This window comes from Anopheles bellator, chromosome 2 (genome assembly GCF_943735745.2).
Source record: "Anopheles bellator chromosome 2, idAnoBellAS_SP24_06.2, whole genome shotgun sequence".
Lineage (NCBI taxonomy): Eukaryota > Metazoa > Arthropoda > Insecta > Diptera > Culicidae > Anopheles > Anopheles bellator.
In genome coordinates this window covers 25,881,027-25,984,067 of record NC_071286.1, presented here as the reverse complement: position 1 = coordinate 25,984,067, position 103,041 = coordinate 25,881,027, and the positions used below count along the sequence as shown (strand labels likewise).

At 48.0% G+C, this 103,041-nt stretch overlaps 11 protein-coding genes across 14 annotated transcripts; 7 read left to right on the top strand and 4 right to left on the bottom strand.

The window, feature by feature from the left end:
* Positions 1 to 2,471: 2,471 nt before the first annotated feature.
* Positions 2,472 to 4,411, bottom strand: LOC131209474 (uncharacterized). Its single transcript, XM_058202551.1, has 2 exons — positions 4,318 to 4,411; positions 2,472 to 3,226 (listed from the first exon to the last, which is right to left on the bottom strand). Exon 2 carries the CDS (start codon positions 3,141 to 3,143, stop codon positions 2,472 to 2,474), a length of 672 nt encoding a protein of 223 aa, XP_058058534.1. The 5' UTR covers positions 3,144 to 3,226; positions 4,318 to 4,411.
* LOC131209473 (Kv channel-interacting protein 4-like) lies at positions 4,156 to 41,721 on the bottom strand. The gene is made up of 6 exons (XM_058202550.1): positions 41,178 to 41,721; positions 41,015 to 41,071; positions 9,105 to 9,296; positions 5,005 to 5,078; positions 4,713 to 4,925; positions 4,156 to 4,588 (listed from the first exon to the last, which is right to left on the bottom strand). The coding sequence occupies exons 1-6, from the start codon at positions 41,719 to 41,721 to the stop codon at positions 4,478 to 4,480; spliced, it is 1,191 nt and encodes a 396-aa protein (XP_058058533.1). The 3' UTR covers positions 4,156 to 4,477.
* Positions 41,722 to 45,830: 4,109 nt separating this feature from the next.
* On the bottom strand, positions 45,831 to 47,461 carry LOC131210345 (zinc finger protein 271-like). Its single transcript, XM_058203577.1, has 2 exons — positions 47,159 to 47,461; positions 45,831 to 47,098 (listed from the first exon to the last, which is right to left on the bottom strand). The coding sequence occupies exons 1-2, from the start codon at positions 47,407 to 47,409 to the stop codon at positions 45,901 to 45,903; spliced, it is 1,449 nt and encodes a 482-aa protein (XP_058059560.1). The 5' UTR covers positions 47,410 to 47,461; the 3' UTR covers positions 45,831 to 45,900.
* Positions 47,462 to 48,861: 1,400 nt separating this feature from the next.
* LOC131207260 (zinc finger protein 480-like) lies at positions 48,862 to 50,236 on the top strand. Its single transcript, XM_058199870.1, has 2 exons — positions 48,862 to 48,981; positions 49,049 to 50,236. The coding sequence occupies exons 1-2, from the start codon at positions 48,862 to 48,864 to the stop codon at positions 50,234 to 50,236; spliced, it is 1,308 nt and encodes a 435-aa protein (XP_058055853.1).
* Positions 50,237 to 51,489: 1,253 nt separating this feature from the next.
* Positions 51,490 to 58,379, top strand: LOC131210170 (cryptochrome-1-like). Of its 4 annotated transcripts, none has more exons than XM_058203380.1 (6): positions 51,490 to 51,584; positions 52,865 to 53,071; positions 53,174 to 53,593; positions 55,526 to 55,777; positions 55,842 to 56,739; positions 56,804 to 58,379. In XM_058203380.1, the coding sequence occupies exons 3-6, from the start codon at positions 53,181 to 53,183 to the stop codon at positions 58,202 to 58,204; spliced, it is 2,964 nt and encodes a 987-aa protein (XP_058059363.1). In that variant the 5' UTR covers positions 51,490 to 51,584; positions 52,865 to 53,071; positions 53,174 to 53,180; the 3' UTR covers positions 58,205 to 58,379. The 4 variants fall into 4 exon arrangements, with proteins under 4 accessions (XP_058059363.1, XP_058059360.1, XP_058059361.1 ...); XM_058203377.1 differs by having other exon boundaries at positions 52,865 to 53,076; XM_058203378.1 differs by having other exon boundaries at positions 52,865 to 53,593.
* Positions 58,380 to 60,665: 2,286 nt separating this feature from the next.
* Positions 60,666 to 63,201, top strand: LOC131211354 (protein takeout-like). Its single transcript, XM_058204784.1, has 4 exons — positions 60,666 to 60,888; positions 62,268 to 62,499; positions 62,568 to 62,704; positions 62,837 to 63,201. Exons 1-4 carry the CDS (start codon positions 60,825 to 60,827, stop codon positions 63,136 to 63,138), a joined length of 735 nt encoding a protein of 244 aa, XP_058060767.1. The 5' UTR covers positions 60,666 to 60,824; the 3' UTR covers positions 63,139 to 63,201.
* A 1,935-nt stretch (positions 63,202 to 65,136) lies between these two features.
* Positions 65,137 to 66,895, top strand: LOC131211353 (protein takeout-like). Its single transcript, XM_058204783.1, has 4 exons — positions 65,137 to 65,325; positions 65,890 to 66,121; positions 66,185 to 66,321; positions 66,399 to 66,895. The coding sequence occupies exons 1-4, from the start codon at positions 65,259 to 65,261 to the stop codon at positions 66,701 to 66,703; spliced, it is 741 nt and encodes a 246-aa protein (XP_058060766.1). The 5' UTR covers positions 65,137 to 65,258; the 3' UTR covers positions 66,704 to 66,895.
* A 203-nt stretch (positions 66,896 to 67,098) lies between these two features.
* Positions 67,099 to 68,112, top strand: LOC131210409 (uncharacterized). The gene is made up of 4 exons (XM_058203651.1): positions 67,099 to 67,261; positions 67,393 to 67,595; positions 67,675 to 67,858; positions 67,935 to 68,112. Exons 1-4 carry the CDS (start codon positions 67,144 to 67,146, stop codon positions 67,979 to 67,981), a joined length of 552 nt encoding a protein of 183 aa, XP_058059634.1. The 5' UTR covers positions 67,099 to 67,143; the 3' UTR covers positions 67,982 to 68,112.
* A 4,398-nt stretch (positions 68,113 to 72,510) lies between these two features.
* LOC131207258 (uncharacterized) lies at positions 72,511 to 81,528 on the top strand. Its single transcript, XM_058199869.1, has 5 exons — positions 72,511 to 72,585; positions 74,141 to 74,506; positions 74,582 to 77,929; positions 78,181 to 78,276; positions 78,606 to 81,528. The coding sequence occupies exons 1-5, from the start codon at positions 72,511 to 72,513 to the stop codon at positions 79,983 to 79,985; spliced, it is 5,265 nt and encodes a 1,754-aa protein (XP_058055852.1). The 3' UTR covers positions 79,986 to 81,528.
* Positions 81,529 to 82,099: 571 nt separating this feature from the next.
* On the top strand, positions 82,100 to 86,457 carry LOC131207257 (uncharacterized). Its single transcript, XM_058199868.1, has 4 exons — positions 82,100 to 82,205; positions 82,268 to 85,268; positions 85,331 to 85,627; positions 85,700 to 86,457. The coding sequence occupies exons 1-4, from the start codon at positions 82,167 to 82,169 to the stop codon at positions 85,945 to 85,947; spliced, it is 3,585 nt and encodes a 1,194-aa protein (XP_058055851.1). The 5' UTR covers positions 82,100 to 82,166; the 3' UTR covers positions 85,948 to 86,457.
* Positions 86,119 to 87,978, bottom strand: LOC131207954 (mitochondrial chaperone BCS1). The gene has a single exon (XM_058200589.1). It carries the CDS (start codon positions 87,878 to 87,880, stop codon positions 86,606 to 86,608), a length of 1,275 nt encoding a protein of 424 aa, XP_058056572.1. The 5' UTR covers positions 87,881 to 87,978; the 3' UTR covers positions 86,119 to 86,605.
* Positions 87,979 to 103,041: the final 15,063 nt, after the last annotated feature.

The following is a 103,041-nucleotide window of genomic DNA, read 5'->3' as shown; positions in this document are numbered from 1 at the left end:
TGGCTATAGCTAGAAAGTACTATCCAGAAACACTAAGAACAGTAGTAGAGCAATGTTCCCTTTTCCAGCGGCTAGGACGAACAAAACCACCTTCAGTCAATGTACGATAATAGTTGTCTCGTTTCGAACGGTCTAACCGTACACGACAATACGATAAATCGTCTAAAAAGCTCTAGTTTGAACCAATTTTCTAAAAAAATCAATACAAAACTGGAATAGATTCACCAGCTTCGGAAGCGCCGGTTTATCGCTTTTCGTGAGTGGGATGCTCCGTATTCTGCTCCGTACTCCGTATGCTCCCGCAGAGCAGCCCTTCATTTCGATCTTATTTTGATTATGTTGTTCTTCGTTTTTTGTCATTTTATATGGTAGTCAACGTTTTATCGTGTTTTTTTTGTCTTTCGTTACCCGTCCATTCGCTGCCGTGTAAGTTATACATCTAGATTAACAATTAGTCACTATATGATATCGTTGCTGCTGCCCCGCTACACACAAGTTCCGGTGGCCGTTACATTGATATACCTATTTGTCTGTTACGCACGATAAAGAGAGAGTTGGTAGGTTGGAAAACATTTCGCGTTTCTTCGTCTCCGGTACATGACCGTACCATTCGAACAAGTACCACCAACACCTAGAACAAGTTATTGTTTACTTGCATTATACTGTAATATTATTATTATTATTTTTATTATTATGGGGGTACTCTTTAACGTTTAGTAGAATTTTGTAAGAAAATTCGGTCCGCACCGCTGCTCGGTACTGTCAACATTCTATAGTTTAACTACTCCCATTTTATAGCTCTCTATTCCTTGTGTTCTTTGCTTCCATTTCACTAGACACTTATGGTAACCGTCAATATTTTACTCCAAAAGGTTGCTTCATTCCACGGGATAGTTTCTCCGATTCTAAACGTTCTCCGTTTCTCCGTTGATAGGAGAAAGTATTGCAGCAATAGTCTGCATTCTAGCCTCATGTGGAGCTTTTGTTCGTAGAGAGCGGTAAAGATAGCAAAAAAAAAATCGTGTCATATGCTCTGCTTTTATCCTTTGTTAATAACAACTCAGGAAAATTATACAGTTAATGCGAAACGGGTTCATTTTCTATGACTAAAACAGGCAGCTATCTGTTGCATGCCCTACCGAACGCTGCTAGCGTAAATCCGCTTGAGTATTGAATAGTTATGTCCATTAAAACCGAAAGCCTGTCACTTGGTACGTCGGAGATCTTCTATGTTGCTAGCTGCTCCATCTATGCACTATGCACTAGTTTCATTATTTGATCATTTTGAGTCCCTCGAAATGGTTGTAGTGGTTGTGGTTCGAAATCTTTCGCTTTTCCTGCCGTCCACCGTCATTGGGCGTTTCCTGTGACGGCCACCACGTACCCTGTGGTGGCAGCATCTTGCTTACTTTATGGGTACTTCTTCGAACACTGTGCTTAACATGTAACGTATTGCCCTGCCACGTTTAAATCCTTCCACTCCCTGTGACTCAACCCGATTGGTTCTTCTGCGAAACTTTTGCTGACAGTGACAGTTTTGGCGTTCAACTATACCGACTTCATCTCTCCTTTTAACTACATACGGTGTTAACAAGTATTCAACAGTGACTGTTAGTGGTTGCTGACAATGACGCCCTGTAATGACGACGTAAATGTTTTCTCAAACGACAACAGACTCACAGTGACCGGGACGCTAGAGTTCGGTTGAGTTTATGTTTGTAAATTCCAACTTTGCGTAGCCGCCACCGTTGAACGACGTTGGAAAGTTGCAGATCCGCTGATCGGGAAGTCCGGTACGTTATCTACCTTACTTTAAGCTAACGAATTGTGTCAAAACCTACACTTTGGGAGTCAAAATCAGGAAGGCACGTAAGTGTGGACACGTGGGAACTTTAACGCATTGCTCGATCCACCTCCGCCTTGCTATCGTGCTCTACTCTCATTGTCTCTTTGTCGCTTGCATATAACACTTTTCTTTTCTTGATCGATTTAGAATATAGTTTGTGCCTTCCGTAGTAACATTTTCTCAAACTTAACCGTTCTCTTCACTTTCAATTCCTCTAACGTTTGTCGACTCTGTTGCTCTTACTGTTCATTCGAGGAACCAACCGATGTGGTGGCGGAAGAAACGGGTTTTGTTGGACCACACAGAAACGCTGGCTGCCGTGTGCTAAACCTAATTTAACCGCTACCTCCGATATAACGATATAGTGACTAGATATGCCCCCGTTGGCGCCGTATGTCGTGCGGCCGTGCCATGCGTCGTCAACGTTTCACTAATTTTACGACAGATGGGTTAGGATGTGTGTGCCCTAGGGCGCCCTTTTGGGCGCTGCGTTTCATCAAATTCGTTTTCAAATGAAGTGGCGCATATGATCGTGTTCTGGAAGCGGTGGCGGGACCCTGCTAAACGATAACTCGAAAGCGTGCCCCGTCCTCCAAGGACTCTGGTCGGATCACGGGGCCGGTTCTCAGTACGAGAGGCCCTGCTTGGTCACCGTGTACCAGGTCTTCACCTTGACCAGGGTCGGTGTGGTGGCGTCCGAGTTGGGTGTCGTCGGCTGCAGTTCGGTCGGTCGTTGGCTGCAGCAGGAAGTGGGTGACATCGGCGATGAGATCGTGGCAATGCGGGTGGCCGGCTGATGCGGAAGAACGTGATGCTGATGATGATGGGAAGACTTCGTCGACAGGGAAGCCGCCGATAGCTGGCTCAGGTAGGACCCATTACACGGTGGCAGCGCAAGTGAGAGTGTCTGTGGCTTTGGCCGCGCTGGCCCCGCCGCAGTCGAACTGGAGGGTGCTGATGGGCCCGCTGGATGGCAACAGGGCCCCGGGGCAAACCGCAGGTTCGTCAGGTGCAGCGGCTGAAGCGGCTGGTACGTATCGAGCGGAATGTGGTAGTGCTTGCCCAGCGGCTGCGGTGCTGGCTGCTGGGTGTGCTGCTGGACTGCGCAGACCTGAGCCTGCTGCTGACTGCTGTTATTAGGATGATAGTGATTGTGATGGCGGCCGACGTTCGTTTTCGCTCGCCCGTTGGCCATTATCGATTGCTTGGCCGCGCGGGACGCCCGGTGGGCCTTGGAGGAGTTGGCCGTAATTTTCGAGGATGTAGGCTCCAATGGTGTCGTGTTTGCCGCCGTCATCGTCGTCTGCGTCGGTGGTTTCGAGCTTCCGGTTGCTTCCGTCGCCGTCGTTCCCGGTCCGTTCGATGTGTCGGATTTCAGTACTTCGATTGGGTCGGCGAGTGGTGACACACGCGAGAGAAAGAGAGAGAGAGAGAGGGAGAGGCACGAGAAAACAGCACAAAATTTCAGTGAAATTTAAATTCAACCACCAGCGTGGCCCATGAGGTAGACCCGGCTTGTTCCGGATGGGTCGTGTTTCTTTCGGTACCACGCGAAGCAGCATGGACTTTCGGAACCGTGGCAGGCGGATTTTCAGGACAGAGAGCTTTCGGTACTCCACATTCGGCCGGCTGTCCGTAATGGGTGAACCATTTTCCACAATTTGGAGTCGGGTTTTTGGAGGCAACGTTTCCCCATACACCTAGTTTACGACCAGAAGTGCGGTGGTTCTTGTGTCAGGTCGAAAGCAAACAGTACCCATGAAATAATCAGGCTCTGTTCTGGAGCGAGGCTCGAGTACAGTTTTGCCGACCATCGTTGTGATGAGTAGAAAAATATTATCAAAACTAAAACTAAAGAAATGAATATCTAATGCTACGCCACCATGGGCTTCTTCGATAGGTTATCGAATGATCTATGATCAATGATTGGATAAATTTTTTATTATCCTTCGCCTCCTAGATGATGACTTGCTTGCGAATAACATGTAAAAATTCTAATAACTCGACAGGGTATACTCAAACACTTCGTAAACATATTAATAACAAACATTTGCTCGTATCCATCTGTCGTAAATTCAAAACCCTATGCCCCGCGACTTGAACAATATTGCCAATCATAAAAACGCCTGCAAGGTGTGCAATAAGGTCGTCTTCCGTTCTGTGCGCTTCCCTGTGACTTCTGCAGGGTGGCAATCTCTCGTCCCACCCAAAACGGCGTTGAAGGTCCAATATTAAGAAATGAAAAATCAACACAATCCAATTGTAATAAACTCTTTTTCGCTTTTGTACTGAATTTATTATGAAAAACAGAAGTATCAACATAAATTTATAAATCCTCCGGCGATGTAACAAATTTTAATAACAAAACGGAAACCTTATATACAGTAAGCCACAGCATGGCCGAAACCCACAGATCCCCGAAACGGGTCTCCCTCCTTGCCGGCGTAACGTTCGTGGTCCGCACTACTTACTTGCCGTCAGCACGCTGCTATCGTTCGAATATTCGGTTCCGGTGCGCGCTGCTGCGGGCCGATCCGCTCCTTCCGATCCATCGTCACTGGCCCCGCCACCGTCCGGTCCGTGCTGCCCGTGCAGCACACCATCTGGCAGCGAGTGCAGCTTCTCCAGCGGTCATATGGTCGAGTCGAACACACCCATCGAGCTGGAGATGAGCTGGTCCTTCCGGCAGCAGTCCAGAAACTCTTCGATCGTTATCACCCCGTCACGGTTGGTGTCCATTTTCTGGTATCAACAGTGATGGAGTGAGTGGATGGCCGTGGAAAGCAGATAATTTCAGGCACAACCGCAGTGTAAGATACGCAGTCCTTACCGGCCTCCCCGCCCCGGAAGCAACCATCGTACTGACCTGGAAAATTGTGTCCACCTTGCTCTTAATGTTCACCTCGTCGCTGCCACCGTCGTCGCGGGCTCCCATCAGCTCGTAGATGGCGGTCACGATGTCGGTCATCTCTTCGCGCGTAATCTTCCCGTCGTGATTGATGTCGTACAGTGAGAAGGTCCAGCACAGTTTCTCCTCCAGCGTGCCGCGCGACAGTATCGACAGGCCTTGTACAAAGTTCTGCAAATGAATGATGGGAAATGAGCGTGTATGCGATCCATCTTGCTTTCCGGTCCGGTTCTGACCACCTGCGGCTTACCTCGAAGCTAAGAATGCCCGTATGTTCCTTGTCCAGGGTGTTGAACACGTAGTGCGCATACAGTCCCGTATTGGCTGCGAAATCAGTAAACAAACCGTGGAGGTACAGTGAGTTTTCAGATTCATTATTGAAGTTCCGCAGAATCTGTCATCTAATTTCAAATAAATATTTCATAGTAGGAATTACAACTATTGGAGATCTGCTGAGATTTTTTTGTTACAGAGTTACAACAAAACGATGAACTAGTTACAGAAATATGCAAAAACAATAATTTTTGGATGGTTTCACGTACTGTAAAGAGCAACGATTTCGCATCACTGTGAAGGAGCCCATTTAATATCAAATGCAGCGTGAGTTATTATTCTAAAGCTCAATCGTTTACGTTACGAACAGATTCATGTACAACGTTTTCAACCGGGTTGATTTATCATTACTCTTAAAGCTGCAGTGGTACTGATAATTTGATATCATGGACCGATTCAGTGAGTGCAGTAAAGCTTCTTATGATGTTTCGCTATTTCCGCTGGAATAATCCACTTCCCGATCGTGCAAATAATAAAACCAAGTTTTTCATTGCTCCACAACAACTTACGCTCCAGTGCCGCACCGGGCACGCCCTGAACCGGAATGTAACGTTTCATTCTTTGTTCAAAAGAATTTTTCATTTCATTTTTCATGCCACTTTTCATTTCCGATTCATCTCCGCTGTCGAGCGTTTTTCGAAACGGAACACCGTTACGCCCTCGGCGAATCATTGCAACGGTTCATGCGTCGAGATCGATGGTTGATCGTCGTTAATGGTAGGAGTAATAAAACCGTTTGATCATGACGGTACTGCATAAAGCGCTCCGGACGTGGAACCCGAGCTGAAGCGTCGGCTCGCAAATAAATTACCTTCCGATAAACAATTATCGTTCGCTGCCGTTGTGCGGAAAGTAATTTGTTTTTGCAATAAATTGCAAACGACGGGAGAGAAATGATTGGTTTTTATTTTTGTAAATTATCAACCGAATTTCAATCGATGAACCAAACTTCTTCAAGATCGTTCACAATTAGATCTCTCTTGATGCAGTATCATTTGTGCATATTCGAAGTAATCAATATGCCTTCAAGTCATTATTCAAAGCCTTAACCTGTTCTACTTTGTGGTATGAATACATTGTAACTCTTTTCGTGAGACATCGATATCGAATCCCTATTTTGTTGCTTACACCCGGGGGCGACCAAACTATTGCGTAAGGACTAAACGAAGCGGGCATCCTTTTCGGATCGGTCCGATGGTATAAAAGTTTCTAATTGGAATCGAATGGCTCTGTAAACCACAATCGTAGCTTCTAGCAAAAGCTTCCGCCGTTTTAACAGAAACGGCGGTAGCCATCATCAATCACGTCTTGTGACTCGGGGAAAGAATTATTTAAAACTCGATCTCCCCCCAACGGAGTTGATTTTCATTACGGTGGCTAAATGGTGGGAACTGCGGAACTGCCTGCAATCAGTCATTTATACTTCCATTCATCGTATTTATTGATTTCGTGCTATTCATCGGGCTCGTCTTTCTGCTGGTGGCCGGCTCGGTGCAACATTGACTTCCGCGATCCAGAGGGTTTCTGCATGGGCTGCGGGTTCTATCACTGTGACTTGCGGTGAACTCCGTAAATGGCGTGACTCCGGTTTTGCAAGTCGTAATCTTTGGCGCCGTGCCAATTCGGTCGTCGTTTTTTTTTCGTATAGCGCAAAAGTCAAACTTATCCAACTGCTCGCTCGTTTTGCATGGAGAAAATATAGCATTAAGTATCGCGTTGGATAGGGTTGGTTTTTTGTTAAATGCTTTTTAAACTTTTTACACCACAATCGGTCACCGTGCTGCACTGACTGCTGCTGACTCAGCTTGGCTGAGCTGGAGAGATTGTTTTTTGTTCTTTTGCCACTCCTTCGAAAATAACTTCCATGCGGTGTGCATGCTCAAAAATAACGAGCAAATGCGAAGAATGGGAAAATCAAAGAAACGCCACGCTCCCGAAATGCGATGTTTCGTGTTCTGTGGCCCTCAAATGGACGGTTTGGGAGCATACAACGTCGGTGATTTTCATTTCAATGGACTCGCAACATCATGGCCAGTCACTCGACGTTACAAGGGTCGAAGGGTTTGCTGTTAGTGCCTACGGCAACATTGGCATACATTTAGAAGCATATCGCTTTTCGATGTGCAGCAAAAAAGGATACAATGTGTTCCGTGTCAACGGTTCGAGTAGTTCTTTTCGCCTTAGAAGAAGCGAAACTTTAATTTTTTTTGCTTGAAATGCCTTGAACATCTTTTGGAAATAGAAATAGCCAGCCTTCGCGAACTTCATAATTTATTTAAAAATAATGTGTAAAAGATATTGTGACTTCATATGGATTTCTTCTTCGATTTTATTTTGAATATGTTGCCGAACGCTAGAATGAAGATCCAATGAACATAGAGCCATAGAATAGGAGAACTAATGGACTGATCGTATTCAATGGCTCGGAATTCGGTGTTCGGAAAACGGTTTTGGACAAACTCTCTCATTACATAGATAGATAAGTAATTTTGTAATATTACCATCTTGTCACCACGTTTCACTATGCAACATAATTTTATGTATGTTATGACAGCTTGCGGCGTTTCTCCGGCGAAGCGAACGAACTTAAACTCACTTGTTTCCCCGCTGAACGACGTCCCGCTTGCGTTGTATTTATTTTGTGATTCAACCAAGAAAACCTGGCCCTTTTCCCCTTGCCTTGCCATGGGTCGCCTCAAGTGAAGCTTAAGTTCCGTAAACTTTGTCCGACCTGCACTGCGTTGGCGACCCCTTCTGTCTCAAGTGGCTGGCAAGGGAATGGTTGATACTTCAAACAACCAGTCTTGCCAGCCGACACCGAACCAACGGAAATGAATCGCAAGCACCTTGCAGCAGTGCGTCACATCGTTCACTATCGTTGCAACTGAACCCTCCACGACATCGTCCCATAAATATTGGCATGTTTTTTTTACCAGTGCTTTGTGAAACGCTGCCTTCGAACTTTTGCGTCCACAAAGTGTGGCAATTCCTTTTCAATGACTATTGCCAGGATGGCCCACCAAAAAATATGTCTTCTTTCCTGCGGACGAGTGAGTTGAAAACTCCAGCGATTCCGTATTTTGAGCACGTACATTTATGATGGATCTACTGCGACGGTGAGGCTGTCGAAAGTTTCTCGGAATAAAACATAGATTGATCATCGTCCCATTAATGATTTGGGCTCATTCGGTGAAAAGTTGAGATGAACTGGTTTGTGAAAAATGTCACTTTTATGTGATTCGCGGAACAGCATAATTTACCAATTACATACATTATATGTCGCCCGTGATCAATGTTTGTCCACGTTCATGTTTGCACTATTAACTTTCTGACATTGCACGGCATTCAGAAATGTGATTCGGATTCCCCATGTGAGTTTTCTATTTTGGCATTCGTTGTAAACAATTTTGCGCACTTTGTACATTTCTTCGTAACTCTTCAAATATTTGAAGCCCCGTTCGATGCTCCGCATAGAACATTGTGCCCGCGTGGTTGTGGCCATGTCGTACAGCGTTTCTACGAAACACGGTTCAAGAAAGTTTTGCCCAAGAATGTTCCTATAAAACAATCATTCGAACAACTTCTCCGAACCACGGGATCGGGACGCTGAGCGGCTGGGTCTTTGATCGGACCGTCCGTTGGTGGCTCCCGTCAGTTAACTGTCGTTTGAGTTATTTTGTTCAAGTAATTTCTATAAATGGCGTCCCGCTACCCTAGGGAACAGGAATCGGCGAATGCTGGATAGGGGCCCGAACTTCTTCTTTATTTGTTTCCCGCTCCCCGCATCGGTTCCTGCGTCCGAGCAAAACGAGGAGTCCGGTAACGTTGGCAACGGATGATGTCAAATAACTGTCAAAGTAGTGAGTAGAACGACTGTGGCATGTAGTGTTCAATGTGCCCGCGCATCGTTTCGAACCAAATTTTAAATTCGCGCTGTTAGTGTGTAAATTTAATACCTAACTTAAGATGGAATGAAAACAATGAACAGGCTTTCGATCGCCTCCACTTTGTGCTTACCTCCTTGGGGGAAGAATTGTGAGTAGATAAATTTAAACGTTTCCTCTCGGATGATGCCGGCAGGACACTCTGCCTTAAAGCCACGGTAGATGCGCTTGATTTCCGCCTCGGTGAAACGGGTTGCCTCGCAGAGGGCCGCTATCGATTCCGGTCGGTATTTCGGCGGGGACACGATCTCTTCCAGCTCACAGTCTAGATATGTAGACGTAAACAAAATGGAACCACATTAATACAATCCGAGTGAGGTGCTTATGTGGTGTTCTTATTTTACTCTGCTCCCCACAATCTAATTAATAGTCTTTTAATCGTACGCAAAAGTGATGAAAGGAAGCAAAGAAAGATCATTAAGACTAATCAATTAAGACTTGAAGTACTTAAGAGCAAACAATTTTGTCCTGTTGTTTCATAAATACCATTACCCTGAACTCTCAGCGTGTCGAGAGAAATAAAGCTCATGCGCCAAGTGCATACCGGTACTTTCGGTGGACGTTTACCGCGAACCTTAGATCCCGTAGTGGAACCGTTTGCTTTATCGGGGCATAGTGCTTCGAGGTGGTGGGATGTTTGTCCGAGGGGGACGAGCCGACCAGCTGAGCGTGGTTTCACTTTGCAAGCTAGCGTTGCTGGCAAAAGTTGCAAAGTTGCTTTCCCGTTGTTCGGCATCGCAGGGCAAGAGGCGACCCTAGCATTATCTAGGTCCAGTTTGGTAAGTCTACAGCCCTACTGCGGCTACCAAGGACCTCAACTTCTCCACCGGCCGTGTTATCCGTTTCGTTTGCGAACACGTACCGTATACAAATCATAAACTGCGATACTTTGTCAGGGTAAGTACCTCGGAAGCAAAAAGTCGTGGCCTGAGTTTACGCACAAGCACACCCATGCCCCCGGTAGAGATTGACGCACTCTGGCCTTCGGGTAATTTCGTTCACACGGAGCAGGTTGGGCTGTGTTGAAATATGGTCAAAGGTTTCTCCTTGGTCAAGCTGTCTCGTGTGAGACAAGTTAATTTGGATCCATCCTGACGGTCCGGTACGGTATGGCGTTGATGATACCCTTTGTCAGGGCTCAAATAAACATCGTTAACGATGTATTAGTTCTTTTTTATAGTTTTTGCTACAGATGTTTTTAATGCTATGCAATATTACAACGTTTCAATAGTGTTAATGTAAATAACAATGTGTGATGGAAAAATAGAAACAGGGTTAAACCGTTAAACTAGATTAATGCTAAAAACATACATTGCCAACAACATGAACAAAAAACTGAAGCAAATGTAAAACGACATCGTTTCATTTTATTTACGACGCTGGCAAAGAACGGTACCACGTCGCAATCTCTGAGCAGACAGGGGACGCCCAAGATGCCGCCGGGATAGTGTCTTAAATTGACAAATGAAAAATTAACCTACACTCGACATGGTACTACCACCGGAGACCCCTGCGGTAGGTAAATCCAGCCGCACGAAAGGATCACGCAACGTCCATGGTGGACGTTGCTACTGTTGCTGCTACTGCTAATAGAACAATGTACCTATTGCGGCGTAGGGGACCTTTGGCCCTACGACCCACACCAGACAGAGCCGTTGCTCCGTTGCTGATGACAAATGTTTTTTTTTCCAAGCTATGCAAGAAATCCTGAGCCTTGTAACGAGTAACGAGCCATGCTTTTACGCTTTTATGCTTTCCGCTAGTGTCCGCTTTTTTCATCTCCGGTTTTCTGTGGCCCACAGCAACAACAACAACATGCCGAGCACGTTACTTCCCTCCCGGCTAGTGAGTTATGAGGGAGCATCGACAATCAACATTATCTCCGGAGCGCCTGAACCACGGAGCGGGTGTATGGAGCAGTCGGCTCCTTCGTACACCGTAAACACATAGACGTTCTGTTTTTTTGTGCCTCCCCCCCAAAATCATGCTGGGGTGTGCCTGTGTCTGGGTCGCCCATCGTTGGGCGCGTTGGTCGGTGTTAATGGTTTTAATGGCGTTCCTTCCGTTCTGCTACTGCTGCAGCACAGCGAAACTGAAGTACTGTGGCGTTTGCAAATTAGGAACAAGATTTCTGCCGTTCCTGTACCCGTCGTTCCATGCATTCGTTACAGTAAGCCGATTTGTTTTCGACACAAAACAAAAGAAACAAGCATTCCGAAAGAACGGTCATGTAGACGATCGTTGACTCGCTTTCGTCGCCGAGCTCATAAAATGAATAAATTAAATTCTTTGAAGTACGACGCCTGACAGGAGATCTCTGGGAATATGTCTAGTGGCCGCTTCGCTGATTGTTTCTGATGCCAATAAAAATTCCTTGTCTTCCGCTTTCACCGCACATTTTCGACACCGTCCCGCGGCGGTGGCCACCAGTGTGGGCACCCTGTGAAAAAGCGATCAAAAGTAAACTGTCACCATAATTTCAACCGAGACGTAATTAGTGCGCCATTCGCGTTTCGATGGGTTCGCGTTTCACTGGATGGGACTTTTGTAAGCGAGTCCTCCGCAGAGAAAGCCGCAAAAAGAAAACAAAAACGACCGGCCAAAAAACCAGCTCAACCAACTCGGCCGCTCGGCCGCGGATAGTTGGTAGGAGCATCTTAGCTTGAAAAGATGCGGGCTTCATTTTTTGCCCCAACAAGACATTTTGGGCTGCGTTTCGTGAGCCACAGAAGCAGAAGTCCAAAGAGGTTTTGGGCTTTTTTACCACCAAACAAAACCGAAGCGACCAGCCGGCCACGGCAGCACAATGGAATGGTGAGCTGATGTAATTATGAGGGCACGTCTCACTTACAAAATTTGGCGGTTCCAAATCGCCTTGGGGGCACCAAAAATTTCGTTATCGTTATCGTTGAATTTCGTAACAAGTTTCGGATTTGGGCACTCGAAGTTATAGTGGTCACGCTTAGTTTGGGGTTTAAGTAAATTGAAAAGCAAGTCCATTTCTGCAACGTCGCAGAATAAAACGTTTAGAAGTCGTCATCAATGTATTGAACGCTTCCAAAGGTAGTTTTCATCGCCTCGCGCAAATCTTAGCTGTGGGTAGCATCTGCACAGAACATAAACTGAATATAATTTTCTTTCTAACTTTTCTTTCGTCCCGCTAAGCAGAGCTCGAGATGATGGAGAACGGGCCTCTTTTTCGTCCTTAATGACGGGCAGAAACGTGTGTATAAGAAGTCTTTGCGATATTCTGAAACTAAACTTTGCCTGCTCAGAATTCAATTTCTTTCGGTTCGGGGATGACGACTGAATTTTTGTGAAGTGTTGTTCCGTCGTGCCAAGTTTCGTAATTTTCATTCTAACTCGAGATCTCCCTTCCGTTGATCGATGATGCTAACTGGCAGGCGAAACAAGGCTGGAGGGACACGCGAGCTGAAGTTCAACGACGCTCGTGGCTTGAAATAATTTCCGAAACGAGTTGCACTTAATTACCTTGATAAAGTTAGGCATCTTTGCGAGGCATCTTCAAGGGGGCTCTTTGACGAGCCTCCTGAAGTTGGGAGCCAACTCACGAATGCGCACTGCGGAACGATACGTAGGCCAAATTTAATAAAACAGTGTCAACCTTCATTCCGAGCAAATATTGAAATAATTGGATTCGGGGCCACGACAAAGGTTATCCAGTCGTTGCCAGTAAGCGGGAGTGCTTCGAAAGTTTTAATTCAATTAGCGAATGAAGCATGTATTGAACTCCACCAGAGCTTTACTTTACAGGCACAGGCACAAAATTGCACAAAAGGAAATGTAAATGGTTGGGCATTTCATGCAAAATTCGTTCTTCGTTGTGGTGTGCGTCACCGATAAAACGATTTAACCACATTCTGGTTCTGATTAAAAAGTTGTGTGGTTCACCGTTTTTGTATTTTTTATTTTATTTTTATTTATCCAGTCCGTCAAACTAGTTACGCAATTATGTGGAAAACCAATATTTCAATTCACGATCGATTGGGCTCCTTTAATTGGGTTTCCCGCATGTGAATCGATATGGCCAACATGTGCCGTCATACAGCGTAACTTTTGATCAGTTACGTAGAATCGATGTTTATGGCTACCCGCAAACAAATTGACAAATTGATTGATTTCGAAAATTCATGAACTACACGCCACTAGCCACATCAAATAGGCCTCACACAGTTTGCTGGAGCGCGATGCGATTCCACGGATGTCCTTCCATTCTCGCAATTCCACAGAATACGGAATTTGATTGAGAAAATCCCAATGATGGATATGTTAGCTCCGAATTCAAATAAAAAAAGCGAACTTATATTGACGCACAGATAAAAAAGTGGCAACGAAAATCAAGTTTTTTTTGTTTTTCTTCAATTCCGTCGGCTTCTGATGAAATAAGGCTACCATTCCCGAGTCAATCCGGGATTTCGGCGGCGAATCTCGAAGACGGAACCCGGTAAGCAAGTTTGCGCCGTGCCATGGGCGACCAGGCGCCTCCATGTGGATGTTGATGGTTTCGGCAAGAAATTGGGTCCCCGGTCCCGGTTAGTTATTTGCATTCCCACTCGCCCCCACCGGTTCGGGCCGAAAGATGATTTGGAAGGTGGCTGGGAATGAAATCGTCCTTTTTGCCGAGATAGAAAGCACCGAGGGAGAGCTAAAATCTAATTTTACCATCCGTTCCATTAAACCCATGTGACATCGTCGAGGGAAAGATTATTTTGACCGTCCGTTGTCCAGTTGTTTCTTCATTTTGCATCCTCTAGCCAGCCTACGGGGGCGCCGGTCAGAACAGATGCTTGCCATCGGCGAGCCGGTTCAGGAGCGGCAGCATTGGAAGGGCCAGCATAACAGCGACACCAAAGAGACATTAGCAGCGTACAGGCGTTTATTTTACTGCTTCCCAAAGTAAATATTATTCGTCCTTCTACCGAACAGATGACCGGCCATCTTCTTACGGGTAATTGATGAGATTGCTCGGTTGCTACCGCAGAGTGGATACTGGGCTAATTTCGTGTAATTGTATCTACATCCTTGTAATCGGTTGGCCGCTGCTGGCTGGCTTCGGTCCAGCAGTGTATTTGCCCACGGGAAGACAAATTACCGAACACCATTATCGGGGGCTAATTATGTCTAATGATGGCAGAGCACAACATTTTATTTTCTTGCTGGAACTGGCACATTGATCGATTATGTTTTCGAAATATCCGTGAAAAACACTGCATAAATATTCCATTTTAAAGTGATTACCAAAATGTCCTCAGTTTCGAGGTACTTATACTTTAGGAGCCAGCGAATCTTGAATTAAAATTATAAACACATAAAGAACCCATGAAGAAAGTACCTTGAATTTAATATTTATGCTACTATCGGTTGGACGGAGTAAACCAAACGTAAAGTAAATAGTTCCGGCCCAGACTATCTCAGTTTATCTCAAAACATTATTCGGTTTGTTGGTTTTCCGTGATGTTTATTTCTGGGAAGATACCAAACAACTTTTTAGTTTGGTCAAACCTATCAGCAAGCAAAGAAGCTTTCATAAATGCGCTGAAATATCTCCAATAGTGGTACTTACGGATAACGTAAGCCGGCACAGTAACTTGCATAAGACCCTGTAACAGAAATCCCTGTGTGTTAATGGTATCTTTGAAGCGTTCCCTTTTTGGAGGATTTGGGCTTTTCGATGTCAAATCCCTTTCAAGTTCCGCTGTCAAACACTGAGCTGCTGAGTTGAGTAAAAAACAAAACAGAAGTAATCCCATTTTGCTATTCAATCAGTCTAGAAATTACTATACACAAATTCAACACACTGTACACACAATAGCATCCCTCGCCGGGTGGACCGGAACCTAATCCCGTTGACGGGTGAATCGGAGTGGATGTTCATACGGAAACCTAACGTGCTATTGCTGCAGCCCCACAACAACCGACCAAACATAGACCACCCCGTGAAGTGGTGCGTCATCATCGTCATCATCAACAGCCTCAATCAAACCACATTCGCACCTCTACCAGCATCCTCCAAGGGTGCTCCGCTGTTCCGCTCGAATCCGATCTCGACCCAAATCACTGTCGCTCGGCCGGGCCGTGTTAGCTGTAACACGTGTACACCTCCGATTCTGTCTATTTGCTGTTCGTGCCGGTGAATGAGGCAAAATTTAAATAATAAATTAACAATCCATCTGTACAGGTGTGAAACGCGTTGCCACACACAGCACACTGTGCCACTCCTTCACGCGGATTGTTGGTGCGGGGAACCTGGGGAAATATCAACCCCGACGACCCACCTAATCCCGGGCTGCACCCGGGCCAAGCGAACCTTTTTCCGATTCGATTCGTGGCCACCAAACAACGATCGCGTTCGATTGGTAACCGATATTTGATTAACATTTACGGCTAACGATAATCTCCGTTGACGGTGCCCATTTGGAGCAACTGTCAATGGCCCATTGGCCAGCTTTGTCGTCCACCGATTAGGACCGGCTCCGTGATTCCGTGGCAACATTGTGCCCGTGCTGGAGCTGAGAATCAAACGGTGGCAGCAAGTTTATGTTTGCCACAAAGTGTTCGATTTCGGTTCGTTTATCTTTCACTCGTTAGTGGCTGTGTGGAGTTTATTCGCCGGGTAACGGCGAAGAGAACCCGATAAATGCGGCCACCAACCGTGGTGTGTACGTTGCGCCGTTGTGAAAATATACAATTTACTTCACTTCATTTAAGTGCACATCGTATGCTTCCTAACGGCGGCTGATCTTCGCGATGAAAATGAAACAAAAATACCTTCGCGGCCGGCCACTCTCAGCTGCGCGAAGATAAATAACGTTTTTCGTTTTCAAATTCCCATTTCCGTGTTTTCCATCAAAATCCTGGTTCGACGTTCCTCACTTCTTCCGATCCGGTGATGTTGTGTGTGCTCTGTTCGTTACCCCATCTGTGACTGCTTTGACTCCGCGGAACTTCCAACTCGGGACGCACGAAGGTTGTACAAACAAGCAATGCAAAATTTTTACGGCAAACATGGGAAATACAAAGCCACCGGCCGACCGGTCAAACGGGCGGTTTCGTGTAAAAATCATTGGCTACATGGACGCCAGCGGCCGGCATGAGGCCGACACATTCGGCCGCATGTTACTGAACCCCACGATGACCTCTTTGGTCGTTTTGAGAAAAAGCCAACACGTGAAACTGGTAAATTGACGGGCCTCCCATCAGGGAAGACCCGGAGGAACAGACGAGCTCGGAGCTCGTTGCACGTACTCCATAAAACGGACCATTTATGTTTGCTTTTCTTGGTTCAACTCTTCGTTTGGACTCTCGCTGAACAACTTACGCGGGACGGGGTACATGGCGGGCTTACGGAACGTTGTAACGGAACTGGGGATTGACACCAGACGGCCGGCCGGAATCTTCAACGGCTCCGTACGAAGCGAAGGGGCCATTGATACAGACCCCAGTACAGTGACAAAATTAATCACTTTGTGTGCCATCGAATAGTCGTCGAAATGTTCACCTCCCCGTAACCTGTCGACCCTATCGTACCGAAATGGCATTAAATGATCGTTTTTAATCCGCATCAACATAATATTTGATCAAATAAACCGTGCGATTTAGTAAGTGACTGTGTTGGCCATTAAAAAGTTACGCCCGTATGGTTGAGCACTGGAAACCCATTAACGTGCGGCTTTTAAAAGCACCGTTCTTGGCGTTCTGGGCAAGGGAGGAACAGCGCAGGTTCATGGATCTTCCATCCGCCCGATATGAAGTATCGGAACCGGGCGGGATTTTTATTTTATTTGCCACTGCGCTAAAACGACTCAACTTATATGGGTTGGTTCGTATTCCTCAGGGAGACCGTTTGCTAATCGAGCGTGTCAAGTTGGGCAGTGTTGTGAAAAAAAGTGAGACCGTAAATTTTCCATTTGAAATTAAAATGGTTCACGGTTTGGCCAGCCACAGAGGACGATCAGAAACCTGGCTCGTGTTCAATCGATGTATGTTTGAGTTACCCATACTTTTTTGTGCTTGAAATAATCTTCCCGAAACAAACTTTACGTTACGTCAACGATATTTGTTGTTGCGCTATGCTTCACTCGAAAGATTGCCACTAAAAAATGGTCCCATTTAAAAAAAACGCTCTTTTTGTTATTTAAAGCAAACGATGCGTAATACCTGACCCCCGTGTTACCTCGTTGCTGAACTGCGAGTGCAACAATCTGATGGAAAACCAGGCGCCTCCATTGCCATCGCTTTCCGGGCAAATCAAAATATTTTGTTACAAAGTTTTCAATCAGATTTCAAAACATATTTTCTTGGCAAAAGTGCCAAGCCGAGCACTGGAGTTTCATATTTATCTTGCATAAGAACCACAACAGTGGCGCGCATGGTAAAACTTGTTCTCCAGCAGACTCCTTTTGTAGCGTGGTTTCTGGACCGAAGGCAATCAAGCTTTTTATGACATTTTCAGGTTGGTCAACCGAATGCGAATGCCAACCGTTGAATCGGAAAAGTCAGGCTAGAAGTGCTGCTCTAGTGGCCCGAAAGGTCTGTGGGTTGATTATGTTGCTAGTTCACTTGCTCACTTTTTTTTTTATTTTGCCGCATCTGAAGCTCCTCAAATACCTTGAAATGAAGCGTGTGACCCATCGGCCCGCCACGTGGCCCCTCTGACCACAGCTTCGGTGTGTGGGAGAAAGTAATTATCGTCGTGGTTACAATGGTGACACTCTAATGGTGCGGTGCGGTTGGTGGTGAAGAAAATCGTTACGTTTTCTACCACCATTTTACCACCACCGGCCAATCGTTTGGCATCCAATCTACGATGCAAAAGTCTAAGCCCCAAGTCCGTAACTTGTTCCCCCCCGTTCAAAAAACAACGAAAGTTTGTGTTGCGTTCCAAACAGCTTCGGGTTTGTTTTGTTCGGAGTTGGAGCTTTATCTCCGTGAAACTAATTACCGCAAGATTCGTTTTGCGTCGGCGAAGCCGGAAGCGGTAAAAAGCGCAAACATTCTGCTCCCTGTGAAGGTGTGTTATAAATGCTACGATGCCATAAGATAAATACCACTCTTCGAGCTGAACTTGGCCCCCATCCAGGCGGTGCGCAGGTAGGCCAGGACCCGCCGGCACAAGGGCCGCTGCTTGTGCGACAGATACTTGGACACATCGTTCTCCAGCTCCTTGTGTTTGAAGTGTGCGAGGAAGTCGTCGATGGTGCAGATCGAGCTTTCGAGGTTGGTGGGGCGCGACAGGCTGAGGGCCGAGGCGGTGTTCACCATCACGCCGCCCGTGATGGACGGCGTCGTGACGGTCGACTCCTCGAGGTGCGGTCCTGCCATTCTCGGTACTCGCTCACTAGGCTCGGCGCGGCCAGCCGAGACGTCACCGAGGTCACACTTAGTTCACACACAGTTCGACTCACTCTAAAGCACGGCACAACACATCTTCAGCTTCAGCATGCCGCCAAGGTACGTTTGAGGGCCCGGTACATCACGAAGCAGCAATTCCTGGCGTAGGCACTCCAGTTACAATTCGACGTTTGGCGGCGATCCTTTTACTGTACACGGCGTAACGGCGGAGCACGATTAGCATGAAATGTGGAACACAATTTGTAGGGGGGTTAGCGGGATACGCATTCAACACTTCTATCAAATTCGATTTCCGATCGACTGGCCGCTCGGTGGGCACGGTGCACGGATTTTATAGCGCGTATTCGGCCAACACCCAATCACACACCTGTCTGCCTACCTACGATTGGGAATGACCACCGAATAGCAACAACATAACAAATGAGTTGGGCGTTAATCATACTCCCATCACGTTCAATCTGCGCCGCCGACGAAGCCGACAAAGTCAGCTACTTTCAGTTTGGGGAATGCGAAACAAATCTGCCGGCCATAAGGTGTGAACATTCCCGGGTTGGTGTGGTTTAGAATTTACTTTTTTTCGTTTATTAATGAAATGCTTTGCGGTTACCTATGGTGGAATGGCGCTACATTGGCCGCGCGTAGTCTGGTTCGAGCTGCACCCTAACCTATTTGTTTTGATTTTAATACTTCAAAAATCTGGCCAACCCGCCGGTTGCGTGACTACTCTACGGCTCCCTTATGAATTCACGGTTGCACCGCTTCCTGCTGCGTAGTACCATCCGAAACCGGCGTCAGCGTCGTAAATAATAATACTTCCCACAGTCCCACAACTGGCGGCTGGGTTTGGATTTCACTCAACGCCGGCTCCAGGTTCGCTAAGTGCGCGCGGTACTTGCAGCGTAATGTACTACACAGCGTATTACTGTCCATTAGCGGTGTACTTTAGTAACTGCACACGTTAAGAAAATTTCATTCACACTCCACGCCGTTCGGTTACCGGCACGCCGGAGTGCGAACGCCGAGCGCCAACCTTTTTCGGTGGTGAATCTGCAAAATCTGCTCCGCGGTGTGTGATAAAATCGAACGGAAGTGCACGAAGAAAGAGCGCACGCGAGAGAGAGAGTTAGAGACGGGGGCCACTGAGCTATCTTGAACGCCAGTTCGCAACGAAGGGCAACGAAGTGTGAAAGTCCTGATCCTCGGAGCGATTCTGATAGTGCACCGTAGTGGGTGTTGATGGTTTCGTTTGGGGTGATCTAATTGTTATTTATGGTGCACCGCCACGAACGGGCGGGCCTTGGAGTGAAATAGGTCAAACGGAGCATCTGTTTGAGCGCCTAACGAATCCCTTAGTGCAAAACGAAAGCAAACTGTGAGCGGTGCTGATTATTTATTCGGTTTATCGCTCAGTTTCGCTAAATCGGTTTTATTCCAAATAGATGAATTTATTTTTTGAACGGTTTCTGTAACAATGTTTTGTCCTCATTTGCTGTTCTCTTTGATGATCGTTTGGGCGTTGTGCGTCGTTTGCGTAATTCTGTGCGTCAAAAAAGACCAGATTTTTTTAGAGACAATTATAAGCTTTCCCTTCACGAGGTTGTTCAAGTTTTTCCATCACATTTCTCTGATCATTCCGTGATCATTTCGACGCAAACACGAACCAGATCGTTCCACAACCACCCTGTTCACTTGGCTTAGCAGCATGTGACTTCTGGCTATTCGCTTAACTCAACGGACCAAGCCGAGGACACCTTTCACATAGATAGAATCCGAAACGAAGAATGTGTTGGAGGCTATTTTTAAGAAGCACTCGAAAATCGATGAAGGCTCAAGATGGATGGAGATGGAGTAGGAACAACCGACAAGTAATTTCAGATGAGTATTTTAAAAGGAAGGCAAAAAATCCGATCAATCATTTTTTTAGAAACAGCAAAACGGTCGAGTTTGCGTCGAACATGATCGGGTAGGACGAGAAAATTATTACATCCTGAAAAAGTATGAAAGTTTTCGAAAAAAATCATCATAACTCCCATCATTCGGGGATGACCATTTGGTCGATGACTGATGGATTGATGGAGCATGAGTTTCATCGTTCGCCGCTAATTCCCCTTCTAATGAACCACTAGCAATGGCCACAATGTGCACAAATTATCAATAAAACCTCCTCCACAAAACAAGCATAAAATCCAACGGAGTTCGGAAAAAAAGCAGACGCCAAGCCCATTGAGCAAACTCATACGAGTTGAATGAAGTGCTAAATGGAATTAGCAAACGGTCGGACGGTGGTTCGTTAATGCCATAAAACCTCTGCCCCGCCCCCCCGCGCTCCGGTCAAGGCAACAGGAAGTTCATCCTCGATCCGGTTTTTCGGTGCTTTCACGCTTTAATCCGATTTAAATCGCAGTTTTACGCAAACCAAACGCACCATTAGCTGACGAGCTCGGCCGGTTGGGAGAAGGGCAAACCAAACGAAAAAAGCAAAACGGTTTATCACGAATTTTCCGACTCCGGAAATCTCGGCCCGGTATGGGAGGGCCAAATTTTTCCACTTGACGTACGGGGCCCGCTGATGCAGCCGGCAGGCGGAACGGAGTGTGGCATTAAATCAAACAAAATTAAAATCGCTTTCCGGAACCGCCGCTGTGGCAACGGGCGGGGCTCCTTCGAAAGAGCTCCCATTTAGCTTCTCCGTCGTTGTATCTTAATTTTACTTACAGCACGAGCCGTTATATCTATTTCCGAACGGTAGCATAACTTCCGTTTATTTACCAATCGAGGGCACAAATAAAAAATAAATGAGCAACAGATTCGCGGGCGATATTTAATGTCTTGTACAACAGGAACCATCCGCGGAACCGTGGGTCGAAAACTCGATAATCCCGTCCCCTAAACCTGACTCGGCTCAACGGCCGATTTCCTTGATCGAAAAGATCGAAGGGCACATCAATTTTATCGCCACCCCAGTTTCACCAAATGTCCGCATCGGCGATTTCACGTTGGCAAAAATTATCACGCACCTTCGGCCGCGCTCCCACAGCGGCCGGATGACTTAATCGAGGCAATAAAACAAGCCCAAAAATTGGTCGTAAACTCGATCGGGCCACCTTATCGTGGGGCCCACCGTGAGGCGCCACGTGCTGGCGGAAGCTTAATCACCCGACACATAATGTAGCACCGAAAATAAGAACCACCTCCTCTAAAGCTTCCATTTTTTATCGTTGGTGCGCTTTGCGGGCCGGAAATAGAAATGGCTTTTTGGTGGCGCACCGAAATGAAGCCATCACGTCCGCGCGGTAATCGCTTTTCGACTCCAAACCAAACTCCAGCCGACCCCGTCTATCTATTGTTTTCTATTCGCTCTTTTTTACGGATTGGGAGGCTTTAGTTGAACCCCGAAACAACGGCCGGTTGTTTCACGGCACCGTTTATTGCCCATCAGCGAAACACACGTAGAGCCTCGTATGGGAAGATGTATGCTAATGCTTTGCCGGTGCCCCGGTGCCCCGGCCTTCATTGTTCGCATATCGCGCGGTTGACACCGAATGAAAATAGCGCCCCACGACCTTTGTATACCAGAAAATGTCACTGTTCTGGGCACGAAAAAAAAAAACGGCGGCTTGGGAATAGAAATTTCACCAACCTTCCCCCCGATCGGGCCAATGAAATGGAGGCGCATGGTGCCCGTGGTGCGTGGTCCGCGGTTCCAGAGAAACGAATCGGGAACACCTGGAACGGTTTCCCGGTGGGTTTTTCTTTTATTAAAACACATTTTATCCAGCGTAGCCACGAGCAATTCATTTCCCATACTTTGATTGTTGGTTATTTTCATATTCTTATGCTGCGCTCTGCTCGCCGATGCCACCACACATCAGCCCAGTGAACCACTCGTCGTCAATCGGGCGGTTCGGGCGGCCGTCCTTCATCGCCGACGCTCGCCGAAAACATATCGTTCGTTCGTTCGTTCGGGTTGGAGGATGAAATTTCTATTAAAATTCAAAACTCCTGATTGTTGGCACGCTCCGGGCCCGCGGCCCCAGCACCGACAGCGAGTTGCTTACGTTGTGCTTGCCGATTGTTTACCATCTTCCGCTTTTAGATTTTACTTTCTTCCGTTCCACGTTCCATGAGCCACTCTCTGGAGGCACACACTTCATGAAAGTCAATCAAGTGCTTCGGTTCGGTTCGGGACGTGGGGCGAAAAATGGAGTGAGCTTGCTTACGCCAACATCGCAAAGAGGCGCAAAGTGCGGCCAACCCACCGAACCGGTTCCAATCTCTCGTGCAAATTTCGTTCGATAATTTGCTGCTTGACTCGTGAACTTGCTACTTTCTTTTGCGCCCTCTCCGGAAACGGGGCAATCGCAAGGGATTGGGTCAATGCTGACGCTGGCGTGAAGGACCATTAATTTGCATTTCATTGCCCAATTATTGGCGCTTGGTGTTCAATATTTTTTGCAATAATTACCCAACTCTTGTGCTCACTCTAGTGCAGTACGCCATCATAATTTTGTAACCCTGATCTTTTCAGCCTTAACGGCTTTGTGGGAATGTTTTTTGATTCTCGTGCGACGCTTTGTTGTCGTGACAAAGCGCAATTTTATGGCGCCGTGTGCGTACCCGACAATTATACGACAAATGTTCCACCGCACAGTCCCGAGATGAACGTAACAAACGAGCGAAAAGAAACGAACAATTAATTTACATAACAATGATTCGATGGTTTTCCCAATTTTCCTCTTTTCCACGCGAAAGTGGAATAAAAGCACTCGCCCCGTGTTTTCGCCCATGCGCTGCTTGGCGGCTGCAGTTTCTCGTTCCGGGAGTGCTTTTGTCCAGCGCACAAAATGACTACCGAAAGTCCACTTCGCCTGCTGCCAGTGCCCGCGGCCGAGCGAAGGACGGTCGCCTTAGCCGAAATTGTTGACATTACAACCCCCGGCGGCAACCCCTTGCCAGTCTGGCCGTGTCCGTCTGCCGGCACTTCAATTTCATTTCGTGAAATATGTTGTCGCCCCTTTTGGCCCTCGACGAATTCCGGAGCCGGGCGGTAGATGGTGCACCCGGCCCCGGCACGAACAAGAAGATGTTGCTTACATCGCCCCCCCTCAACACACGGAGTCTGTCGCCAGCGACCGCCAGCGACCGCTTGTCTGCCAGCTTCGCGGACGGTTGTGCCGTTCCGAGCAGTCGGCAACTTCATCGAACCGGAGCGCCATTTGGGTCGGCCGGGTGGTTAATGTTGCCAACAAAGTTCGCAACAGGCCGCCGCCGATCGAACGGAAGCCGGCCGGAGCGCATTGATTTGACTTCCGACATCCGTACGAGCCCGCTTCCATCAATACGGCGACACGAAGGACGTGCTCCCTCGGATGGTGTATTTATTTGAAGAAATCCCTACATATTTGCCTTTGGCCTCAGTTCTTCGATTGGGCAAATGTTTGCTTTCGGTTTGGGTTTGGTTCAATTTTATTAACTGCTACGTTCGCTGCATAGACGCTCCCTGCACGCGGCAACATGTTGTGATAGTGAGCATAACGTAGAACGTGATGTTTAATGGCCACCGTGAAGTGCAGAACTGGCTAATTTTTTGCAAACTGCTCAATGAATGTTTGGAACGGGTTCGAACGGGAAGTAATCGAGTCTGGCATAGTCGAAGATCAGGTTTCACAGTACATACGACGACAGGCGATACTTTGAGGCGTAATACCGCAACATTGCTAATTAAAGTTTGTTACAAGTCTGGGAGAAAAGAGTTATGAAAAATTCCACAGCTAATTTTACAACTAATTTTAACTACTAATAATGTTGCTTCAAATAAGGTGACCGAGCGTTGTAAGCAATTTATTTCAACAGTTGTTTGTTGAACCATTTGTTCAATTTGTTCAAAATAATTATTTTATTCTTTGTGCGAGTAGAAAGTTCGACAATCGTTATGTTTATGATTAATGCGTGCGTCCTTACACGTCCAAATACTTTAATTCCGAATTCGACACCATCATCTACCCGGTTACTTTCCTATTGCTTTTGGCTCATTTATGCGTGCGGGGTCCTGAGTGGTGGGCCAGCAAACCCAAATTCGTTCCCTGATATCCGTAACACTTTTTACAGCACTCGCCATCTACAACACCCAGCAACCCGGAGACGCTCGTTTTATTACACTTCCAGTCGGAGGTGAAGTTATGGCCACTATTTACTACACCCGGCCATATTGACGGCCTCAAGGTGTGGTGCTGTGGTGTATAAATAAAAATAATCGATGAAATTTAATTAGATTAAAGCACAACCCACGGTGCTTGCTGTTTCTGCTGCTGCTGCTGCTGCTGCTGTGTAGGGTCTCCACTTTTTTGCATATTTATTGCTCGCTCCTTTCGTGTTCGCCATTCTTGCGCACCCCTTTGGGGCGCGCAAGGAATGCGTGTCTTTACGAGCATAAAATGAACCATAAACACAGCCCAGCCCAACGTCTTTTCGGGGCGGAAATAAAGATCCCCGATATCCAATCGGCGGTGCGAATTAGCTGCCGACAACGCAATTTATCTCTGCTGAGCTGCCGATACTGTCCGATGGATCATCAACATTTTTCACGACAAATCTATCAACTTGCGTGACATTGCAGGCCACACCACGGGTTTGCATGTCGCCGACGCCCGCCGATATGCTTAAGCTGTCGGATAATGCTAAACGAAGGCACACTTCTCACTCAGCGTGACGGGAGTGGCCGAGACACGCGCCCCGTTCATTAGCGTGCAACAATTGTGAAGGTCGCTGCAGGCAGGGTCAGTGGAGGGTAAGGCTGGTGGGGTCTTACTTTTTGTTTTGAATAAATGATGACCACACGAATACACACTGGCATAGGGGCCTCTCACGGGCCGCGCAAGGCGCAAGAAGTATGTTTCTGCGATGCTTCGTGCCAAACCCCACGCGGCACACGGTCCAGTCACGGAAGATGGGCAGGGTCACTAATTCGAGGTTCGCCTGTATGTTTGTAATATTATGATTGATTGGACAGCCGACCGCGATAAGGGCACGATTTCATTTCAGCGACACGCCGATCCAGAGCCGGTCCTGGAGCGAGGGTTGAAATAGGATATTTTACTTTCTTACTTTCAACATAATCACCCCTGCCCACACCACGGTCTGATCGCGTGTGGTCAGCATAAAAACAGAACCCCTACGGGTGCCGAGGTCCGCGATCGTGACGGTGCTTCGGTTCGCTTCTTCCGTGTTACAATTATGTATAAGTGGACTTGAAATGGAGGCTAAACGGTGCAATTTGGCCAAGGGCGAAGCTACGGGCTCAATTTCCCCGCGATTTTCGGTCCATTTGCTCGCTCATGGTTATGGGCGCGCTTGACGGCCGGCCAGCATGCATGGCGTACTTATTGAAATTAAAGTACATAAAAATCGAATGCGAAATTTCGTGCCAATGTTCCGTGATCCAGAGGCTCACGCTATCGAATATGTAGCCCGAGCCTGAGAGCGTATAAACAACTCAAAATTATGTCACAAAACCTGTTTCTGGCCAGATTTCGTTTCTTTGCCCCGAACACGAAGCCAACCAACAGATGAAAGTGTTAAGCCAGACGCCCGATAACATCTGCGAAGCTTCAGATTTTATGCTAACGCGTGCTCTTTATGACCGTGCGTCCTGACGGCCGGGCCGGGTATGATGCTTATTTCTAATTTAATCAACCAATCTGCCGGTGGCAAATTTCATTTCACACTCAGGTGCGCCACTCAGCTCCCAGATGCTATCTATATTGCATTTTTTTATGGACACTTTTGAATCTGCAATCAACAAGAAGATGAAGAAGCGGAAATGGCACACCCCGATAAGACGGTGTGCCAGCGCCAAGCCTATACGTACCGTTCGTGAGTGCCAACATAAAATGGTACCACACTTGCACTGGCCATACACACTCCCGGTGTGGCTCGGAACGTTTATCCGACTCGAGCCTTGCCGGCGCAGCCGACGGACGAGGTGCGAAAAGGCGAACAAATGGATAGCAGAAAACAATAGGAACCCTGTACGGAGCGCACGATTCTTGAGGCACCGCAAAAGCCACCGCAAAGCCCAAACTCTGTCGAACTCCCGCGCAGGGCACGTAATAAAGGGTTGTTGGATCCACTGTAATATTGGTTCTGGGAGTGTTGGAGTTGCTGCTGTTGGCTAACGTGCTGAAAAGCTCAGCCGAAGCCACCTAAAGAGAGCATCCGATAGTCGGAAAAGTGCCGTCGACCACCGCACTTTAACGTGTGCGGTGGACCTGTTCATTTTTGAGGGCAAAAGGCAAACGAATAATGCTAAAAACTCGCCCCAAGGTGCCAACCGTCTTACAGAATGCTGGTGACACACACAGAGCTAGTATCAGTCATTCAACTGTATCTTAGAATCACACCTTGGCCCAGGGCGCGCGTTTCATAAGAATGTTGGCCCTGCTCGGCTGAAAGAAAAACGGAAAAATCCCTCCTCCGATGAGGGCACAGTCTTGCTGGTTTTGTGCTGAAAAGTCACACACCAGGCACCGAAGGCGCTTTGTAGTACCAATTCACGGCTGCCGGTAGAACGACGCTTGCCACATGTCCTGCTGCTGCTTCGGGTGGGTGACACTGGTGGGCGTTGCTTTATGGGGAAAGTTTCGCGAAAAAAAGATTACTGGGGTACTGTAATGTGTTACTAACTATTATTATTATTTCTTATTGAACTGGTAATTAGACAATAATTGACTATGATCGCGGTCTTGTGCAACCTTAATCTGATACGAATTCGAAATGAAGGATCCGGAGAAGAAATATGGGTAACGTTTGATTGAAGTTAAGTATAGTACCTAGTGTAGTAGAGCACGTAACTGGAGTCAAGAGAATATGTTACTCCAGTGAAAATATTAACTATGAGTATAACAAGATTGGGAGTTGTACTTAGGAAGTTGACATCGTTGCGTTATAAACGACTTTAAACTCATTCTGTTGCCAGCGTTGACTATAACTGTACTTCTTAAAAGCATAAATAGTTGTGTTGACAACATTTATGAGTGTTCAGGCTCTTGCACAAATTTTCGGACCACTTTTGGGAACCCCAAAGTATTTATAAAAATGATCCATAGTCTAGCATCCTAGAAACTGCAAATGGGACCCATCGCAGTCGCACTTAGACGCATTGCCAGCACTGTGGTTTGCGGTGGAATTTGGGATTGTTTCCACTCGACTGCAAACGTACCCGTGACACTAGAGAACCCACACGGTACGCGGTCCCTGTACCAAGCAACCAAATGCCGAGGGCGATTAAAAGGCGATGGCCGATGTTCAGTTGGAGAACCATTCAAGCCTGGCCTACCAGCGGGGCCGCAAGCAGCATTCGAGGGATCTGAAGTGTGTGGCACCGTGCAGCATTAGTTCGCCTGCTCTGCGAAGGTGTCTGACCCGTCGCGTCCCGTTGGTCTTTTGACCATCTTCGGTCCCGCTGGCTGGCTGGTGGCTGTGGGATAAGCGCCTTATGGGCGCTGTGCCAGTGAATTTCTATGGCACGAGCAACTTAGCAAGGCTCCGGTGGCACGATAAAGGACGCCACCGTCGGATTCGCCCGGACCCGAACCGATTGGCGGAGGAGGCAGCCCACACTAGGTTATAGAGCCGTTCGGACGCAAAAATGTGCCCCGCTCGAGGCGTCGAAAAGATGCGATGGAAATGGAAAATGGCCAGCGGCGCACGTTGCACTCGTCTGTTTGCTTGGGGGGCGCTCCGTTGGGCGTTTGAATCCAAAGTTATTCTCCCCAAGTCCCAGATCGAGAGGGTAGGAGAACTGGGCTTTCTTGGGAACTGAGGAACTGCACCACATAAAACTCTCGGCGCGGAGTACAGCAAGTCACGGAGCCATCCGATCCCGTTTGGGGCATTTTGAATTTCTCCAAATATTTCGACCGGAAGTTGAAGAGAAAACACAAAGAAAGCGTTTTTAAGGACCCGTTCTTGCACCGTTGATGTCGGCCCAACGCCGGAGTGCATCCCGATGGGCGGGATGCATACAAAACTTATTCTCGGCGCATCCATATGGTTTCGCGAAAAGGCATAACTTCCGCTCGCGGCTGTTGGGAGTGATCCACGAAGCCGAGCTTGGAACGATGGTACTCAGAAAAGGGGCCCCGTTTTAATATGCGAGGGGCGCCATAATCGAAAAGAAAACGAAAACTTCTTGACTAACATTATTTGTTTTTGTTTTAAGAAGTTACGTAAAGCCTCGGTGAAAAATGTGCTCAAAAGAACCGTAAATTTCCGTACCCTTTCTTTATAATTAAATGCCCAACCGGTAATCTGCACATTAATCATCAAACGTGGCCAACGCGCGATGCAAATCATCGATAACCGCACACTGGAGGGAAAAAAGGAGGAACCATTCCTCCGCACGGTATTCGTGAAAATCATTTAACGATGCACAATTCCCTGCGCGACTTTACGATTGATTTATGATCCGTCCCGTGCCCGACCGCAAACGGGCCCACCACTGGGCCATTCATGAGCGGCGCCCGTTTGCGATGCTTCGACGTGTGTTCGCCGGGAGCATGATTTATGATGCGAGGTTATACGCCGCACGTACGTACGCAGCCGAAAATTGATGATTATCAGCCGAGCCGAGCTAATTATTCAATTCGCGCCCAACTCCCGACGGTGCGGCGTGGCCGACGTACCGGACGTGCCAAAGATTAAATTGTACCGCTTTGCGCGCGCGCGAAAAGGCTCCCGGAATGGTCCCGAAACTGGTGATTAAGATAGGGAACGCTTGGTCGAGTGCTGGACAAAAATGAACGCTCCTTTTCTCCTTTTGCGGTTGGGTTTCTTGCTTAAAGCAACCTTCCGCAAGGCCCGTCCCAACGGCATTGGTCTTCCCATGCACGCACGGACAGGGAGAGGTCCGTGCACGTTACGACGCCCGCAAGGATAGTGGCGCTGGTGGCAATTTGAATTATTCATGCCATCGAGTTTGATGGGCCGCTTACGCTTACACCAGCCTAGCGGCCCAGAAACTGCTCCGTTGGCGGTTGTTCCATGTCAACAGCTGACATTAAAAGGAGCTAAATGTGATGTTAACCTCACCATCGTCGTTGCCGTCGCCGCCGTTGCCGTCGGGCCGGGCCAAGCACTTGCTTTTCAATCTGCTTCTCACCACGTGACGTGACACTCGACGCCGGGGCCCGCGTTACCGCTGCTGACTGTGCATCCAATTTTCTTCTGGAGTTGCTGACTGTGTAATGTGATATACATTGTCGGTGCCCGAGCTTGCTTTTAATGAAATCGGGGTCACGTTACGTCGGGGCACGTCACGCCAATCTTTGCTGTTGAACTTTCATCGTGCATTTTTTCAACAATAAGTAATAGGCGAACGCAAGTGATCGAAATGCCAGAGGCAGTGTCACTAGCTACTCAACTCCACTACGTGGCCATAGAGGGCGTGCAAAATTCGTCGGCTTGTCATGTTGAAAACTAATTCACGTTAAGCCCTTAGTTGGTCGGTTTTTTGGAAAATATGTTATCAGGATTTGCTCCTTTTTTCTAAAATAGAATTAAATGGATTTTAAAGTTGCCACTTCATAGGGCTCCAATTTGCTTCGTTCTGCTTTAGCGTCACGCGATTTATACTTTCATCAAACCGCACCATCGCCTAGACGTGTTGGTTGCCTCGTGCGAAACGGACCGTGCCGTGGAGTGGCCTCTTCCCATACGGCTTGACCAGCATCTCATCATAATCCTTTCCTTCCCATTAGCGGCACGGCACGGGCTTAATGAGAAGGAAAAGCCAACGCTGGCAAGGAAAGATTGATAAGGGTCGTGGGCTCGTCTGCCGTGCAGTGCCGACGGGCAACTTGCAGAACTTCGAGTCGAATCGCGTGCCCAACCTGTAGTCCCTGGAGGGGGTCCGTCGCTTCCCTCTTGTCTTGTCGGCAACATTGCTCCGAGAAGAACTTTCCATGTCGGGGGCCGTGTTTGGTCAGCTTCGGCCCATCCCGCCCGAGGCTGGAGGCTGCTTTACATTAGCCAAGTTTGTGAGGATTTCAAACGAGCTGGGATTACCCTGGATTCTCCGGTACCCCGGTACCCGGTACCCAGGCCAGCTGGCAAAGGACGCCACACAAGGGGTCAACAGTGCCGGAAGCGGTCCGAAAGAATGTGCGTTTGCACGGTCGATTGCATTGTAAACATGGCAGCCCCACATGGGAGGCTGCCGTCTCCGAGGTGGTGCTGGTGTTTCCGTTGGGCATGTTCTCACTCTTCCGGCCGGAGCCCCAATGTGACTTTCTCCACATCGAATCTCGGCCAAAGAAGCGACCCACTGTTACGTGATGGCGTGCACCGGTGGACGGCCTCTTCGGCGGGCGAATGAAACCGATATGCCGGTGCGTCAGAAATCGATACCGATCCCGTAGGTAAGGACTACGGGAAGGAAAAGATAAGAAGCGCTAGGAAGAAGGAGAAAAAGAACGAATAATTTATTAGCCGGCGCTGGACGTGCCATTCGCATGATGGCGTGCTTTCGGATCAGAATCGGTCCGTCCGAGATTACCTACGACGCAGGATCCGCCTTGGCGCTGCAGCCCACAAAACAATTCCCGCAAGAAAGCCGGACCGGCGAGCCAGGAGATAATGATACCGTACGCCAATGACTAACGCGCGCAATGTACGCTAACGGAGCGCCAGGGATCTTGGGATTGAGATAGATTGAGGCACTAAAACGAGGGGATTTATGGGGCGCAGTGATGAACCGAACCGTACGTGCGTAAGCGGGTGAAAGTAGTTGTATCGCCGAAAGTGGAGATGATTTTTGGCACACCCAAGTGTGGCCATAAATATGGAATGCATCCGGCACGTGAAAATATAAATAGCAAAATTGTAAGGTTCGAATTGTTCAGGGAGTTCGCATGCGTTTGGTGGAACGATAATTGAACCAACCAACAACACCATATGGAACATTGCCGAAGGACAGCAAACAAATAGCCCAAATGAATGTTTGTCCAGTTCCATCTGTTTCTGCAATAAGCTTAAATATTCATCACCGTCGAGGATCAAAACACCAATAAACATATCCAACATGGTACTCCCACGGTTAAGCTACGTTGGGCACATGTTTAGAAGCGGATTACACCCGGCCATTTTTTCTGGACTGGAAGAGGACCGCTTGGCCTGGAACACAACGCACAACATCACACAAGCTACGGTGGGTGTAAATACTTCCATTCACTTTTCGCTCGCTCTCTTTGAAAATATGCCATCCTTTTTGCTCATTTTTTGCTATCGCTTTGCCGCCTAAATCCAACGCAAACAAGCGCCACTGGCCCAGCTGGGACGATGAACGGGCAAAGATCCCAACACAAAGCAAAACATCATCAAATATGTTGTGCAGCATCGATGCCGTTCGTCCCCACGAGACACCCCACAACATCCCTGCGATGGCGCAAAATCGTTCCACGAATTATTAGCAATCGCCGCGTCCGCACGCTCCGGCGGCCACCGTTCCCGAGGTGCCAGAAGCCAATAAGCGGACCGGAATAAGTGGAATCTCGGCAGCGCGCGGAAATTCGAATGAATATGGCAGCGATAGAAAGCCGGAAAATCGTCAACCGTCGTCGGTGGCATTCAATGAGATGAACGAACACGGAACTGAAGGCGGAGCAGATGCCGTCGAATCCGGCCCGATGATACTCCGGGGCCAAGTTGACGAGAATCAACTCCGGGGACAACATTTATCATCCGGAAACCAAAACAAAAAAAAAACGCACGTCGTTTACCGCCGAAAAACTAGGACAGTTCACCGCCCGTTTTTTTGTACGGAAGATGATTCGAACGAATCTTTGTTTTCGTATTACGCTTCGCCATCGTGTTTTTAGAGCTACAGCAAAAAATGCCATCGTTTCTATTCTGCTGAAATGGGTATTTAAATATTATCATCCTTTAATCATCGTTTGAAGTTATTTGCTTCAAATGCACGCGCTTAATAGACTTCTGGCAATCAATATTTATTCGTCTCTATCCGTAACCAAGCTGACGCATTGAATTTAAAATGAGCAGACGGTTTTGAGAAACGTTCATACTTAACACACATTAGCTACTGACCGACTGTTTGTCACCTTTAATCCGGACTAGAGCACGATAGGCTTGAAGAGAAAAAGTTGGACTTTACCGCTTAATGTTTCATACTGGGCGTACTAAATCATTCATTTTCTGTTCAAGCCACCAAAAATATACCCTCGAGTGTGTTTCTATGCAAATGAACCCAACCTTGTTCCATTAAAAGCGCTGGCACACCTCAGCCTGAAATCTACTCTGTCCACTCTGTTTCGTTCTTTCAAAGTGGAACCTTTTCCGTGGGTCGCATAACTAATGTAGGTCCGAGGGAACGGTCGATTTTGCTACCGACTGCCGAAATGTATCTTTTGAAGGTTAACCGCTTGTAAGATTTTTACTCATGCAAACGTAATTAGTGAACGAACCCTTAGGGAACGCGGAGTTCAAAGGACGACCAAGCGCAGAGCCACTCTTCAGGATCCGTCATCTTTCCCGATTCGTCATCGTGTGCAATTTGTGCAACGATATCATCAGCTTAACTGGTATTGCTGGAAACCGAGCGATGTACTTCCCGCCGGGCTATCAGCTTCGTTAGTGCCGGGAACATGATACACTCGAGGCGCATCTAGCATGGCGCATCCGTGTCAAGGAATTGCAAATTGAATTTGTTGAAAATATTTGTACAATGTATTGGGTTGCCTGCCAATGCTGGCTGGGTGCACAGAACGCTCGTCACTGCAGCTGTTGGATGTATTTCCATCCTGAAACGACACGCAAACGAGAAGTGCCGAGAAGATGCATTCATCGTACCATTTGTGGCAGAATTTTCAGCGCCACGAACCAGCTACGGGGCACCAGGCGACTCCATCCGATTTATTATCAAAAGAACCGGGTCCTGCTTTAACGTTTTAACGATCATTGAAGGTCTTTCTCGACACTTTTAGCTTCTAGGAATTAGGACAGAATATTCAAGTTTGAAATACTTTACTACTTTAAAAAACAAACACGCCTATCTACAATTATACGGTTAAGCTTTACCAGTTCCATTTCCCGAGCATATGGTAATTTACGTTGATTTCGAACAGCGAAAAGCCGCTTTTGTTCCGTGTTGATGATGCCTATGGCTATGCAGTTTGCTATTACCTTTGATGACCTAATTGTGCGATTGTCTTTGATGATGACTTCACGGGAAAGCCATTCAATTTCGTACCGCAATTTAAAGGTAGACCACATGCTCATCTACCACGGTACAGAATACGGTTATTGGAAATGCACCGAGCAGTAGGGCAAGTGCCAAATGGCAAATAACGATCAGTTTCCCTCGGTTCGGTTCTTCCACAATCCCACGGAACGAATGGTGCCAGGTTCGTCAAATATTCATTTTAGCCGTATCATTCTTCAATTTCAATACGCTCAACGGCAACGTTCAAGCGTCCAATCTTTCAGCTAAATCGAGTGAAAAACTATTGGAAGATTTAGATTTGACACAAAAGCAAGAGCAGCTGCTGCCACAATGGCAGCTGCAGCGAGAGAAAGCAGATAGAGTAAGGAAAATGTCAACACGAAATCAGTCTTTAGTGAAAAGTTTAACGATATACGAGTTGACACATCGTTTCGTTCCTCTCGGTTCCCGGGAGACAGTTAGAGAACCCACCATGAGCAGCAGACAACCAACGGAACGGGAAGTGTGTCGCTGCGATCAGGGAGCGCAACAAAAGGATCATGTCGAAATGGTGTATTTCAATGACTGCACTTCTAGAAACAGCAGAGAACGCTCACGGTGCTGCTCGCCATGGAAGCGGTGCGGCTGTTGGCTGAAATAAAAGTATCATCTAAAGCGTAACAATGCTTTCAAACCGCATGCAATTTTACGCTCGAATGTGTATGTGTCTGCTCCGGTCCGTCCAGTGCGATTCCTGTAAACGAACGTACGGGCAGTGTGCTGCTCCCTTCCGGCACCGATCGGAGAAAACGGGGACCGCGAACCGTCGGGGGAAAATGACGGCGATTTGTTCCACAAGAATATCGCTCATAGTTGATGGACTTTTACAGCAGCAAATGAAAAGGGGTCGACTTTATCCTACTTTATCCCCTTGCGCTGCTGATAGATACTAATGGTCCTCCCGACAGCGGGAAGCTTGCGAGCGGTAGTACAACTTTATTCGTACACACCGCACGTTGCTGCTGCTGAAACCCCTGCTGAGAATTTGCCAAATTACAGTGCAACGATGACGCTGGCAACGGTGATGTGGAAACTTTTATTGCATTTCGTCACCGGGATTCGAGTCGAGCCGTTGCGGCTTAGCTTCGTGCACCAAATCTTGACAACGCATCTAATCTGCAGATGGTCCCCACACGGCATTATACGTTTAATTTATCCACTTGAATGAAATGAATAATTTAAAGTTTGAACTGGGAACTGAGTGGAAGGATTTTCAGCAGGACATGCTGCTTGGTCATAACTGCAAAGCTTATTATTTAACAGGCCCCATTAAAGCACTTTCTCCTCAATGAACGCACATCTTGACCTCCTTTCATTCACAAACACGCACCACATTAGCCCGGGTGCGTGCTGGCGATGAAAGAAAGAGCTTATCATTCAACCGATCGATGCGTTCGCTTCGCCAGATGTGCGATTTATTAATAAAAATAGGAAGGATGTTCGCACAGCGACACCGGGCCCCAGTTCCAGCGATTGAACACGAACAAACAAACACGAACCGGAAGGAAACAGATTTGTTCCAGCCGCTTCCGCATATCCTTGCCCGCTGCTGACACACCAAGAATAGCTGATGATGGTTTTGGGATGGCGCATTCTAGCGGAGTTGCCCTAAAGAAGATGTCCTTAAGTGCGTGCGTCGCTACAAACATTCTGGATGCCGGAGAATGGGCGTTCTTTCTGCACCTCGGCGAGACACGGGGCGACCAACACCATCATTCACGCCATCCACGGCCGTGGCACGACGGATCGAACTCGGCCGCCACTATCGACGTCCCGGCTTCGGTCGGCGGGCGAGGGACCCCAACACCGGCTTACTGGAGCGTTACATAATGCGCCTTTAAGCGAAGAAAGCGAATCAGCGTGATCGGCACGATTTTTCGTGTTTTCTTGTCGTTCCCTTAGCGTGCCACATTTTTTTTTTTCTGGCGTTCGCTCCGCCGTGCGTACTTTAAGGCCCTCTTTGGTGGCTTTCATGCTCGTGGCACGAGATAAAAAATGAAGCCAATGTTTGGAAGATGGATGGAAACGCATCATTTCGCCAATGACAGGATGGTACCGGGTGCCTATTTTTTTGCCAACGTACGAGAAGCCAGCATCCGGAAAATGAAGTCTCTTTGCACGAAACAGCACATGCATTGTGCGCTCCAAAATCCTGAAACTGGAATCGCTCGAATCGGATTACGAATTGGGCTGTGTTTTCTACTACCCAAAAGGCCCTCTAATTGCAGGCGAACTGACGATGGGTGATGTTTATTAGCAATCAATGCAATGAGCGCCTGCGAAGAGTGAATTCTGGCCGCGATTACACGAGCGAGCTCTGTGAGTGGGACACACTGCACTACGCTCACCGTACGTGGAACTACCAAGACTAAGAAGCGTCGCGGATTTAGCGGACACGCCGTAACCGTAGTCACCGTCACCGCCGCCGGTTGGTATTTGTTCGAACCCGCCGCCGAGTCCTGTGTGTTGCACTCGAGCAACAATACCCTTGTTGCGGACGTTCGTCACTAGGGAGCACTGATAAACCGAAAGCCGAACGCTTCACTCACATACTATCTGGGAAGCCCCTTGCCGAGTGCGTCCAAAAGTGTTAAACTAATGTTGGCGACACTTCGATCCGTACGGCCATCGACCGTATTCCGTAGGTCCAATCTGGCGTAGTGGGCTTCTAGAAACGCGGAAGCCACAACAACGAAAGCACCGGGTACTGGCTCCCAGGATGGTGGCACCAGAACACCCACACAGACACACTCGGAAGTTTCGGGGGACGCGAAAGCACGAGAACGCTACCGCCACGATCGACCGTCCTCGCAACACTGACGACGCGTTCGATTCGCCTTCGGTTGTGACGAACGCCGTGGCTGATAAAGATGCAACATCTGACAATTAACATATGATCCCGAACCAGTCTCGCGGCACGCTCGGCCCTCGGTCGCCAACGATGACGCTGCCACGAGTGGCGCTCTTTTGGCTCGTGAAAAGCGTTTGCTCCGGAAACCGGTCTCGGAGAGAGAGAGAGTTTCCATCGCAGGCGAGAGAGAGAGAGAGAGCGCGAACCGGTCGCTCCCGGCTGTCTTAGTGTCGAGTCGGCGCAAAGTCGGCCCAAAAAGAGTTGGCACAACGGTCAACATAGGCACGGCGTGATTTTCAATGCCAACTTTGAACATACACGCTACGAACGCTCCGAGCGTGCCACGTCTGCTGCTGGCTGTAGTAGTAGTAGTCCAGTAAATCGGTTCAAATCGGTTCGGAACCGGGTGAAGAGCGAACATGAAACGATCGTCCCGCAGAAGTTTAAGGACGTAGTACGAGTTTCGAGATGAATGGAAGCACAAATTACTTCGCACGCAAGCAAACGTTTGTGAAAGGAAGAACCATTTATTAGGGCGGTGTTCCTTAGCTGGTTCGCTATGCTATTACGATTGCGTAAGGTCCTGCGCTGAAGCTAAGCCGATTTGAAGTATTTCTGAGCGGCACCTGGCGCCTCCATAGAGGCACAGTTCTCCCTGTGCTACGAGCCACCATGCGTCTCCATTGCCGTCAAATTTTTTTAATACAAAAAATACAATTAAAGAAGTACTGAAAATTACCCAAAAAATTTTTATTCACGTATTTTAAAAACATACAGCTATGAAGAAATACAGTCTTTATAGGGTTTGAACCAATTACCAAAACTATATTAAGTATTTTAATGGGCGTTATGTTGAAGATCATAAGAACTATCCTCCTAGTTGAAACTACGATTCATATTTCAACACACCACACTTCCCCAGCGAGACTGTAGCGCCATTTGCTAGTGCTTGGTACACAAAACCCCACCATGGTTAATCCGTACGGCGGTCATATTTTCTAGCGACCATCGGTCTCTCTTTGGGGAGCAAGTTTCACGCTTACAGGGTGTTGAAGCAACAGTTTCTTGATAAATGTCATACATCAAATGAACTGTGGTAGAACGAACAGAACTTTAAGTATGAAAACATTCATAGCCGTTCATAAACCACCCCTTATGGAAATATTAACAAAACTGAATAAAAAATATTTATCATATACTGTGCTTAAAATGTACTTCACAAACCAAATTATACTTCATTCGCAGATTCTTCATAATAACAAAATTTAACGTATTCTCACAATAATCACCCTGTGGCAGTACGTCCCGTTGAGAAAAAAAAACTTTCGCGCGCACTCGTGGTCGATATCTCATGGGTACCGAACACATGTTCCGGGTAACGTGTTGGTGAAGTTCCTCCGCTACCGGTGCGTGAACCGTTGGAAACATGATTCAGTTAAATATAAACACAACTTCGGACCAGTGCACTGCTGGTCACGGATGGACTGTTTGCTAGATAAATACGGAAGCGAGCGCGTAAAGCCGATCCGATCGGCCATTCCCGGCGGCCGGAACACGTAGAAGCACAGCAAAAATGAGCACTACGATTGAGGGGCCGAACTTCCTGCACGCCACGGCCGGGAAGTGAACATTAACGTTGTACCAGTGGCCCATATGTATGTCACGGTTTTTGGGGGGTGCTAGAAGAAAAAGCAAACCGATACAGTGTCAAGGGATGGGAAGTTCGTGGAATTAGCCATTCATAAAAACAACATCCACTACCGGTTCGCAACTGGTCAGGCGTGGGCCAATATGAAGTGCGTACAAATTAAGCCATCAAAACACCCGAACACGTACCAAAGCAGCGCGGTCCGGAGTGATCACTTGCGGCAGGACGAAACATAAATATTTTATTACGCGATGCAGAAGTTTAGCAAATGTAGTCAAGGTAGGTGAACTTGCGCCAACAATGCTTTTACTATGATTGAACAATTGTTATGAGAATACTCATTAGCGCACCTAATGATGGGAAAACTATGTTTAAAAACTGCATTCGATATGGCTTTTTGTGCGGCGACAGGAAGCCACTGAGTCTATTGGAACCAAACCGCAACTCGTCAGGGATGCACCGTGCAAGAAACGGCAATGGCATTCGTTGTAATCGTGGAAGGTAAATATTTACACCAGAGCCACGCTGTCAACACTCGGACACTCAACAATGTATCTACTCGGAACACGCTCGGTCGGCACGAACCGTGAAGCTAACGAGAACCAAACTCAAAGGTTAAATTGAGTCATCTTGTACCGTAAAACGGCAACGCTTTACTATCGTTGACGATCCTTGAACAGACGCATTTCTCATTGCTAGGTTTGGTCGGTTGGTCAATTCGTTATCGTGACCACGTCTGTCATATTTCTCGGTAGCTTCTAAATTTTTCAACAATTTAGCGCTAGCTCACGAAATCTCTTATTATCACGTTTATAGCATACAAATAGTGTTTATTTTATAAATTAGACTGAACCCCAAATTAAATGAGATTGCACATGCTCAATCAATTTCTTTTTATTTGAAAATAGTGTCCGCGGTCCTTTCTTTCGAATCGTTTCGGATTCAATTGACGGACACGGTACACGCTTTCTTGGCAGATACAACCACCATCCGCACCGAATCACCAGCTGTTGGCCGTAAATTATTAAATTTCTCACCACCACCATCAAGCCGAAGAGTTCGAGCGCCACTGCAGGGCACTAGGACTGCAATCAGTTCACAATACTTTGTGTACACCGACAGTAGCCAGTTGCGCCAGGAGCAATGGGAAGTGTAAAAAAATGGGTTGTCAACTTGATCGATGAGCGAAACGGATTCATCTCACGCCGAGTTGCCGAGGTGTGAGTAGTTCGCCATTTGGGACCACCATCGTACGCCGTGTGGCCGTGTGGTGTTCAGCATGCCGCAAACACGGTGTGTCACCCGCAACACTCAGCAAGGACGGGAGCACAGAACTGTGAACATGAATCGTGCACGATGCGATTTCTGTCGAGCCACAAGCACAGCTCTGCTTGCATCCCGACCGTGGGGAGTAAAACAGGAGCAAGATCCTTAAAAATGTCACGTTTGCCAAAAGAACTAAATTAGGTATTTGCCAGTGGCCGTTGGTGTTCGCGGCGCCCGCATTCTCCCATTCACTCGCGGCGGAGCGTAAGGATTGCGAGTGAAAAATTGATCCCGTAAGCCATCATCTAACAGCTTACTCGTTCCGTGGCTTTAGACCCCCGGCCGGAATGTGGCCACGTAGTGCCGGCGTGTGAAAAATTTGAAACCACTCTCGCAAAGTGTTCACCAACGCGTGACCAAAATGTGGGAAAGTGGAGCACCTCGTACGGCTGGCTGGCTGGCTGGCTGGCTGCTGGTGACGACAACCGGGACCTCAACATTCGGGTTTTAATTTTTGGCATACGCATTAAGGTCGAAACCGGTGACGGAAAAAGTTTTGGGGACATTGAAAGTTTTTGACAATGAAAGTTTATCTATTTTTCGACCCTGCCATGGAGGGTGTAGATTAATTCCGAGCACTGCCGGCGCACAATCTCATGAACCGTTTAGCACGGTATTGTATCTTAATTTCTCAAGATCACGCGCAAGTGCAATGCAAATGTAGTCTATGAATAATTCAGCGGCAACTTTTGACACTTGTCTTTCGTAGATTCTTTTAGCCATTCGCGAAGGGATCCGCTTGATGCGGCCGCTCATTAAATATTCACGGTTATGAATGCCAGCGATAAACACACTCACCGTCCATAAATCAACCGTTCAGCGGTCAGCCAGATTTGAGCTCGTGTTAACGAGCTGGCACGGATTTTTGCCACCAATTTTTGCAGACAACAAATATTTTTTCATGATCACCATTGTGTCGTTCACCGTACAGGTAAAGAAAAGCGGATCATTGACGTACAACTGATCGTAAATTTGTGCCACACTTTAAAGGATGCAACTCTTTCGCAATTCATAGAATATTTCATGTCACACCAATTGGGCCTGTAACGTGTCCTACCGAAACATTGGTTTGTAATGCAACCTGACAGCTTACGACCGAATTTGAAGCGACGCATTGCGTTGGGCAGAACAAAATGTCGCTTGCCTAATTTGCCGCAGCACACCGTTTGTCAACACGGATTGGTTTTTTGTCTAAACTGACCGATTGTATTTCTTTCGTGTTCCTTTTATCGGTGAGCATCAACAGATTTCGAAATATTAAACGACACCGTGACACAACGCAATTGTGAAATACAAAAACAAGCCGAATCTGGCATCACATTGTGTCACGTTAACAAGGTGACAAGAAAATTTATCACTTTAGGTGTTGGGGTATGCGTACACGGTTTTCGTGGGTTGCGCCATTTTCTGTCTCATTTTCAGAAACGGGCATAAATTTAGCAAACTATGCTTACTATGTAGAGCATGAAAACTGACCACTGACAGAATCCCAGTCTCCGAATATGTACTTACACTCGTAGTTACCCTCCTGGTCCTGATCGTCCGCATCCTTCTGTTCGTCCATGTTGTCTGCAAAGCGTAACAAACACGGTGGGTAAGGTAAGCAACAGCGAAGCGATCTTCGATCGCGATCCGTTTGGCGTTTGATCGTTGCCGAGCGATAACGCATACTGACCACTGCGGCAGCATCGGCACAGCAGACAGTCTCGCAGGCAGGATGACGTCGGGGACGGTGGAGAGGCGGCGGCGGCAGCAGCTGCTGCCGCGGCCGCCGAGAACTTGGCATTCCGTTGTTTCGATCGCTGGTAATTTAAGTGATGCCACTGCTGATGCTGCGGCTGCTGGTATTGGTGGTAATGGTCTTGTTGCTGCGTGTGCGATCGGACAGCTGACGCCGGCGTCGAGCGCCGCCGACCGCACTGGGAGCCGGTGCCGAGCGCCCGGTACTCGGGCCCACCCTGTTCGTCGCACTCCGCGTGAGCACCGGCGGCGGAACTGGCGGAACCCTTGCCGTGCCGGGCACTTGGCTCGAGTGACCCCACGAAGGTGCCGGACGACGAGCTGCCGCTGCTGTCGTCCGGCTCGACCGGGATGGCCGTGAATCCGTGCGAAGACCAGCGCATCAGTGCAATGTCCGTTACGGTTGCTGGCAGCTGCGACTGGTGACCGTCGGCACTGACCGTGCTGTTGCTACGATGGCCCCGATTCACGAGCTGCATCGTCGCACAACGCCACACCAATCCCTAAGGACACACTCTCAGCAACACACCAAGACACCCTAGGCGACGCACCAGCCGGCACTGAATCGCACTGCCATCTCAGCGATCCTTGGGACGATCTGCTTATGGTCGGCCGTTGTTTATTGTTTCGCCACCAACGGAACCACGCAACACTCGCAAGTGGCAAGTCCTCTCGCCACTCTCGCGTGCGTATCGAACTCGCGATGTCCGTTTGTCGAATGATCTGCGCAAATCGCTGCTCGAGCTACTTCGACGGATGATGGCGCACCGGCAAAGGAAAAAAAAATCCTATCACACTACGAAACGTTGTAACCGACACTCAATCCGCACGAAATCCGAGGTGACGGTGAGGACGCACTCGGTGCCGTCGAGCGACTACGACCTACGGCTGAACGATGGCGGCCGATGACGGGGACGGATTGTTGTTATTAGTCAGGGCTGGGAGCGATTTTTATTCGCCCTCGCCCCGATAGCACTAGCAGTTTATTATTGGATGGCGTCCAAAAATAAACACTTCGGTGTACCACGGGCCAGACCAGTGGTGTGGCGCCCACCGTGAACTGGAAGGGAGTTCACCATCAATCCTTATCCTTTCGCCGGCCTTAGAAGGAAGTGCACGGAAGTAAATGAAATAAAAACTCCATCGATCATGCGGAAGAATTAGGAATACGAAGCGCACGCTTCGTGAGCGCGCTAGGAAGCAGATTTATCTACGTTATCCTTGCCGTTTGTACGATTCCAGCAAAGCACTTCCGCTGGGATTAAGATAAAAGAAAACTCGTGCATTAAATGGCACACAGCAACATTGTAACCACGTCGTCGTAATGGATCCGGTAGGAACGTGTCCGCCTGTTCAATCGAAGTTTGCACACGCTTCAACTGACCCTGACGCTGTGAACTCGGCAAAATGCTGGTCGATTCCTTCGCTTCCGTTTCCTAAACTTCTACAAATCAATTTATCCACCGACACTGACACTCCGCTCTAAACAACGTGTACCCCTGCCAGCTGCCAAGAACCGGGGGCAATAGCACGCACGGCGAAATTGACACTGAAACGGATTCCTCCACCGTATCGTGCAATGTGCACGAAACGCGCGAGCCAGCTGCCAATGGCTTCCCGCTGATTTCTGGTTGCGCCTACACGGCCAGTCAGGGATACGATATTCGCATCCAAAATTAGAGAGCGAGGGGGAGAAAAACACACGCCCGATGCAAAAACCGTCAGCCGAGTGGCTATTAATGGTCGGCCAGAGGGCCACAGTGGTGGGTTTCGTTTTTTTAATGTCCATTCCCAAGACCACTCGCCAGATTTTCCATACGGCAGCGAGCCAGCCAGTCATCCTTACTCCTACCGGCTTACGTGGGTAATTAATGGCTGTGACAGATCTTGCGACTCTGCCAAACAGACGGCGTTCGCATCCGTCGACAAATTGTGGACCGGCTCGGACCGCTCCACCGGTCAAGCAATACCGGCTGGCCAGGCAAACGGAATGAAATGGAAGGTTGGTCCGGATGTTTGACAACTTCCATTGCGATTTATTACCCGCAAGCACTGAGCAATCGGAAGTGAAGTGCACCGCAAACCATTTGCGACCCCAGAAGCGATACGTCCACTTTTGACGGATAGGGTCCATTTGTCGAACCGACATCTTGATTTGGAGTCGATCATTCAATCGCTCGATCCGGACGCCTCTTGATAGTCCGAAATCTGAGCAATTTTCTCATCAATTTCACTTTGTAACCGGTGGGAATGGGATTGTTACATCCAAAGGGTATTTATTCAAATTTGTTGTCGCTTCAAAAGTACGGTCCATTTAACGATGAACAACGAAGCTTCCGCCAAGAGTAGTGCCAAGATGTTAAGTAAGGCTGTAAGCGAGATTTACTCAAGAGAAGAAAAATGGAAAAACCGGAAAAAATAACTGAAGGTTTTTGTGGCGTTTGGCGCGGTTTCGTTTGCGCTGGCACCATCACGCCCAATGGCGTCCGTTGGCCGGGCGGACACATGACTGGTGGGTAACATAATATCCCGTCAGCGAGTGGCGCAAGGTCAAGTGCTGTTTTCTTTAACACTAAGTGCGCGTTCTTCAGATTTTTGCCAGCGTAGTGTACAGATTTCGAACCGAACGCGTGCAGTTTCTATTATTTCACTTACAACACGAGCACCTAGCACCGAGTGTGGTCGTATGCACACGGTCACGGTCGTCCGAACCTTTCTCCATGGTTTTCCGGTTGCCCTCGGCCAGGGTCAGAGGCACCGAGATTAAGCCGTCGTGACAGACGGCCCCGCCAGCTGGATGGTGAAATAGTCACCATCCAAAAACAGCTCCCCGAGGGTCCCATGGTTTCCTTGCCCTTGAGGGGTGATCGCTTCCCATCTTCACCGTGGCGATCAAGGGTAACGACATTTTTTCCCGTAAATAAACCAAACCAGACACAAATGGTCTGTGGCCTGGCGTTACAGAAAAGTATCATCATCCCCGCCTAATTGGATTTAGTGGCCGACTAGCATATTGTGAAAATGGCGACGCGTTAATTCATAGAATCATTTTAGTAACGTGGGAGAAAAGGCATGAATTGGCCTTTCTGTGTTGACGATGGAGACACTCTTGCCACGCACAGGACCCCCCACTAATACGGTTGTGAACCGTGTGGTTCTGAGTGGGTGCCCGAACCCTGCGCGGATTCAGAAATATAAAGTTCACAAATTTTTCAATACGCTATAAATATATCACACTAACTGCTCCACACACCGAAACCTCTCGCGTGGACCCTACAGCTTCCTTTTCCCCCTCCTCCTGCGGGAGTGGACTGTAGTGGGCGGTGCGACGGCCACCCGAAATGGTGAGCCTATAACGTGCAGTGATTATTGCTCCCATTACACTTTTTTTTCCTCCTCCGACTTCTATCATCACTTTTCCGACACGGGCCACTGGCCTGCGGGTGGATTACTGGCCCGACACTGTTATTTATCCATTTGTTTGCTTTCTTAGCACTGTGCTGCGCTGCTCAATTTCATCGTCGTTATTGGACGCAGTATGGGGGGGTCTGCTATGAGTGTCGATCGCCGACGATGGCGGGGATCCCGCCAGATCCCTGTGGCGGTCGAGTTTTGATACTTCATAATTTATGTCGGATATCTGGTGGCCTTTGGGTGCGTCCGATTGAAATTTTCATCGATGAAATCACGTGGGAACGGCTATATAATGGTTCGCCGAAACGATGGACGTCGCGGAGCGGTGAAGCACACAGCGGCTGGCAACCAGTACGCCAGATGCAGAAAATATGTTCCATTTCCATACGTATCGCTAGTGGTGTCCAACGCTCCCAGCGATCAGCCATTGCGTACACCTCTACCTACCGCACAGATCACCAACACACCGCGCAAGCGGTCACGTGCCGCTCGGTGCCGATTGACCGTTTCCGGAGATCTCTCGCCACGGAACCGAAGCACACAAATCCGACCAGGGAGGCCGGTCTGGTTCCGCCAAGAGATTTCCAACCCACGGTCGGAAAATTTTGGGCGCACACTTTTTGCTTCGCAAGTTTGATCACGCGCGATTCAGCCGTGCGTGTCCGAGGAAAACCAAACACGAAGCACCGGCGGCGGCAAACTCCGAACGCGACCAACTCCCGCTATGTACTGGCTCGGGGAGCGCACAATAAGGCCCACAGACCGGACGGTGTGAAAAATAGACCACGCAAGTGCGGACGGCGAAGACGGATCCGCGAAGATCATTCGTCTTCCGCCGTCGACGTGTGCAGCACGCACTGAACATTCGGCCCCACGGGGTATGCAACGAGCGATTAGGAACTAAATTTACCCAACTCTCGAGTTTCGATTTCTCTCGCTCTCTCGTTCTCGTCACGCTAGTTGTTTCTCGCGCTAGACTAGAGTGCGCAACCTAAACTAAACTGTTTGGCCAAAACATTTGCGACCACACCAACGATCACCTGTATTGCAGCACGTTGAAAAATACAGCACAGCATTCAAATTCTCCATATAATTTATTCAAACCAATAGATATTCTGTAAAACAGTTTGCCTCCATTCATTATAACACAAACTGGAACTTAATGGCGTAGCAGAATATCAGACTTCGTCGGGTCTTGTATCCTCCGGTTTTGTGACAGCTTCAGTCGCCTGTTTAGTCGTACCCTACGCTTGATGCATCTTCTGGTAGTGTTTCCTCAGTTCCCAGCGTTGGACAAATTTCTTCTCACAGCACTCACATTCGAACGGCCGTTCGCCCGTGTGGTGTTTGCGCACATGGACTTGTAGCTTGTAGTTGCGCTGGTAAACTTTGCTGCAGTACTTGCACACGAAACTGTCGAGGTTCTCGTGCTTCAACTGATGTACCTTCCGGTCGCTGTAGGTTTGGAAACCTTTGTCACAATACTTGCACTTGATCGGCCGACTTCCGGAGTGCACGAGACGATGCTGTTGCAAATGCGGCTTCGTTTTGAAGCGATTCGGGCAGATATCGCACGAAAACGGACGCTCGTCGCTATGTGTCGTTTGCAAGTGCGCAAGCATATCGGTCTTACGGAAAAACTGTTTATCGCAAACCGAGCACTGGAACTGCTTTTCGCGATGCATTACCTGGTGACAGAGCAGCGTCGGTTGGGTGAAGAAAGCTTTCTGGCATACATTGCACACGTACGAACGCGTTCTAATGTGAGTCGATTTTTCGTGGTTCAGCACGGCGCTTCGACTGTGAAATCGGGCCTCACATAGTTTGCACGCGTACTTTTTCACTCGGTACGGATACGATTGGTGTTTGAAAAGTGCAGCATGGGTGAGGAAGCGCTTGTAGCATACGTCGCACTCATACGGAAGCACGTGTTTACTGAAGCGCTCTTTTTTATGCACCTTTTCCGAATGTTGCCAAAGATCGTCCTTGCTGGCAAACACCACATCCGGGCAATTGCAGCACATCACCTCTGAATGCCCAGGAAGTTTGCTTTCGATTGATGGTTTTGATTGCTCTATCGATTCAAACTCGGCATTTTCGGTCCCATTTTCGACATTTTCGGTGCCTTCACACGGTGTATCTTCATCAATCAAGTATTCTTCTTCTGAAAGCACTTCTTCTTTAGTAAAACCGCTTTCCAGCTTCTGCTGTTCCTTTACCGTGCAACCCATTAGAGGTTCGATTTTAATTTCCTTCGTAAACCGTCGTTGTTCTGTGACCATTTCATCAGCAATCCTGGTAGTGGAAGACTTCTCCTCGTCTTCCAGTAAGTAGTTTGAACCAATAGTTTCCTCCTCATCCTCTATCTCGTCTTCTTCCGGCGGGTGATCGGAATACTCCAGCACGTCCACTTCTTCAATAGCCTCCGAGGCGAAACTAATGCTGCAATATACACACGCTTTAACGCCTTTTATTCATCGACTGAGTTTGGTGTGTGCTTACCTTTGTTGTTCTTGTGTAGGCAGCGATCGAAGTTGTCTGTCGGATAGAAGAAATTTCGAGCGAAGTTTGTACGATTCCGCTAGCCCATCGGCGCACTGCTGGCAAATATAGCGCGGTAAGTCGCATTCCCGCGAAACACGGATTCCGGTTAGACAAGTGAACATTTTCTCGAGGGGTACCTCCTCAATCGCCACGTTAAAAGACAGCAAAACGTCCGGATCCTTCCGCATGCACCCTCGGCAGACACTCATGGTTGGTGAACAGATAAAACAGTTTAGCAAAATAGCGAAAATACTCAATCAACCATTTCGGTTACAAACTTTCAGCGGACAGATTGTTTAGAAAAATATTGCGTTTTGACAGCTCTCTTCTGACAGCTTAAACAGAGAAATGTCAAAATATGATTCGAAAACGACAGTTACATCATTTTGAATTCCGAGGTTTATTTCTGTTATTTTGGTTGATCAAATTCATCCAATGCACGGCTTAAAAAACGCTAAAATCCATTCAGTCCTTATTAAAGCAATCATGCGATTTTTCGAGTGTACAGGAAACAGTTTATTATCAACTAAAGTTTTGCAGTTCTAATAATATAATTCTTAGTTTTTCACTGCTGCCGAACGTTGTTTCGTTTAAAAATTGTTTTCTGAGTGTTGTATCATGATGCCCGCCATAATGAAGCAACCAAGTTAACATCACCACATTATTGTCGTATAGAATATTCTTCGCTATCAATCGATCGTGGTATCGTTTAAGCAGTGCCAAGTTTAGCTGATAGAACTGATCGTCTTTCAAAGCTTCAGTGTAGGTCTGTGACACATTCTTGCTGTGGTGTAAACTTCTTAAAACTTTGATTTGTATGTTGAGGAACGAATCATTTGAAAGTCGTTCCACTTTTTGTCGACACTCTTCTACATACTTTGAGAATTCAGATTTGCCGTGCAATTTTGCCAGTGTTACAATATCGATTTCGCTTCCATCGTTTAATGTTACGTTGTTCTGCCGGAGAGGTAAGTTGCATTTAGCAGTTGTAACAAATTCATTATATGAGGATCCTGCTGATATCGATAGAGCCGATTTTTGATACATGTGCATTAGGTCTTTGAAGTCTTCCTTTGTGTAGTGAACCCGATAAAACTCTTGGATAATTGGTAAACACAGCGCACCGTCCTTGGTGTTTAGAATCCTCAGGGCAATACGTGATACCGGGTTTCCTTTCGTTAAACCGACGAAAAAATGCCACTTTTCGGCGATTGTTTCCTTCGTGTTCCAGATGCCTTTAAGATGTTCCTCCACTGATTCATACTGTGAGTTGGTGCGACACACATCGATGAGAGTTTTCAACACTTTGGCCACCATAAGTGTGCTTTCTATATCCATCAGATTAACTGGTGCCATTAGTTTATCCAAAATAGCGTCGATGTCGTGAGCAAAAGGTTCCAGCAAAGGTAAAGGTTGTAATTCACTGTCCATCTTCGAGCTGCAATTTTTGTAAACACTTCCTCTAAACGTTACCTTTTGTGTTGACAGCTGCCAGTTCCAATGTTTGGTAACGCATGTAACGCTAGCGATACCGAACTGATTCGCAGCCGACAGGTATCAAAACAAAGCAAATTTTGTTTACGTGCAGTTTGTAGAAATGTGAGCCAGTTTTTCTGGAGACCTTAGTATTTCAGCTTAAAAATCGTATATCAAATTACAATATGGACTCGGCGTTATGTCGCCTTTGCCTAAGCACTGACGGTGTGGACTACAGTTCAGTTTACGATGAACATGGTTCGGAAACGATCGCTAAAATCATTACTTATTGCGTGGGAATTAAGGTGAGTAAGTTGTTCAATTCCCGCCTTTCGACGAAAATCATGTTGATCTTCTACGTTTTTATTGTAGTTTCGGCGCAACGATGGCATCACGCAAGCTATTTGCGATTGCTGTCGAATGGAGATTTTGAATTTCAACAACGTTCGGAAACGATGCATCGCTTCCGATCAGATATTGCGAGACGATCGTCGAAAAAACCGAACGGCCTTTGGTTCCAAGTTTACTGCTCACACAAAAGTTAAATCGGACATAAACGATGATGAGCGAAATCTCGGACCGGCAGGAGAACTTGAAACTGATACGAACGACACACCAACGCCGTCGATTGTAGAAACTATCGATGAACGAGTTGTAAATGCTACGCCTGAAATCAACGTAGAACAAGATGTCGTGCATGAAGCACAAGAAACTAAGACGATCGACGAGCTTGAGTCATTAACAGAGCGTACAACGTCTCCCACCAGGCGAACCAGAAAAAAGTGTAAAGTTAGAAGGACAACGAAGAAAATCTTAAGTGCAATCGCAACCGAAAACACCGATGAACCTGGATTTGTTTGCTGCGGATGTTCGGCAGTTCAGTTCAGCAGCCAACAAGAGCTGGAAGAACATCTTTTCGAAAACCACAGGAAATATCGCATCTTAGACAACTTCATACGACCTTTCGAGTGCGATATGTGCTTCAAACGCTTTTTGACGGAAAAGCTTCTTGTGCAGCACAAAACACGTTCATATCGGAAACGTCGTTTCGTGTGCACGTCGTGCGGCCTAGCTTACCTTACCAACAACGGATTGAAACGCCACGAGAAGGTGTGCAATGTGGAGGAAAAAAACTTCTCCTGCGAGGTGTGTGGTAAACGTTTCCTGCAAACGGTCACACTGGCGAGTCACCGGAAGCTGCACCAGCAGGAGAAAACGTTCTCGTGCTCCGTATGCGGGAAAACGTTTCGGAAAAAGTTCGAAATAACCATTCATATGGTAACGCACACTGAAGAGCAACCTTACCCGTGCGATCTTTGTCCGGCCAGATTCAAACGCCACCAAGCATTGAAGAATCATCAGAAGCATCACGTGAACTCTCGGCCGTACAAGTGCGACCTGTGCGAAGAGTCGTTCAATAGTTTTGCCGCCCGAAAGTTCCACCGCCTAACGGTGCACGAAGGGTTGGATCCGTTCCGGTGCGACCAGTGCGGCGTTAGCTTTGGCCGCAGATTACGGTTAACCCAACACATGAAGCGCGTACATGGCGTCACTGATTGAAAAATAAATTGTTATGAAGAAAATTCAGTATTAATTTTTTGTTAATATTTAACAGTTAACAAAATGATAATTCACAAAATACTCTGAAAAAGAACATCTCGAAAATGCTGTAAAAGAGAAGGATGTTTTCTGTGCTTTAAGCATTCAAGCTTTGTTGGAAATGTGTTTGTAATTCTGTGGCCCTCTGACTCCGGTGACATAGGATATAGATTTGGTATTCATTTCGGAAGTAGAATTACGCAATCAGTGTGCTTGTGTATTGTTTTCCTTATCACACATTGAAAAAAATGAAAAAAAATCTCTGCTTACAACTAAAGAGATTAACCATATTATTTTCAATAATGGCAATGTAGAGACAATGTGACTTACATTAAAAGCGAAATGACTTGATTTACATTTTAAACTCGTTCACAATTTTTTCCTTGGTAAAAATATTTTAACGACAGGCGTAGACAGGTATTTTATCGTTATTACTGCCTGTCCAAAGAACTGTAGAGCGAGAAACAGGACAGTTCAAATTGTAGTTTAAAATCGTGAGAAAATCTTGACTTAGGGGTTTGAACATGGTTTGCGCCGAAGCGTAAACGTTTAAAATAATGAATAATGAATGAAAGGGGAACAAATGCATTATTTCGATTGATACAATCCGTCCGTTTTTGGTGTGGGGGGGAATCACGGAGCATCTGGCATCTTCAAGTTGCATCACTACAAAAGGACGGAACAGCCTGCCTCTGCGCGATTTCGCCGATCGACTTCAAGAGGTCACTAGCATAAATATCGTACAGAGGCCGTATGAGGTAATCAATGAAGCAGCTACCGGATTGAGGAGCACCCGTTTGGCACCCGGTGGCGAATCTTCCAAGGAAAACCAGCTCCGGCTCCGATGGGAGGATAAAACATTGCGAAAATCTTTCTCGTGCTTATATAAATACATAACATCGGGCCCGTCCAAGTCACGTTGTATGCGGCGTGTTGCGGCCGGAGCCATTTACTATAGCCGTTAGCCGCCGCTTAGCGGAGGCCATCATCCGACACCCACCGCACATTCGGGCGGAGTCACAGGCATTTCACGCAGTAACGGCCGGTGCTCTTTCTCGCTAGTTCGCTCAACGGTCACATTGCATCCGTCGTGTTTTCTGCGTTGTCCCCCGTACTTTCTGGCCCATTTACCTACGCCACGGGGGACGGATGGCCACCGAACTGCGTTACGCTGTGCTCAGTTCGACGCAAACCTCATCAGTTCGCTCGGCTACTTCGAATGGTTCGGACGGAAGTTGTTGCAGTCGCCACGTCCGGCGTCCGGTTAGAAGTGTTAAAAATTAAGAGCATTGCACTGCAAAGGAAGCAGGTGATCCCCCATATTCAATGACACAGTGTTGAACAACGACTGCAATGTTTGAGTTTTCATTTTTGTTATAGTGCACACGATGTTGGAAAAAGTGGGAACCATAAAATCGTTAGAAAATCTGAAACGGTGAAACGGTTCAAACGATTCAACACATTTCTGATTCTCTCACTTCAAAACATGTTTTGGTGTCGAACAGTGTACGTAACAATGAGCTCCAGTGTTGCATTTGGTGCATTTGGTCATCCGTGAAGCATTAGAAGCGAGCCCAAATTCGGTTGTGATATTAGGCAAGTCAATATGCCACAACGTCTAGTAAATGTTTGAATTACATTTTGGAGTTCTCACAGTTTCAGGTGGCAATAATTCTTGTGGCTCTGAAATTATTATTATAAGAAAGTAAACCCAACAACAACTGAAAGTCTACAAAAAGTGTGATTTGAAATGCTCTACACGCGAACACTACCCGACATGTGCCCTGTGCCCAGTTGGCAATTGTTCCTGAATGATTCTCGAAGGTTTCCACCGTCGTGAGCTGTTCCTCTATCCCTCCATCATCATCTGCCAGTGGCTCATAAATACGGCGAATGGTTGCGCAACACCAGAACAGTGTTCGTTGGGGGAGGGCCGGCCTACAACCTAGGCGCCCCGAAACCCCAACAGCGAAGCCACAAAAGTAGTAACGGTTTGTGCGTTGGTGTAAGGACGCCAGTTTTCAGTTCTTCTCCCATTCAAGTGATTTAGTGGAACAAGTCTTTCGTCTGGCGGACTGTTGAAAAAAGGTTCACTTTCCTGACGGCCGGTAGTGACTTCAATTTTTCCTTGGTGAGCTTCCTCACCGTGCGCTTCTATTTGAACAGCGATAACAGATCGCTCTGCTGCTGCATCGATGAAAGGTGTTTGTGTCTCGGTAGTAGGGTTGAGTAATTGAAGTAAGTTTCTGTGGAGAGTACAGTGCAACTAGTGCGGCGCATCGAACCACCACTAATTCAACCAAGCCGCGAGAACTTGGTGACTGACGCGCGATTTAAGCGCCAGCTATCCAGTGCAGTTGCAACGACCGTTGCTTCACACATAGAACGATCGTTTTGCAGTATCAGCAGCGTGAACGCATAGACTCAATCGCGCTTACGCCGCTCGATGTCGCAAATACAAAAGCGTATCGTTTGGTGGCGGTGTATCTGTGACTAGCTCGCGCAAACACAACGCACGCCCATACGCCTCGACTGCAGTTCTAGTCGGTTGCATCAACCTTTATTTGATTTCCCTATGATTCTATCCAGTGCTGAAACGTGTATCGGTATCGTAAAGTGCAAATGTACCTAGATTCGTAGTGTCGACTGGCGAAGAGGCGTGAAGTGATCCAAACATTTCTAAGTTGAAACAGTGTTTTGTGCTACCGATAAAAACAAGGTTGTTAATCCGTAATTAAACCCACTGCACACTCCCGAAATGGGAGAGTGAGGTTGATCCGTGAGTTTCTCCGAAAGGTGAGGTGAGTGAAAATTGGTTCCACACAATGACCTAGACACCAGTTTTCAAATCTGGCATAATGAGAATGTTGCGCTGTGTTTTACTCCATCCCGACGTAGTGTGGCCATGGGCATGACGAAGCAAATGTCCGGCGTTGGCCACTATACCCACGGCTCGTCCGGCGAGCCCACCGAAATGAACTCGTTGGCCACTGGTAGTGGCAATGCGGATAAGCAGCATCAGTCATCCTCTAATTCCACGCAGCAGCAACAGCAAAACCGCTTTGTCCAAGGTAACGGAGACGGTAAAGGTCAGCGGTCACAGCATCTGCACCGATCGCAACATTCCCGTCAGCATCATCTCCAACAGTCGACAAAGCTGCGGGAGAAACACACCGTGCACTGGTTCCGCAAGGGTCTTCGCCTGCACGACAATCCTGCGTTGCGCGAAGGAGTCCGTGATGCCAGCAGCTTCCGGTGCGTCTTCGTCATTGATCCCTGGTTTGCCGGAAGCTCAAACGTGGGCATCAATAAGTGGAGGTAAGTGTCCCGTCGCTAACAAAGATTTTCGATAGGAATTCTGGACTGGCTACCGTCGCTGGCACATTGTGGCATCAATCAGCTCAATGCGTAATAGACCTTCTAGTGATCGCGACGTTGCCACCCATTCACTGAGGGTTATGCAATACACAGTGGGGTTCACTGCAATTTATCCACTCGTCAATATCATCACTATCGTGCCCACGTTACAAACACAACGGGACGGTGCCCGGTTTTTGTGCCCATCCCACGCTGTCCGCCCAACGCCGTAATATCCGCCGATGCCAATCGCTAATTGCTACACCGATGGCTTCGACATCAGATTTCCCGATTTCAGCCCCAGCATAATGCAACATTCCGCGACCTTCGAGATAAACGGGAAGCAGAAAATACAAACACTGTTACTACAAAAATGGCAACGTAGGCAACATCCCGGCGGTTGGCATGTGTCGGTGAACAGCAGCAGAGGAGGAAGTTTAATAGCTGCACCTCACTGTAGTTTTTTTCCCTTTCGTTTCGTATCAGTTTTCCTTTCAACAACCATGTCAAAGTTATGCACCCGAGAGATCTCCCGCAACGATATCGATATCGATGTGGATCGATTTACATTGATAGTCTACAGGGCTATTAACTTGACTTGTCGGATTCACTGCCTATATACTTTTACTAATTTGTTGGGTTTAATGCAATATGACCAGTCGATGCACGTCATTGCATTCGCTCTAAAGTTTCATGATACGATGAGGTAATCGAGTAATCAAAACGATGGCGACCGTTCCTGTTGGACGTTGCATAAATGCGCAACTCAAGTTGTGTAAAACGAGTGGCTGTACAGAGAACCAACGACCGTTATCAGCTGTTGGTAAAGTCCTCGGTACGCCACATACAGACAAATCCAAACGTAGGACTGGAGCATTGGGTGTGTTGGTGGCTCAAGATACAGATTTTTATTGTGCAAAAGGGTCACGGTTAAGTGACGCGTTTGCATACATTGTTTTGCTAACGTATTGTAGTCGTGTACGGTCACTACCTGTGTCGAACTGGACTGTAAGGTAATTTTTGTTTTAGAGTCAATTTAGGAGTTTTTTAAGGACTTGATGATATTTTACAAGAAAAGAGACATTATGAGGACCGAAAAAAACTATCCCGTCTGAGGTTGCAATTCGGAAAAATTGCAATATTGCCCAGACCCGGCCGATGAATAGTGACAACTGGTGCGGTATGGTCCTTCCGTGTCGTTCCGATTGCAATCACGTGGCAGACAATGTGAGCACCGCCAGGCGCCCATAGCACGAGGTTACGTATTCAGCACCCTCCCGCAACGTGCCAAGCCCTTGGCTAGCCGTGAGCTCGTCTAGCATAGCGTTCGGTTCCCACCCACGGCTAGTCGGCGTGCGTCAGTGCCGCCTTCCGCGCTGACATCGACCCTCTATGATGCGGCTCAGCCGCACAGCTTCCATCTGATTTGGTGCCCACTCTGGCACACAGCGAAACCATACTGAACTGCCATTAAAGTGGGGCAAAAGTGCTTGGCTCAGTTCAGCCGCGATTGGAGTTTTCTTCAGAAACTTCCGGTGCTCCTGCAGCTTAAAGAATCAGGTTACGTAAAGGTTTTTGACGCAAAACACGTAGCAGGTTCGTGAACTAGCTTTAAACGCCTCATGCTGTGCGAACAATCTGCCGTCTAAACTATGAACTCGATAGTTGTTATTTAAATCTAAAATTAGGATTATTCGCTGTAAGCCCTGATTGCTGGCACCGTAACACGATGTCTATAAAATGGAAACTGGTCGATCCCCGTACAGCACGGATTCGAGGGCAACGGAATGTTGGAATGTTGTTGCCTTCGGCCCTCACGATGGGCGACTTTCGCTTCGCAAGGTTACCTGATGCCTCATTTTTCCCAACCTTATTCTCCTCCGTGTCCTGCAGGTTCTTGCTGCAGTGCTTGGACGATCTGGATCGCAACCTTCGCAAGCTCAATTCGCGCCTCTTCGTCATACGTGGCCAGCCGGCGGACGCACTGCCGAAGCTGTTCAAGGAATGGGGCACAACGTGCCTGACGTTCGAGGAGGACCCCGAACCGTTTGGTCGGGTCCGCGATCACAATATTTCCGCGATGTGCAAGGAGCTCGGCATCGAGGTCATCTCGGCTGCATCGCACACACTGTACAATTTGGAAAGGTAGGTCTCAACCGACGTGTAATTTTGTTGATTGCGTTAACATTGGGTTTCCGTTGCTCCTTAGAATCATCGAAAAGAATGGCGGTAAAGCGCCACTCACCTACCACCAGTTCCAGGCCATTATCGCGTCGATGGACGCACCGCCACAGCCGGAAACGATGATCACACTGGACGCCATCGGTTCGGCCAGTACGCCCCTGTACGATGACCACGACGACAAGTACGGTGTGCCGACGCTCGAGGAGCTTGGCTTCGAAACGGAGGCGCTACGGCCACCGGTGTGGATCGGCGGCGAAACGGAAGCCCTGGCACGGCTCGAACGCCACCTCGAGCGGAAAGCGTGGGTCGCCTCGTTTGGGCGCCCAAAGATGACCCCCCAATCGCTGCTGGCTAGCCAGACGGGTCTGTCGCCGTACCTGCGCTTCGGATGTCTCAGCACCCGGCTGTTCTACTATCAGCTGACCGATCTGTACAAGAAGATCAAGAAAGCTTGCCCGCCGCTCTCGCTCCACGGCCAGCTGCTGTGGCGCGAATTTTTCTACTGCGCCGCCACCAAGAACCCCACCTTCGACAAGATGGCCGGCAATCCGATCTGCGTGCAGATACCGTGGGATCGTAACTCGGAAGCGCTGGCCAAGTGGGCCAGCGGGCAGACAGGGTTCCCGTGGATCGATGCGATCATGACGCAGCTACGCGAGGAAGGCTGGATCCACCACCTGGCGCGCCATGCCGTCGCCTGCTTCCTGACGCGGGGCGACCTGTGGATCTCGTGGGAGGAGGGCATGAAGGTGTTCGAGGAGCTGCTGCTCGACGCCGACTGGTCCGTCAATGCCGGCATGTGGATGTGGCTGTCGTGCTCGTCCTTTTTCCAGCAGTTCTTCCACTGCTACTGTCCGGTGAAGTTCGGGCGGAAGGCGGACCCGAACGGAGACTACATTCGTCGGTATCTTCCGGTGCTGAAGGTAATGCGTCTGTGCAGCGCACGCCCAATAGTTACGACTAATCGACTAATCGCTCTATTTGCAGAACTTCCCCACTCGCTTCATCCACGAACCGTGGAACGCGCCGGAGAATGTGCAGCGGGCGGCCAAGTGTCTCATCGGCAAGGACTACCCGCTGCCAATGGTGAACCACGCGATCGCCAGTCGGGCCAACATGGAGCGCATCAAGCAGGTTTATCAGCACCTGGCCAAGTACCGGAGCCCCGGTACGTGTTACGAGGGTGAGGGAGTCGACAAGGGTGGCTCGGCGATTGCCGGCGTGATGACTGCGGCCAAGATGCAGCACATGAATGCGAGCAGCATGAACGATAGTCCCAGTCCGACCACCATACTGACGAGTGTCAACAGCTCGGGGAACTACATGTGCCGCAGCAATCCGTCCGCACAAAGTGACCCCCATGCAAAGGTGCTGACCTATCATCCGTCGGCGATCGGTGGCGGTCGCCTGGGAACGGATGGTCGGCCGTGTCCTGCAGGAGGTGCTAGTGGGGGGCCTGGCCGAGACGATGTGACGGACACCGGTGGAGCCGATGGCATAGAAAGCAAGGGACGTTCACTGACGATACAAGAATCGGGCCCACCACAGCAACAGCAGCAACAACAAGCGCCGCGTCATCCTCTACGCGATGCCAGGTCCTCGGATCCGGACCAGGAATCGTACGCTAATCTTGCCGGGCCCAATTACGCCGTGCTCAAATCCGACGCGCTCGGGACGATGATCAGAGAGGCAAACCTGGGTGGTGGTCGCTTCTCGAACCTGCAAGACCAGCTGAGTAATAGCCTGATGTCGCTCGAGTGTGACGTTATGGCCACGAAGCTCGAGCCGAACAACTACGAGTACGAGCGCAATCAGAACATGTACAACAGCCAGTTCAAGGTGGAGTACAGTGACAACTTCAACTCCGGGTACGGCCTGCGTAATGCCGTGTTTTACGGCCGCAAGCGAGAGGACGAACAGGATAACGAGGCTCACGAAGATGAAGGTACCGGTGGTCATGACGAAAACGACGAGGATCGGCCAGCGACCATTGCTCTGTCTGGTGAGCCACAGACCTCCGTGCGCTCGCAAGCCCAGTTTGCGTCGGGAGAATCCAAAGTCAAGCAAGAAACTTCCTTACAGTCGACGTTGTTTCGCGAACCAAAGCACCTCAAGGAGGCGCAGCGTCGGCGGGCAGAGCAGCAGAAACAGCCACAGGAACGCAAACCACACCGGCCGTCAGAGTGCACCGAGAAGGGTCCACGTCCTGTAAATCCTTCGCCACATTCCATGCACACTGATTCTAGTTACGACACAGACAGCCATCCAATGATGACCGAGTTCCCGCAGCAGCATCAGCAACGAACGTCATTGCTCCAGAACGACCAGCCGATGCAGCAATCGCCAGGATTGCAGGATAAGGACGAGAAGCTGGACTGTGCCGACTAGAGATGGTCCAGAGGCTATTCCGGAGTGAAGCTCGCGCCGGTGTGGTGATGGTGAATGAAGATGTAGCACCGAGTGTAGTTGAAACGGTAAAACCTTCAGAGTTTTTAAATGAATTTCACATAAAATGTATTCTTGTTGTAAACCAATTCACCAAATAAATTTCAGTAGTATTCATTAGTCAGTGTTCGAGTGGCTGTGGTTTGATTTATTACGATGATATCAATTATGTCCGAATGCAAATGCAAATCAGATCGAGAGATGAGTTGTAGACAATTAAACTTCGGACTAGATTTAAGACGACGACGAAGATTTTGAATGGCCACAATATTCTTAATGGGCGAAGGCTATCGATGAAATGAATAATTCAATCGTACGATCATTACCCGGCACGAAAACCACTGAACGGGCCTCGGCTGTTCAAGCGATTTCTTCTATGGCTCGAGTATCAGCGTCCATCGAGATCTTCGTTCTTCGTCCCGTTTAGAAGAGTGACAAAAGTAGAATGTTGAATTACAACTTTCAAAGATGCGAGAAAAACGCAGAGTAATCGCAACAGGATTGGGAATTTGTCGTACAAAGGGGGAAATATTAATTGTTGATTATGTTATGGTTATAGTATTGTTCGATAGTATATGAAATAAAGCTCCAACTTTACTGCAACTCTACTGCAGATTTGTTTGCTTTGTAGTCAAAAGTCCACTTTCTTCTGTCGACTCACGACTCACATGTTCCGAGTCTCCATGAACCGCGTGGGCTACCGCATGAACGATCCTCCCAATCATTGAAGAGCATTTGCCCGGGTCCAACCCAACGGCCATTGAGAAGGTCACACCGTCGAAGGTCAGGTGAATTTCGGTGTGTTTTTCCCACTCAATAACTACTGAAGCAGTGGTCGGCTGAGCAAACACTTAACCGGGAAGAAGTTAAGCTCGATGGGTCAATACATTATTCATTCGAACTCAAGCGTACCACCGAAATATCCAACATAAAGGGGGGCCTTCGCCAGCCGGAGTCGGAGTGGGTGAAGCGTCAGGAAACTCTATGACCCTTCGGTAAATCTTTTGCGTCAGCGCAGTAGCCGAGCATGTAGTCTCTAAGCAAGACTGGATGCTTTGGAAGTGTTCGAAATCGGTTAACAACCCGGAGGTCCCCATGTTTGCTGTCAAAAGAGGTTGATGGTTACGTGGTGTAACAACCATGGCACCAGTGAAACAGCTCCAAGTTTAGCGATGACCTTGTCGAACGGTTAAATGCACATCGAAACCGCCGTGGCCGTAGCAGGCAGTGTCGATATCAATGTCAAGAACGATGGATTTTCTGCCGTTCTCGGCAGGATGATAAATCGCTTTGGCTGCAGCGTTCATAACGTCGCGAATAGAGAAACTTGTTCTTAATGAGCTAGTTAGTTCCGCAATCCGCGGTCATCGTTCGGAGTGCATCCCAGCTTTACACGTAGCTGCTTCCAACATCTGAACCCGTCTCGCCAATCTTAGTGTCCTTGTAACAGGATGGGCTACCGAACGGAAAGGCGTCATGCTATCCTTTAGGTCATACACGCGACAAGCGATCAAGATTACCTTCAAGTGCATGCGGCACGGGCCAACTGTACTTACATTTCCGCAAATTTTTTCACATCGTTATACAGCGCTAATTGCCGTTACGGAATGAGGCTACTGCCAGCCCGCCCGTGCAGGAAGCAACTGCTAGACGTCGGTTTCCCGCCAAACCTAGGATAGTGGAATGCCTATCAGCGGTCGGTTTGCCTCGAGAGGCGAAGCTCAGGGGAGAGAAGTAGACAGTAGTGGTGGTAGTAGTAGTGGCCGTAGTACAGTAATGTACAAGTTCAATGTCCAGCAGCCAATGGGTCAGTTCGTTCATTGGCTCGTGAATTCCGGTCTATTTGGATCTCGCTGAACGAATACAAGGTGTACCGGATGGGTTCTCCCCTCCACTTCAAGCGGTGCCGGTGCTGACCAGTTTGGAAGCCGCGATCGTTACGGACACGCGGGGTGATCCACTCACCTCCGCCCGAGATGACAACAACCGACAACCGTGCAGGAGGGAGAAGGCCAAAACCTCGCACAGCGGCTTACGGACCGGTCTGTTCCCCGGCATGGTACCCTTTCGGTTCGTTTGCCGGCCCATCTTGCGTGTGGTTCGCAAGCCACGAAGGCACGAAGGCGAAAATGTTGCTGTCTGCCGCCGTGTAGTGGTAGCCACACGAAATGCGAAACGAACATACGTGGAACAGTGGCGGAGCAAAAACAACAACGTTGATGCCTACCGGTCTGCCCAAGGAGCAGCTTCCGCCCGCTTTCGTGGTGGTAGTACCCGTTTGTTTCGCGATACTTTTTCCCACCCCCGGGTGCCCCCGATGTTCTGACGAATCGGCTCCTATTTCAGAATCGACCAAGTTCTGATATAAGACCGGCGCGCTCGCTCTTTCTGCGTTCCAGTTCGAGTCGTACGTTCGGTGTGCTCCATTGCCCTTCCCGCCGTTGCCGTTGCACGGGCCGTGATTATCCGGAAAAAGGATTAGTGTCGCTCAGGCCGCCGCAGCCCTTCTGTGCGTTTCGGTGTTTGCGTGCTAGACGACCGCGGTCCTCCAGAGGCGTTCATCATGAAAGCCCAAATTGCAGCACTACTCATCGTGGCTGTCACCGTCGGTCACGCCGCCAAGTTCCGTAAGTATCGAGTGTAGCACCGTAAAATGCAAACGCGCCGGATGCGTCAGCAACCGAACCGAGCAACCGAACGATTCGTTCTGTAATATTTATGCCCAAAAAGAGTGTGTCTGTTGATGAAGCTAATTTAGAGCTCAATATTTGATCTCGTGGTGACGTCCGCATGCGCAATGTGTCCTCTCCCGATTTGGTGTGCGATGAGTAAGCGAGTAATTTGCGTTTATTGTTTACATTTATTGCTACTTGAAGTTGAGATATTTGGCACCTGGAATTCGGCGCACCGATTGTGGGTTTTTCTCATTTTCGCGTTATTCGGCGGGCCGATCCGACGAGTACCGCCCAGCTGTCGAACGGGGTGTTCTATAAACTAATTTTCCTTTCGTTTGGATAAACAATGTTCAAACGTTTGTTGCGGCAAATTGCGAAGGCACCGGCACTACTGAAATATTCGTTTATTATTAACCGCGACGTAGATCGCCGACAAAACCTTTATGTTCCGTTGACGCCGTACTTCATGGTCTGACAAACGAACAAAATAACGCCTTCGTGAACGTTTTTGTGAAATTATAGTAATTTATTTCAGCGATATAGAGCTTGTATTGGCTTATTTTTAAATTCAAGCGCACGCACTGTCAGGAGTTGAACTTCCGTCGTTTGCATTGGGACCTATCATTCGGTGCGACATAAACGACTGTACTACATACAAACATTTTTGAGAAACTTACGACTCAATGTATGTGATCGATAGTACATTAGATTACGTGGAAAACGTAAAAAGTGATAATCAACCATGGTTAGCATAAAATGATAAAATGATGATCAGTAACAAAAATTCGGGTATAGTGAAGAGTTACTGTTTCATAGTGTCCAGCCGATCATTAGCCATTGCGTGTTGGAAACGAGATAATCTCTCTTTCAAAGCAACACCTACAGGCCGACAGGATCCGTACACGCGCCACAGCCTTCAGGGCGGTGTTCTCGGGCAATTTGAATAATACAGTGCCCATTAGCGCTAACCGGTCATTGTTTTTCTGTTCCCCAACGATCATAACCTAACGTTCGAACTGGTACGTTCCCAGTGCCATCACCTCCTCCGCAGCGGCTCAACATTAGGCTCGTTAGCGATGGCGACCGCTGGGGTATAAGATGCATGATTTAAATGCACCCGCCGAGGGGCTGCATACGGGAACAGTGTCATTAGTTTGAGTTTTTTTTTCGCGCGATTGTTTTATTACTGCATGAGCTCTGCGGGTTTATTTCGTTGTTTGTGTTCGGAACTGAACAAATTTTATTGGTGCACTATCAATGGTCGAACCGTACCGGGTCGTGCCGACAACATTCAACACTTTAAATAATAATATTCAATCTCCCGTCTACAGCCGATTCCTTTTCGCGCTGCGGTCAAGAGGATGGCAAATGTCTGCTCGCTGCCATCACGGCCACGTTCCGGAGCTTTTACAAGGGCGTGCCAGAGATCGGACTTGTCCCGCTCGATCCGCTGCGCATCGACAAAATGGACATCGTTCAGGGCGACGGACCGATCAATATCGAGCTCAACTTCCGGAAGGTAGATCTTGTCGGATTCCGGGAGGCGCAGATCAAAAAAGCAAGGTAACGGTGCAAACGACCGTCATTACGTGATTGTTTATTTCATTGGCCAAATCGTACCTTGCTTACAGTGGATTCACTGCCAACCCAACAAAGATGGAGCTAAATCTGCTTGTTCCGGTTGCCTCACTGATCGGCGGCTACAAGATCAACGGCAAGGTGTTGATCCTTCCAATCCAAGGGCAAGGATCCAGCAACATGACAATGGGTAAGTTCGAACCATCGTTTTATTGTAACTGCGAGAAAGCTAGGTAAAGAGATAAAGAACTCTGGAGGAAGGTACACGCCAAGAAGTAAAAAGACGCATTTAACTAATTCACATATTCCATGCTCCCCGCAGTTAATTGTGACATTACCCTGAAGTGGGTCGGCAAGCTAGTCGACAAGAATGGAAAGCAATTCTTCCAGGTCGATAAGTCCAAGGCCAACTTTGACACGTCACGGTTCTATATGGACTTCACGAACTTGTTCAACGGCGATAAGGCGCTTGGCGACAATATGAACGTGTTCTTGAACGAAAACTGGCAGGACATCCTGAAGGAACTGAAGCCCGCTATCGCTGCCGCCTTCACCAAGATATTCGAAGCCGTCGTCTCGAACGTCTTCAATAAGGTGCCGTACAGCGAACTGTATCTCGCATAAAGCCACAGATGTGCCGTGACCGAGTATTGTTTATTATAGTAAAACCAAACTGTTACAAATTTCGTTTTACGTCAATTGTTGTCCCATTTCCAATGTTGGTAGTGAGTAATTCTTCGCACCGCCGAAATAAAAAAACCATCCGGTAAATGCACGCACTATGAAGCATTCTTTAAATGGCTAATAAAAGCCATCCTGAGAAAATCTTTGCTGCTTAATTTCTCGAATGGCTGGCCCTGAAAGCATTAAACGCAAGATGGACCTTAAGCTTGCAGTTTACGTCTGGCGTACCTTTTATACGAGGCTACGAGGTAAACGGTCGGAAATCGTCGATTTTTTTTTCATCTTAGCACAAACGCAGGAAAAAATGCTAATAAAGGCTAATGACGCAAAGCAATGCCACAACTGTAATAAATTATCAAAGATAAGCAGCCTAATTGCTTCCTTTGGGGCTAGAGAGCAAATCAACCCGGCTAGTGCGAAGCCTTGTGCGAAATAGCTTTTTACAAATTGCTGCGCTTTTGCTTACACATTTCCAGATGTTGTTATTTCAATTCAAATTGTTTTCAAACTGTGCAGATAGTATATATTTTGAAAGCGCCCCAATCTTCCGACGGCTATGATTATTTGCGTCAAACGAAAGATGAATATAATGTTTTTGGTGGTTTTTTATCCATCCATTCCTCCTATTTTTATTCTTCCACCAAGGTGTAGAATAACAAACCTGTTAAATTAACTGCTTCTCTTTGCTTTGAACCTTATCCACGCGCAAGTTCTTTCAAACGATAGAACATTCGGTACAAACTGCACACAGTGCAACGTGTTTGTATTATTAAGTGAAACCGAATGTTGATATGTTTTTTAAATGTTCCTAACGGGCTGGGTAGTTTGTAAACATTGGGGATGAAATTAAGCTACATTAATTGCTAATGTAATTCCCTATCGCCGGGATCAATAGGGTTCGTAAAGAGGATATTCAGCAGAACCTGCTTCGAAGCAAGCGATCATCACCAGACTCTTAACTGAAGGGTTTTTTTTTCAGAAAGTGGCCGACATCCTATGATCGTGCCGCGAGCAAGCCGCATGACGTGTAAGTCACGCGCCCCGGAATGGGCGGTTTATTGCCTACCGCTGGCAGGGTTTTGCTTTTCCCTTACTACCGGCTTCTCCCCGATAATCACTGTTATCCGAACGATGGGGGGAATCGGTTACGGATCAACCATTTAGTATCCATCACCGGCCCGCCTGGAACGTGTGCTTCTGGCCTTTTCCGACTGATCCAGTTCGATCACGTAGCCTATTTCCCATCGTGCCCGTCCAATGGAGAAGGAAAAACACACTGTGCGCGCTGACTAAGCAACAGGTTGTGGACAGTCAATGCTATGATTGTTATATAAACGTATAAGCGCAAAGGATACATTTTAATTGATAAGATAGAATTTTCAAAGATTTTTGCTATTTTTAAAGAACTTTGGAACTGTGTTGTATTTGAATTTTTGTTATTTTGCACTGAGTTATTCGTGTATGACTGTATGAAATTGTTCCATTGTCGTCATAACCGCTGAACCGGGTACAGGTCTTTAGTATCAAATCCTTAAACCTCTATTGGTGCTAACACCTGCCCAATCATGCCTGCTTCGGGGTTAAATGTGCATCCATCGAGGTATTAGATTACCACCGATCAATTCTGGCGAGTTCAACACTTATACGGGAGGTTGCAAAGGGGATATTTTTTTATAACATCTCCACAAAGATCGCCGTGATCCCCACAGAGACTGCCGAGAAAGGAGAGGGCGAAATGGTCGTCTGTGGCGCGTCACAAGCAGTAAAGATCACCGCAACCTGTTCCGCCGGCTATGACGTAGAAAGGTGACTGCTGTTAATGGCAGTGTAAGAACCGTTCCCTGGGCTGAATGTGAAACGGTGACCCACCCCCTGCTGGCAAAACATATATAAGAGTCCCGATTAGCAAGTTCTAGGTTCATTCTGCCTTTCGCACAGTTAGCGCTCACTGAAACCTTTATTCAGTGCTTCTTCTACAGTTTGTGATATCGGCTAGTGACGTGCTCCTTTCCTATTGTTTAGCTCCGGATTTGATCGTAACAGTTCTACTTGCTCCCAAAATGAGTGCTGTGCTTCTAGTTTCTACCTTCATTGCCCTTGTTTCACTGGGAAACGCGGTGAAATTGCGTACGTATTCATTGCAGTTGCCTTCAAAGAAATCATTTTGCAGTGCAGCAGTTAGAAAGAGTTTTTGAAACAAAAACTTGCAGACTACGGCTGATGAAATTTTTACACTCGTGTGTGATAGTGGAGCGTCCGTTCCAAATTTTCGAATGAAACTAAAAGTCCTTTCTTTTTCTATCGGTCGAACTCGGTCACAAAAAATCGCGAAAGCTGGAATGTGCCTTAAAAAAGAAACTCAACGTGGTGATGCTGCCAGGCCAATGGCCGCTCTCGGCCAATTATAAGGTTTATCACCTGTTCGTCAATCCACGCCTGAAAACGATAGTGGTTGTAATGCGGATGCTGATCTTGACCTTCTTTACGAAACCGGATTGAGGGATCCTCTTCCGGGACGCGATGAGCATGTGCTTGAGACGAAAAGTGTGTCAACCATAAAATTAACACCGTAACCGAGCAGTTCTTTTTTACATCGTCTTCACTTGTGCTTGCTCATCTGGCGACTAAAAGCAGAAACAATGATTCTGTGAAAAAACCCAAACTACTCACTATTAATCTTTATCTTTGAAGCTTCTGCATTCACGCGATGCAATCCGGCTGATGAGCAGTGCATAATACAAGCCATAAGCAACACGTTCCAAAAATATACAACAGGGCTACCACAGTTGGGGCTAGCTTCTCTGGATCCGCTGCGCATCGACGAAATGGACATAGTGCAGGGTGAAGGTCCTGTCAATATTGAGCTGAACTTCAAAAATGTTGATATCATCGGCTTTAAGGATGTGATCGTCAAAAAGGCCAAGTATGAACCACCTAGCTGGAGGGATCAATGCAATAGATAGTTGAACTATACATTTCATTGCAGAGGGTTTACCGCAAATCCGAACGTAATGGAGATCAATTTGGAAGTACCTCTTGCATCACTCGTAGGCGACTATAAAATAAAGGGCAAAGTGCTCATACTTCCCATCCAGGGAGAAGGCGTCAGCAACTTGACCATGGGTAATGCTGCAGACCCGTGAACTCGGTAAATGGTTGAAAACTAACTCACCCGTTGTCGGCTTTCTTTTCGTTGCTAGCCAATTGCAACTTTGTCATGAAGTGGAATGGAGCCCTCCAGAAACGGTCCGATGGAAAAGAATACTATCAAATGAACAAAATCAAGGCCACGCTAGATACTACACGCTTCTACACAGAACTCACGAATTTGTTCAACGGCGATAAGGCACTAGGCGAAAATATGAACATGTTCCTGAATGAAAACTGGCAAGACATCCTGAAGGAACTGAAGCCCGCCATCATTAGCTCCTTTGCCAAAGTATTCCGTGCGATTATAACCAATGTTTTTGATAATGTTCCTTATAACGAGCTCTTTTTACCATGAATAAGTAAAACGTACACAGAAAACTAATCATTTATAAACCAAAAAACCGTTACCTGTTTGTTGTTTGATGGCACTAATCGGTCCAAAGCGCGCATTCTGGGCATGGCATGATTGAAATTAAATTTGGGACAGTATTCCCATCTGCATTAACGACTGAATCCCATGGTAACATAATAAATAGATTGCAAATAAAATCTCTAAATAAGTAGGTAAACACTGCGCGTTTTTCTGAAACCAAGTTTGTTGGAAATTGTAAAGCTAAATGAGAAAAAGCGTAAAACGGAAAATGTTTGAGAGTCACCCTGTAACTACCTAACTAGCCGCCGATCGCCGCTCTCGTTAATAAGCCGCCGTAGCGTTGCAAACGGCGCTGTCAGTTGGCGTTTGACAGCTCCCGATTTGCAGTGAACGGGCTGCTTTGCTGTTTCTGCAAAGAAGCTATGAAGTGCAAGCAAAGTCGTACATTAATGCGAATTTCTTTGGTCATTTTCATAGTTTCGCGCTTTGCATGCGCGTCGTCAACGCAAGAAAGCAACGAGGAGGAAACCCTCATTGAAGGTACGCAACAGTTGTCGGAACAATTGGAGTGACACGCGAATGCGGCACCTCGAAGCAAACCGCAGCGACCGGCCGAAAAAGGAACGAAATATCAAGAACACTCACCGACGATGCCGTTTGAATACTTTCAGACTTTTTCGTGTGCCGTACCTGTGGAAGTGATATTAGTGTAGCCAACCTACTTTTCGACAAGTACAGCCCACTAGCCCTGAGCGCCACCAACCACACGCTGACGGAGGGCAGATCCGTTCTGATCCAAGAAGTCCAGAACTCGCGCGGCTTTCGCTACACAATCTTTCTCGTCAAACAAGCTTCCTGCCAAAAAATAACAGCGGTACGTTGCGCCTCGCTTTCCCCACCGCCCATCAATCACAGGCATTTTTAATGGTATTTGCTGATTTCTACCCCTTCAGCAACGCTGGATTCATAAATCAAGCTGGTTTCCCGGGTATGCTTGGAAGTTTTGCATGTGCCCCAAGTGTCGGATGCTAGTCGGGTTTATGTTCGAACCAATCGACAGTGCCACCATTGAGCAAAATTTCCCATCCGGCGAAGGCTTTTACGCTCTCATCTATCACAGCATCATCACAGAAGGATGTGAGTTCTAATTTCATATGTTTGCACGCTGTTCACACTGTAATTGATGCTTACCTATCTTTCTCCACTTTCTTAGACGTCAATTCTTTGCTAATGAAAGAAAAGGTATTACGGGAAAACTAAAAACACCTACATTACTGCCACTAACCTGAGCAACCATGGTGGATCCGAAAAGGCACATCAATAAACTTTCCCCCGAGGAGCAAGCCTTCCTCGATGAGTGTGAGAATGAGTTTACGAACCGGTTCACAGACCTGGATGAGACGTTCGTGGAATACTGCAAGCGACCAACCCAACCTCCGCCAATAGTTACCGAATGGAACAATCGTCGAGGCGGGGGCGGGCATTGGCGTCGTGGAGGCGAACGCGACCATAGAGACGATCGGTCCTTCAACGACAGGGGAAGAGGAAGATATGACTCCTATTCGCGCTATACAGATACGAGAGAAGGGCGTCAAAGACATAGAGCTAAACCCTCCGATTATCCTAGAAACCATACTCCCAACAATCGGTACGGTCGAGATAGCACTAAGGCACCGTCTTCGAACTACAGATCCCATGACCGGACTGACGATCGTGGCAGCAACCGTTGATATTCGCTATCAACTCGTTGTTCGTGATAGCGCCACTGATTTCCAAGGCAGCGGCGCTTGGAACGTATTCGTCTCCTGTGTTCGTCCTTTTCAGCAGATTCTTTACAAAATGTAAATAAATATTTGTAAATAAACGCTGAACAAACAACAAACTGAGTTTAAACAAAGCGCCGAAACTAAAGCCATTTCGAGCACCTCATCATCTTCAGGCTTTAGACTTAACGCGTAGGGCCCTATCGCTCAGATTTAAATTTCTAAATTGGCATCGGCCTGATCTATCGCTTCTTGTGAAGCCCAGCAAAATCATCACCGAGTCTTCCCGCGCAGAAATTCACTTGCGCCGGTGGCAATCGTGCGTTCTCACAGCTCACGATCACGCACTCACATCGCACGGTGAGTGCCGTGCACGAATGCAAATGTGTGCGGGACACGGTTAAACAGAGGGCAATCACATATGTGACGAGTGAGTGCTGCCAAAGTGCACGGATGAATGTTTCGTTAGTGTTGAGTTCTGGATCGGTTGACTTATCGATACTTTTCGCCCCGCAGTGAACGGTTGGCTTTGGTCCGGGTTTGACGATAATTGTCGGGAAACCATCGGTAGAGTGCGTCGTTTGAACGTTAGAGCGGTATCGGAGTGGCGTTAGCTGGCTGGATAATCGCTTTTTTGGACCCGCAGAAATTGTGATGCATATTCGATAAGGTTTGGCATGCACGTGTGTGGGTAAGCAGAGCGCGTTGTGAAGGGTTTTCGGACTATGCGTTACAACGGAACGGTGAGAGTGAACCAGTTCAGAACACGATGGAAGTTCTGCGCATGCTCGCAAAGATCTGCACTGTTTCGCGGCCTGGTTGTGTCGGGGATCGTAAGAACAATCGGTGCCGGATCGAGTTGGTTCCCCAGAGCCTATGAGATTGCCCGCCAAGATCGTAGCGATCAAGTGTTTGACGGGACCTGTGAGTGGGAAGAAAATAATGGTCATTTCTGGGCTGGCGCTCTCACGGTGTTCACGATTCGTGACGATCGCTACACCGCCTCTTCACGAACACACACAGCGATACTTGATTCTACTCACACATTGCAGGGTGGTCAGGGTTCGCTCGTCCCGTAAACGATGGACGGGTTTCAAGGCGTTTTGGTCTTTCCTGTATCAATGTTCCTGTTGGATTGCATTGGACGATGATTTATTTACTAGCCCAACGGATCGTACTACTACACGCGGTGTTGGTTTTGCAGTGGAACGTGTGCGATCACTGGCCGTTTCATGTAACTCGATACCGCTGGTTGCGGAAGTGTGAGTAAACGCTTTGCTGTTGGTAGTGTCAGGAGTACAGTTGAAGCGTTCCGCAGTAGTGTAGTTTCTGGCTTCTGGCTCGGTAGTCGTGCTCGCTTTGGCATACGTTTCGGCAGTGATCGTTTGTGAGACTCGCTGGCGACCAAAGCGCCGGGCTATCCTTTGCCAGGCGCTTGGCTTGTGGTACTATTGCAACTGAGTGAGACCATTCTGTCATTGTAGTGTATTGGGTGGAACAGAAACATCACACAATCGCAAACACACAACAGGATGACGCTCGGGGATCCTTCCTTTTGTTCCCGTTTCTATAGCGAAATGACCGTTACCAAATTCTTTGTGTGCTCTGTTCGTCGTTACGTTTCCGGTTGTGGTAGTCCGTTCGTATTTGTATATTTTGTTTGTGATTTGCGACGCGTTGCAAACGTTTAACCTCGTTTAGCTTGTTGTGGTCAGTGCCAGTGACGTTTTGACTATTGCAGAAGTTCCCGCAACGGATTTTAGCAATCAGAAAGTGACCAATTGATCCATAACCCAGCTGACAATTTAGCGGGTGAGATAGTGTTTGCTCCGCATACAAATGACCAAATGGATTTAAGGAAAACTACGATAAAAATGAAAAAAGTAGAAACACCAAGTGAATGAAATCGGCGACCGATAGTGAAGATCAGTGATCAAGTGACGAACGTAGAATGTATCCAAATTCTGCGATCTAGCCTTATCAGCTCGCCGAATGACCACATCTCGGCGGGTGCCGGCCAAATTGTTACATTTTCAGGACTAATCTCCACGGGGCAGGTTGTGCCGGGTCTTCCCGCGCCGCGCCCGGCGCACAGTTATGAGCGACCTATCTTCCAACGTATGTTTTGATGCACTATCGGTGCTGAATAATGTACATCTCGTGGAAAATGGTAAGCTGGGTTTGTTTATTTATTTTGTTTCTTTTCACCTTTTGGTATGCCTCTTCTGTTTTGGGGAGGTTTTTTGCATGGCCCATCTTTGACTCGTGTTGGTGGTTATCGCTTACACACATACCAGCCACATAGATAAGAATCTCTATTATTATCGCGTAACCTCGCGTAATCTCATAATCCGCGGCAATTAATGCTAATTACTGCACCGAGGCCCTCACGGTAAATTGATATTCGTAATTTAAACCACTTCATGGGGAGCCGAAATGTTGAGCAATGTCTTACGCAAAGAACGTTTATTAACGGAATTATTCCGTAACCTTGAGTGTTTTCCAATACATTTTTACCAATGTTTTGCCGTGGCCATTGTTCTCATTGAGCCTTTTACCTCAAACATATACTTATTATTTACCAGCATCTTTGTACACTGTTGAACGAACGATACGCGATCGGCCAACACCATACGGCACTTCTTTTCATGGTAGTTTTCGTTAGTAAATGTTACTTCGCCCCTCTTCGACGATCCTACGGAATCCTGCAACGGTATCTACACGTGTACGTGTTCCCTTTCGGTCGCTTTTCTAATACCCCGTTCGAATGTGTTTGGGAAATTGGTTCCGATTTTTCCTCAGTCGATTGCGCAGCCCATGCCGAGCGTGTCACACACATTATGAAAGCAGTTAATGTTTTTCTTTCGTCATTCTTAACCCTTGAGTGAAGGGCATTGACAAATTTGAATTTTAATTTGAATCACATTTCATTCGAAAAAAGGCATTTGAACGCGAACACTTTCTATCGACACATTCTACGATCGATGATCGACGATCTAAAGAAGCCAAATTCTTAAGTAAACACCAAACAATCGTTTGTAAGTAGTGGTCCCAATTGAATCTATCGTTCCAAGGCAGCAATCTGGAGTAACAATTAGTATTGGTTTGAGGTTTCGAAACTCTAAAGATTGATCTCGCTATCTGCTCGTATGAATTCAAATACCACTTTATTATGGAATCGCGGATCCTAAGGGTTCGATGGCGCGGCTCGCGTTTGTATGCGTACGCGAAGGAAACATGATTTTCGGGAACCCGGCCATGTCACGACGAATCACACTAATTACGTCCTCCTCCGCTGCCATCCCCCGCACAGACCGTAGATCGCCAGTCCCAAATGTGGCATGCGACTGCGAACGGCGTGGTGTGCGTAAAGTGTGCGCAATGATGGGCGCACACTCCTCGTCCATACACGATCTTTTGCACGAGATTTCACGCTCGCAGCACCAATCCGTGAGCAGTGTTCGTGCAATGCGGAGCTCCTTCGTTTCGGGGCCCGTGATCACCGACGTCGTCGTCGTCGTCGTCGTCGTCGTCGTGGTGCCATCCGCATCATCACAGCGCTCCTAGTCTAGTCACAGTCGCTGGCTGGCCTAGTAGTGGCTCTGCTGCTTAGCTGGCGATCCTCCCAAAAGCCTGGAACCGTGTTCCGGTGCTCCAAGCTGTCCCAAGTAGTGCTTCCAACCGCCGGGCGGTTGTTGTTGATTGTAGTGTGGCTAGTGGAATCGTTTTTCGCTGTTGTTTCACCACGTTTTATTTTACCAATTTGCTGATTGACATCCCTCTTTGCTGCCCCCTTTTTATCTGCATTCTTCCACAACTCACTGTTTGCCGGACACCAAATAACATCCCTGTGCACCTGTTTGGCACGTGCTCTCTTATTCGACCGATTTTCCGCTGCTCTTGATCCACGCTCCCGGGTGTCGCGTGCCTGCGGAGGAACTGCTACGGCCACCTAACGACGTGTGTTACTCGTCGCCATCCTGCGGTTCTACGTCGCCGAACACCACCGCTCGGATCGTCCCCACGATGATCCTAGTGTGCAGCATCTGCGGGGCCTCGCACTACACCCAGAACTGCCCGGAGAACGCCAAAGGAGACCATGTAAGTAGTGACCCCGGGTGCGTCAGTGAAGTGCTCAATGTTGTAGTTTGTACGCTGCGAGAAAACGAGGCAATACGGGGTGGCCACCTGACAACCACAGTTCTGGGCCCCAAAAGAGAGGATCTTAATTCGGTACCCGCAAGTAACACTCGATAGGGAAACGCATCCAGCCGTCCCGAAACGTGGCGGTTCTCATCCTCGAATCCGGCCCGGGACATTGGTAACTCCATTTATGGAAGAAATTCGGATCACCATTGAGCACGGCCCACGTTGTCGTGTTTTGCGGCGGTGGCCACTCATTTTCATCCTGTTACCGTCCGGCGCAGTGACTGAATTTCCTCCACTCGATTCGCGGCCAAGGGGGGGTGACCTCCGCTCGGTCTGGAGTGCGTGAAACGGTGCACTTTCGACGGTAAAATTATATAATTTACGCATTTTATAATGTCCATGACAACATGTGCGCAATCCGGTCGCCAGTTTGAGCCCCGTCTGCGCAGTGCGCTCTCGCGCTCTGCGCTCCGTCCACAGACAAACGGGGGGCAGCTGCTGTGCAGTCCTGGGTAGCCTAGCCCAAAGGCGTAGATGCGGCTAACGGGGAAGGGAACGGACGGCCGGGGGGTCGAGCACCACCGTTGTATCCGTCTCCTCTTTACGGCCGATTTTTCGTGCCGTCGCGAACCTTATGATGGAACCAACGCACAGGAAGTTGTCGGGCCGGGGTCGAGAAGGGTTGGACGCGGGGCTACAGTGAGAAGAAAAAAGTCAATATTTTTATCCTCACGATCACGACCACACTCACCGCAGCGGACGCGCTACCGAAAGCGATCGAGCGAGAAAGGGAAAGAACGATCGTGTCGTCGGGATCGTGAGTTGGTAGTAGTGTGGTGGCGGAAAATCTTCCCCCTACAAGAGCTGTAGAAAAAAGGAGAGAAAGCAAGAGAGAGAGAGCACGATAGGGTGAATAAAGAGGAAAGAGAGAGAGACAGACACAGAGAGGAATTTTCACATCTCCCCAAGGAAAACCCGCACATGGAGGAGGAAAACATATTGTTCTGTTTTCGGGCGCGACCACTTTGCAAAAGGTTGGATCGGCGATGGGCGGTGGGCGAGGGGGGCACGCAACGAAGGACTAGGGACCGTGCTGCGGCAGGAAGGTGTTTTTGTGTTATTTTTCACACTCTTTGCGCGGCCCACCAACACCCACCCACCGGGCCCGAGGTAGTTCCCTTCGCAATCAAGAGGCAACGCAGGCTGCCCTTTTCCGTCAGTGTCTAACACGGTCGCTGCCCGTCCCGTTCTGGCACACCGTGTTTTAATGGCTTCATTTTCCGGCCCGGTTTGTGGAAAATTTGTGTCAGCCAGCCGATGAATCACCGCGCGCGGGCCACCTCACAAGCGGGTGGCAGGCAGCTGCTGTTATTTTGTTTTTCGTACAGGCCTCCTTTAGTGCTTCGATCCAGCGAGATTGAAGTGGTGAGATTGTCAGGGGGGAACGGGGTTATTCTAAAACCAGGGGTCTGCCAGTGATCACGCTAATCGGGTCCACAAATTCCAGGTTAAGGATAAGCCGACGCTTAACCTTTCAAGGTCATCGGTGCCGAACGGGTTGCTGATAATGGACACACCGGAGGGTGGCAGCTGCGTCGTGACGTCACAAAAGTTTGCCAAAGGGACCCGCTTCGGGCCGCTGCTCGCGCAGCGCTCCTACGTGCCGGTGAAGAGTATTCCGTTTCCGCTCGTCCTGTTCGCACCGCCCTACTACCAGGAGGGCGAGGACGATGAGTACAGCGCCGAGCTGCAGACGCTGTTCAGCAGCGGTCGGAACGTGTATCTGGACACGCGCAACGAAACCAAGTGCAACTGGATGATCCACGTCAGTCTGGCCCGGTTTTCGAACGAACAGAATCTCATTTGCTACCAGGTAACGTGGAGGCCGGACAAACGGTTGGCTAAAACAAAATTTGCGTGTCCTCATCTCTTCTTTCGTCGCATGCAGGAAAATGACGAAATCTACTACTCGGCAGTGAAGGACATCGAGCTGGGCGACATTCTACGGGTGTGGTACTCGCGAAGCTACGCCGCCAAGATCGGAGTGTCGCTGCTCGAGCCGAGCCCGTACGACATTTGCAACAACATACTACGCTCCGTCAGCATGGACTATGGGTTTGCGCTGGAGAAAACGTCCAGCAACGGTTTCGCGGCTGATGAGTATAACCGATCGCCGCCAATGATCGCAACGACGATCGCTGGTGGGCTGTGTGCGGACAGTTGCAGCACACTATCCTGTGGCGCTGGCCGCGATAGAGTTCCCAACAGCACCGCCGACTCCATCATGATTCCACCTGCGTTCGATGATACCTTCTCCTCGATGCCGCACAGTGTTGGCAGTGGTAGTGAGCTTGCGGATATCGATAACAACAACAATAGTAGCAACTTCTGCTCCGCTACCTCCGATTTGCTGGCAACCGGACAGCGGTGCAGCGGCGGATCACCGGCATCGACTTCGGGGTACGATAAGGTATCGCTACCGCCCATTGACAGTCTGATGAAGACGACCTCACCAAAGTACAGCAACACACCGCTGCACCACCAACAGCACCACATGTTCGATTTGGAGTTACTGGGAACTGGTGCGGCACTGTCCGCAGCATCGTCTGCGAACGTGGCTGATTTGATGGATGATTACTTCAACCATAGCTCCGCGGTTACCCATTCTAGTCAGCATGTGGGGCAACCGGAGCATCAACAATTAAATCACCACCACCAGGAACAGCAGCAGCATTTGGCGCCGTTCGCTCAGCACAGTCAAAACCATAACCATCACCATCATCTTCAGCAACAACACCTCGGAATGATCTCTATGGCACCGGAAGATGGCCTGGCGAGACAGCTTGGCTCCCATCTCGAACAGCAATCGCCGATCAGTCACATGCACCACCATCATCACCCGCATCAATCGCAGATGGTGGGTTCATCTGCGAACCTGCTCGATTATGCGCCGTGTCTTCCGGACGATACGCTGAGTCCGGCCGATTTGATCAACATTTCGCTCGGTGCCAGTGACATCAACATAGCGTTCGAATCGTTCGACGAAGCTACCATCGGCGGAATGGGTGACAACGCGAATGGCCACATGATGTCCTATGATACGGCTGGCGACGAGCCGGACGGTGCCGCTTTCTGTGACTCCAGCTTTACCCTCATGGCCGCTACCGGGACGAATTGCAGCGACAGTGGAGGCACTGGTGGTGGATTGGAAAAATTGCACAGCCGGTTCTCGTCCTCGTCCGACTCGTTGATCACGCTCAATGATGCTGGTAGCGTTGGGGGAGTGACGGCCGTAACACCGACTCCCTCACTAGTGCCTTCGACACCGGGTGGAAGCGTAGCAGCGGATACAGACACGGAGAAGAAGCACGTGTGCGAGGTGTGTCTGCGAAAGTATATGACCAAGTCGAACCTCGATAAGCACGTGCGCAAACACAATCTCTTTCTGTGCGTATTCTGCATGAAGCTGTTCCAGCAGGCGGACGAACTAAAGGAGCATGAGTGCAGCGAGCGCCGAACCAAAACCGCTTACCTGCACTGTCCGAAGTGCTTAAAAGTACTGTCGAACTCTTGGTCACTGCAGCGGCACATGAAAATCCACAAAGAGCTCATTCATGATGAACCGTCGATGGTGGCACTGGCGATCGCTGGCGGCACGGTAGAGGAGCGGTCAAACGCTGTAATCGAATCACCGGCCTACGAGGATATTTCCATCACGTCAACGGCCACGGAAGAGGATGTGAAGCCCACGGTTGAGCACCGATTGGAGGACCGAGTCGATGGAGTCAATGCGATGAAGTTGATCGCTAGTAACGAGATCAAGCAAGAGATTTTCGATCCCGAACTAGTGCCACCACAGCAGCAGCAATCGCTTGCGGGTAAACTTTCAATAAAACCGGAACCAGGCGCCCATAGGGTTGGCTCATCGCCCAGCTCCCCGGTAGCACCAGTTGGTTCAGCTTTGCCTAATGTTACCACTGGCACAGCTCCGACAAATACAAGCTCGAGCCAGGATATGATCACCAACGTGCAGGCGCCGAACGGGAAGCAGCTCTACAAATGTATTGTGTGTTCGAAACTGTTTAAAAATCCGAATGCCCTCGAAAAGCATCTGCGCAAAGTGCACACCGCCTACACGGTGTCGAACGACTACAAATCGGAGAAGAAGGTGATGAGCCAGCTGAACCAAAAGAAAACGTCTCCGATAAAGCCGGCCATTGCGAAGGCGCTGGCTACGAAGTTGTCGCAAAAAAGCAAAAAACAGGAGGAACTAAATGCTGCCGCTGCTGCGGCGGCAGCTGCAGCAGCGAGCGCTTCCGGTGCCCCATCGTCTGTTGCTGAACCACAGCCGCAACTCGGTAACGACAGTAGCCCAAGAACGGTGACACATGATTCGTTGCAGCAAAACAAAACGGTTCAGCAACCATTAAAAGAATCAACACATGCGTCACGGGCGCAGAATGCTAAGAAAAAGCACGCCACAGCCAACGGGAGCGAGCTTGGCAGTAATAGCTGTCCCGGCAGTGCAATCACCGAAGCTAACCAGAGACAACATCCAAATTTGGGAAGCCGAGACCGGAGAGAGCTTCAGATTGCATCCAATGCCAAAGATCCCACCACGGGTTGCATCACGCCGGCGTCGTCTGTGGCCGCTACTTCAGCCGCTGCCAAATCGCACAGCATCATCATCATCTCGAATCTGGAGCTGACCAATAACAATCTCATCGACACCAGTCAGCTGTTCCACGGGGCCGCCGGCACTGGAACCGGGCCTGGCAATAGTGCACTCGGAAACAAGCTCGATGTGAAAGTATTAAATTCGTCGGACAAATTGCCGAAACTGGTGCCGATTTCAAACCACCACCATCATCCACCGACCGTGGTCAGCATGGGTGGCCCCGCGGGTACGCTGCAGCTGCCTGCTGGGGCCATAATGGTTCCAACCACGGGGACGGTTACCATGGGAAATATGATGAACTCTAATGTACAGGCTGGAAGTGGTGTGGCAAGTGCCGTTCCTACAGAGAGTGTCTTTGTATCGTCCGGCGGCAGTGCTACTGTGGACGTCGAGGGATGTAGCCTCGTGGTCGAGGATATATCCAGTGCAGGAGCCGGAAGTGTGGGCTCAGTCCCAACGTTGCATGAATCGCAGCTTCTTACGCTGTCCTCCATAAAACTGGCCGATTCCAACGATCCAGCGGCCGATGGTGCGGTGGCACTGGAAGATTTGAGCTTCGGTTCGGGCCAGCAATCCGTCGAAAAGTCGCGTCCGTTGCTTTCTCCGGACGATTTATCTGTAAGTAGCGATGACGATTTCCTGTTTTGTATTGCACTAAACCGCGGGCCGCTCAAGGACGAGGCTTTACGCACGGTTTATGTCTCCCTCCGGCATCACCCGCTGCTCAGTTTGTCTCACACGCTTTTGCCACGCTAATTGCTGATTTATCTTTCTTACGGTTTTACTTTTTGCTCGCCTCTGGCCCCAACCGCAACAAACCGTGCGTCGGTTTTCCCATTTGCGCGCTCTACAACTTTGCCGCTTTGAAGAACGATCACGATTGCGCTTCGATGATCGCTGAGTCTGACCACGCGCAGCTATCACAAACATTTCCATGTGACGAATGTGATCGAGTATTTGCAAAGGTAACGCCCATCAACGCTGTTTCATATTAACAACTATACATATTGTTCATCAAAGACTAATTACAGCAGATAAAGGAACACCAACGTGTCTTGAAATTGCATTTCGTTAAATTGTTTCATTTCGGCTGTTTGGATGATGCAGTTAAGACCCGCCGAAGTTCCTTTCCTCGCTCACCACTGTGTTGGCTTATCTTTTAGCTCGATAACAATTGCCCTTTTTACTATGGCGCAACAGTTTCCGCCGTCGTTTAATGGCAAATTCTTGTATTATGTAATTGGAGTGATTTATTTTGGAGGACTGAAATGTTAACTGTTTTAATGTGTTCTAGAACTATCAACTGAAACGGCATTTGGAAATTCACGACAGTGTTTACTACACGTGCCCGTATTGCGATCGCGGACCGTTGAAGGCGAAAGCATCTCTGCGCAAGCATCTCTACAACGTGCACCCGGAGCGTGCTCCGCCCAAGGAGCAGATCAACAAATTCATCTCCACTCTGGTGGTAACGGATGAGAATGTTCTTCGGGAGCTGGCGATAAAAAATGAGCGTAAAATACGCAACAAAAGCGCCAAACAACAGGCAAAACAGTTACAACAGCAGCAGCTGCTGAAGCAACGGCAGAAACAGGAGCAGCAACAGCAGGATCATCATCAAAAGTTGGATACACTTTGCAACAGTTCGACTTCGGGGAACTTTCTTGCAACCACGAATGTTGCTGCGACTGGTAACGTTATTATGTACGAAAATGGTTTCCCGAGGTCAGCGTTGATCGGCGAGGAGGGTGAAGACATGCTTTCCTTTAAAACGATATTTCCCAGCGAAGGCAGCATTGGTGAGTCGTCTATCGATCCGATGGACCACACTTCGTTGGAAAACTGCGACCAGAGCAGCACGTGCAGTAGCAGCACCAACTACGTTTCTCTCGCCGGCGGCAGCACGGCCGTGCAGGAGGAGGACAAAAAACGGAAGGCCTCTAATAACCAGGCTCGTATGGCTCAGTCGCATTATTTATCGTCGGCCCGAAGTTCCCACGCCTGCAGTGGACGAAGCAACAGCATTGATGGCGGGATCATCGTTAGCGAGGGTAAGCGTATGCGGATCGTAAATCCGTCAGTGTCAAGTAGCGCAATCATTCGATCCAACCACGCTGGAACCATGGATGTGAGTGGTGCGCGGGAAAACGCCCAGCATCGTTATGGTAGCTGTAGCAGCAGCAGTAGCAGTAATATAGCAGGAACTGCAGTGACAAATGGCACCGGTGCCCTTAGATACTTGCGCAAAATTCACTCAGTACCAGCACCACCCCCCACATCGGAATTGACTGGCGCTAGTTCGTCTTCTGTTTCGCTAATGGCCTACAACGGCGGTAACCATAGTCATAATCAGTCATCGCATGGTGTTGTCGGTCCGCTGGTGGACGCAGGTGTTGGTAGCGGTGGCAGTGCACCGCAACTTAATCTGGACAGCCTGTTTGGTAACATATCGATCGATAATTACGAGTTCGACGACAATGCAACGATCCAGTCGTTCAGCTTGATCGAGGAGAAATTTAAAACATCGTTCGATCAGATACAAGAGAAGCTAGACGCCGAGCTGCCTTTCGACGAGGAGCAAATCAAGTGGCAGAACAACCTCATGGCGAACGATTCGTCCAGTGAGATCGGTGACAAGATGCTGACCGGCGAAGAAAACATAATGCTTATTTAATGTTGATTACTTACCAGTCCCCCGACGCAGCGGATTTTCCTTACATTACTTGCTAGATTTAGGAGTAAAATGGAACACTACTGCGCTAAGCAGTGCTCAGATTTTCATCTCTGTTATTAGTTTTACCACATCGATCGTCTGAACTCAATTATGAATAGCAGTAACGTTCACCTATTTCAATTTCCTTTACATTGAAACGCTACCATCGACAGAGGCGAACACAAAGAAATGTTCTCTCCATTTATTTAACTATAGGTTTTATTTATTAATATCGGCATATTTATTCCGACCACGTTTGTGCGGCGTTTGTCAAGGTGAATTGTTAGCTACGACTGCTACTGAACTGTATTTCAATTGCTATCCTTGCCAACCTGAAACGAAACAAATACGTAGCCATTTCCGCAGTTGTAGCCTTGTACGCACATTCATTATTAAACTAATTTATACACGTCGTTATTTATTGATTGCCTTAAAGAGCCATCAAGCTGCGCGAATATGAATGAGTAGCAGCTATCCGATTGTGTAACATGAAATGATTCATAATCAACACTCGACAACCTAGAAAGCGCGTACCGCGTGCTAATTTATTTTCAAAACGTAGTGTTTGACCCCTGTCGAATGATTCGGAGGAAATACTATTTGTCACATTTTGGTAAAGCAGTTGTTATCGCCAACGATCTTGTGATTTTCCTGTCTTTTTTGTGCAAGCGAAAATGGTTTGAACTTAGCGTACACACGCGTTTACGTTTATTAATTGATACCGTAGCCGATACCAATACCATCTTGGATCTTTGAGCGGAAATTACTTCTTTGCTTTCTTAAATAAACCGGACGCAGTTCAAGGTTAAGGAAGTTCACAGTTGCACTAAAGAGCTTGTCGAAATCGAAGAGAACTGATGTGTGGATTTATAGAATCGTAGTCATTTCGATGTGGTGCCTGCGGAAAGTAAAGATGATCGTGCGATCGGGGCACGTCAAACGCTCGAGAGATGGGACGGGATGTAACGTTAAGTACTCTTACTTTACTTAAATCGATTAAGGCTATGTGCGCCGAGGAAGAGGAACAATATCATGACTGAAACAAAACTTACATGAATAGAATGGACCACTGTGAGCATTCTCTTGAATAAGTTCTTAGCGAAAAGAAGGTAGCTGGCATTCAACGCGAAGTGGCGGTGGTAGTGCTAATGTGTTACAACTTATTATAATTACGTTCCCACGTTTAACTGTTGTCCGCAGCGATCAGCCACGCTGTGGCGTTGGGTTTTGCTTTAGCAATTTATTTAAAGTTCACTACTAATACCATGGTGCCATTATTATATCGGATGAACTTTTTGCGCTCAAAAATGCCATGAAATATGTTGCCCGCGGAAACAGAATCTCGAATCTCAGTTTAAAACAAAAGGAATAAGCGAAGCTTTTACTATACACAAGAGTTTGTATGTCATAAGCAAAGTTCAAACCGCCATGGCATCAAGTAACTTGAAACCAAAGGCTCGAAGGAAAAGAAAGGAAAAAAACCATTGCGCTTAATTTAATTATGTTTTGTGAGCTAAATAAACATGTAAAATATGTTTTTTCTTTGAATCGTCAATCTTTAATGGTATGCGCGTTTTTGGTGCGCGTTGGCAAGACCGTTGGATGCTCAGGCAGCAGTCGTTTGGTGTCCAAGATATTAAATTTTACCTAAATGGAAAAACGGTTCGTTCGCGGTTTTGTCCGTTAAGGTTTTTCTTTCTGAACCTTGGGCATGTTTGCCATAAAATTGCAGTCACCTCTGACAGTAGCCGTAGCGCTCAAGGCAACCCTGTAACCCTTCCGACGGGTACCGTTTTCTTGTTATCGCGAAAGAGTGAAAAGGAAAGCCTGGCCGTATTGGTTTGATCAGTGTGTGCCGCAGGAAAACGTCAAACGGGAAAAGATTTTCCAGCCACCATCAGAATCCCATCGCAAAATCTGGAATATTTTTAGATTCCTGTTTGCAGCGATCGGTTGTTTATCTTACAGCTTCGGTGCAAAGATTACCTGTGCTTCGGTGGCCTCAAGTGCGGCTTCCGACTACCTGTGCAAACACAGCTCGAGTCGATTACCACTGGCCAGACACAGTCAGTCTCGGGCATTGGAGTGATTGGCGGAGTGTAATCGTTGACCTTTTTCCCACTTCTCCGAAACGGCAGCGAAATGGATACACTGGGAACAGAGATTGGCCAGAAGATGAGGGTACGGATAAGAAATGCCTCCAAGTAAATGTTTGACTAATGTTTGATGTGCCTCTTTTTCAGAGTGCCGTGAAGGCGAAGCTGATCGAGCTGGGTACCGGTTCCGGCAGCGGATTCATCGACGACGAGCTGCCGGACTATGTCATGATAATGGTGGCCAACAAACGCTCACGCCAGCAGATGGTGGATGATCTGTCGCTTTTTCTCGGTGCGCAGACAGAAGTGTTCGTCAACTGGTTGCATCAAGTGCTGCAGAAGCTGCAGGAAGTGACACTGCCCGCCTCGGTGACGGCCAAGTCGGTTAAGGATGTGGCGAAAAAGAAAGTCACTGAACCCGACGACAAACGCAGGGAACGGAAGCGCAAAGACAAGAAGAACAAACGGCACGATGCTGGCGGCGACGAAAGTGAACCGAAGAGTGCTGGGCCAGCGTTGAGTGGTGACGATGGCGACAAAACGCCTCCGCATCCGGCCACCGCTGGCCCTCCGTTGGGCTCCATTACGGAAGTGTTCGCCCATCAGTACATGGAAAAGGCAAAAAAATCCATCGACGAAGACGCCGGAACTTCGGGTGACAAGAAGCCGTCTTCCACGGGAGCCACGGCACGGGAGCAACAGAGCAGCAAAGCACCACAAGCTGGCCCGGCCACTATTTCTTCGATCGCGGACATAGCCAGCGCCACCATCGTGCGGAAGCACCACAAAGAGCTGTGCGAGTTGGCCGAGATACAGCAGCGGATCTCGGAAGCGAAGCGGCACCTGAAATCGCTTGGGACCGATGTGTCGGATGATGATGATGAAGATTTGCTGAGCCTCAAACTGCCCGACGATAGTTTGCTGTTGTCGGACAGGCGATCAAAACCAACGCCGGCACCCGCCAACCAACCGTCCACCACGGGAGCGCCTAATCAGGTGACGCCAGGCAAACAGCGACAACGCATAACGATGGCAGTGCAGGAGCCTCCAAAGCCTGCACCGTCTTCTTCTCGCAGTACCACGCCGCCGGCGCCACTATCCGTAAAAGAGAAAGCGCAGACCAGTGCCAGTAAACGCTCGGTTCTCGATCGTCTCGGAACGAGAGCCGCAACCGCTTCAGCCGAGTCCGTCGATGGGGACAGCTCTGGCGGAGGAGGTTCCAAGCAACCGGCGCGTGACACACCGGCCGTTGGTCACAGCGCAAACCCCTCAACCAGTAGTGAGGCTGCTATGAAAAGCACCATCATCAGCCTCTCGGCGCACCGGCGCGAGGAACGTGAAATCTACGTTCCACTGTTCCGCCGAAAGGAACATCCGAACGAGGGACCAAAAGGCCATCGCCCTGTGCGCCATGAATCAACGTCACGGGCACGAAGCCGCGAGCGGAACAATCGGCCGAAGGCATCGTCACCGCCTGCGTTGCCACCCGGCCGTCGGTTGAGTCGCGATCGCCGAGGGAATTTAGATCCTCCCGGAAGGGATGGGCGACCACGCGATCACAGGTCTCGAAGTCGCGATCACGAATCCCGTTCCATCGACCGCGATCGGTCAAAAAACGGGACAGGTTTGGCGCGCAATCGCATCGGTTCGCGCGTCATCGTCCTGCCCCCGAAACCGGAGTACAACGAGGACATCGTTGAGGTACCGGTAGCGAGCGTCATTAAGGTACAGCCGCGACCGGTAATACCGAAGGCGAAGCAACCGAGCAAAAACTTGCTCCTGAAGGCGATGGCCGAAGCGCAGCGCTCCACCGTGGCCAACCTGCGCAAGACCATCGACAACACGGTGGCGGTCGCTGAAAGTAAGGAACCCTTTCTACGGGTGGATGGCAAGCGGAAGCTGCTGATCGAAATATCGGGCAGCAGCCACTCGGAGGTAGAGGTGCAGTACGAGGACGAGGACGTCGTTGAAGAGGTACCGGACGTGATGGCCACGTACCACCGCAGCGTCGCAACCGACGAGGAGGTGCACGAAGTGGACATTGCTAACCAGGTGCTGATGGACGATTCCGATGTGGACGACGAGTTTAAGGAGATGCTCGAAGGTGGAGCGGACTACGGTCGAAGGGTGGACACGGGAGTGGGCATGAAGTTGCTAGCGGGTGGGAATACAGACTACGACGCTGAACCCGTTCTAGCTCCCGTCGTGGTTCCGGAGCCGATGGACGATGATGATACGAAATTTGTCGTAACACTGGACGGTGCGTTCAACGAGAGTAATTCTCCCACTACACCTAGCCATACTCCTCCTCCCACGCCGGTCGCCCAGCCTGGAGCGGTCAAATCTCGACTCTCGGTCAAGGAGCGGATCGGCGTCAAGCAGCAGAAGGAACGCCGACCGTCACCAACGGCGAAGGACTCCAAAGAGTTTGAAGAGACGCTCCAGAAGCGGAAGGAGCGGTTCAGTGTGAAAATGGCAAAGACCCCTCCACCTCTTCCACCCCCTACACTAGCGCCTGAAGCGTTGAAACCACGCAAATCCACTTCCACATCTCGCTCTCCATCCCGGGGCCAGCGGTCACCGAAACCGTTCCGGTCACATTCGTCGTCGCAGGGTGGCACCCGCCACGCTCGGCGCACGCCATCGCTCAGCCCCGAGAGGCCAGTGCGACGAAATGCGCCAGCCTCCCCTGAAAGGTCCCGATCCTCACGGCAACGTTCGTCCCGGATGGTGCCAACCGGCAGCAGCAGTTCGCCCAGCCACCTGAACGAGCTGCTTCTGCAGCGCACCAAGGAGCTGATGGATGACAGCGTGTCCTCGTCGCCGATCTACATGTCTAAGACGGATTACGACAAGATGGAGCCGGCCTCGCGGAAACGGAAGCGCGTTTCGCCGATCCAGTTCAACTTGACCGACGAGGACGACGTGCTGCAGGACAGTGACGACGAGTATCGCGATCGGCGTCGCGAAGAGCGCAATCCGCGGCGCAGCCGGCAGCGAGAGAGTGAGGAACGGGCGGAACGGGGAGGGCGAGAATCGCGCCGCGAGTGGGAACGGGACGGTGAACGGCACGAAAGTGGCCGATCATCGCAGGGTCGGAAGATTAAGAAGCTCGAATCTAGTCGCAAATTTGACGATATTCCTCCGTGTGAGTAGAGTGCGGCTGGTCCTGGGGATCAACCTTTAACCTTCGTATTCTTCTTTTTCCAGTGCTGAGTGCCATCTCCGTCTCGGGAGCGGATGGAAAAACGGGCAAACCCATAGCTGGCGGTAGTGGCGCCATCAAGGAGCGTTGTAAGTACTTTCCGAGCTGTCGGCAGGGCGAAACGTGTGAGTTCCTGCATCCGAGCACCCCCTGCAAGGCATTCCCGGGATGCAAGTTCGGCGACAAGTGCCTCTATCTGCACCCGATGTGCAAATACGATCTCACTTGCCACCGGCTGGATTGTAATTTTATGCACTCGAAGATCACCGTCACCGGTTCCGGTGCTTCGGCGCCCCCTTTGGGTAAGCTAACTATTCTTCGGCGGTTGCCTGGCAGTGACAGTGTAACAGCATCTTCCTTGTGTCCTTCGGCAGCTTCGTCGGTGGTTCCGGTGCAAAACTACAAAACGATCAGCGCGAAACCGTTGCCACCGCTGTGCAAGTACTATCCGAACTGTAGCAACACACAGTGTACGTTCTACCACCCGAAGATGTGTCGCTTCGGGCGCCACTGCGTCAACAAGGTCGAGTGTAACTTCTACCACTACGAACTGCCACCGCAGGAGCTGCACGACTCATCGTCGAAGGACAAGTTCAAGTGGATCTCGCCGTTCTCGGCCTGAAACGGAGAGCGTGTGGCAGCGGGCGCTTAGAGTGTAGGCTTAGTTCGTATTCTTCTGCCCTGAGGTTTAGGCCAGCTCAGTTTACTTCAATCTAATAATGGTTACTCATGCTTTTCATGCCCTTCGACGAGGCGTGTATAGTTCAGGATTGCCTAGTTTAGTTGCAGATTTGCAAGTGTATCAGCTATTTATTCTGTGCCAACACCGCAATGGGCGTACGAGACCGGTACCCAAGACCCTCAGGTGGTGGCAGAAACACATTTTAATTTACGTTAAATATACGTATACGTAGCGTAGGAAGGCGTTTGTTTCGGGAATTTCGATACCCGGCTTTGCGGGACGCAAAATAGGCGCTAGTGCAAAAATGGTAATACTCGGGCGGATGGTCCGGAAGGAGCAGTACCGACACCGGGACGATAACTTACGGAACACGAATGCCGCGCAAGTGCTGGTGTAGCTGTAGTTCTAGTTCGCGACAAACTGTGTACGGAATTTTCGATAAATCATCCCCAAAATTCACCCATGTCGCGATCGCTGATAGCAATTTAAATTTGGTGCGCTTTCGGGCTCCTTCATTACGAAAGAACTAAATCACATTCCGGGTTGCCTCTAACCGATTATATTATCAACAACACAACTCTACCCCGGGGACACATTCTCACGAGCTGTCCCAAATAGCGAGCACATTCTCCAGCACTGTCTGCTGATCGGACAGTTTGTGAACCATAAAGTAGCCCTGAATCTGCGCCGGGCTAACTTTCCGGCCGTCGGCAGACACTAGCTCCGCGAAGTGGCGTGCATTCGCTTCCGCATCCGCTCCGGTGTAGAACCGCCGGAACATTTGCTCGAGCTGGTGGTGTGTGCAGTGTCCAACGTACTCCTTGACATCGACCCGCCCCGGTCGGATGAGGGCCGGATCCAGCCGCTCGAGGTAGTTGGTGGTCATGAAGACGATCCGGGCCTCGGTTGACGCCACTCCGTCCAGACAGTTCAGCAGCCCACTGAACGTGACCCGATTTAGCCCCTCGAAAGCCGCCTTCTGTTGGAGCGTGTCCTGCCGTGACACAAACGCCGCGTCGATGTCCTCCAGCAGTATGATCGATTGCTGCGGAGCCACGTTCATGAGATGGTTTAACCGATCGTCCGTTAGTCCTCGCTCGGACAGGTTTAGCAGGCAGATACCGAACTCGATTTCGCCCGCAAGGGCCGTGATGAAGCTAGATTTCCCGCACCCGGGCGGACCGTGGAGCAGGTAACCGCGTCGGTAGGGAATGCCACGGTCGGCGTACCATCCCGGGTTTTGGATGAACTCACGGCAGTCGCGTAAAATGCGCTCGGAAACCCCATCGTCCAGCACGACGGAACTTATCGGTCGCCGTTTGCGCGGATGCCCGAACGGACGCCATTCGGAGCCCATCGCCGTGTACATGATGGTTTTCCCCTCGGTGTTCTTAAGTGCCAGCTGGCGCGCCTCCTCCAGGATGCGAAAGTACAGCTGCTTGTCCCGCCCGAACGCGGTCAATTGAACCGTCTCCCATGGTACGCCCATGTGCAGATCGAGCGTGTGCTGCTCGCGAGCTCGATCGACTTTGATCCAGGTGCCGCCGTAGCGCATGATGTGCGTACCGACCGACGGGATGAAATCGTACCGCGTTTTCACGTGGCCCGTATCACGCTGCTCGAACGACGTCTCCACGCTGAGGTGCTGCGTTTTGCGAGCGCCCTTCTGCGTGATCCATTGCAGCAGCCACTGGTACGACTTGTCCCGGCACGGCACCTCCAGCGTGATCATGTAGTGGCGCCGGAAGAGAACCATCGCTCCCTGTATCCCTTTACGTAACATTGCGGCGCCGGCGCCGACCCCGAACAGACCGAACCCGGCCCCAAAGTACGGGTTTTCCGCCAGCGCGCCAATGTACTCCGTCAGCGTCATCCTGGCGCTGAGGTCCAAGTTACAATCAACGTTCGACGATACCAGCTAGTGCACTTAAAACCATTCCCATCCCGGGAATTCGCAGACCGCAAAACACGCCACGATAGGAAAAACAGATAAATAATAGAAAAAAAATTTGAAATGTCAAAATGTCAAAAGTCGAAATGTAAACAAAAACATTGAACACATCGTGAGAGTGAGTTTTCGACATTCAGGCGTGAGAAGTTTCGATCTCACGGTGCTAGGTGATTTCAAATTTGAAATTTGGAAACTCCAGTTTCACTTTGCCGCAAACGCAAGAAATACGAAGAAGTAAAAGTGCTTTTTCTGTTCTTCCAGCCAGATTCACATTAAGAGTGTAATTTAATTCAGTGGTAACTGCCTTATTAGGCTTTAATTTTTGGATGAATGTGACATTCTCAATTCCTCATCTGCACGGAATGCGATGGATGCAACCGGTTCAATGCTTCGTTTTGCACTTAGAGCGCAAGTAGGTAATGAGCTCAAGATGCTTCCTCTAACCATATAAGGCAGAAAAGAAAAACAAGCATCCGGTTGGACCATAGAAACGTTGGGTCGTACCTGTGGAATGATAGGATGCACGTTCAAACGATAGGAACTCGAACTCGGACGAGAGTAAGGTGCAAGAAAAATATTTGCATACCACCCACCTTTGCACCTAAGCAGCGGGAGAGTTGGTTGAAGCTCCCAGCCATGTAAGTTACGCCACTTGCTCACGGGCTTTTCCCAAAGAATGATCAATCTGCACCATTGTGGTTTGGTAATTTTTCTTTTCGCTTGAAAGCCAACTTGGCTCGTTCGTTCAACTTGGCTGAGAAGTGATTGCGGCACAACATAATCGTATCAATCCCATTATTATCATCATTCAATTTCGCTTAGGCAAGTCTTTACGGAAAATATCAACTTCCTCGTTCCACTAGCCTGTTTCCATCGTAAAAGGTGTAGACTGGCCGAGATACTCCCGCGCCAGGATAACTTTTGTAGTGTAGCGGATTTAGTAACATTCACCTCCGATTTTTCGCATGAGTCTAATTCAGTTAACGAACCTTTTCACCTGCCTATCGATCACTTGGAACCGTCTTCAACAGAGGGCTCATTCCATTGTCCATCTAATTTTTTCCATCCCTACCAGGGGAAAACTTTCCCAACCAACCTACCGTAAGAGGATCACTTTTCGTTGGGTGGTGCTTCACCTTCACTGAAGCGTTGGTTTTCCTACTTTTTTCATACGCATTTTCTTTGCAAGTCTTCGCAGACCGAAGCGATGCCTTTAGTAAGATCCGTCAGCGGCATGAGATCCGGTCGTGGGGGAAAAACAATTTATCAAAACCGAAAATCTGCTCGGATCACGAAATTACGATATTAATTTCTTTCGCATTTTCCGAACACGAACCAGACACCGTGTACTCCGGGGGCGTAGTCCAACAATCACACGCTATGGTGGTTAAACTTATTGCAAATATTAAATGAACCAGGAAAAGGATAATGTCCAAAATTTGTTGTTTTCGTGTTGAGATTTATTATATACGAAAAATAATTATAATGATATGTTCACATCGATATCGAATTGCTCCAAGTTAGAGTTTTCCCCAATAAAGCATAACTTTTCTTTTGTGAAAAACCACGCTAGTGCGGCGTAGGATAATGTACTGGTTTCGAATGGATTGACCTTTTTGTGCAGCTCTCTTCTTTTATGAGCTTTTGGTTTCACAGAACTGTTTTTCTTTTGCTGCATTCATTAGGCTACCCGAAGCCTTTTTTCATATCTCCGACGGGCCAAAGCATTTTCTTAAGCGAAAGTCGCCGTTAGACCACCACCGGCAATCATCATCGCGAAGATTGGGTCATAATCGGGTCACGGTTGCCATCGTTTGCGCCGGCCGCAGGGCCGTGGTTTCTCGGTTCAAGAAGAGATCGGAACAGCAGTAGCAGCAGCATCAACGGCATTCGTAACCGGGGCGGAGGGTGGAATAATGGGACTAACCAGAAGGCTTAACCACAAACTTGGGTTTTCGGCGTTAGCGGCGTTTGGTGGCTTTGGTCAGAATTTGAAACTAATCCGTGGGGCGTGCACAGACCGGCATCCGTCTGAGCCGAGGATGGGCTCAGCGGGTCGTGTTTTTGGAGTATTTCGATTCGATCAAATCACTCGTGAAAGTTTTTGTTGGCCGCCGAGCTGTTGGGCCGTCAATTTCGGATTACCTTCTTTTACGCAAGACGTGCTTTGTAACGAAAAAGGAACGCCACCTATTGCTGTTCGTTTTAAAATTCAAAAAATCAACAGTTCCATCAATTTCACACAGTATCAGCATCATCACTGTCTTGCAGTAAACCAAACCAACAATGTTATCATTTCGTTTCAGAAACAATCCTACCTTCATTTCTCTTATGATGCAGCACCGATGAGTTCCGGCTCCGCTTGGTGGGTATGTATCAGTGAGATAATCCCGGTTCAATATCATGCCTCGAGTAATTGAATTACCTTGTTTACGAGCCATGCTCAGCGAAACCGCTGGCCTTTGTTGTTAGCGGCATGGGCTCAGTTTGAGTTTGATTTCAGTAAACAAACTGCCAAGTAATTAACCCCTGATTAGGTTACTCTGACTGTTGGTAACATTGAACTCAAAGCTTTCTCAAGTATTTTTCGAAACAGCGGACTTATTCCCATTTTTGGTTTTCCTCCTTTCGATTTTGGGCCCGAGAACTCGGGGCTTACATCACCTTGACTGAAGGCTGAAATCAACAGCAACTCAGTTAGACCATCACTGGGATCACTCAACTCGCCTAGAACCACTTTAATGTCTACGCCACTGAAAAACAGAGGTCTTCATGTCATCCTTCACACATTCTTAGCACATCGTTTACAATCGACCGGGATGGCCTTGTTAGGGTCAGGCGGTAACGAATACCCGGGAAATTCAAGAAAACGACTGAATCATGTGAAAAACGGTCGGACGACGGTGTTTGAAAGAGGACGACAGCGTTTGGCGCTGGCCACACAAGATCCTCTCCGTTACAATGTTGCGAAGATGTCACTGGAAACGATGAAAAATGTTGCAATATGCCGCCAGCGTAAGCTTTATTGGTCGCCGTTTTCGGCCAACTCACCTCTACATACTCGACACACGATGGGGGCACATGGTACCGCTTCGGCTTCGAAGGCTTCGAAGCTCCCGGGCCCCAATAAGCTCGTAATAACGGGGATATGGCTGCAGTTAATATGATACCACTCAACTCCCATTCGGTCGGATAGCTCCCATGAGAAAATATGATCTGCTCCGGTGGAAATTGTCGGCCATAGCAGAAAATGCTGACACCCGGAAAATACCTTCTCCGGTGAACATACCATTTTGGGTAGCCAGACAAAAGCTTGCGGAGAAAATTGAAAAGTGGAACATCAAAACTCATTGCTGGTGAATAAATTCTAATAAATAAATACGTAATCGGACATCAAGTGTATGAAGTTTCTTTGAAGTTGCACCATACGCTGGCCGATCTTTTGCTTTGTTAAAATTGAGCTTACAACACGTCAACTTGGCTGTTGAATTGTTTCAACCATAGCGATTTGTGACGGAACATTTTGACTTTCCTTACGATTTATAGAACAACCTTTAAAGATTTTCGAGGTCATTTGTGTAAGCTTCCAATGGGTGTTTTAACGCTCTCAGCACGGTCGAGTCAGACTGGTAAGCTTGCAACTGTCACTCGAGCATGCACTTAACCTTTCTCCAATTAATATTTCCTCCGTGGGGGACCATTTGAAGTTTACAACTCTTTAAACGTTTAATGGTAGCTATCAAGAGAGTAATGATCCCTCGAGTACCTTTCGGAACAGATCGAAAGCCATCGAAAAAAGTGTTAAAACGTTTCAACCTGCTGCTAAGGTGATACCAGGCCACCGCACAAAACCAACAGCATAAGCGATTCATTACGATCTCATAACGATGGTATCGACGTTGCTTGGCTGGAATTTAAGATTATCGACGGCTCAACCACTTACTGGAAAATCTTATCATTTGAAGATCAATAATATTGATTGGTCTTTGAGCGACTAGCATTATGAACAGCTTTTCACTTCATCAGTTTTTGCATAACCTAGATAACGTAGAAAAGTTTTTCAACGAAATGCTTCAATAAAGTATTATCTGCTCACAACCGAGCACGTATCGCCGGCATCTTTACGGGCAGACGATTTTGATACGAGTTGCTCGAGGTGCAATATTATTTTTATGATGTTTTCCGTCATTTTTTAACGACTTCTGTTTAGTGCTGGAATGTTGAACATTGAATTCTACATATGTATATTCAAACTTTTATCTTCCTTTGTCTATCTAGTCTACCGTTAAAACACAGTTGAGTTGGTTAAATTATGTGAAACCATTTTTAATTCATTTCAATATAGAAACCCAAGCAACTGTACTATTTCGAAACACATTTTTAACGCCCTCCGCAGTATGAACTGGTGATTTCAGAAAGTTTATGGCGTGTTGAAAAAATCATTCGGATACCCCGGGACAGGCGCTGCAGTATTCTGCATCATCCGTCGTCGGGCACAAGTTTGGCCGACTCCGATGACAGGCTGACTGGTTCCTTGAATTTGGAAGCAGCGAAAAGATTTCCTCCAAATCTCTTCAGATCATCTCCCGCGGGTGGGCTTCCTTCCGGACCGGAGGATGCGCCAACGCGGGTGGCGGACCGAAATCATATACGGCTGTCACGTGAAGTCTACCTGTTGGCAAAAGTTGTACTAACCCGTTTAGACCCTCGGTCGATGTTTCGTGCACTAGGCAATGCTGACGGTGGCTGAAGTTCTGTGCGCGAATAACGCTGAGGCCATTCGTACTTCCATACAGCTCTTGTCAGTTTGTCAGGTCTAACTTTTAGCGACCCGCACGGCTCGCTGGCACGATGACGGTGGTAAAATTTATTTATAAACTTTCCACTCGCACGCACTCTACTCGGTGGCCGCTGCCACCGGAGCGTCTCCCGAATGTGTGTGTCTGGCGTGAAATGTTCCACTAAAGAAAGTTTGGATCTTTATACCGGCCTCAGCACGGAACGGCCCAGTTTTCCCGGCGTAAGGCCGCAAGAGATAGAATTTCATTACACATTCGCTGCACTTCCAGTGTCAGTGTCGAACAGTTTTACAAGATTTATTCGATTCCCTGCGGAAAGTGAATTGAATTATGCCGGGTTCGGAAAATACGGACCTCGTTCGGTTCGGAAACAGGGACGTCAACTGGCAGGCTGACATTTTTTCGTGTTTTGGAGAATAAGTAGAATTTTTCTGCTGCTTCATAGCGTGCAGACAACGATGCGAGCCAGACACTGAATACAATTTTGAATCACTGTATGATTAAATTTATCTTTTGATCCACCGGATTCTTTTGTGCGACAAACTTATAAGACTTTTACTAAGAACTGTCCGGAAATCCGTTTAGGACAGCGGCTATTGTTGTTCCATGTTTCAATTATGCAATAAGCCTTGTTTGAGTAATTATTATGTTGAAAATTGATGGTATATTACAAGTTAAGTATGAGATCTTAGGCTAGGCTAGATCTCTAAGGCTTGTCATATTATTGGAATGGAGACGCCTGGTGACTGGTATAATTATTAAGGATTCCTAACCGGTTGCAATGGAACTAAGAACAACAAGGAACCAAACCGATCGTAAACAATCTCAAGCAATTGCAGCGTGACCAAGTAAATGCGGCACACTTGCGTAGTCCCTTCACGATTCGTAACCCGTCAAAATTTCCAATCATTATTCCAACTGAATTTTGATTATTATTATCCGTGTCCATGTCCACCTTCTCCGTGTTGGTTAGACTTGAGTGCACTACACACTATCGACTTTGTCTTTCGATCGTATCGTGAATGTTACACATATCATTTGTGGGTGTCTCCGAGCCTGCCCGGACGTCATAATTAACGTCATGTTTGCACATAAATTAGAACTATCGATGTCACTGCTGCTATTGTAAACTCCGAACTCCGTTGGTCTCACTGCGCACGGGTTATTCCAGCCACTGGGGCATGGTACCGTCTAGCGGCACCCCGTCTCAAAATAAATTAGCATCGGAATCGAACTTCTCGATACTGCCAATAAATCTCGGACACGAAACCGAACGACACTCGTTGCGGCCTCCCTTCGGCACAGTCTGCCGGTCACCACTGTCTCACGAAACCGAAACCGGCTAGTGGTTAAAAGATTCCCTTGGAAGATATTGCACAATTAGCAATTAGGTAGTCAATCCTAGCGTGCTTCCATGGTCGAGTTGCAGGGCCGTTATGTTATGTCCAACGTTGCCGGGTTAACGTATACAAACGCCAGAGATGCACACCTTGACCTTCGAGGAGGGCAATATCGCATGCTGCAGTAACGATATGAGAAGCTAAATTACGCCCGTCTACTGTTTCGAATGGTTTGCAGTGACGGTTTGAGCTGAAGCCACCAAGCCAGTCTTAGCCGGCACCTCTTGAACCGGTGTTTCCAGGTTGTCTAAATTATCGCCTCTGTCAAGCTTTGAATTACTATGCCGAGGAGAGTGTCTAATCGGAAGGGAAGTCATTCAATAATGCACTGTTGTAGCTCGTGCAAACGCAACCGCTTCAAGATTGTTTCACCCCTAAGAGATCTAACGTGGTTGAGAAAAGAAATCACTAGCTTCCAGTGTAGGAAATTTATTAGAACAATTTAATGGCTAAATGATTTGTTTCTCACACTACAATTGATGTCCTTGTGAAATGTTACAGTTTCATAAAATAGACTACAACTATGGATGTAAGGGACGGTGGGCCCTGAATTAATGGCCTGTTAACCTTACAACTTTTTATGCTACAACAAACATGATTATGCTCATGATAAAGCCGGTGAATACCTACACGCAGTGCCTGAAGCAACTGCTTTTGCTGTAACAAGTTAACACACGGATGTCCCTGATGCCATCGGCGCACAGGTATCAAGTTAATTTAGCTGTAAGGCACCGGGCCATCGCTACGAAATGTGTCGCTCTGTCCCGACCGCATCATCGACAAAAAATCGCACAGTACCGAAGATCGCAAGGAACCGACCCTTTGGGGGTCTCACGATGGGACGCTACAACGCGTCTCCTCAGCCGACAACCAGCGATGGAATCAGGTTTATCAGCGTGCATGTTTTATATCATTGTTACGAGAGCACCGAACAAGAAACCCGAAGCCACCCGAATCCACCACACTATGACCCAACCTTTGCTGATGCAGCTTTTGCAGCCCGTGTTCTACTGCACAGTTCTTTTGCCAACGGGCGGGAAAATCACATCCTGCCGTCGTGTGGCTTACGTTCCAGCTGCCACTGCCGCAGGCTAAAGTGCATCATCCTGACGATCGTCTGCTGCTGCTGCTTCTAGCTCTAGCACAGGGGTCGGTTGCTCCGTGGCTGGGTTGGATATTTCAATTTGGTTCCGCCTGCCTGATATCATTAGTTTCAGCCAGGGTCGTGACGTAGTATGAACCCCTAAGGCCGTCAACCATACCTGGGTGAGTTTAAGTGATGAATAATGAACCATAATCAGGCCAATATTTTTCGGTAGCGCGCCTATTCGTATAATGTATCGCTTGTATTGTAATTTCAAAGGGCCGACCCTTCAAAGATGTTACTTTTCACACTTTAACACACTTTAAAACGACTGTTCACGTGTTAGAACGTGAGTTTGAATTTAATATAGAAAAATATTACTATTGTGGAGAAGTTCACAAACATGAAAAGAGCGATGACAGTTAAGCCGAAATAATACAAAAAACACAAAAAATCGTTTCAAAGATATTTTGGCAATGCTTCAAAACCATATCGTTTTTCGCGATATGTACGATTTTTTGAATTGCTTGTTTTTCTTCAATTGCTTTATAATCGATGATTTAACGTTGATTGATGAGATGACGTACGACGTACGATGTTTCCTTCAAAGAACCAGTTGAACGAATGTCCCTCTGTTGATCCGCATTTAGTCCTAGCATCGTGTGGAATTTCTAAAATAAGGTAAAGAAAGATAATAAATATGAACAATAAACTGCCAGAAACAGACCATTACAAGCTCAAAAGACGAACAGAATTATCTGAAAAACCCAAATCAATGCATCGATCTGGACCATCGATAAAGAGAAATTTCACTCCTTCCGAGAAGGAAAATGGCCGATGCCACTTCGAGGCGATCGAATCAAACGGCCAAACTGTCATTTTGTTTGGAAAGAAAATCAATCTCACCGGAATTGTTGTTTAAAAGAAAGAATGATTCTCTTTGTTATCCTCGTTTCCAGAAAGCATGTAACGAAGTTCTCCTACAAATATGTTTAAAACAAAGAAAAAAAGAATAGTAACACCATATTGCCAGCAATTTTGGGCTCCACACCGTGGTCTGGTGGACCATACAGTGCAATATATTGCCGCCTCACTATCGCTCCGGGGAAATTTCTCTAATTCAATTTGAAAAATATTTCCCATAAATTAATTACTAAAGCCTCGTGGCTTTCGCTCGCGGGCTCGAGTTTCGGTTCGGTTCCGGACGAATCCCTGGTGGTTCTGGTCGGTCGAGTTCTGCCACGCTGGCATGTTGCGCCGAGGAACATGCTGTGCCTCGTTTCACACTTTCCACCCCTGTATAAGATGACCAACTGCGCTTGATTTGCATTTTATATCGTTCACGTGCTCTCTCTCTCTCTCTCTCTCTCATTCGTTCTCTTTGACCGGGCCATACTTTCATTACGGAGACAGCTTCCAAATGCCAACCGCTTTCTTCGATGGCCATCCCCGGAGGTGGCCACCCCGGGGCTGATTGCGACATCGGACGGCAACCGGGGACCCGCTTCCTGGTAACACCTGACGAAGACCGGTCCCAGCTCGAACTTCGGCCCCTTACCGGTCCTGCCGGTCGCTGCATCTCGATCCGGGCCGGCTCTCCCATTTTCCACTAACGATTTCCCGGTGGGATGCGGTACAGAAGAAATAAAATTCCGACACGTTTGGCTCTTAATGTAAAATATAACCACCAACGACACGGCGCTGGGTGGAAAAATGTGAACCACGGCGCGCTGGCAATTTCCTTCCCGTTTTTGCACCGCTGTGGCCTGGCCGTGGCTGTGGCCGAGGAAATGCAGTAAAGTTTTATTAGTTCCCCGCGAAAGACCCGTTGGGAAACTCATTTACCACCTGCCGGGACGATGGAAGGCATGGTGGGAGCCGCGCATCGTTCTTTAAAGTGTCATGTTTTCTACGGAGGAAGTAATTGTTTGTGTTTGCGTGTAACACACGTTGGGTTTTGCTCCCATTCTACTGCATCGTTCTAGAAATGAAGTTAAAGCCAACATCTGTTGCTTGGTGAACGAAACCACTGTTAATGGCATTACCAAAAAATGGTAGTATTTTTTAAATCAAGTTAAGCTTTATGCACCAAAATCCCAGTATTGGGGCTGGGAAATTGCTGAGCAAAGATGAACAAAACCGGATTAGTCTGTGGTTGTTTTCGCCCTGCCATCTTTCTTTTCAGCTGCCCTGTCATGGCGTTGAACATGATACCTTTTCAGGAATGTTTCCTTTTGACATCTCTGGTTACTTGTCATTCCGTCCGACTTGGCAGTGTCTGGTGAGAATTTCCCCGGGAAGTGCCGTGTCACAAAGGCCCTCAAGTTCAAAGGCTGTGTGTCCTGTAGCATGCTCATCTACGACATTCTGTGGATAAATTAACTGCTGAAACTGAAACGTTCCGAGAAAGCAAGCACAGTTCTACTTAGCATCATTGACTCTAATTGCAAATGTTCGTCCCTTCGAGCTCGCCTTCTCGAGCACACGGAAGACACAGAATGAACAGTGCCACTGGAGACACAGAACGCCCGAGGAAACTTCCGTTTGTTTTGTATTGAATACTGCTGACCATTCTGGTTTGCGGATATTCGAAGACATTTATTGACAGTTGAAGGCATTTGAAACCACAGCCACGTGCGGGCCGCTAGTTGGCCCGTAAACTGGAATGGTGCCCATCAATTTGTTTTATGAGTGTTGAAAACAGTTGTTTGAGTTTTTCTAGCACCAGAAACTTCCTCGGGTCCATCACGGGACGTAATTCTAGGTCAGTGACTGGCAAAAGCTGATAATAGCTCGGGCAAACTGTTAACTACTTGTCGACGTTACCTTGGCACAACTGTCACAAGGGCTTTGCTTTGCTAACTGTCTGGTAATCTCACGGACGTTAGTTAGCCTTTTTGAAACTTTGGCGAAACTTTAGTCCTTAGTCCCCCACAACTCTGCGGCCGTTCTTAGATTTTCTCTGGTAGAAAAATTTACACCACGTTACAGAGGAACATCAACCAGTTAATTACATTTCTTAACGTTGAATCAAAATTGTTCGCCAATCGCCTATGCTGTCAAGAATGATATATTCGCTTGCAAAATTAAATTAATTTAGTCACACAGCGTCAGTTGCGACCGCTATACAAAATTAGTTGCCTCTTCGACCAAGTTTCAATAGTCATTCTCGGAGTCAAGTGCCATGGAGTACCTTGCCGTTCCCAAGCGGTCAGCCCAACATTCCGGACGTGTCCCAAGCTACCACATATGTTGTGTTAGCTTCGCCTCACAATATCACATTTTACATCCCGGGCGTGATGGAGGGACGTTTTCCTATTCATGTCAGCAGATGGGCCTTTCTGACAAATGTTTCTGTGGCTGCGGATGAAATCTCGCTCCGTTGGAAAGGCTTGGGTCGCGCTACCACGATGAAACTATACGACTGACCGAATCAGCATAAACCTCTGGGTGCTGTACGATAAATTTAAGTTTGGCTTGCATTGCTATACAGAACAGCAGAGAGTTAACTGTGGAAAATTTAACTATCTTGGAATAGTTCTTGGAGAAGAGAATAATCAAACAGCAATTCTGATTTATGATTTATTCATTATGATTCACATGATTGATTTATTTGTTCAAATTGATAGAAGTGAAGCAAACATTGTTTGTTAGCCGTTCCCCAGCATACCAACAGCAGTATTTGTCAGGATTTTCTAGACAGTTCATCACAGAATGTTGTAATAGCCTCCATTTCTAGTTCTAAATTTGAACAATGGCTGTGGCTCTTGTTCAGGATGACATTCAGGGTTTTCCAATAGTAAATGGAAGTTCGCTCGTCAATAAAGCCGAATTCGGATTCGCTGGCAAACGAACAGAGAGTTGCCCGGGGGAGACTGAACGATAAATCACCGTGCTCCGTCGAGTAGGCACGAGCAAACGCTATAATTGGTGAAACAATCGGCGAAGTGAAAGGAAAGTTTCTTTCCAATCCTTCATGGCCCAAGGTCCGGGACAGAGAGAGTCCGTTTTATTTACGGCGGGACACTCAAATGCATCATCACCCTGTCACCGTCAGCATTGGATCGTGTGTCTGCTGGCGGTGTATTGAGCCGGCCGAGAAAGAATGGATTTTCTTTCACTGTGACCGTGCTGTCCCGGTTTGCTTGTTTTGTCCCTCGAGGGGCCAACATTGCGATCACACCGACCACCACTCGGAGGATGTGTACTCTTGGGTGTACTTCAGCAAGTGTGGCCACTTCTTGCAAGTTTGCAGGATTCCCGGAAGCGGGGCGACATCAAGCGTTGATTTATGGTTTCCACTCGAAAGCGGGACAAAGGTGCAGAACCCTCGAGCCGTGTGCCGTGTGCCGCGGGGCAGACTCACTGTGAGGTATGAACGATGCGTTGAAGTTGTATGTTTCGCTAACCAATTGTAATCAATGGAGTTGACGTTTACATATGCAGTTTGTGACATTCGAATGTCTTGTCGGTGCGCTTGGGAATTTTTCACGGAACAATTTAAAAGTAGAGAAGCTTTTCCGACTGCATTCGACGTTTTTAATGCCATAGGAATTGTAGTTGAAAGGCACACATCAATAGATTTGATAATGGCATTAAACATAGAAAAAAAATTGTAATAGTTTTCAATATTTAAATACAATGTTTGCAGTAGTGAAAATACACCATTTTGATTATTTCCCTTTCAATGTATTTATCGTTTAAGAAAAAGTAAATGAAAAACGTCACTTGAAGCTTGCAAAGTCGAAAAAACACCCGATAGCGTAAAATGCATTGAGATTGTTCAACTTGGCAAGTTTTTATCTATCAACAACCACAGAGAGTACTACTCGAATGCTGGGTCCTTGAGTGACGAGATGATGAAAATCATAAAATGAAGTCGGCAAATTACATACAATTTCAAAAGCTTCTCATGGCTACGTTTCCTTCTAGGGCATCGGCTAATTGGCGTTTTAATGCTCCTTACGGTACCAGCGATTGGATAGGTCCATTATGCAAATACTTTTTTCGCGAACATTGTAAACGTTGTATCGGCAAAAATGTAACCAGTTGCTTCCAGATCGCGCTTTTAGTGGTCAGTAATTGGCGGTAATTTGAACTGCTTTATTGAGGCACTAGCGTTACGGCAACCTTCTCCATAGCCATGATTGGGCTTGATTTTTATTTTGCAATATTTAAAGTTAACCAAATTCAACCGATCATTGACGTAACGATGGCTTTACGTTAGCCTTCTTTTCGTAACCGCAACCTTCTTTTCGTAGGTACAACGTGGCAAGTTTACAACCAGATACAGCTATGCGACGTGGAATCCTTTTGCTTACTTTCTGAAATTTCCATAAAAACTGTGCTTGGTGTCGTTGTTGCTTACGTTGCTTGCCAAAACATGTTGCTTATACATTTTTCGCGTCCTATCTGGAAACTGCTTACACACACCCGGTATCCGGGAGTTATACGACCCGCAAGCGACGATGCTTTAACAATTCCGACATGCATCAATGTCAGATTCCGTGTAAGGATGGCTCGTATGGAGCGCTCGTGATTGCGAATGATAGTTATTATCTTAAATATTTATCCTTCGCAGAAAAGGAAGTTCTGTCTGTGGCCCGTCGTCGAAGCACCGTGGTTGGACACGTCCAAAACACATGTTTGGCCGTGCAGCGGTGTCAATAGCGCCCGTGTTTACACTCTGGTAAACCTGGTACCTCGCACATCCCTTTTCGTACTGAAGATAACCGGGATGAAATGAGAAAATTTGCCCGCAAATTGTTTACTTGACGTCCTAGAATTGGCTAATCCGAAGCCGCAAGCGCCCAACCATCAACCGTAAAGAGGCGAAGCGGGAGTCGAGTGAATGGAGATTTCCACGTATCCGGTGTGTTAAAATTAGCGACTGGCAAATAAACCATCGGACGAAAGCAGCAGCTTGAAGGGAAGGCGTTTGCAGACGTTTGGCCTGGAGGTAAACCATTTCGAGCGTAAGGTGTTTGCACAAACTTGAAATGGCCATGCCTAAGTGGTACATTATCGCGTTCGCCCGCTGTTTGCCTTTTCGCCAGCTGGGCTTCTTCATCTCCAGTTATCAGCCAATCCAATCCATTGATGTCTTGTGCATAATGCAGCCCTTTACGCTGCTATGTAATATCGTTGCAAGTGGCTGCATCCTAACAGTGTGTCTGATACTAATTGCACGACAACTGTCTGATTTGGGATTGGCAACCGGCCAAGGTTTTGTTATGAAAATGAAGAAAAGCATTTGAAACAAATTGCACTTGGTTCATAAGAACGAAATAAGGAAATCGTTTTCCGTCGCAAAAGCGCAAAGAAAGCGAAATAATACAGTTTAATATTGCACCATCTTTCTTGAGCAGATTTATATTAATTATTCGTTAAAACAGCAGCTGCTCAGCATTACTCTTGAAAAAGACTGGCTCAGTCAGAACCACCGTTCACTGTACCCTCAACATTATCTGATTCGTAGTTTTTCATACTACAACGTGTTCAACGAGAAGTGGTTTTCGAAACCGGAACAGGATAATTGCAGCAGCACGAGGTTCCCCGGGCCCGGGATGGACTCAGGGCATAGGTATGAACACGAAAACATGAAAACATTACCCGCGTTTTCGCGTGTTTCGCCTCGTGGCGGTTACAGATTGTTCCACGCTCGTTAGCAAGTGGGAGAACGTGTTTAAGGAATCGTGTTTCTGGTGACAACTGAACCTTTTAATTTAAACAAAAAGCAACACAGACACATTAGAAAACCAACGCTGAGTAATGGAATCTTGTAGAGCAGTCTACCGAACGACGTACTTGGGTAGCAGGGTGTTTATGTTGTCTTTCTTTCGAATGGCTTTTGCACCAGATGCAGCTGCATTGTAAAATGGGCCAGCATGTAAGATGTAGAAGCAGCACCGATTTTTGCCGAATAAAGCTTATGATCATTTTTGTTAAATACTTTCCTACTCGTCTAAGGTTGTTTGAGTAATTCTCGTAATAGATACTCAAATTGTGCCGGAAGCATAAATTGACAATGGAAAACGATTAAATCCCAAAAGCTTTCGATGTTTTACAATTAAAATACATCCTTTATTTCATGGCAACAGAACAAAGTCTTTGTTTGAGTTGGGACAATTTTTTTCATAACGTAAGCATTCCATTCCAGGCACTACATGAATGAAAAAGCACAAAGGAGAGATGTGCGTTTGACCGGCCCCGTAGCATATTTACGCACGTTGGACCGATGCCACCTTTTAACGTATAATTTCCGAATTTGCATAATGCCACCAAGGGAACGTAGCGTCCGGCGGCTAATTACGTTTTCCAACCGGCCACTAAACCGGCAGCCTGCAACGCACAGGTGTTTCCGTGGAAAATTGGGCGTCCCAAATGTCGAAAGTCGAAACAACATTACGGCCGGGCAAAAAACTACGGTCAGTGAGATGGTCAAATTTAATTTGAAAGAGTTTTTGTACTTCACAAGTGCCATTTTTTTGCCATGGTCAGAATCTGAATTCCATTGTGTGTTGTGTGTGTGGTTCGGTTTTTGGCGAAAAACCGGCAGCCCTGCACGCCAGGAGAACACCATTTTCGTGGAAGATTCTGTTTGAATGGGGCAACACGAAAACATCAACCCAAAAATGGTCTCCTGGCAGAAGTCTAAATGACAAAAGTTTTGATTGTTTTACGCTCTGCTTTGTGGGTCTTGGTTTTGTCATTTTTTTTTTCTGCCCAGTTTCCTCACACCATGAACAGCCAGAAATGGCAAAAATGGCCAACAATTTATTTTGATAAATTACTCGAGGC

What these genes read in the sequence shown, in the direction of transcription:
- LOC131209474 (XM_058202551.1), bottom strand. Translation starts at nt 3,143, where the DNA reads ATGACGGCGGCAAACACGACACCATTGGAGCCTACATCCTCGAAAATT.
- LOC131209473 (XM_058202550.1), bottom strand. Translation starts at nt 41,721, where the DNA reads ATGCAGCTCGTGAATCGGGGCCATCGTAGCAACAGCACGGTCAGTGCC. An exon ending in GTGCCGATGCTGCCGCAGTG is followed by an intron (nt 41,072 to 41,177) that starts GTCAGTATGCGT and finishes TACGCTTTGCAG; the next exon opens with ACAACATGGACGAACAGAAG. An exon ending in ACAATTCTTCCCCCAAGGAG is followed by an intron (nt 5,079 to 9,104) that starts GTAAGCACAAAG and finishes CTGATTTCGCAG; the next exon opens with CCAATACGGGACTGTATGCG.
- LOC131210345 (XM_058203577.1), bottom strand. Translation starts at nt 47,409, where the DNA reads ATGAGTGTCTGCCGAGGGTGCATGCGGAAGGATCCGGACGTTTTGCTG. An exon ending in CCTACACAAGAACAACAAAG is followed by an intron (nt 47,099 to 47,158) that starts GTAAGCACACAC and finishes TGTATATTGCAG; the next exon opens with CATTAGTTTCGCCTCGGAGG.
- LOC131207260 (XM_058199870.1), top strand. Translation starts at nt 48,862, where the DNA reads ATGGACTCGGCGTTATGTCGCCTTTGCCTAAGCACTGACGGTGTGGAC. An exon ending in CTTATTGCGTGGGAATTAAG is followed by an intron (nt 48,982 to 49,048) that starts GTGAGTAAGTTG and finishes TTTTTATTGTAG; the next exon opens with TTTCGGCGCAACGATGGCAT.
- LOC131210170 (XM_058203380.1), top strand. Translation starts at nt 53,181, where the DNA reads ATGGGCATGACGAAGCAAATGTCCGGCGTTGGCCACTATACCCACGGC. An exon ending in GTGGGCATCAATAAGTGGAG is followed by an intron (nt 53,594 to 55,525) that starts GTAAGTGTCCCG and finishes CGTGTCCTGCAG; the next exon opens with GTTCTTGCTGCAGTGCTTGG. An exon ending in GGTATCTTCCGGTGCTGAAG is followed by an intron (nt 56,740 to 56,803) that starts GTAATGCGTCTG and finishes CTCTATTTGCAG; the next exon opens with AACTTCCCCACTCGCTTCAT.
- LOC131211354 (XM_058204784.1), top strand. Translation starts at nt 60,825, where the DNA reads ATGAAAGCCCAAATTGCAGCACTACTCATCGTGGCTGTCACCGTCGGT. An exon ending in GCGCAGATCAAAAAAGCAAG is followed by an intron (nt 62,500 to 62,567) that starts GTAACGGTGCAA and finishes CCTTGCTTACAG; the next exon opens with TGGATTCACTGCCAACCCAA. An exon ending in ATCCAGCAACATGACAATGG is followed by an intron (nt 62,705 to 62,836) that starts GTAAGTTCGAAC and finishes TGCTCCCCGCAG; the next exon opens with TTAATTGTGACATTACCCTG.
- LOC131211353 (XM_058204783.1), top strand. Translation starts at nt 65,259, where the DNA reads ATGAGTGCTGTGCTTCTAGTTTCTACCTTCATTGCCCTTGTTTCACTG. An exon ending in GGGAAACGCGGTGAAATTGC is followed by an intron (nt 65,326 to 65,889) that starts GTACGTATTCAT and finishes TTATCTTTGAAG; the next exon opens with CTTCTGCATTCACGCGATGC. An exon ending in GTGATCGTCAAAAAGGCCAA is followed by an intron (nt 66,122 to 66,184) that starts GTATGAACCACC and finishes ATTTCATTGCAG; the next exon opens with AGGGTTTACCGCAAATCCGA.
- LOC131210409 (XM_058203651.1), top strand. Translation starts at nt 67,144, where the DNA reads ATGAAGTGCAAGCAAAGTCGTACATTAATGCGAATTTCTTTGGTCATT. An exon ending in CCTGCCAAAAAATAACAGCG is followed by an intron (nt 67,596 to 67,674) that starts GTACGTTGCGCC and finishes CTACCCCTTCAG; the next exon opens with CAACGCTGGATTCATAAATC. An exon ending in CAGCATCATCACAGAAGGAT is followed by an intron (nt 67,859 to 67,934) that starts GTGAGTTCTAAT and finishes CCACTTTCTTAG; the next exon opens with ACGTCAATTCTTTGCTAATG.
- LOC131207258 (XM_058199869.1), top strand. Translation starts at nt 72,511, where the DNA reads ATGATCCTAGTGTGCAGCATCTGCGGGGCCTCGCACTACACCCAGAAC. An exon ending in AGAATCTCATTTGCTACCAG is followed by an intron (nt 74,507 to 74,581) that starts GTAACGTGGAGG and finishes CGTCGCATGCAG; the next exon opens with GAAAATGACGAAATCTACTA. An exon ending in TTTCTCCGGACGATTTATCT is followed by an intron (nt 77,930 to 78,180) that starts GTAAGTAGCGAT and finishes GCCGCTTTGAAG; the next exon opens with AACGATCACGATTGCGCTTC.
- LOC131207257 (XM_058199868.1), top strand. Translation starts at nt 82,167, where the DNA reads ATGGATACACTGGGAACAGAGATTGGCCAGAAGATGAGG. An exon ending in AGATTGGCCAGAAGATGAGG is followed by an intron (nt 82,206 to 82,267) that starts GTACGGATAAGA and finishes CCTCTTTTTCAG; the next exon opens with AGTGCCGTGAAGGCGAAGCT. An exon ending in ATTTGACGATATTCCTCCGT is followed by an intron (nt 85,269 to 85,330) that starts GTGAGTAGAGTG and finishes TTCTTTTTCCAG; the next exon opens with TGCTGAGTGCCATCTCCGTC.
- LOC131207954 (XM_058200589.1), bottom strand. Translation starts at nt 87,880, where the DNA reads ATGACGCTGACGGAGTACATTGGCGCGCTGGCGGAAAACCCGTACTTT.